This window comes from Lagenorhynchus albirostris, chromosome 7, assembly GCF_949774975.1.
Source record: "Lagenorhynchus albirostris chromosome 7, mLagAlb1.1, whole genome shotgun sequence".
Lineage (NCBI taxonomy): Eukaryota > Metazoa > Chordata > Mammalia > Artiodactyla > Delphinidae > Lagenorhynchus > Lagenorhynchus albirostris.
In genome coordinates, this window is record NC_083101.1 from 22,241,060 (window position 1) to 22,385,238 (window position 144,179).

General features: G+C 39.7%; 2 protein-coding genes and 2 pseudogenes across 5 annotated transcripts; 3 read left to right on the forward strand and 1 right to left on the reverse strand.

Moving 5' to 3' along the window:
* Positions 1–2,839: 2,839 nt before the first annotated feature.
* ECPAS (Ecm29 proteasome adaptor and scaffold) lies at positions 2,840–101,363 on the forward strand. Of its 4 annotated transcripts, none has more exons than XM_060154641.1 (49): positions 2,840–2,876; positions 29,566–29,696; positions 37,903–38,019; positions 38,864–38,982; positions 40,138–40,287; positions 43,231–43,399; positions 46,244–46,383; positions 49,339–49,420; positions 52,427–52,546; positions 54,454–54,539; positions 54,769–54,847; positions 56,920–56,969; positions 57,997–58,063; positions 58,157–58,279; positions 60,567–60,670; positions 61,070–61,193; positions 62,830–62,910; positions 63,926–64,151; positions 64,585–64,676; positions 66,382–66,516; positions 67,327–67,489; positions 67,938–68,110; positions 69,280–69,381; positions 72,721–72,844; positions 74,139–74,284; positions 74,720–74,774; positions 75,701–75,815; positions 76,471–76,539; positions 77,804–77,921; positions 78,190–78,357; positions 80,649–80,728; positions 81,337–81,442; positions 82,445–82,492; positions 83,527–83,648; positions 85,221–85,371; positions 87,264–87,329; positions 88,545–88,634; positions 89,726–89,792; positions 90,389–90,480; positions 90,556–90,622; positions 91,058–91,249; positions 91,899–92,107; positions 92,966–93,009; positions 93,106–93,298; positions 94,825–94,963; positions 96,892–96,997; positions 97,285–97,373; positions 99,563–99,634; positions 101,090–101,363. In XM_060154641.1, the coding sequence occupies exons 1-49, from the start codon at positions 2,855–2,857 to the stop codon at positions 101,227–101,229; spliced, it is 5,523 nt and encodes a 1,840-aa protein (XP_060010624.1). In that variant the 5' UTR covers positions 2,840–2,854; the 3' UTR covers positions 101,230–101,363. The 4 variants fall into 4 exon arrangements, with proteins under 4 accessions (XP_060010624.1, XP_060010625.1, XP_060010622.1 ...); XM_060154639.1 differs by lacking the exon at positions 2,840–2,876 and adding an exon at positions 3,475–3,529; XM_060154640.1 differs by lacking the exon at positions 2,840–2,876 and adding an exon at positions 12,508–12,544.
* A 1,666-nt stretch (positions 101,364–103,029) lies between these two features.
* Positions 103,030–105,110, forward strand: LOC132522592 (small ribosomal subunit protein eS25-like; annotated as a pseudogene).
* A 6,529-nt stretch (positions 105,111–111,639) lies between these two features.
* On the reverse strand, positions 111,640–112,640 carry LOC132522593 (tricarboxylate transport protein, mitochondrial-like; annotated as a pseudogene).
* Positions 112,641–122,826: 10,186 nt separating this feature from the next.
* Positions 122,827–123,890, forward strand: LOC132522594 (olfactory receptor 2K2). Its single transcript, XM_060153184.1, is given in 4 exon segments — positions 122,827–123,046; positions 123,049–123,158; positions 123,161–123,336; positions 123,338–123,890. Coding segments are annotated over 4 exon segments (1,053 nt in total). The 5' UTR covers positions 122,827–122,832.
* Positions 123,891–144,179: the final 20,289 nt, after the last annotated feature.

Sequence of the window (144,179 nt, forward strand, 5' to 3'; positions counted from 1 at the left end):
CATCTCTTTTTTTTGCCTAACAATTCCATGTCTACATATAGAAATATGTAACTTCATAAAGATATAAGAATGTTTTACAGTAGCATTGTTTGCAGTAGTAAAAAATTGTAAAAACTTAAATGCTCATCAATAGGAGAATGATTAAATTTTGTCATGTACTTATCATGAAAGGTTTTTTTTTTTTGCAAGTCTTTGGAAAAGACTATCATGCAGTCATTTAAAAGAATGAGGTGGGCTTCCCTGGTGGCGCAGTGGTTGAGAGTCCGCCTGCAGATGCAGGGGACACGGGTTCGTGCCCCAGTCCGGGAAGATCCCACATGCCGCGGAGCGGCTGGGCCTGTGAGCCATGGCCGGTGAGCCTGCGCATCCAGAGCCTGTGCTCCGCAACGGGAGAGGCCACAACACTGAGAGGCCACGTACCGCAAAAAAAAAAAAAAAAAAAAAGAATGAGGTAATTCTGCACATACAGATCAGAATGGTTAAGAATGTAGACTCTGGGGACTTCCCTGTGGCACAGTGGTTAAGAATCCACCTGCCAATGCAGGGGACACGGTTTCGAGCCCTGGTCCGCAAAGATCCCACATGCCACGGAGTCACTAAGCCAGTGCGCCACAACTACTGAGCCTGCACTCTAGAGACCACAAGCCACGACTACTGAAGCCCGCGCGCCTAGAGCCCATGCTCCACAACAAGAGAAGCCGCTGCAATCAGAAGCCCATGCACTGCAACGAAAAGTAGCCCCTGCTCGCCGCAAGTAGAGAAAGACCCCGCGCAGCAACGAAGACGCAACACAGCCAAAAATAAATTAATAAATAAAATAAATTCATTTAAAAAAAAAAAAGAATGTAGACTCTGGATCCACACTGTCTGGGTTCAAATTCCTGCTTCAGCACTTACTAGTTTGTGGCACTTTAGTTTTGTTCCTCAATCATTCTGTATCATAAAAATCCCTACTTCATAAGATTGTTGTAAGGATTAAATGAATTCATCCAAGTAAAATACTTTAAATAGTGCCTGGCACAATTAGTGTTAGCTATTATTACTGATATAGAAGGATACTTGTGATATATAGTTTGGTGAAAAGGTAAAGTTACACAGTAATATGTATAGTAGGATTCCATTTTTGTCAAACAAAATCTGCGTGTAAATACCTATATGTGATTTGCACACATGTGGGATTCTGGAATGTCTATATAGGAGGAATTTATGAGTTGCTAACTGGCCTTGTCTGGAAGTTAAAATTTCAAACGAACTTTTTTTTTTTTAACTTAGATTCTATACTTTTGGCAGGGGTTGGGGGGTGGGTGGTGGTGGTGGCTTGGCTTTAGAAGGATCTGTTGGAAATTACGGGAAGTCAGTTTCCCCATACTAGTCCTTGGTACAGTCACTCTATACATTCACAAAAATGGTCAGGAGAGGTTGTATGCACCAAACTGTTAACAGGGATTATTTCTAGGGAGTACGATGAGGGGATGGTGAGCAGGAAGGTGGCGGACAACCTTTACTTTATACACTTCAGTATTGTTTGCGGATACTTCATTGTGCATCGATTTTGTGTCACCATCAAACAAAAAGAGCCAAAATGTGCTCACAAGAAGGGACGGGTTAACGTAATACTATGAAGTCATTAATAAAAAGAGTGGTGGTGGTGTAGAGCTTTTTGAGTTAACGTGGAAGAATGTCTATGGAGGAAAAACACTGATACAGAACTTTATCATGAGTCTGAACCCCCTCCCCACTTCGTTATTTTGGGGGCCATATACACATGTGCACAGAAACAAGACCTTGGAGGGTGCATGCTCAACTGTACCTGTTAACCATAGTTTTCTTAGGGGAGTGGGATGCTGGGAGGGGAAGCAAGGCCTTTCACTTTCATTTTTAAATTCTGAACCATATGCAATTTTTACAAAGATCATGTATAATCGCTATAATAAAAGCAATAAAGGACATAAATGTCTTTAATGTTGTGTTAAGTACCTTGTACTTGCCCAAGTTACATCTGGAATGACATATATTCATTTTGCAAGACATTAACTAGGGCTTTACAGATTTCTTTTAGGGATAAAGGCAATTTCAATTCAGTTAGGATCTTGATTTCTTCCTCTTATACCAAAAAAAAAAAGTGTATCTGACCTTGTACCTAATTTATGACAGTACTGTCACTTAAAGTACAGCAATTATGCAACCCCTTAATTTGAATTCCAGATTGCAAGTGTTTTTCACTAAGTGAACTCACGGACAAACTGAAGGCATAAAGTTAAAATCGCTATATTCAAAATAAATCACTCGGGTTACCGAAAAGAACGTAGGGATTAGAACTAAAATCTAAGAAAACAACCCCTATAAGCATATATACTTGAAATTCAACTTTAAAAATCTTGGCTTATTGAACTTTAGTGCGGCTTAGTGATCTTCCCTCACTCGGTAGTCCTAGTTCTAGTTTCGAAGAGCATCAGAAACCTACACTTTATCACCATCTTTATAGTAAAAAAAAGGCGCCCTGGGCACCCGGGCTCGCCCGGGACTGAGTCAGCGGCCGGGCCGAGAAGTTCAGCGGGAGGCGCAGGGCGGGGCTTCCTCCCGCCGACTCCGAACCCGGCTCAACTTTTCCGAGTCCACGTCTCTTCCTTCGGACAGGCGTGTTTCTCCAGGTCGGGACCAGCCAACGTGACAACCACAGACCTTTACAGAAAGAGCTCCCGTCCCGCCTCGAGGACCTCCCCCGGCCGGGGCAGCCCGGGCCAGCTCGACCAAGCCCCTCACGGACTGCGGCGCGCGGCTCCCCGAGGCCGAGCCCGCCTCTCGCCTCGCTTCTGGGCGCCCGCGTCGCGGCGCTGAGCGCAGCATCCCCGGCATGGAGACCGGCTCGGACTCAGGTCAGAGGCCTGCGCGTCCGTTGTGCGCCGGGGCCGCCGGAGGCTGCGCGGGCAAGGAGGGGCGGCGAGGAGCGGCTAGGCCGGGCCGCCGGTGAAGGCCGCCGCGTGCCGGGTCCGCGCAGGGAGCGCTCGCGGGCCGGCTCCCGCGCGCGGGGCGGGCGGCGGCAGGTGGGCAGGACGAGCCGCGAGCGAGCGAGCGAGCGAGGGCGGGCGGGCGCGCGAGGGGCCCGGCGGGGGGGCCGCTGGGAGGATGGCTCAGCTCTTTCTAAATATAAAACCGGCGTGAGTTGGGCGAGCGCGGCGCTGAGCCGCAGAGCCGCCGCGCGGGCCGGGCGTACCGGGCCTCGGCCGACGGACAGCGGCGGCTCCGCAGAGGCGCCGGACTGCGGGAGCGCCCGAGTCGCGAGCTCGCGGGGGACGGCGAGAACTACGCGTGCAGCGAGGAGGACGCAGGCGGCGACGGCGACGGCGGGCGGGCCTCGTGGGCGCAGCTCAGCCCGCGCCGAACTACCAAAGGCGGCTGCGGGCCTCTGCTGCACCGAGAGCGGCGAGCCCCCAGTGCCGCCCGTCCGTGCCCTCCCCCTCCGGCCCCTCCCTCCCTCCCCGGCGCAACATGGCTGCGGCCGCCGCCTCCGCCTCCCAGGACGAGCTGAGTAAGTGCCACGGCGAGCCTGCGGCAGCGAGCCGGAGCCGGCGCAGCGCCGGGCCGGGGGCGGCGGCCGGGGCCGGGCAGGAGGGCCGGGGAGCAGGGCCTGGCTGGCGGGCGGGCGGCGGCCGCGGCGTGCGGGGGGCTAGGGCGCTCGGGCCTGGCGGGCGGGCGGGGCGCCGGCCGCCGCCGGCATTTGTAGGCCTCAGGTTTGCACCGTCACGTTGCGAAATTGAAACCGGAGCCCCGGGCGGAGCCACCTCTGTGTGCGATCCGCCCCGGCCCGGGGGTGGGGGGAGCCTAGCCCCCTGCCCGTAGGGGCTGGGCTGGCTGGGCGGCCGGAGCCCCATGGGGGCGGGCTGTGTCTGCCGTCCCGTCAGACCCCTCCGTGGACCCCGGGCCCAACTGTTGGGCGAGTTCTAGAAGTGGAGCTTTCGGGGAGGAGGAGAAGGTGCCGTGTTGTGACACCAGAAATCAGCGGAAAGGTCAGGAACAGGCGGTGACCCTCAGGTGGAGCAGGAAGGACGGGCGGGCAGGGAGCGTCGCGGCGCTAGCCGCAGGGGAAACCTCGGGGTGACGGCGCTTTCAGAAAGGAGAGCCAGTGCACACTTGACCTTAAACGTTGCAGTTTTCCGGGGGACGGCGATCCACGCTCGGGGAGAGCGTTGGTCACCCTGAATCGCAGGCCACCTCGCCCGCCGCCCGGGTTCGCCTCGGTGCTTTGTGGGAAGTGTAGTCCCCGGGCGCCGCAGGCCCACGCTGGGGTCATAAAAATTGAATTTTCCTAAGACATGCAAGACAATTTCTGATTGCCTTTGGGGTGGTTAGGTGAAAAGCTTTAGGCTGAGGTGTTTCCTCAACGCTGCCCTTCAGTTTATGGAGAACAAGGTGTTATTTAGGGGTGAGGTGGGTTTTAAATGGAATGAAGCCTGGGTGAGGTGTCTCAAGCCTTGTGAAGTTTCTGTTCTTACAGCCCCCTCTGAATTTTCATATGAAAGTAGCTATACGCACAATAATTTCTGTTTCTTTGGTGCTGGCAGTTTAAAGATACTTTTATATACATGATCTCACTTTTGTCCTCCTAACAGCCTAGTAATGCAGGTAGGTAGTAATTATCCGTGTTTTAAAGAGGAGGCAGGCTTAGAGAGATAAGTTCCTTGCTGCTTTGACACAAAACTGGTGTAGCAGCAGTGGTGTTTGCTCATTTTGAGGCTGAAATAAAGAATTGGTGTCACCCTGGGCAGGATGGAGAGTCTTGAGTAGACAAGGTCTCATGCGGTGGTTAGAGATAGACAGGGCCTGATAGCCACAGAGTTGATTGCTTGTGTGTCAGTTCCAAGCTGGAGCACCACCAGGCCTTTTGGGGAGATCAGCTCCCTGATCTTTTTTCTTCCATTTTTTGTTATGTGGTAAAATACACATAACATAAAATTTACCATCATAACCATTTCTAACTGTACAGGCCAGTGGTCTTAAGGACATTCATATTGTTGTGCAACCATCACGACCGTTTATCTTCAGAACTCTTTTCATTTTGCAAAACAGAAACTCTATGCCCACTAAACCCTTCCTTTCCCCCCTCCTCCCAGCCCCTGGCAGCTACTGTTCTACTTTCTGTCTCTATGATTTTTTTTAAAAATAAATTTATTTATTAATTTTTGGCTGCGTTGGGTCTTTGTTGCTGTGCGTGGGCTTTCTCTAGTTGCGGCGAGCGGGGCTACTGTTTGTTGCAGTGTGCGGGCTTCTCATTGCGGTGGCTTCTATTGTAGTGGAGCACTGGCTCTAGACGCACGGGCTTCAGTAGTTGTGGCACACGGGCTCTACAGCGCAGGCTCAGTGGTTGTGGCACACGGGCTCAGTAGTTGTGGCACAGAGGCTCAGTAGCTCCACAGCATGTGGGATTTTCCTGGACAGGGATCGAACCCATGTCCCCTGCATTGGCAGGCGGATTCTTAACCACTGTGCCACCAGGGAACTCTCTGTCTCTATGATTTTGATATCTCTAGGTATCTCATGTAAGTGGACTCATACAGGATTTGTCTTTTTGTGGCTGGCTTATTTCACTTGGCATAATGTCCTCAGGGTTCATCGGTGTTGTACCATGTGACAGGATTTTCTTTTTTAAGGCTGAGTAGTATTCTGTTGTATGCATATGTCATATTTTCTCATCCATCTGTCGAGGGACACTTGGGTTGCTTGTATGTTTTTAGCTATTGTGAATAATGCTGCTATGAATATGGATGTACACGTCTCTCTTTGAGACTGTGCTTCCAGTTCTTTTGGATATATACCCAGAAGTGGGATTGTTGGATTATATGGTAATTCTATTTTTAATTTTTTGAGGAACTGCCATACTGTTTTCCACCGTGACTATACCATTTTATGTTCCCACCAGTGGTAAACAAGGGCTCCAGTTTTTCTAGGACCTCGCCAACACTTGTTATTTTCTATTTTTTTTTTTTGCGGTACGTGGGCCTCTCACTGTTGTGGCCCCTCCTGTTGCGGAGCGCAGGCTCAGCGGCCATGGCTCACGGGACCAGCTGCTCCGCGGCATGTGGGATATTCCCGGACCGGGGCGCGAACCCGTGTCCCCTGCATCCTCAGGCGGACTCTCAACCACTGCGCCACCAGGGAAGCCCTATTTTCTATATTTTTGATAGTAGCTATCCCAGTGGGTGTGAGGTGGTCTGACGTTTTAAGTTGTTCCACAGCAAGATATCTGAGTTCATGTTGTAGCACTAAACACATTAAAATATAAATTACTAGTTGGAATGGGGAACAAAACTAGAGGAAGAATTGGATATCATTCTTAAGTGGCTGATGTATTTGTATATATGCATTGTGCTCCTGTACATCAGGTACCTGTTAAAACGTTTTTAGTTCTTCTGGTTGAGGAATTTACTGGCTTTAGCAGCTACTGGAAAAGTTAGGAAGAAATAATTCCAGTGCTTGCTTTTTCATTGTTTTGTTTGGTCAAGTCACCAGTCTTTGGCCACAGATGTCTGTTAACTTGGTTTCTGCATTTCTTCAGGGGAGATTAAATACTTGGCAGTTGGTACCTTGGAATAATTTAACTTGAAATCACACTCATATATACCGAACATGTATATAAGGAACTTCAAATAAGCCATCTTCAGTTTCAGAAAGGTTATAGTAAGAGGAGAGATGGCTGGTAACAAGGTGCTTTTTAGAATTCTGCTATAAGAGAAAGGAGCTAAGTATCTGAATATTAGCTGGCTATTATTTGTGACTAATAGATGATAAAAAAGCAAACTACTAGATGCCAGCATTGTTTCTTCCCCTAATATTTTATCATAAAACTCTTCAAAAATACGGAAAAATTGAAAGTGAGCATTCATATACCCACTACCTAGATTCTACATATGATATTTTACTACTAGCTTTATCACATATGTGTCCATTTTCAAGCCACATTTAAAAATGTTATTTTATTTTAGTTATTATTTAAAAACGATTGTGGTAAGATACACATATATAACATAAAATTTATCATTGTAACCATTTTTAAGTGTACAGTTCAGTGGCATTAAGTACTCAATCCATCTTATTTTGATGCATTTCAGAGTGAATTGGAGACATCAGTACCCTTCCCCCTAAATATTTCAGCACTAGCATTTTTTTTAGCACTAGCGTTGTTTTAAATGCTTTGTATATATTCTTTTATTTAAAGATTTTTTAATATTTATTTTATTATTTAGTTTTGGCTGTGTTGGGTCTTCGTTGCTGCATGCGGGCTTTCTGTAGTTGTGGTGAGCAGGGGCTACTCTTTGTTGCGGTACGTGGGCTTCTGACTGTGGTGGCTTCTCTTGTTGCAGAGCACGGGCTCTAGGTGTGTGGGCTTCAGTAGTTGTGGCACGCAGGCTCGGTAGTTGTGGCTCGCAGGCTCAGTAGTTGTGGCTTGCAGGCTGTAGAGTGCAGGCTCAGTAGTGTGGTGCACGGGCTTAGTTGCTCCGTGGCTTGTGGGATCTTCCCGGACCAGGGCTCGAACCCGTGTCCCCTGCATTGGCAGGCGGATTCTTAACCACTGCGCCACCAGGGAAGCCCCTGTATTCTTTTATTCATTAAAATAATCCTAAGAGGTAGGTAAAGTTCTTATTGCTGTTTTATGGAGTGGAAAACAGACATTTTAGGTTCCCAAGGTCCCTCAGCTAGTAAGTGGTGGAGTTGGAACTGGTTTCCAGGTGGCTCACAGGCACTCATGACCAGTCTTTAGGCTGGGTTACCTCCATGTACCATAGAGTGTTCATGCTGATGAAGAGATCAAATCAGATGCATTGCTAAATTCTCAGCTACTTGTTACTTTAATCCAATTATTTGACTGCTGTTTAACACTGCTGTGGTGTACAAAAGAAGCGTGAAAACTCTACTGATGGAATTATAATACTACTGAGAAGAAAGAGGAAGAATACTTGTAAACAGATATGTAAGGACCAAAGTGTATGATTTGTTATAGTTAGTAATGCTAGAGTAATATTATCATTTTTGGTTCCCAGGTCTGTTATTTTGAGATGTATAACTCGTAACACTGCCTTTCTCTAGATTTTAAATCAATGCATTTTACCTTTGCATTTGAAGTCATATACATGTCATAAAGTTAAATGAAATCTGTAGCTGCTTTCAGTTGTATCTGATACTACACTCTGTAGGAGCTCTTGAGAAGCAGAATTGACAGGTTTGTCTTTTACTTATCTCTTTTCTTTCTTTTTCTTCTTCTCTTTTTTTGTTTTCAAGTAGTATCATGGAGTAGTATCATGTATGAAAGTTGTCAAAAGGTAAGCAGGATAATCTTGGGTTGGGGTTTGTTATCCTTTCAAAGATATCCTGTAATTGTCACTTTGAGTCAGGTGATTGTAATAGAATAATGGTAAAGCTAATGTTTTTGAGAGCTTTTACCATTGTGTTCTACACTTTGTACGAATTAATTGATTGAATCCTTACAACAACCCTGTGACTTTGGTACTATTGTTGTCTGGTGTTGCTTCCCTCATGTTACAGAGTTAGGGCTTGAACTCAGATTTTTTGATTCCAAAGTTTATGTTAATTCTGTGCTGCTACTGTACTAGTGTCTCTGAAAGGGAAAATATAGTTTATAAGAAGATCAACATGGCTTTTTTCCCCATGTCTTGCTAGCCTGCAGAAGAAACGTGCTATAGTGTATAAAATGTGGCAATATTCTGGTTCATCCAATAGGACATATTAGATTTGGGGGTAAGATGCCAAAATAGAGAACAATTAGTTCTGACTGTTAAAGGCAGTTCTGAAATCTAGTTTGTAAATTACTTAAGGTCATAGTCTGTAGTTTTCTTTCTTTATATTTAGGGTAATATAACTGTTTGGAATGGAATGAAATTCAATGCAAGGCATGTGGGCTAGTTTTTCTTCTAATATTATCCTCTGCCAGTTCATGGAAAAGTTGACATTGTAGTTATATTTCAGCAATGGGTAGGGAGATTTCTGACAGAGGGAAGGAAGCATTTGAGACTTTTCACCTGGTCAGCTGTTCATTGGTTTCATGTTCTGGGCTTTATAATTCTAAGGCATCCTTAGAATCTGATCTTCATTGGGATAAAGACAGCTCATGAAGGAGCGACAGCCTATAATCTTAAAGCACATTGATGCTATTCAACTTGACCATTCAACATAGCCACTTCAGTTGCAAAGTTGGCCAGGTAATCAAAATGTCAGGTGTCTTCTGAGAGAGTCTCTGCCGGTGACAGGCATCCTAGTGGCTCTTTTAGAGATGAGATGGGGAAGCTGTGTGTGTAGCTGTGTAGGTGAACGTGATTCTGTGAGCATACTGAAACAGCCCCAGAGAGATGGCTGCTTTAGTGACAGCCAAATATGCAGCTGAGCTGAGCTATGTAGAAAGGCAACATCAAGGCTGTATTATTTTAATTTTGGGTACTTAGCCAGATCGGAAGGTTAAAATGGAAAAGAGTGATGATATTTCTGTTTTTTTATAATTTCTAGTTTTCCACTTCTACCCCATCTTGTTTTGAATTATGCCTTCAGTAAATTGTAATATTTAATAAAGGCCAGTGTTGGTGAGAATAGTTGGCACTGGGACGTTCGACCTTGTTCAGAAGATAGATGTTAAAATTGTAGGCACTGCCAGTGTGCTCAAAGGGTCTGATCTAAGTTGTTGGTCTCTGTTTTCAAGCCTGGCCGGTCTCTGCCTTGGGCTTGCCATCTTATATGACTTGTTTTCCCCACACATTTTCCAATTCAATAAGCAGTCTTTAAAAATGGAGTTACTGGGCTTCCCTGGTGGCGCAGTGGTTGAGAGTCCGCCTGCCGATGCAGGGGACGTGGGTTCGTGCCCCGGTCTGGGAAGATCCCACATGCAGCGGAGTGGCTAGGCCCGTGAGCCATGGCCGCTGAGCCTGCGCGTCCGGAGCCTGTACTCCGCAACGGGAGAGGCCACAACAGTGAGAGGCCCGCGTGCCGCAGAGAAAGGAAAAAAAAAAAAAATGGAGTTACTAACTTATGGTCCTGGCCTCACAGGGCTTATAATTCAGTATAGAGGCAGATTTATATATAACTATAAATAGCTAATAGGAAGTATGATATGAAAAATGCCTAACACATTTCTTTAGAAATGTCAAGGAGTGAGGATAGTATTCCAGGCTAAGGGAACAATAGCTTGAGCTCTGTCATAGAGTTTGAAAACTATTGTGCATTTTCAGGGAAGGTTGGAATGAGTCTGATATGCTAGAATGGGGGTACTATGGCTGCATGAAGTACTAGGAAAGGAGTTAAAATTTGGAGTCTGAGACTTGGCCTTTTCTGCCTTTTACAATTTGGGATCTTGAGCAGATTATTTTACCTCACTAAGTTTAAGTTTCTCATAAAATTGGGATAATTAGAAATACTCATAGTGTTGTTAGGCTTAATGTACATGTTAATGCACTGTGTAAACAATTAAATTCTGTATAGATTATTATTTTTAGTGGAGGGGGTGGTAGGAGAGAAAGCTAAGGATAAGGTTGGGACCAGCTTGTCTAGGAATGCCAACACAACTGTTTTTATTTATTTTTTTGGCTGCATTGGGTCTTTGTTGCTGTGTGCAGGCTTTCTCTAGTTGTGGCAAGCGGGGGTTACTCTTCGTTGCAGTGCGTGGGCTTCTCATTGCGGTGGCTTCTCTTGTTGCAGAGAATGGGCTCTAGGCATGTGGGCTTCAGTAGTTGTGGCACGCGGGCTCAGTAGTTGTGGCTCGTGGGCTCTAGAGTGCAGGCTCAGTAGTTGTGGTGCACCAGCTTAGTTGTTCCGCAGCATGTGGAATCTTCCTGGGCCAGGGCTCAAATTCGTGTCCCCTGCATTGGCAGGTGGATTCTTAACCACTGTGCCACCAGGGAAGCCCAACACAACTAGTTCGAACTTTGTTCTGTAGACAGTAGAGGACCATCAAAGGCTTTCAAGCGGGGGAGTAACCTGAGTAGACCCTTTTTATAAGGATAACAGGTGGCAGTGATATAACATTGATTGCAGGGGTCCAGAGACCAAGAGCAGCAAGACTACAAGGAAGATATTACAGTAGCCAAGTTAGAAGAAACCTAGGGTCTGAACTGGGATAGTGGAAGTGGATTTGACAGGTAATATAATCTAGAATCCCTAAAATATGCAGAAACTATTGGCTGAGTAGTGGAGAGTTATTCAACAGAAGGAGGAGTTAGAGAGGATTCCCAGAATCTACCTAGAGATTAAGGGGGTCGAGAGTACAGCCTCTAGACAGATTTGGGGAGGTAAGAGTAGAGAGAAGAGAAAGCAGGTTTTGTTCAAGAAATAAATCATTTGTTGAATGAATGGGTTGAATTATTGAGGCATCCATGTTGAGTTGTTTAGGGAAGCAGTTTTGAATAGTGACTAAAACCTCTGGTGTTGAAGTCAGAACTGATTTTGAATCTTGACTCTGCCACCTTTTAGTTTTAATGTTAAGGGATCTAACTTTCAAGCCTTGGATTTCTCATCTGTAAAATGGGATAACAAAACTATTTTACGAGGTTGCTATAAGAATAGGAAGAGGTAATGCATGTTAAGAACTTGGTATAGTGTTGGGCACATGGATTACAGGTGTGTGGGAGCTTTGGTTCTGAAACTTGGGCGAGTGTGGGGTGATGTGGACAGATTGTCCAGAGGACAGCTGTCTGGGGGCTATGAATGTATAGGGATGAGAAGAAGACAGGAAAGAACCAGGGAAGGGGATCAGAAGTGCCTAGAGAGGGCAAAGGTTTCCCAGGGTTATGACTATCAAATGTTTGCATTCTCAGTTGTTATAATGTGTTAATCAAGTGTGCCCATCCACTAATACTCTTCTTATAAAATTATTATGTATATCAGACACTTTGTTCTAATTTTAATGTAAGGTTTTGTATGTTTATGATATATATGTACACACACACAATGTATGTTGTATTGGAGTTTTTTAGCCTTCAGTGAATAACTATTAGTATATATGTATTTTAAGTATTAACATATTTGTTCTACACACTCAATTTCTTTAAATTGAATATTGTTAATTTACAATGTTGCATTAGTTTCTGGTGTACATCAAAGTGATTCAATTATACACACACACACACACACACACACACACACATATATTCTTTTTCATATTATTTTCCATTATGGTTTATTATAGGATACTGAGTATAGTCCCTGTGTTGTACAGTAGGACCTTGTTTCTACACACCAGATTTTATTTATGGACATATTCCTTACTATTTCTCCAATTTGGTAATCGCTGTGATTTGCCCCCCTCATTCTGAATTTGCAAAACAGGGCATCAAATTAGGAGCTCTTAGCATGGAAATGAAAAGTGTTTATTTTGTTTTTTAAATGGTAGCTATGAGTATAAATCTTTTAATTGTTTTTCTTTCCCCTGGTGTTCCAAATAATAGATTCTTTATACAATTGCATATGTACGAGTGGATGAACACACCATTGGTGATCCAGAGGATTTTTGTCAAGACTGGATAAACCATGTATCACATTGATTGTAGAGGTTAGTAGATTTAGTTCCTTAGGATGTGTGCATTTTTTGTAGTAACATTTAAAAATGCATAGGTTATCAAGTAGCAATTTCCCCCCAAGATCTTCATGGGTTTTTCTCCTTTTTTAGCTATCCTCAGAGAATCAGTGAAGTTCATTTTAGTTTATATATGCTTGAAGCTTCTATTCTCTGTCATCACATAAACATTAATTAAAAAAATTAGCAAGCAAAAGATAAAACTTGAAGATGTTCTTTAGCAGTGTGTGCAAGGAAAAGTCTGTGGGTGTTAGTTTACAAGTAGTATTGTCTGCCATGACCATGAAGTATGATGTTATGTGCTCCAGGAATGTCATCATGATTTAATTGTTTTATTTGTGAAAAGAGGTGAGGAGAAAGGCAGCATCATGGTATTTGGATATTCCTGATTCTGCCATTTTGACATGCGCTGTGATGGAAAAGCCACTTAATTCTACTTTGTTCTGAGGCTGAACAAGAATATGGTGTCAGGGGCTTCCCTGGTGGCGCAGTGGTTGAGAGTCCGCCTGCCGATGCAGGGGACACGGGTTCGTGCCCCGGTCCGGGAAGATCCCACATGCCGCGGATCGGCTGGGCCCGTGAGCCATGGCCGCTGAGCCTGCGCGTCCGGAGCCTGTGCTCCGCAACGGGAGAGGCCACAACAGTGAGAGGCCCGCGTACCGCAAAAAAAAAAAAAAAAAAAAAAAAGAATATGGTGTCAGTTTCACTCTTGGATGATATTGGATGGTCCTTTGGTTGAAATTCTGTAAATTCAGATTGTAATTCTCTGATATCATGAGCTCAATATCCAGGGAGTACCTGAGATTTTGTAGCTTCAATCGAAAGGTGCATTTTGTTGCCGTCTTTCAGTTTAACTACTGGATTCCCCTTCTCCCAGTGCATTCTATTGTTTTTTGGTGTGTATGTTGCTGCCAATAGTGTATGATGCCTTAATTCATTAGGTGGAATTTTGAGTGATGGAATGAATGGAATATTTTATAAACCAAAGTTCAACTTTAGAATAAACTTTGGCTTAGTTTTACTATTTCACATATCTTCATTCCATTATAGAGAAATGGAAAATTGGAAGGTTGGAGAAAGTGTTTAGAAGAGAAGTGACATTATTTACACCTAGATTCTTTTTTAGAGCTTTTGGACCTGTATAGATGTGTTAATTGCGATATACCGAAGGCAAACAGGTCAAACCACAAATGCTGGGATTTAAATAGTGACTTAAATAAAAAACATTCTAGAGTTTACACATCCAGATAAGCATTGTTCTAGGTAATTAGCCGCTTTGGGTGGATCTTAGCTGTCATACATTTGACTTGTATGCAGTCTGAACCCTTGCATAGAATGTATCATCTCCTTTAAGCTGACTTTCATAAGCTGAACTAATCTTTCTTCTCATCAGTTTACTAACACTGATTTCTAATTGGGCTTCTGCCAGCTGCTGTATCTGGGGGAAAGGGCCTCCTTGGGAGTTGGAAGTGTTTGTGGACCTCAGTGCATCTGGAGTCTGGCACTTGTTCATTAAATCTAGGGTACAGATGAGCGCTGCTGTTTCCTCACTTGACCCAGCCCTGCCAGGCTAACGCTGTGATGTCTTCCGTCCCTCCCCCTTTGTGTGTGGTGTTGTGGGGGGTTGAGGAGTGATGGGCAGGGGCTGTGTGTGAACAGGGAGGCATCGCCTTACTTTGGGCTATACTGGGTTGGTATGGGGCTTAAAGTAGCCTGACATCATATGCAAATGGCTAGGACTTCTGAAGTGGCAGAAGAACGGCTTCTTTCCCCTTCCCTGGAAACAGTCTAGTCACTAGTGCATCCTGATGCAGGGGTTTCCACATTGGGGTATCTGCTTGGGCCCTGGGGGTAAGACTGGTGGGCTAGGGAACAGGAAGATGGCTTGTCGGATTGCCTTAGTTCTGGGGGAAAGGAGTATCAGCAGGGACTTTGTCAGCAGGAACCTCCTGCTCAGGACCTCATTGCCTGCAGAGGTTCTTATCTACTGACCCCTTGGTTCTTGGACTGCCCTGGGTGGAGGGAGGCAACTCCCGCAGGAACCATGATGGATTATCTCTTTCTGGGAATGAATCCTCCCCCAACCCCTGACTTAACTATATTTGTGTTTACTGCTGGACTTTTCAACATTTTCCTTTTAATACATTGGTGTTTAATGAGTTCTTTTTAAAAAAAGTGGGGAATGGGGGCAAGCCTGTATTTAAAAACACAGAAGTAGACATCACAGTTCTAAGCATTAATTCCTAAAGAAGTATCCTACTGGCCTCATTTAGATTTTGCCAAGTATTAGAGTGGCATTTAGTGAATTGAAATGGTATATAGGAACCAATAGATGATGTGGACTTTAACTACCAGTTAGTATTTGGTTAGATTTTTAAAAAATTAATCAATTTATTTTTGGCTGAGTTGGGTCTTCGTTGCTGCACACGAGCTTTCTCTAGTTGGGGCGAGCGGGGGCTACGCTTCATTGCGGTACGTGGGCTTCTCATTGTGGTGGCTTCTCTTGTTGCGGACCATGGGCTCTAGGCGCGCCTGCTTCAGTAGTTGTGGTGTGCGGGCTCAGTGGTTGTGGCTCGTGGGCCCTAGAGCGCAGGCTCAGTAGTTGTGGCGCAAGGGCTTAGTTGCTCCGTGGCATGTGGGATCTTCCTGGACCAGGGAGTGAATGCATGTCCCCTGCATTGGCAGGCGGATTCTTAACCACTGCGCCAGCAGGGAAGTCCTAGATTTTTAATTCTGGTAGATTGATCTACCAGAAGGGATTGAGTATTACATAGAAAATCTAGATGCCAGCTAGGGCTTCCTTATTCATAGTTTTAGCCTCAGACTCCTAATTGAAGATTGTCAAAGTCCAGAGGTACTCACCCACCTACCCCTGCAATCTATCACATCCAATTTTTGTGAATTTCCTAGTTTAGTTTAACTTACGCTTTTCTTAGCTTCTGGGCTCCCATTTCTGAAAATGGTGTTTTGGTTCCACCCATGTCAGTTTGGACATGAAACCCGCTTGTTTCACTGGCGCGCACACACACACACACACACACACACACACACACACACACACACACACACACACACACACACACACACACACACACACACACACACACACACACACACACACACACACACACACACACACACACACACACACACACCCCCTCTTTTCCCAAGCATTTCAAGAATTCACTTAGCTCTTCAAGAGCTCTTAGCTCTTAGATGTGGTGAGTCATGGGGAAAGGGCTTGACTTTCTGCCCTTTCCTGGTCTGTCTTCCCCTTCCATCTTTTTTTTTCTCCTATCCTTCTCTTTGCAGTAACTACTGCACCCTTCCTGATTTGGAGCAGAATAGTTCTGTCACACAGTCAGACCTTCCAGAATTTATCTCCTCCTCTTCTTTTTTTTTTTAAAAAAACCTTAAGCACTTATCATGATTTTAAAAACATAGGGCTTCCCTGGTGGTGCAGTGGTTAAGAATCTGCCTGCCAATGAAGGGGACACGGGTTCAAGCCCTGGTCCGGGAAGATCCCACATGCTGCGGAGCAACTAAGCCCCTGTGCCACAACTACTGAGCCTGCGCTCTAGAGCCCGCGAGCCACAACTACGGAAGCCTGTGTGCCTAGAGCCCGTGCTGTGCAACAAGAGAAGCCACCACAATGAGAAGACTGCGCACCGCAAGGAAGAGTAGCCCCCGCTGACCGCAACTAGAGAAAGCCCACGCGCAGCAACAAAGACCCAATGCAGCCAAAAATAAAAATAAATTGAAAAATAAAAAATAAAAACATGTAGTCCAAGAGATTCTGATGTCAGGTGTTATGAATTGCAACTAATCCCCTCATTTCCTTTGCCACAGATGTTAGATGTATAAACTTCTAAATGGCTTTTCCAAATATGAGGAATTAACATTTCATACACTCAACAGAGATTTGAGCAACTTCTTTCTGTAAGGCACTGAATTAAATGCTGGGATACCAAGAGACTACGTCAGTTTCTCAACCTGAGGAGCCCTGGAGATGGATGGAGCAAATGAGTAGGCACTCAGGTGGAGTCACACCTCAAAGAGCTGTTACGGTCTAGGGAAGGGATGATCGGGCAGTTAAATAATGTACAGCAAAAGATAACAAGTGCCAGGAGAGATGTAGAAAAGGTCTGTGGGAGTTTGTAGGGCCAGGATGGGATGTGTAAGTGTGGAGCATGTAGTATTTGAGCTGGATTGTGAATGGAGAGGATTTGGATATGTGGAGATGGAGAAATGGTCAGGAGAGGTTGGTAGAGTATTCCTGGATGAGGGACTTGGTTGATCAAAAGAATTGTGCAAGAACATATGGTGCACTTAAGAAGCTCTTGCAGTTTGGACACCTGTTGGGGAGCAGTGAGATGCATGGTCAAGAAGGTGCTTTGTGGCTAGATTGGTCTACTCTTAGGAAGGACTTCCTCTCTCATCTGATACTCACCTCCGGCATATGCTACATGTGCTAGCTGCTTATTTTTTACTGTACTTTTATGGAAGTAGATTTTTTTCCCCCCTTGGCAAAAACCTTCCATTTGCATTTGGACACAGTGCTAAGGTGGTATAAGCAAAAATGGGGCACTTACTGTAAGGAATCATGGAGTCTTATGGAAATAAGAGGGACCCTCAGGAGGGGTTTGGAACTAAGGACTAGATGTCCTCCAGTTCTTCCACCTTCTCTCTGCACCCCCTGCCATTCTTTCTTCAGACCAGCTTCTTGTGATTTTGTGCTCCATGGCGTAGGCTGAAGATGCCCATGTCATATCTCCTGGCTTACTCTTAGAGGTCCAGGCACTCAAGGGAGGCTTGACTCTTTGGTCCCAATTCTGAGTTCCTGAGGAAAGGATAAATGAGTCAGGGACCATTCCTGTCACATTGGCTGTGGTCAGGGTACAAAGTCATGTTGTGCATAGTTATCTAGTAAGGCTTAGTGTCATCCCGCCTACTTTCTCTGCCTCAGCTGTGCTGTAATTCAGCATACTAGAAGGAGCATTGGGTTTGCAGTTGACCGCCTGGAGTTTGAATCCTAGCCCTGCCACTTACTTACTACCTTTGTAATCTTTGTCAACATTCTCAGTGAATTCTAGGCTCTGTTTCCTCATCTGTAAGTTGAAGCTAAATATTACCTACTTCAGTAAATAGTACTTTAGAGGGAGGTACTGTGTTCTGTTGTGCACTTGGAGGATAAAGACCTCTCTAGGTTCAACTTGTGATTCTTTGTGTCATTAGCTTGGTGACCTTTGGCAAGTCAGTCAGATCCTGAGCCCCAGTTTTTCATCTTCAAATGCAGATAATCTCTGCCCACCTCACAATGTTTTTCTGAGGCTCAGAAGGCCATGTGAAACTGCTTTGTGACTATAATGTATTTACATATGTGTGAAGCAGAAGAAGTTAAATACTATTAGGGAGACTGTTTTCCTTGTGAAATTATTCTGTTATAGTCGAGTATATTTTGGTAGTAATTTGACAGATCTTTCTCAAAATACCCTGTAATGGTGGATTATTAATTGATTTATGATGCAATGGGCAGTGGTCCAAGTATTTTCAGCTTTCCCTTTCAATCTCAGCTTCCACTTAAGGCTTCTAACCTGATTTATAATTTAAAATTTACTTTCACATTCAGAAAAAATGATGTTCTTTGTAGAAAATTTAAACAAATGTAAAGAAATCTTAAACCTGTCACACTGAAATAACCATTTTCTCTTTTTAATTCACACAAGTAATTCACGCTCATGAAATAAGTTAGTAATGGCATAGAATTAAACCAGTAAGCCAGAAAAGAATCCTCTGAAATTCCACCACATAAGGATAACCACTACCTTAAATATAGCCCTTTCCCTAGTCTTTTTGACAGTAATGTTTTTCTTGCACTTTCTAAGGAACGTTTTGATGTTCAAGTTGTCATGAAGAGGTGATTCATCTGAGGAAAGTGATTTATTTTTCTTTCCTTCTTTTTTTTTTTTTTTTTTTTTTTGCGGTACGCGGGCCTCTCACTGCTGTAGCCTCTCCCGCTGCGGAGCACAGGCTCCGGACGTGCAGGCTCAGTGGCCATGGCTCACGGGACCAGCCGCTCCGCGGCATGTGGGATCTTCCCGGACCGGGGCTCGAACCCGCGTCCCCTGCATCGGCAGGCGGACTCTCAACCACTTGCGCCACCAGGGAAGCCCCTCTTTCCTTCTTTCTTTTTTATTTTTTAAAATATTTTTTCCGTAAGTGATGATATGAGTGAAAAGCCAGTATTTGCCTTTTATAATCCTGTGAAAAAATAGCCTTTCTTCCTTGACTCAGAAGCCAATGTTGTATTTTTTTGGAGAGATATGAAGAATGAGTGATTTACGTGGACAGTTTTATTTCTCAGGAATAATTATATGTTTTCAGAATTATCAGTGGCCAATGGTAGATAACACTGAAATGAAGTCCTTAAACCTTTACTGGTTATTTCTTCCTTGTGGGGTAGAAGGAAGGAAGGTCCTATCTTTCCCTTTAGATAGAGAAATTAAAGACAAGTGAATAATATGAATTAGAGAATTATTTAATGGAAAGTAAATGAATATATTTATTCTTTTTTTAAAATCTTTTTTCTTTTAATATTTATTTACTTATTTATTTTTGGCTGCATTGGGTCTTCATTGCTGCGCATGGGCTTGCTCTAGTTGCAGCGAGCGGGGGCTACTCTGGGTTGGGGGGCGTGGGCTTCTCATTGAGTTGGCTTCACTTGTTGCAGAGCACGGGCCCTAAGCACACAGGCTTCAGTAGTTGTGGCATGCAGGCTCAGTAGTTGTGCCTTGTGGGCTCTAGAGTGCAGGCTCAGTAGTTGTGGCGCACGGGCTTAGTTGCTCCGCGGCATGTGGGATGCTCCCGGACCGGGGCACGAACCCGCGTCCCCCGCATCAGCAGGCGGACTCCCAACCACCGCGCCACCAGGGAAGCCCTAAAGACTATTTTTTAAGAGCAGTTTTAGGTTTACAACAAAATTGACAGGAAGGTACGGAGATTTCCCATACACCCCCTGCCCCCATATTTGTATAGCCACCCTCATTATCCACATCACTCACCAGAATGGTACATATTTTACGAAGGATGAACCTACACTGACATATCATAATTACTGCACATCCATAGTTTACATTATGGTTCACTCTTGGTGTTGTATATTCTGTGGGTTTGGACAGATGTATGATGATATATATCCATCATTGTAATATCACAGAGAGTATTTTCACTGCCCTACAAATCCTCTGTGCTCTTCATATTCATCCTTCCTTTCCTCTTCCTCCCTGGCAACTACTGATCTTTTTACTGTCTCCATAGTTACGCCTTTTCCAGAATGTCATATAGTTAGAATCATACAGTATGTAGCCTTTTCAGATTGGCTTCTTTCACTTAGTAATATGCCTTTAAGGTTCCTCCATGTCTTTTCATGGTTTGACAGCTCATTTCTTTTTAGCGCTGAGTAATAGTCCGTTGTCTATATGTACCAGTTTATTTATCCATTCACCCACTGAAGGACGTCTTGGTTACTTCCAAGTGTTGGCAATTATGACTAAAGCTTCTGTAAACATCCATGTGCAGGTCTTTGTGTGGACATAAGTTTTCAACTCCTTGGGTAAATATCAAGGAGTATGATTGCTGGATTGTATGGTAGGAGTATGTTTAGTTTTCCTAAGTTGTTGTCTTCCAAAATGGCTATACCGTTTTGCATTTCTACCAGTAAACTTTCTTATTTTTGTTCTACCATATTCTTTTTTTTAAAATTTATTTATATATTTATTTTATTTATTTGGCTGCATTGGGTCTTCATTGCTGCACGTGGGCTTTCTCTAGTTGCGGGGAGCAGGGACTACTCTTTGTTGTGGTGCATGGGCTTCTCATTGTGGTGGCTTCTCATTGTGGTGGCTTCTCTTGTTGCGGAACATGGGCTCTAGGTGCACGGGCTTCTCATTGTGGTGGCTTCTCTTGTTGCGGAACATGGGCTCTAGGTGCACGGGCTTCGGTAGTTGTGGCTCGTGGGCTCTAGAGCGCAGGTTCAGTAGTTGTGACGCACGGGCTTAGTTGCCACGCGGTATGTGGGATCTTCCCAGACCAGGGCTCGAACCCCAGTCCCCTGCGTTGATGGGCGGATTCTTAACCCCTGCGCCACCAGGGAAGTCCACTTCTATGTTCCTTAAGGTTCCTTTCAAGTTGTAAAGTTCTGTGATTTAAATTTCTTTATCCTTGAAACATGGATTCATTTAAAAAATTTGTATGTTATTTCTGCTAAAAAGAAATGTATTTTTACTGGAGTATTTGAAAAGTACGTGAAAATATAAAGAAGAAAAATTACTGATGTATTTTCTTGTTTTTATATAGTATCATAAAACAATTATTATGGTGTGTATATTCTTTTTAACTAATGAAATATTTCAAGTATGAAGAAAAGTATAGAGAATTATCTTAGGAACACTTAGGTATGTCCCACTCATATTTGTCAAATCTGTACATTTTTTGCTATTAGCTTCAGGTCTTTTATTTATTTAGCTATTATTATTATTTTTTAACTTAAAAAAATTTTATTTTAATTATTTATTTTTTGGCTGCGTTGGGTCTTTGTTGCTGCATGCAGGCTTTCTCTAGTTACAGCGAGCAGGGGCTACTCTTCGTTGCGGTGCACGGGCTTCTCACTGCAGTGGCTTCTTTTGGTGTGGAACATGGGCTCTAGGTGCACGGGCTTCAGTAATTGTGGCATGTGGGATCAGTAGTGGTGGCTCGTGGGCTCTAGAGCACGGGCTCAGTAGTTGTTGCGCACGGGCTTAGTTGCTCTGCAGCATGTGGGATCTTCCCGGACCAGGGATCGAACCCGTGTCCCTTGCATTGGCAGGCGGATTCTTAACCACTGCGCCACCAGGGAAGCTCCAGGTCTTTTATTTTTTAAAGACATAAACATTACTGATACAATTCAAACCCCCTGTGCTACCCCTTACAAATTTTCCTTTTCTTTCTTTTTTTTTCTCTCCTCTCCCCTTCATTTTTTCTTCTCTTTTATCTCCTTGACCAAGGGTTGTCATTCCTGTGCTGTACATATCATAAGCAATGCATGTATTGCATTTAAAACCTTGACATAAGTGGAACCATAATGTACATATCCTGCAACTTGCTTTCTCTGTTTGATCTTAGTTTTTAAGATATTGTCATGTTGGTCCATGTGACGTGACTCTTGCTTATTTTCATTGTTGTATGACCCTGCCACATTTTCTTTATCCGTTTTCCTGTTGACTGACATTTAGATTGTTTCCTTTTTTTTTTTTTGCATTTACTGACCCCGTGGCTATGAACGGTTTCTTACAGTGTCCTTGTGCTTGTCTTTCCCTGGGAGTTTTTCTCCAGGACAGTGATACACAAAGAAGTGTGGTCTGAGGACTGGGGAATTATGTCTTGCAAATAGGGAACTTGTGGCAGAATGTAAATCAACTCTCACTGTTAATTTATTTAATGTTTCTTATCCTGGTAAGACTTTCTCAGTGAAACAAGAAGTGTTCCTTTTCTCTTAGAGGGCTGGTGACAAACAGTTTGCAGCTGCGCTACTTTGCAGCTGGGCACTGCTCTAGAGTATGTTCCCCTGGAGCAGGAGTGCTGGGTTGAAGGGGATGTGCCTCTTGAACCTCACTAGAGGCTCCTGAACTAGAGCTTTGTTCCTCAGAGACTGTATCAGTGTACACCCCATCAGTGGTGAGCCTGAGTTCCTCTTGGTTGGTTTCCAGTCTTTGCCAACATTTGAAGAGTTTTTCTAATGTGTAGGGTGCAAAATTGTATCTCATTATTGTGTTAATTTTACGTGTTCCTGATCAGTGTGATTGAGCATCATTTTATGTGTTATTAAATATATGACTCTCATCTCTGAATTGCCTGCTTATATTCTTTGTCCATTTAAAATCTTTGGATTAATTTGCTTTTTCTTGATTTGTAGGAATTTTAAAAGTATATTCTGTACTCAATTTCTTTTCATTTAAAAACATTGTAGCTATTTATAGCTTATTCTTTTACTTTATAGTGTGTTTTATGATATTTTAAAATCTTAACCTGTTAGTCTTTAATGCCTTGTGCTTGCGTTTTAATTTTCCCTTCTCATTTTTCTTTTAAAAGCTTTAAAATCTTGCTTCTTACACTTGTGTCATTAATTTACCTGCAAGGATTTTTTTAGGTTTTTTTTTTTTTTAAATGGGCAAACGAACTTTTTCCAGTTCTTCCTGACTAGTTCACTTTTTTCTTTCCTGAATTGTTATGACCCCATACTCAGTTTTCTTCCTATTTTTGTCTGTTGCCTATCCTTCCCTTTTTCAGACTCTCCTTCCTCCATCCTTAAATGCTCTTGTCTTGAGTAGTCTATCTCAGGCCTTCTGTTGTTTTCTTTCTACTGCCGTTACCATACACGTGTGCTAAACCTGGACACCAGCCTTGCCTCGTCCTTCTCTACTCTATGCCCATGACCACCAAGCTCTGGCACACAGTAGGGCTTCAGTACACACTTGAATGAGTGTGTGAGTGAATGTGTGATCTAGATAGGGGAATTAGTGCTTCACAGGGTGAAGACAGCAGGGTGCTGGGCCTTGATGGAGGAGAGAATTTGGCAGAGCAGGGAGAAGGAGGAAGGGTAAATTTAGTTTGACATGTTTGGTCTTAGCTTCTTATTCATAGTAGTGAGCTTTCTCTGGTGTTGTTTCCTGACCTTTGAATTTGTACATTTTCCCGTTGTCATAAATACCACTTGAATGAGGCAAATTCTTATGACCTTTTGGTGATTCTCTCAAACAGGGCTCCCTGTAGAAGGTGCAGTATACAGGGATAGTATCATATAAAATACAGGGTCAACGTTGTAGACAGTTGCATGGGTAGGTAAGGGTTTTTAGACTGAAGGCCAGAAGACCCTATTCTCGTTCTTGCTTGGCTGTAATTACCTCCGTGACCTTAAAACTCACTGTGCTTTTTTATATTCAACAGTCTTTCAGTCCTCTCCAACTCCAAGTGGAGTAGAAACCTTTCTTTGTACAAGTTTCATAATAAATTTTTTTTTCTTGACTTGGGCAATAGTTACATAGGTGTTTATAATAACTCATTAAGCTACACTTATGTTTTGTACGCATTTTTCTAAATGTTTTATTTCACAATGAAAAAGATTTAAAAAACCCACAAAAGACTAGGTTTCTTACATCCCTCATGTGCCAAAAAAACTCCAGTGGGATTAAAGACTTGGATACAGAAAGGAAAATCATAAGAGCTAGAAGAAAACATAGATAAATATGTGTGTCAGGGTTTCCAGAACCACCCCCAGGTTCCATGACTTGCTAGGAGGATTCACAGGACTCTGCAGATATTTGTACTCATGGCTAACATTTATTACCATAAAAGGATAAAAAACAAAATGAGCAAAGGGAAAAGGCACATGTGGTGGAGTCTGGAGGAAACCAGGTGCAAGCTGCCGAGAGTCCTCTCCCGGTTGAGGCACACGGGACATGCGTAATTCCTTCAGCAGTGAGTTTTGACAACACATGTGAAATGTTGTCTACGGGGATATTCTTTAGAGACTCATTACCAAGGGTTTTTATTTGGTGCTGGTCACGTTGGCACCTTCTGCCTAACACGTACTAGAATTCTAGATTCTCAGGAGGAAAGCACGGTTGAGCATAAAGCATATTGTTTGCACAAACAGTTCAGGCACAGCGAGTAACTCTCATCAGTTCTGGGAACTGTGGGAACCCTCCTGAAATCCAAGTCTCCAGATGGCAGACAAGGACCAGCCTTGGCAAACAAAGCCTTGTAAGGATAGCAGTCTCAGGCCCGCTGTGTTAACTCTTCTCTGCAGAATATAATATTTTTTATAATCTTAGAGTTAAAAAGGCATTTCTAAGCATGACTAGAAACTCAGAAACCATAAAACAAAGGAATGGTAAATTTATGTTTAAAAAACTTAGATATGAAAAGAAAGAATGTGCTATAGAGTCACAAGGCATACTAGGAAAAAAGTATTTTAATATATGAAAGAACAGGGGGTAGTTTTTTCAATATTGTATAAAAGCTTTTAGAAGTCAGCAACTCAAAAGAATAAAGTAATTTGCTGAAGAATGTATTTCAAATGACCAATAAGGGACTTTCCTGGTGGTGCAGTGGTTAAGAATCCACCTGCCAGTGCAGGTGACACGAGTTCAAGCCCTGGTCCGGGAAGATCCCACATGCCACGGAGTAGCTAAGCCCATGCACTACAACTACTGAGCCTGCGCTCTAGAGCCCGCGAGCTACAACTGCTGAGCCCAAGTGCCACAACTACTGAAGCCCACGCGCCCTAGAGCCTGTGCTCTGCAACAAGAGAAGCCACTGCAGCGAGAAGCCCGTGCACTGCAACGAAGAGTAGCCCTCGCTCGCTGCAACTAGAGAAAGCCTGCGCACAGCAACGAAGACCCAACACAGCCATAAATAAATAAATAAACAAACTTTGCCATAGTAATAAAAGATATAAAACAACAGTGAGATTTTTTTAAATTTATCATAGTCAGCTAAGGTTGATTACTTACAATCTTTGTAAGATTGATTACTCATTGTAGGAGTGAGTATAGGGAAATTGGTACTTACATATACTGCTGGTGGTATAAATGAACACAGCCTTTTTGAAGGACATTTTTCCAAAATCTCTTAAACTTGACACTCCTACCCTTTGACTCAGCAGTTTCATTTCTAGGGTTTTAGCTTACAGAAACGCATACAAGTGCACAGATACACATTGATAAGGATGTTCTTTGTTTTTTATTTTACTTTTTTAACATCTTTTCTTTTTAACATCTTTATTGGAGTATAGTTGTTTTACAGTGGTGTGTTAATTTCTGCTGTATAATAAAGTGAATCAGCTATACATATACATATACATATATCCCCATATCTAAGGATGTTCTTTGGAGCATCGTTTGTGGTACTGTAAATCTGGTAATAGCACAAATAGTTAAATAAATCATACTACTTGTATAGGCGTAGTTTTATCAATTAGATCTTTATTTAGTGCTGTGCAAAGATATTTACGATTTTATACATATCCACACTTTTTTTTTTAGTGTAATTCTTTGGGTATTAAAACCTGACCTGAATGGATATGAGGTTCTTTAAAATCTTTGACTATCCCACTTAGTGTGAGCATCCGTATGTCTTATTGCAGTAATCTGAATGTATTTAATTATAGGAACTGCCCTAGAACACACAGGGTGGATAGGGTTATTTGAAATACACAGCATATACACTTTATTTTAATTCAAAAATCTGAAAAGTCCCGAGACATCTATTGCTCCAAGGGTTTTAGATAATGTGTTTGTGTTAACTAAAAGGAAAAAAAAGGCAAATTGTAAAATAGTATGTGTCATATTCCAGTTTTTAGGTTAAAATAATGTTAGTGTATGAATAGGAAAAAATAGTTCAGAATATATTCCCCACATTTAACAGTGACTGTCTGAGGTTATAGTGATGTCTTTAATTTTCTTGTAAGTGAAATTAACTCAATATGAGTTTGAATAAGAGGAATAATATCAAAATTGTGGAGAGGGTAGAACTTGCCCCTGACTCTAAAGTAATGTTTGTCATACCTCAGATACTTTGGTGATCACCTGGAGGATCTCAGTTCCTACAACTAAACACTGAGTCCTTGTGAAAGGTGAACTTGAGTTTTAGATTCCTTTTGAATTTTCAGAACTTTTGGTTGCATCCCTTCTTGTTTCTGAATAGACACGTTTGGGGGCAAAGGCCTAATTTGGATTGTCACTTTCACGGGGCTCAGTTTCCAGGGTTGAGGGTAGAGGCACAGGGTTCACCCTTCAGTGCCGTTAACAGCAGGATTCAGGCACCATACTGTTGCTGAATCTTTGCCCATATTTTGCTAACTTTGGTAGGCTGAAAAAGTTAGTGGTTGATTATATCTGCACTTGTATTTACATTTCTTTTCATAAAGTTTGAACATGTTTGATGATCGTTTGTTTAAAGTATAGATGTTTGTCAGAATGATGCAGCAGTGTTACATCGATCCTCTTCCTTTGCCTCTTCCTTGGGTATGCTTGACCTCTTTGGCAAGGACCAAGGGTCCTTGCCAAAGGATGTTTGGTGCCCTTTCTTTCCATTCCCACATTCCCATCATAAACAGTTTTACTGCGTTGAGGATGTTATCTTTTCCTTTCTAGTGAGGGAGAGTAGAAAGTGTTAGGTGCTGTGCTGGAGATACATAGGAAGCACCCAAATGGTTGTATGAACAATGAAAAGGACCAGATATCACTTGGTTTTTTTTTTTTAAGCCTTGGGCACAGATTTTGCAGGTCAGTTTGTTATGAAGAATTTAATTTTCGGCCTTCTTCCGCAGGACGGTTCTTCTAAGTTTCTGTAGCTGAAATCTGTAGGCAGTTTCCACTGCCTAAGATCTATAAGGCGCTGGCGCAGAGAGTCCTTACCTGTAACTTCCATGGATGTTGTGGATTGAATCCACTGTTCCTAGGAGCTCCTTTTATAGTAGCATTCAACTATTAGCAAATAGAAGCATTTGGTCTGATAATCTCAGAGTCAGCCTGCCTGCCTTTCCTCCCTTCCTTCCCTTAGTATTAATTTTAAAAGCTAAACTCAAGACTTTATTTGGATTTCATCAGTTTTTCCGTTAATGTCCTCTTTCTGTTCTGGGATCCAGTCCAGGGCACCACACTGCATTTAGATGTCCTGTCTCCCCGGACTCCTCTAGTCTGTGACAATTTCTTAGTCTGTCTTTTTTTTTTTTCTTTTTCTTCACAGTCTTGAAAGTCTTGAGCAATACTGGCCAGGTAGCCTGTAGAATGTATTTTAACTTGGTGTTTCTGTTGGTTTTTTGTTTTACTCATGAGTAGATGAGGGTTATGAGTTTTTGGAAGGAATACCACAGAGTTGAAATGCCTTTCTTGTCATGTTAGTGATCCTGATACCACATGGCATCGCTTGGTTAAAACAGTATTTATCAGGTTTCACCACTGTAAAGTTAACATTTTCCTCTTTCCCTCTTCTGTTCTTTGGAAGCAAGTCACTAAATCTAGTCTACCCTCAAGGGGTGGGTAGAGGCACGAATTAAGCTCTACCTCCTGTAGGGGGAGGCATCTACATAATTATTTGGAATTCTGTAAGAAAGACTTGTCTAGACCCCAGTGCATTTAATCATTCAGTCATTATTTATATCATGGAGTCATGTAAATTTATTTTATACTTTGGGTTAGAATCCAGTACTATGTTATTTATTTGGTTTCTCAAATTTATTCCAGCCTTGGCCATAATGGAGCTCTTTCAGGGTGGTTCCTGCATCCCTTTGACTTATCAGGCCCTGTTTCCCTTCTGGCCCTACAGGATGCTTCAGGTTCATCTTGTTTCTTCCCTGCCCCAGCCCTAGAATCAGCCATTTCCCCAAGAGTCTGGCTCCTTTTACTGGAGAAGGGTGTTTAAAAACCCAAGGTCCGGGTGCTGGGTGTGCTTGTTGCTACTAGGTTGTGCCAGGTTGTGACTGCTTCTAGGCTCCCTCTGGAGATACATATCTATATCTGTGTATCTATATCTATATGTGTATATATATCTCTTCCTGTAAAAAATTATTATGGAAATTTCCAGCATATACAGAAGTACAAATTCTAAGTATCTATCACATAGCTCTAACAGTTATCAGCTAGTGATCAATCTTGGTTTCACTTATATGGCCCCTCCCCATTTCTCACCCCAGCACCCCCTATTATTTATTTATTTTAAAATGAGGACCTGAATGAGGCCATGACTTTATTTTTAGTTTCTGAAATAATTTTATATATTTAAGGTGTACAGTGTGATAATTTGATACACATATACATAATGAAATGATTACTTCAGTCAAGCTGATTAAGATGTCTTTTTCTCACAGCTGCCTTTTTTTTGTGTGTGTGAGAACGTCTGAAATTTACTCTTAGCAGATTTCCAGTACACCCCTGATGATTTGATATAAATCTAAGTAACTGTTATTTCACCTGTAGATATTTTAGTCTTTATCTCTGAAAAAAAGGACTCCTTTAAATAAATTTTTTTGTTTTTTATTTTTAAATTTTAAAATTAAGGTATAATAGATACAGTAGAAAGTATGAAAGGATAGAGCTTGTCAATTTTTATAAATGTATATAGCTGTGTAATCATCATGCAGATTGAGATGTAGGACATTTCCAGTGCCTTCGAATGCTCCCTAATCACTTACGGATAATTTTTGTAAGAACCTCTAAAAAACAAACATAACCACAATACCATTGTAACACCTAAAAAATTAACAGTAATTAAAAAAAATCAAGTATCCAGTCATTTGCCCTTGGTAGGTTCCCCTTTCACCTCAGCACTCTCCCCTCCCCTGCAATGTATTGATTGAAGAGACAGAAGCTCTGAGTGTGTTAGTTGCTTGTTCTGTAGTTGCCTGGGTTTTGCTGAGAGCATCCCTTTGGTGTTAATATGTTTCTCAGTGGCTTTCTTCGTGGAAATTTGTCTCTCACATTCTGGTTGGCTAATTCCAGCAGTAATGGGCAGTGATTCTGTCTTTGAAGAAATTTCATCAGTAAGATGGTTTCACCAAAGATATAATATTATCCCTGGTATCTGATTAAAGTTCTCCTGCATGGCTCTGCTAGCTAGGTCTAGACGATTTCTTCAAAACTTTTGTATCTTTTCTGGTATCCACATCCTTTAGAAAAACAGAATAACCTTGTAAATAGGAGAGAAATTTGTTGTTCTTGTCTTTGTTTTCCTCTCTTCTAGAGGTTAAATGACCAGGACAGTTGTAAGACAGTATAATTAGCTAGTAAACCTTTTTAGTGTTGTTTCATTGCTGTGTCAAAATCATCTGCATACAGGGCTAGCTATGGTTAAAGTTCTGGCTGAAGGATCTGCAGTATAGAAAAAAGGATTAAGCTATAAAAGTGATTAGTCTTAGTTCTGTTTGATGTGCTAAGTTATCCTTTTCTCTTTTTATATTGTAGATCAGCTTGAACGAGTCTTTTTACGACTTGGCCATGCTGAAACAGATGAACAATTACAGAATATTATATCTAAATTCCTTCCTCCTGTTTTGCTCAAGCTGTCCAGCACCCAAGAAGGAGTACGTAAAAAGGTAAGCATGCTGGGACAGTTGGGGGAATTAAATAGTGAATAAATGGATGTATTTTATGAAGTGAGTTTTCTGTTCCCATTATTGAAATCTAGCTTCATGATCCCAATTAGGCTTTTCAAAATGGACAGTAAGTCTAGGACCAGCTTCCACGATTTAAAAGTACCTTTTGTATGCTTAGCACAGCTGCATTTAGCTCCAGCTGTACACTTGGCATCAGTACTGGATGACATAATTGAGATATTTATTCTGGAATGTATGGAGGTATGATTTAAAATCTATGCCCTTGAGTCCAATATGAAAGTCAGGTGGTAATGGGTCAAAAATATTCTTTAATCATTGGCTGACGGTGAATATGGCCTTAATTAAAAGTAAGCAAAAGAAATGTTTTTAAAAGCAAGATACTGTTGTACAGCTCCTGTTTTAGAATTTTTTGAAGAACTGTTAGTAAAAGCTGGGTAACTGTCACATCAAGAGTTTCTTTTTTAACCTAATGTTCTACATGGAACATTTGGATGCTTCACCTTTAAAATAATTCATTTGTCTTCTCGTGTATTTATACTAGACCTTTGGGTTTTTGAGCTATCATCAGGTTTCAATCCTTGAGCCACTGTAATTGATTGGCAGTGACCTTCCCGGACCTTCTGCCCTGAGAGGGATTCTGAGGCCTGATTTGAGTTCAGTGGAGAAAGAGTATCTTTAAGAATGTCTGTTATATTTACAGGAAGGAATAGGGCATTCTTGTCACGTATTTGACATGCCTTTTGTTAATACTGCTTTGCTAAGATAGATAACGTGTTTGATCACGTCATTCTCCTATTTAAAACTCTTCTATGGCCTTTTCTTACCCTAAGAATAACTAGGTATAAAAGGCCTTCATGTGTTGGTTTCTGTTTCCTTATTTAGCTTCATCAGTCTCATCATTTATTTGGCAAATATTTACTGGGTACCTTCTATATGCCAGGTGTTAGGAATACGTTGGTGAAGGAAAGAGACGTCTACTTGGGGAGATGAGTATTAAACAATAAGGCAAAGAGTATAGAGTTAAAATGGCAATAAATGCTAAGATGGCAAAGGATTGTATGAAAGAATATATTTGGGGACTTGATTTAAATTAAGTATAGGGTGTAAGGGAGGTGTGTAGGAAGTAGCCAGGCATAGAGATGGGGAGACCACTAAAGGCAGAGAAGGCCCTGTGTAGAGATTCTGAGCCCGAACTGAGTATAAAACCTTCAGGGAGCTGAACAAGGCCACAGAGATGCACCCTGTGCACCAGAGGAAGAGTGATAGGAGTTCAGGCATGGGGATTCCAGCGGCAGCCATTTGAAAGGGTATTGGTGGCAGTGACATAATCATTCTGGCTGTGGGGTGGAGAAAGACTTGCAGTGGCGAAAAGGAGAGTAAACAGAAGGAAGTTTTTGCATTAATCCAGGCCTCTCGGCTGAGTATTTTCAGTAGGGTTTTTTTTTTTTTAAACTTATTTACTTAGGAGTTTTATGTTTCCTTGTATTTTATCTTCTGTAGAAAATCATTCATCTCTAACCATCTACTTTATATGTTCAGTTGTATATTATTCACGTCTATCATACATTTATTCTTAATATTCTGTTACCATTCAAGTGGAGAAATTCCATTCTTGTTTCTAATTTTTTTGTTACTACCAAAGGTTTGCTTTTTTTAATGGGCCAATTTAAAAGGAAAAAGAGCTTTTATATTAATTTTTTCAAGTGTATTTTTCTTCTATTTTTATTCAAATTACTCCTTTTTTTGTTTTCCTTTGATATGTTTTTCTCACATAAGATTTCAGTTTGTAAAGTACGTAATGGTAAAGGTCATTATGTGCCAGGAAAAATGCTAATCACTTAAATACTCACAAGATTATGTGAGGTGTAGGTGTTATTTCCATTTTATAGATGGAGCTGAGGCTTGGAATGATTAAGTGACTTCATTAAGGTCAGATAACAGAAAAACAGAACTGAAAATGACCTCAGTTTCCGGATTTCTCTTTGATTACTATTTTGGTTATACCCCATAGTTACACTGGTGAGCTGTTTTAGGTTATTTTATTTTTGACCTAATAATTAGTTTATAAGAACATTGTTTTTGGTTTTAAAATAGTGTAAAATTTGTCTGGTTTTACTGCATTCTGATTTGAAACCACAGGGAGCAAATGTTCTAGTCTTTTAAAGCATATTATTTCTGATGTTCATAAAAACTATTCATAAGGTTAAAAAAATATTTCCTATTGGTGGAATATGGAGCTCAGTGTGTAGATAGGCCACTCAACACTGCTCTCATTTCTCAAGAAACCTATCTTCCAGTCCTGTTGTAAATTAATAGTGAATTACAATCTCCTGCTGCTGCTGTAGTTTTTCTGATTTTCCTTTTAGTTTTAATAGTTTCACCTTGATGCGTCTTTTTTTTTTAAGTGTCCTTATTTATTTATTTTTAACATCTTTCTTGGAGTATAATTGCTTTACAATGGTGTGTTAGTTGCTGCTGTATAACAAAGTGAATCAGCTATATGCATACATATATCTGCATATCCCCTCCCTCTTGCGCCTCCTTGATGTGTTTTGATGCACAAGTTTAAGATCTTGTGTTTCTTAGTAATTTGTATTATATTACTTACTTTTCTTATCTTTCAAATCTCATTTAAGATTTCTTTCCCCAATACCTCTATCATTTAAGAATACTATTGTAGCCAGTGTTTTCCTTTGGTGTAAGTTAGATTGAGGAATCTTTGCCCCAGCCAGCAATCTTAACCTTATTTACTTTAGCTGCATATCTTCATCAATGTAATTGAGATGTCACATTTTTTTTGAGGTTTGGATTGAGGGCGTGTACATCAGTTCCAGTTATTAACCCTTCTCATCACTTGATCTGTTCTCATTCTTTCCATCTCTCCCTCTTCTCCCTTCTCTCCTCTTCCTGCCACACATTTTCTGTTTAAGAGTTTGATAACCTATATTCTGTTTTAATATAATGATTAATCAAGCAATTCTATCCATATTCTTAACATTTTAGTCATTAATTTGTATCTAAGTAAACAAGATGTTTTACTCAGTTACCATCAAGTAAATTATTTTATCATGTTCAGATTTCTTCCTTCTCCCCCTTCCCTTATATTTCTTACTAGAAATAGTAATTACCTTCTTATTTCTTCGTTTTTTCATTTATATTTACTTTTATTTTTCATGTTGTCCTTTATTTATTTTTTAAACATCTTTATTGTAGTATAATTGCTTTACAATGGTGTGTTAGTTTCTGCTTTATAACAAAGTGAATCAGCTCTACATTTACGTATATCCCCATATTTCTTATTATTTCTTACTAGGTTTTTCCCTAGAAATTTTCCTTTGATTTTCTTCTCATATTCCAAATAATGCTGACTTTGATCTATTGGTGAATTTTTCTAAACTTTTTACAAAAAGCTTGAAGGAAATATACGAAAATGTGTTTACTGTGATGAGTCGTACGGATGATTTTTTAAAAACAACTTTGAATCCCATGGAATATTATGCAACTACTACAAAGAATGAGTTAGGTCTAAATTAAGAAGCTTATATATTTTTAACTGGAAACAAAGCGGACTCTGTGCTAACGTGAATGACATATAGCTCATTTTTGTAAAAAGTAAACAAGTAAAATCTAAAGATATAGCTAGTGGGAATCAGCAGCATAGCACAGAGAGATCAGCTTGTGGTTTGCAATGACCTAGAGGGGTGGGATAGGGAGGATGGGAGGGAGGCTTAAGATGGAGGGGATATGGGGACATGTGTATGCATGTGGCTGATTCACTTTGTTGTACAGCAGAAACTAACACAGTATTGTGAAGCAATTATACTCCAATAAAGATCTATTAAAAAAAAAAAGATGTAAATATGTTTGTAGAAATTTTTGTGGATACAGAGAAAGATGTGAAGATGAGCACCGAAGTATTAATACTGGTGCCTTCGAGTGGCTATGAATGGACTAGGGAAAAGGGATAATTATGATTTTTCACTTAATTTATTGTAATAAATGTGTTTTTCTATTATAATTTGAAAAAGCAAGAAAATAGAATAAAGAGAGATATAATCATTGTGAACTTGTATATTTAATTTATATTGTAAAATACTAATTTTGTTTGCTTTTTTTACATATCAGATTTCTCTTGGTAAAGGGGTTTTGTTGTTAAGTAAGTTTGAAAACTTCTGGAGTAAGGGAAAAGAGATCTAACAGCTGAGACACCTGTTTACATTCTAAGCAGTATGCTAGACTCTGACATATCCTTCCATTTAATCCTCATAATAGCCTGTGAAATGTTATCATTTGATTTCTGCAAATGGGGGAAAGTGATTCAGAAAATGATAATAGTGCAAAGCATTAAATGCCTATGTGGACATTGTCTCAGTTCATTGTAACTCATCTAACAGCTCTGTGGGGTATAGGTGCTCATGTTATTCCCATCTTATCTAGGAAGAAACTGAGGCTCAGAGAAGTTAAATAACTTGCTTTGTGTCACATGACTAACAAGCGACTTTACACATGAGAGATAATTCCAAGACTAAATGATTTCTGCCAGGCTTTGCCTTCACATGATGGCAAACACGTTCATTCTTTAGCTTATGTGTGAAAGTGAATTCAGTACATGAGGGGTCAGTGAATGAAAGTTGAGGATAAAAGAATGTCTGAAAGCAACAACATAATTTTGCCTGCCTGTTATTTTGACTCCTGGTAGTAGAGGCTCGATGTGTGTTTCCCTTTTATTTGTTTTGAAGTATAGATACTGGGTCAGACTTTTTATTTACTTTGAAATATAGCTGCCTGGTCAGACTTTCATGATTAGTACAGTCCTGTACTCATACTAATACCTCCTGCAAATAGAACCAATATGATAATTGGGAGTTTTGGTTATTATATAATTGTTAATAAAACAAAGGATGTAGATATTGATCACAAATCTAGAATGCAGTTACAATTATGAGACCTTTTTTTACCATATAAAATAAGACTGTCATGTGAAAGCAGAGTATTTTTTAATAAAAGCTTACATATAAATAATTTCAGTATGTAAAATTTTGTAGTCAGTGACACTAGGGATTAATCTAGTATTGACTTTCAGTTCTGTAATTTTAGGGCTCCTGACTGTCAGTTTCATAATGTTTGTTAGGCCTAAGCAGGATACCTGTAGAGTAGCAGCTGATAATTTGTGGATAAATTGGGTGAAAGAGAAATGTTTTATTTTTGATTTCTTTATTTTTTGGCTGCCCTGCGTGGCTTGTGGGATCTTAATTCTCTGACCAGGGATCGGCCACTGGCCCATGACAGTGAAAGCGCCGAGTCTTAACCACTGGACTGCCAGGGAATTCCCAAGAGAAATAAGTTTTAGACGTCTACTGACATATCACTATTTTAAGGAAAATGAGATATGTTATGTAGAATTCTCTTTTACAGCGAACCTTGTATATTCGGACTTCTTAGAATAGGTAAAAATTAAAAACTGACCACTGCTGGTGGGAGTGTAAATTAGTATAACCACTTTGGAAAACTGTTTGGAAATATTCTAAGGCTTATCATATGTATACTTCATGACCAGGCATTTCCAGTCCTGGGTTTGTATACAACAGAAGTGTGTATATCTGTGCACCAGAAGACATAGCTAAGAATGTTCATAGCATTATTCATAATGGTCTAAACTGGAAATAATCTTATATCTATCATGATATAGGAGAATGGATAAATTCTGTTTTTTTCCTACTAGAGCAGTGAAAGTGAACAACAGCATGGATGAATCTCAGATATAATACAGAATGAAAAACACATGAGTTCATCCTATTTGTTCCATTTATATAAATTTAAATATGGTGTTAGAAGTCAGGAAGAGGGGTTAGTCAGTGGGGTGCAGGGCCTTTGTACTTCTGGTGGTTACAAAGGTGTGTTTACTTTGTGAAAATTTATCAAGCCATACATTCTCAATTTTGCACTTCAGCTATATGTTATACTTCAATTAAAAAGTTTACTAATGAGTAAATGAATATAAATGAATGAGTAATAAGGGGAACTGATAGGGACAAAATACTATATGCCCGAGGCTGGTAATTCTGTAGGCTTACTGACAGAGGTTAACTGTTGTCAGTTTAGCTGGGGGCGGGACTGGTTCAGCGGATTTCTTAATTTTTATGGGTTTATAGAGGATTGCAGGCAGTGGATAACCAAATATAGGAAATGAGTCAATATTTAAGGTGATAATATTGCTAGAAGAAAATTAAGTAGTTAATCTACTTAAAATTTCAAAAATTGTCATAAAAAAGTATGTAATTGTGGGCATGATTGTCTGCCACCATCAATAATGATTTTCCATAGGATCCTTCTAGGAAGCAGCCTAGCTTAGATCATCAGAAGAGGGCTGTTTCCTTTAGCCTAGCTCCTCCTGATTTTTCCCCCTGTCATCCAGCTGAATCACAGGTCTGGACAGGCAGGAGGTTGGGTGAGGTATGTGTGGTCATGCAAGTTTCTAGGTCTTTGTAATGTTTGAGGGCTCCCGAGGGTGTCTCACAGTGACAGACACTTTAGCTGAATTAAGCTCAACTGTCAGTGTCTGATAAGGTTAAAAATATGGATTCTGGAGTCAGATCTTGACTGTGCCACTTGCTGGCTCAGTAACTTGCTGGGCAAGTTAACTTCACTTCCTGACCCTCTGCTTCTTCACAGGGTAAAATGGGAATGACAGTAGCACCTCTCCAGTTGTTGTGAGAATCAGATGAGATAAGGAATGCAAAGGGCTGTCCTGCGTGGAAACTGCTCAATAAATGTCAGCTATTTTACGATTATTCTTATCACTCATTTAACAAACATTGATTTTTAGATTTGTTGTTATTTTAAAAATTCACTTATTTCATGATTGCTGTAGATAACTTTGAACTTTTGCTGTTGCTGTGAACATCCCTACAGCTCTCCTTAATACTTGCTTTGAAGCTAGATCTCAAATTTCAGAAGTGATGGAGAATAGTGTAAGCCTGGCCCTCTGGAATAGTCACTTTAAATTCTTGAGTCTTTAGGTGAGGCTTTCTAAAAATCCTATATCTCAGTGCTCCTTTCTTAGCAAGATAATCCCACTTTCATTGTAAGCTTGGGGTCATTTGATGTAAACCTCCGTAGCTTCCTTTCCACCCGTGACTTATTCACCTCTATTTCTGTCTTTTCCCACTTAAAGGAGAGGAAGTTTGGTATTACTTACTTAAAACTTTTTAGTAGAACCAGATGATCTTCAAAATAAAGTAAAAATTTCTCAGCATTTTACCCAAATCCTTCTGTAATCTAGGTCCTGCTTTTATCTCTTACCACTCTGTGTTTCAGTCAGACGCAGCGCACCATGTTCTTTTAGACCTCTTATACCTTCTTATAACTGATCTTCTGCTTGGAATTTCATCTGCTCTTTGGGACTTAGTTTCCTGTCAGTTCCTCCCGGAAGTCCTTCTTGATCTTAGTAGATAACTTTTTCTTCCTGAAACTCTCAGTACCTTGTATATTTCTCTTGCTGTAATGTTCACGTTGTATTTTCGTTAGTTTGGGCTGCTATAACAGTATACCACAGACTGGATGACATAAACAGCATTTGTTTCTCACAGTGTTGGAGGCTGGAAGTCCGAGATCAGAGTGCCAGCATGGTCAGGCTTTTTGTCGGGAACTTTTCATGGTGTATGGAGGGCTGTCTTCTTGCTTTATCCTCAGACGACAGAGAGAGGAAGAACTCTGATACCTTCATCCCCTTAGAAGGGCACCCATCCCATCGTGGGCCCCCCCCCCCCGCGATCTCCTCCAAACCTGTTGACCTCCCAAAGCCGTCACAGTGGGGTTTAGGGCTTTAAAGCGTGAATTTTGGGAGACACAGACATTCAGTCTGTAGCATAGTGTGTTGCTATCATTTGTTCACAAGTCTTCTGGGAGACTGTGCCTCAGTGTAGGCCCATCTGGAATCTCAAGTTTAATTAACTAAAGGACATTGTAAAAATAAATTCACTACTAAAAATCTGGTGCATGGATTCTTGGGGATAACATTTTGGAACAAGATTTTAATATTGTATACTCCCTTTCTGGGATGTCAAATTTACCTCCTTTAAGAGAACAAAGTAACTACTATTCATTAAAATGAGTAATATCTGAGAAATGAATTCGTTTTTAAAATATGATCAATAATTTCAGTTTATATCTTCCTGTATTTTAGGTAATGGAACTGTTGGTCCATCTGAATAAGCGTATAAAAAGCCGCCCCAAGATACAGCTCCCAGTAGAGACACTCTTGGTTCAGTACCAGGACCCTGCTGCAGTTTCCTTTGTCACAGTGAGTGTTATCTTGGAATATTTTCTGACTTACAGTAAGTTTTCTTTCATAACATTTATTAGATGTCATCAGTATATTGGCAAGCCTAGAATTTCACCTTAGACTAAATGAAACGTGAGGTGTTTTTCTTCAAAAGGACACACTGTTTTTCCACTGAGTATTGATCTGGAGGAAATGGTAGGAACAGGATAATGTATGGCCGTTTACACAGGGCAAAGGAATGTTGGTGTAATGACTTGTCAGGTATGTTGATTTACAAAAAGAATGATTGATTCTTAGTAAAAGATTATGAGAGGTCAGTCTGAATTAGAAAGAGAAGGTTATTTTAGTAATTGACCAGTTGGGAAATGGCAGCCTAGGATTTAACATGGGGTCTCCACTTAGCTTGAAAGGATTAATGTAACAAACTGGGAGAGCTGATACTGATGTGTAGTATGTAGGTTTAGGTAGGTCAAATGATTACTTTTTTCTTTTCAGTGAAAAGTAATTGCACATATGAGTACTTTATTTTCTCCCCAGCTTTATTGAGGCATAACTGACAAATAGAATTGTCTATATTTAAAGTGTACAGTGTGATGATTTGATATACGTATAAGTGCTTTAGACTAGATCATGCTGTCTCATATGAAGCCCATCTTAAAAGTAAGCATTTTGAGTAATTGGGGCTGGAGTTCTTCCTGAGATATACTAGTTGGTCAAGCTGCAACAAACAGGTGATAAACATGAGGAAGGAGGATTCAATTTCTTTGTTATAACAAAGCTGCCTAGGTTATTAGTCATGTGTTTTTGTTGAAATCCTAGAGTATTTCTTTCATACTTACTTGACTTTCTCTTGTTGCATTAGAATTTTACTATAATTTATGTTAAGATGGGCTATCCTCGCCTACCAGTGGAAAAACAATGTGAGCTGGCTCCTACACTTCTTACTGCCATGGAAGGGAAGCCTCAGCCCCAGCAGGACAGGTATGCTTTCCTCAGTTACCTTATTGCCCACCTGTGAGAGTCAACAGCTGCCATTCAAAAATAGATCCACACATTTGGTTTCACTTGGGCAAATACAAAGGCTTGAGTTGAGCTCTTTGAGTTGACGGTTCTGTGTTAACTCAACATTACTGTTTTGTTAATTTTATAAATTATAAAATTTCTTGTGAGCATATCAAAAAATGTGTAGAACTAACATTTTTCTCAATCTAAATGCATTTTTATTTCGGTTAGTTATTTTGAAGCAACTGATTTTCTGTGATTGCAAAAATTTGAGATCTAATATGCTTTTCATCAGACATTTCTTTCTTGGAGGATATAAAGTTTCAGAGCAGTTTTCTTAAGGAACTAATTATTCGTTTGTATTAATATGGGAATTGGAGAGGTGAAAAGGAATATCATCCTTAGTTTCTAGGCTTAGCTCAAAACTTCTGTATCCTAAGCCCTGTTGTGGTGACAACCATGAAAAGAAGTTGTGGAGGAAAGATGGATTTAAATCATGTTTTCACTTCACTTTTTAGAGCATAAACATTTTTAAAAGATTGTAATACAGATATTTACAAGTAAAATTAATAGACATTGTAAACACTGTTTGAAATTTTCATGTTTTAATAGCAACAGGTTTAGTGAAAGAAGAAAAGAATCTGTTACTTAAATTCACACAGTGGAAATTTAATATTGTATTCCAAATATTGACATGATTGATGTTTAATTTCTTTAGATTTAGAATGACTTTATTTTTAATTAAATGTGGAAAGGAAAAAAATGATTGACAGGACATGTTATAAGTTGAACTTTACCTAAGGTTTAATATTAAATCTCTTGTGGTAATAGATATTAACACTGAGCCCATATTATGTACATTTTTCTCAGGTGTTTTTGGTGATGAGCCAGATTGGCTAAATGTCACTTATTACTCAATATCCTGAGCTTTTAATAAGAAAGAAATAAGAATGAAGTCTAGGCCACTCCCTAGATTAGGACTTTGTAAATTAGTGGTATTGAAAATGAATGGCCCTTGCTACGATTGCTACTTTTTGTTATGTGATTTTATTTTTTTTTGGTTTTGTCTGTTATTTGCATGTATAAAAAACCTTATTTTTTAAATAGTTGCAATAAATGTAATTGTTTTTTCAGCTTAATGCATCTTTTAATACCAACCCTTTTTCACATGAAATACCCTGTTGAATCATCAAAATCAGCTTCTCCGTTTAACCTTGCTGAGAAACCAAAGACTGTGCAGCTGCTTTTGGACTTCATGCTAGATGTCCTTTTGATGCCTTATGGGTAAGTAAAAAAAAAAATAAAAACAAAACAAAGCAACCTTGTTCTTGATTGCTTTTACTGTGTGCAGTCAAGTACTCTTTTCAGTGATTCAACTTTCACTTGAAAATGAATGTCTCAGATTTGTTTTGCTGCAGCCCTGACCTCTTCTAAACTGCAGCGCCGCTGCTTACTGACCTTATGGGTGTGGAGCTGCTGCTGTGCTTTCAGACTTGCCCCGTCCAAGCTGAAATCAGTCTTCCCAGTAAACATAGTTTCTCTTCTTTAACTACCATCAGTGCTGTGATGATTCTCTTAGCCTTGTAGGCGCTCAGTTATAAATTGCCTCTAGCTTTCTCTTCCTCGTTGCTGCAGTATCAGTTCCGTAAGACCTCCTTCCTCCTCCTCCATGTGTCCTGGAACCATTCCCACTGCTGCCATTCTAGTTTCGGCTCTTTTCAACTCTTTTCATCTCTTTTCATGACTTTCTCACCAGCTGCTCTTCTTCAAAACTTTCTACACTGCCACAGAGTTTCCTGATTTTTAAAACACAGATTTTATCAGTGACCCCTTAAAATCCCTGGGCTGTTATTTTCCAGTCATTACATGCACTCATGCATTTCATGTACTCTATATCTCCTTGCCTGTCTACATTTTAAGAGAAGACAGTTTTCTCTGCTTAGAATGCTTCCCCATCAAGAAAGAAAGAAGGAAAGAAAGAAAACAACAGAAAACGACAGCCAGGAAAACCACTTTGAAAAAGCCTCACAAACTAGCTTAGAGGCCAGTTCTGTTGTCTCTGACTAAATCCCTGCCCTACGCACAGGACTCTTCCTTGTCCTCAAAAGGCTAAGCACCCATCTGAAGTGCCACTTTGTGCTTTTATTGCATTGTTGGCTTATCCCATCCTAATAGATTGGGAGCTCTTTGAAGTCAAGAGCTGTTTACTCTAGCTCTGGTTCCTGGCGTAGCGCCCACGTTGTCATCTGCTTCCAGCCTGCTCCTTTTCTAGGTTGTCCTGCTGCCAGAGAGATTCTTCTAACGTATTGCTTTCATTACATTTCTTCCCTGACCAAAAATGCAGTATACACTATGAGCGTGGCATGGGGGGCTCCACATCACCTGTCCCTCCATCCAGCCACGAGAGTTCACACTGTACGATTTCTTTCCTCTCCTTTTTGCTCTCCTCCCACTCCTCTAATTTGGCGGCTTTATTTTCTGGACCTTCCACTACCTCTGTCATATCATTTCTTACTTCCCTGCAGTTTCTTTGTCATCTGATAACATATCATATGCTGTTGCACTTGTTGTGTTGTTATTGTCTCAACTTGCTCCAGATGGCAGACACTCAGTCTTACACCTCCTGCTGTTCCTCTGTCTTGTGCTTAGGATGGTGTTTTGCACGATGTTAGCTGTTCAGTAGTTATTAATTGATTTACTTACTGCTGCCAGTCTTGCTATAACTGAGAAATAAATGAAAACCTCCTTTTATAGTTGTTGAATCAGGAGGCAGCCAGAACTGGCAGGTGATGATGGCTTTGGTAATTTAACTTTGAAATCCAAATTTAACTTAGGCACACAATGTACCCAAGCCAGTAGTTCCTCACATTTTTCTTACCAGTGAGAATTTGCCTTGTTTATATAAAAGTATTAAAACGATTCTTTAACAGGTTTTTAAAAAAAAATTAGATGAATTTAGGAATGGAACAAATATGGTATATAGTAATGTGGAATAATTTACTGTGCCATTAGGCTTCAGGTGTTTTCTTTAATTTTTATTATAACAGGTATTTTATTTTAATATCCAGTCCGGTAATTTGTCAGCATAGAATTTTAGAGTTCAGAAGGACTTGAATTAATATTCATATCAAAATTTTCATTTTGTAGATGAGGAATGCTAGTTTAGTGGTTCAGAATGAATTTATCAGAAATCTTATTTTTAATCTATAGAAGCTAAAAAAGAAATGGGATGATAAATTAATAACTAGCTGCAAAGCTGTATGCTTTGAACATATAATGGAAAAAGCTGGTCCTTATTATGATTTTTTTCCTCTTTGGATCCTTTTGAATTTTTTCATTTTTGGGGTGTATGTGCTTGTATGGTAAGTGGTTTGGAGGTTTCAGTGAGTTTTTCTATTTTTTAAAAATAAATTAATTTTATTTATTTATTTTTGGCTGCGTTGGGTCTTCGTTGCTGCGTACGGGCTTTCTCTAGTTGCAGTGAGCGGGGATTACTCTTTGTTGCAGTGTGCGGGCTTCTCATTGCTGTGGCTTCTCTTGTTGTGAAGAACAGGCTCTAGGTGTGTGGACTTCAGTAGTTGTGGCACGCGGGGTCAGTAGTTGTGGCTCGTGGGCTCTAGAGCGCAGGCTCAGTAGTTGTGATGCATGGGCTTAGTTGCTCCGTGGCATGTGGGATCCTCCTGGACCAGAGCTCGGACCCGTGTCCCCTGCATTGGCAGGTGTGTTCTTAACTACTGCGCCACTGGGGAAGCCCTCAGTGGGTTTTCTAATGCAGAAATATAAGGAGTTCAAGGAGAATTGAACAGAAATGGGAATGACTATATTCTCTGCTTTGGGTATAAAACAGTAGTTCCCCCTCCACCCCATTACAGTCAGTAAACCTTTGTATTTGTCAACTAAAAACTTAAAATGTAGTGGGTCCATAGTGGCTTTTAGAACAATTATTTATAGATTGAGAGTGAACAGAATGTTTATATTCATTGTTGGTAACTGTTACAGTTCATTTGTAACCAGGTTGAGCAGATGTACTCTAATGGTTAATTTGCTGAAGATGTAGATACCTTTTTTAGATAGTTCTAAAGTTTTTCTTTATGATAAAATTTTAATTTCAAGTGTTTATTCTTCTAACAGCATTCTGTGGGAGGAAAGTATATAACTGAATGTGCTATATATATGCATGTGTTTGTATGTGTTTATAGAGAGGTTAAATTTCTATTTCCTTTCCAGATACGTGTTAAATGAATCCCAGAGTCGCCAAAATTCATCTTCAGCACAGGGTTCTTCTTCAAATAGTGGGGGAGGTTCTGGAATACCACAGCCTCCCCCAGGAATGAGCTTTTATGCAGCTAAACGAGTTATTGGAGATAACCCATGGACACCTGAACAATTGGAACAGGTATCACACACTGCTTGTTCATACGGAGCTTAACCCTGCACACTTGCCCCTTTGAAGTCCGTGGAAGTATGTGTTACATAATTCCAGCGTATTCAGGCTCTGTAATGAGATACGATTGATGTAACGTGTTCTGGTCATCATGTCATTTATTGGTTAAAGCCCCAGGGAAAGGGAGGAGTGGGAAATGCTGTTTAGTTTTTCTAATACTGCTTACATATTTCAAGTATAAAATACAGCCCATTTATAAATTGAGTAACTTTCATTTTAGTTTTTAATTACAGGTTTAATAATTATCTAGCTGCTTTGGTGCAGTTGAAATACAATTTATCTTATATTATTCAGCTTTTTAGGGCTGTACATTTTGTGTAAAGTGAGGAACAAGTGACCATATGGGGGAAAAGCATGACCCCCTTTTATATTTCTTCCTGGGAATTGAAAAATTGGCATTAAGAATTTTATTCTGGATTTAAACAGGACACAGATGTTCTCTGAGCAGCTTTTAAAAAAGACTGGTGCTCTACAGAGAAGGTGCCTCACTGTGTCTGTGTCATCAGGCACCTCAGGGAAGAACAGATGAGATCAGTATGTAATTATTTTGGAATTCAAGCAACATGGGTTAGTCTTCCAATCCTTCCTTTATCTCTCCATGGCAGTCTAAATGATTTGATCCTTTTCTTTTTGGCAGTGTAAGTGATCACTGATCAAAACAGTGTTCCCAGGAAAGGGAAAAAGGCAAGTGGGCATTCTTGCCACTCAACAAATTTATAGAATGATTTGTTCAGCAAGGGCTCTATTTGATTAGATTAACATCTTCGTGTTTTATAGATCTTTTTTCTTCTTAAACCATGATGTAAGTAAGAAAGAAGGGTAAATAGTAACAGAAGCTACTCTTTACTGAGTGTGATCTATGTGACAGACTGAGTACTGAGTACTTTGAATACATTATCTCATTTAATCCTCACAGCAGCCTGAGAAGGTATAGAAATTTAGTTCCATTTTGTAAAAGGAATTGAGGTTTTGAGATTCACCACAGTCTGACTCCTAGTAGTAGGCTTATGAATCTAGGTCTGTCTGAGGGCTAAAGCTATAAGTGCTGGAGAATCATTGTTAACATTATAAATTGTAATCTTACGTTGGTCGTTATTTGCTGATTCCTAAGGGCTTCTGTATGCCTTTTGTCAATTTCATGATCTAGTGTTCAACAGTTTAGTTTCAAGGATGACAGCTGTTTTCCTCTAATTTTTAAATATCTCTTTTGTTTTTTACATTTTTTTCTTTCAGATAAGACAGCTTTTATTTTTTTCAAATTATAAAGTTAGTGATAATGTAAATGTTCAAGTAATATAGAACATTATAACGAGAAATTAAAAATTACCTGGAATCCGGCCACCCTAGTTTGTCATTCACCTACAGCCTGCTCTGTGTACATGTGTGTGTACACAAATATAATTTTACACAATACATTTTTACGTATCACATAACACATTATTTGAACTTCATTTTTTTCATTTAATAGTATATCAGGTTTTTAAATAATGTCCTTTTTAATGTCTGTATTAAATGTAATTATGTGTAAACCACATATTTTTTAAACTAGTCTCCTATTGCTGGACATGCGTATTGTTCTCAGTTTCCTTTGCACACTTTTTTTTTTTTTTTTTTTTTTTTTTTTGTGGTACGCGGGCCTCTCACTGTTGTGGCCTCTTCCGCTGCGGAGCACAGGCTCCGGACGCGCAGGCTCAGTGGCCATGGCTCACGGGCCCAGCCGCTCCGCGGCATGTGGGATCTTCCCAGACCGGGGCACGAACCCGTGTCCCCTGCATCGGCAGGCGGACTCTCAACCACTGCGCCACCAAGGAAGCCCCTCCTTTGCACACTTTTTTGTGTATATCTTTGTGTAGTTGACTTCCATAACTGTGGGTGCAGTAAATGCTTGCATCTTCTCTGTTGTAACTCTTGTTGCAGGTCAGTTGTGTTGAACATGGGGAGGGAAGGCAGGCATTTTTATGATCCTTTTTAATTGCATCCTTTGTCATTTAGTTATTGTAAACTTTATCAGTCCTAATTCATATACATGAGAACTATCATGTAACTGATTCTTAAAGGTAAAGTTTCATTTTTCAGGTATATTTATCCTAAATAGTTATTTGTATTGAAATTCATAGCTCCTTCACATTGCATGAAGTTCTAAGCAGAATCTCTCTTCAGTCTGTGTTTCATTTTAGCCAGTTAGATTGAATACTGTTTGATTAGAATTTCACTTGCATTTGCAATTCTTGCATATGTTTGAAATCATGTTTTTTTCAGTATGTAAGAATATTGAGGGCAGAGTTAGTATGTTAACAATAGATTAGAACTTCATGGAGTGTGAGTTTAGTTCTTTTTGAACTGTCAGAAGAATCCATGGAGTACTTCTGATGTACCCCCACTTCTACCTGGAGGCTCCAGATTTGGACTTCAGTTCAAGGCTTCATCATTTTAGAGAGGCTGTTAACCTAAGTAGGAAGGCTTCGTATCATAATGGCCTTGGAGTCCAAGACTTGGGTTTGGATTGGGCCTTCATCGTTTACTAACTGTGTCTTAATCTCTTCAGCCTTGCCTCAGTTTTCCTTATCAGAAAAATAGGTATAATGGTACTCATCTCACAGATTGTGAGGGTTCAATGAAATCATGAATATATATGGTTTAGTATAGCCCCAGGCACATTTAAGCCTAAACAGGAGTGGCTGCTATTGTTTTATTAATCTTTGCTTTAGGAGCATACTGATACGTGAAACAGATGTTATAGGTTGGTGGTCTTTGTTTCTCTGATAAGTGGTTTTCCTTCCCTTCATTTATCTGCAGTGCAAATTGGGTATAGTGAAATTCATAGAAGCTGAGCAGGTGCCTGAGCTCGAAGCTGTTCTCCACCTGGTGATTGCTTCTAGTGACACACGCCACAGTGTAGCCACAGCGGCGGACCTGGAGTTGAAAAGCAAGCAAAGGTAAACTGCTTCCCTTTTAAACTTTCGAAATTAAAAAGAGGCCAGATTTCTAAAAGCTTGCCTAGCACATATTGGTTCATGTTGGGTTTTGTGTAGTGAGACATTCAGTTGATGAGATTGTGAAATATACCTAATTTGTATGAAAGACAGTTTGCTAAAGAGCAGAATTCTGTATAAGACAAAGAAGAAAAGCTGTTTGGAGAAGTAGTTTAAAATTGGAATGGGTCAGGATTATAACCGTAAGAATTGAAACCTTTGTCTAGGTAAGTGAACTTAAAGAACTGATGTTAAGAAAATGTCAAAACCCGGAAGTTATTCATTTTTGATTCTTCCTCTATCTCAAATTATTTGAGATGGCTTTTAATAAAGGGTATGTAGGTATTATGGTTAATATTGATGAAAATCAGGTCCCGTGTAAAGAGGTGTTGAATAGATCTTAATTTACGCAGGAGGAAATACATATAGTAAATAGGCTCATAGAAAATATTGTGTTTAAAAAATCAAATCATGCACAAAAAGGCAGTGGTATGCCAGTTTGTACCCATTGGTAAATAAAATTGTGCAACATTTGATTACTCCATTTAAGTTTCTGTTCAAACTGCTATTCTTATACCCTGTTGATTGACACTATAAGTTGAAATAATTTTTGGAAAGCAGTTTGTAGTAGGTAATGAATCATAAAAATATTTACAATCTTTTATCTGAATCTTCTGGGAAGTTATCCTAAGAGAATCATTCAAAGAAGAAAAATATTTAGAAAAATGTTACAGTTTCATTCATTATACCATTTCCTGTAGTTGTTCAAAAAAAAGGAAACAAATTCAGATTTCCACAATAGGTAAATAAATAAATTATGTGACCTCTATGGAATATTATATATCTGCCCAAATAATTATAAAAATAATAAAGCAACATGTAAATTGCCTCCAAGTAATGGCAAATGAATAAAGCATAATACAAAATGATATACGTACTGATTTTAATAAATGACGTGCAAAAACTGGAGAATACATGAAAAATTGAAGATACTTTGTTAAAAAAATCAGATTATGGAATAGTTCTTTTTTGAATTTAATGCTAAATGTAGTTAACAAAATGGGATATCTCTAGGTCCATCCATGTTGTTGCAAATGGCATTATTTCATTCTTTTTTTATGGCTGAGTAATATTCCATTGTATATATGTACCACATCTTCTTTATCCATTCATCTGTTGATGGACATTTATTTAGGTTGTTTCCATATCTTGGCTATTGTGAATACTGCTGTTGTGAACATAGGAGTGCATATATCTTTTTGTATTATTGTTTTGTTGGGATATATGCCCAGCAGTGGGATTGCTGGATCTCACTGGCAACTCTCTTTTTATTTTTTTGAGGAACCTCCATTCTGTTTTCCAAAAAATCTTCCTTTAAAACTTCTCATTGTGTTTGAACTGACTCCATTCTTTACACCATACAGTAGATTGCATTGTTGGAACTATAAATGTGGTGCTGAAGTATTCTAATTAGTTTTGGTTTTGTTTATTAAAACAATTGTATTTTCCCAAAAATAGCATAACATTGTTAAGAGGTAAAAAGTGAGCTGAGAACAATATGTAGATATCCCATTTTGTTAAATAAAAGTATCTCTACAAGTGATACGTCTGTTTCTTTATCTACCTGCCATGCCCATCCAACTATTTTACATACATAGGAAAGAAGTGAAAAATACACACCAAAGTTAGTTGTTACTGAAAAGGAATAAAGAGGGTTATGGTGCAGATTATAAGGAATTTTATTTTCTGTGTTATTCATTTCTGAATTTTCACAAGCATGTAATCAGGAAACTAAAACTAGAAAGGTAGCAAGAAGAAAAGTAGAAGAAACAGTGAAAATTATCCTTATTAGTTAATCACTATTAAGTTTTTAGTTTGTTTTACTAAAGTGTGTGTGTGTTTTGTCAAAAATCTCTAAACCTGAAGTATTTATAGGAAGGAAACAAAGATGGAGCTTGAGGATTAGTTTGTAGCAATCAGCTGAGGAAAGATATAGGTAAATAATAAGTAGAATTGTAGTAGAATATCTTTGAGGCTAGTGGAATTGTGGATATCCAGACAAGAGGTGGATTGATGAGCTATGAAAGAAGAGATGGATTAGAAAAACAGTCAAAGCAGCATGATAAATTATGTTTGCACAAATATAACATAGTTCGAAAGCAGAATCAATGTCAAAAGAGAATAGAGTATGGTTAAATCTCACTAATCAAGTGAAATGCAGGATTGCATTATTGCTGGGTTTATAAGATGACTGGCAGGGGCTGCTGCAGAGGGTGGGTGCCCATCAATAGTAAGTCATCTTATTGTGGTCCCCAATTAGGAATAAGTCTTAGTGACTAATGGCAGCAGGACTGCTCTGTAGAATTAGGTGCTAAAATTGCAAGTGGGTGCTGGGAGATAAGAGGGGGGATACTGGGGATCACAGTGACATGGTATTTAAGAAATGCCATGGGTTGAAAGCTTCCTAGGGTTGTGGCTTTAATGGGTAAAATGTTTTTTGTCACTTTCTGTATCACTTTTGAATTTCCAAGTGGCTGAACAGAAGAATCATGCCTCAGGGCTCTTTGAACAAGTGTAGTATGGCTCTGCTGTGTTGTAACTGCTCTGTGGCATTGGCCCTGAGAGTGGAAGACAGTCCAGATTTCTTGAGTAGTACCAAATTGGGCCACTGGATACACTGATCTATCTTACTTTGAATCATGGTGGGATAAGTGACTTTTTTTTCTGTTTGAAAACTAACTTTGATAGAAGTTAATCCCTTTCCTTCTCTTCTTTAATGGGCAGTGTCAATTGCCCATTTCATTTGTGTATTATAATATTTTTCTTTGGTAACACATATTGAGGCTATGATTTTTTGAAATTATTGGAGTGGGAGAAAAAAATAATAATTTTAACAAGCTTTGTTGAAACCCTCTGTAGCTTGATAGACTGGAATAATCCTGCCATCATTAATAAGATGTACAAGGTATACCTTGGAGATATACCACTGAAGACAAAAGAGGTAGGTTTTTTTTTGTTTACTCTCACATCATCATAAAAAGCATTTTATTGACATGGCTCTATGTATTTGAACATTTTCTCCAGGTTATTTTGATTTAAGCTGAACCTATGCTGTGGGAAATATTGATACTAGTTTTAAGCCGTACTAGTCTAGGTGGATTAAAATCTCCTGGTACCTTTGTTTGCCTGATCTGGTGTTTTCAATTCAGGTGCTTAAATAACGATTGTCCAGATTATGCCTCAATGAACGTTTTCTGTAAATATTTCAGGCTTTATTGGATATACCGTTCTGAGGCTGCAGCTGCTCGGCTCTGCTGCAGCATGAAAGCAGCCGTAGGCAGGACAGAACTGAATGAGCATGGCCGTGTGCCAGTCAGGCTTTATCATTACAGAAATTGGAATTTCATATTATTTTCATGAAATACACTTTTACAAAATATTGTTTTTATTTATTATTATTGTTTTGATTTTTTAAAAATCATTTGAAAATGTAAAAACTACTCTTAACTCACAGACCTTACTAAGATAGATGGTAGGCCAGATTTGGCCCACGGGCTGTAGTTTGTTGACCCGTGGTCTAGAATCTAGAACAATAGGTGGGTTCTTCTGAATTCTGGAAATAAGATGTTTGCTTAATAACATAGGTTCTGTTTAGTTAACTGTGTTTAAAAGTGTTCCAAGTAGAAACCTAGACTCTAATACAAGATTATTTGTTTGCTTTCTAAACCATTAATAGTTGTTTAAAAAACCATATTAGCTCCAGGGAAAACTGGACAGCTACACGTAAAAGAATGAAATTAGAACACTTCCTGACACCATACACAAAAATGAACCCAAAATGGATCAAAGACCTAAATGTAAGGCAAGGCACTATAAAGCTCTCAGAGGAAAACATAGGCAGAACACTCTATGACATAAATCACAGCAAGATCCTTTCTGACCCACCTCCTAGAGAAATGGAAATAAAATAAAAAATAAACGAATAGGACCTAATGAAACTTAAAAGCTTTTGCACAGCAAAGGAAACCATAAACAAGACAAAAAGACAACCCTCAGAATGAGAGAAAAAATTTGCAAATGAAGCAACTGACAAAGGATTAATCTCCAAAATGTACAAGCAGCTCATGCAGCTCAATATCAAAGAAACAAACAACCCAATCCACAAATGGGCAGAAGACCTAAATAGACATTTCTCCAAAGTAGACATACAGATTGCCAACAAACACATGAAAGGATGCTCAACATCACTAATCATGAGAGAAATGCACATCAAAACCACAATGAGGTATCACCTCACACCGGTCAGAATGGCCATCATCAAAAAATCTACAAACAGTAAATGCTGGAGAGGGTGTGGAGAAAAGGGAACCCTCCTGCACTGTTGGTGGGAATGTAAACTGATACAGCCACTATGGAAAACAATATGGAGGTTCCTTAAAAAACTAAGAACTGGGCTTCCCTGGTGGTGCAGGGGTTAAGAATCTGCCTGCCAATGCAGGGGACACGGGTTCGAGCCCTGGTCCAGGAAGATCCTACATGCTGCGGAGCAGCTAAGCCCGTGCGCCACAACTACTGAGCCTGTGCTCTAGAGCCCGTGAGCCATAACTACTGAAGCCTGCATGCCTAGAGCCCGTGCTCCACAACAAGAGAAGCCAGCACAATGAGAAGCCCTCGCACCGCAACGAAGAGTAGCCCCTGCTCGCCGCAACTAGAGAAAGCCCACGCGCAGCACCAAAGACCCAACACAGCCAAAAATAAATGAATAAAAATAAATAAATTTATTTAAAAAAAGGAGTAGAGAGGCAAACTCTAGTTATTGAGATGGGTATTTGGCATGTATTTTCTCTTTTAAAATGAAAAAATGAGGCTTCAAGAAAGCAGTTAACATGCTTTATTGGCAAAGATGAAAGTTGAACTCTTAAGCAAAAGCTAGAATTTTGGGAAATTTGTATTCATCACGATGAGCTTGACAGCTTGTCAGTGCTTACAGACTTTTCTGATGAGATTGGTCATGATATTAATGTGATTTTTTTGTGTACGCCGTTTATGTTTTGTAATGAAATATTTGCTTAACTCGGTGAGCCAGTATTTTCCAAATGACCAGTGATGTTACAGAAGCATACAGGGTAAGGGAGCCATTCAGTATGCAGATAGACTGGTGGAATTTAGTAGAACAGTATGCAGATGTTCCATTGATACAGTTTCAAATCCACATGGCAGTTAACCTTTAAGAACCTATTGCATATCAAGTTTGGGGGTGGCATCAAGTATCTGAAATTACCTGAAAAGGCTGAAACCATCCCCACTTTTCCGGTCACATATCTTTGTGAAGCTGTTTTTTTTTAACATACTTAAAACAAAACAACATATTACAACAAATTAAATGCTGACAAAGATATAAGAATCCAGCTTTCTTTTATTAAGGTGGACAGTGAAGAGATTTACAGAAAATATAAAACAATGCCACCGTGCAGTTTTTTGTTTTGGAAAATATAGTTTTTTATTTTTCTTAAAAATACGTTATTTATGAAAGTATATAATGGGTTTAATATTATTATTATTATTTTTTTTTTTTTGCGGTACACGGGCCTCTCACTGTTGTGGCCTCTCCTGTTGCGGAGCACAGGCTCTGGACGCGCAGGCTCAGCGGCCATGGCTCACAGGCCCAGCCGCTCCGCGGCATGTGGAATCTTCCCGGACCGGGACACGAACCCTTGTCCCCTGCATTGGCAGGCGGACTCTCAACCGCTGCGCCACCAGGGAAGCCCAATTTTTAAGTGAATAAGTACTTAAAATATTTTCAGTTTTAATTTCTAGTATATTAAATATTGATAGGTATTCAGTATAAACAAAAGCTCTTTGGAAGTTTCAGTAATTTTTAAGAGTATAAAGGGATCCTGAAACAAAAGTTTGAGCGACCATTGATTTAGATGATCTCTCATGATTTTTTTTTTCAATTCACAATAATTTTGAAGTGCTGAGCTATAATCACACATATTTTCAACAGGGAGCAGTTCTGAAGCCAGAGCTGAAAAGGGACCCAGTCAGTACAAGGGTTAAGTTAAAGATTGTCCCCCACCTCCTTCGTTCTAGACAAGCTGCTGAAACGTTCCCGGCTAACATTCAGGTAACTCATTCTTTCCAGAGAAAAATGGCCTGTTTACAACTTTCATGTTTGTTTAACTAGACAAAGAATTGCGTTAATGGATATTCAGGAGGTAGGTTGATATGTATAACAAGATTAATGAGATTCTTTCTCAAGTTGAGCTGCAGAAAATACTTTTTAATTATAGCTATAATAAAATATATATTTTATCAATATATATTATATATAATATATATTATAAATTTTTATTATAGAATATATGCTGTATATGGTTACCATTCTCCCTAAATGTATGGTGATAATTCCTTTCAAACTAGTGCTTTTCTGAGTGGCTTTTTTCCAAAAATGGTAGCACCAGAAACTTGGTCACTTAGGTGGAAAAATGAGTCATCCTTGACTGGAATCCCTCGTGAAGGCAGCGGCCACAGCCTCTGGATGCTGCTGCCTCAGTGTCTTCACCCTCGTCTGCCGAATGCTGATGTTAATGGAGATTGTCACTTCTTGTTCTGCTTGCCACAGTCGTCTTCCTTGTTGCCCTGCCTCTAGTCTTCCCCACAGCCAGTCTGTTTTCTGTGTTGCCACCAGAGTTATTTTTGCAGTTGGAAATCCTTGTACTTTGTTGGTGTGGGATATGAGCCCCTCCGGAAAAGCTCTTGCCTTTTGGTCCAAGTAATGAAATGACCAGCTCAGTTCTGGAGACAGATTCATTTGAGCATAATTTTGTCATTAGTTACTTACTTTTGATCTTAAATAAGCCTCAGGGTTTTTCCTGTTTTTCTTTAAACATAAAAAAAGTCTGTAAAATGGATGTAGTGATAGCAGCTACCTCATAGCAATGTTGTAAAGACTGAGTGGGTTAGCAGGTAGAAGCTTTAGAGCAGGGTGGCTAGTACTCATTCAGTTAGCAAGTTCTCAGTAAATGGTGGAAAGGCAGCAGTTATGTCCCTTCTGGTCTCGTATCTCACCATACCCTTGCCCTGTACCTTATGCTCCAACAGAGATTGTTGCTGTTTAAGTATGCTGTTTTCATGGCTCTGTGTCTCCACTCCTGGCATAGTGGCCCTCCCCCCTGTAGCCTGGTAAACATCTACTCCAGTTTCAGGATTTGCTCCGGTGTGCCCCTTGCTATCTGAAATGTTCCCATTTCCTGCCTCTCATCTCTTTCAGTCCCAAAGTAAGAACATTGTCCTCTTGCTCCCTGTATGTGTGTGGTGGACATTGGCTTCTGCCTTCGCATCTCTCCCTCTTAAGGCTTATTTGTTTAAGTGGCTGTTTCCTCCTTTTAGATGATACAACTTTTATTCCCAGTATCTGGCTCTCTAATATTTGACTGATTTCAAGTACTCTGTTCTGTGTTTCCATGAACATAAAATAATCACAGAGCTTCTTCTATTTCACTTTCCAGGCACTGTTTCCCTGACAGTGTTTTGATAATTTTGGTTCAGAAAATTTGGTTGTAGTAACACTACATTATATAATAAGCAGCTAGAAGTTTGTGGCAGAATATTCATAGACATCCTGTAGGTGTACACTTTATTTATAGTTATTTATGTTTTCAAAATGAGTCCACGTGTAATTAAGAAACCTAATACCCCCAAAATAATCTTCTCTGCTCACGTCCCCTGCATGAGAGTGGCAGCCCACTGCAGCGTGAACTCTGTGTTGCTTCCTAGTGGTAGCCCCACGAATGTTGCAGACTTGTAACATCTACCATTGTGTTTGTTGTTACTCCACAGACTGTTAATTGAAGCTACTGACTGGCTTCCTAAGGCCGTCAGCTAAAATATTTGTATGAAAGAGAACTGCATTAATTTCGAAGAACAAGGCGTAGTGCAAAAGACCTACTGTTGAATACTTAATAATATTTGAAGATAGTAAATTGCTATTCTTGTTAATTGGTATTCTTGACGTTTGTTCCTTTTTCATAGGTGGTGTATGATGGGCTCTTTGGTACAAATACAAATTCAAAATTAAGAACATTATCCCTGCAATTTGTGCATCACATTTGTGTAACGTAAGTTTTTTGAACTATTTATAAAGTCTTCAAGCTGTTGGAGTGATGAAGTGATGCAAGTATATCTTACCTAGAAAGAAATCGTGTTTGTTTATCTTAAAATATTTCATATTTTAATAGATTATTTAAATTTACTTCAGTTATGTCTCTATTTTAAGTAATAATCTGAAAAGATATGTAATTATGAAATTCTTATATCTTGCTTTGTATGTGTTATTTTTTCAAAAAGCTGTCCAGAAATCAAGATTAAGCCATTAGGTCCAATGCTTTTGAATGGCCTCACCAAGCTAATCAATGAATATAAAGAAGTAAGTGACTTGTTTTTTTAAATTTTTGTTAACATTTTATATTTTAAAGTATTTTCTGTTATAAACTTTGCTGGTCTATATGTTGATATAGTTAAAGTTTGCTGTTGCTCCATCATTTCTTAACATTTTTAATTGAAGTGGCGCAAATTTCAGAAATTACCATCATCTTTTGCCCTGTTTTTTTTGAAATAAGTATTAAAAACTGATACGGATCTTGAGGTTGTCTTATCATTTCTTTAAATAACATTTTAAAAAGCTAGTACATTTTATTTTACTTTTAGGCACTGTGCAAAAATGGAATGAAAAGAATTAAATTTTACTTTATGATTTATTTCCATATAGGTCTATTTGGATTTGCTTGTTTTGAGAAACAGTGTTAATTCTTAGGGACTGAGATTTTATTGATTCAAAACTCTGTCAGACTACCAAATACACTACCAAATGTAAAATAGATAGCTAGTGGGAAGCAGCCACATAGCACAAGGAGATGAGCTCGGTGCTTTTTATCCCCTAGAGGCGTGGGAAATGGAGGGTGGGAGGGAGACGCAAGAGGGAGGAGATATGGAGTTATATGTAGACATATAGCTGATTCACTTTGTTATACAGTAGAAACTAACACACCATTGTAAAGCAATTATACTCCAATAAAGATGATAAAACAAACAAACAAACTCTGTCAGAACATGCATTCAGTAAATTTTTGATTCCTTAAGCTAAGTGGAATGAGGATTCCTTGAATTGTAGATTTTCAAATCCTGATTTTCCTTGCTGTATTACTCGTACCATTTCTAGTATTTCAGGGGAATTTGCTAAAAAAGGTAAGGTTTCAGGAACTCTAGTTAGTATTTCTTCCTAAGTCGTAGCTAAACATGAATGCATGTTTGCAGTAGTATGGTGACCAGTATTTTGCCATTTGGATTTAGAATTGAGTTTGAATTCTAGTTTTGTTCCTTGGTGAGTTACTTAAATTCTTTGGACCTCTGTTCTTTATCAGAAAAATGAGGATAATAGTATCACTTCATTGGATTATTGTGAAGATTAAATGAGATAATTCATGTAAATTATTCAGCACAGTAAAGGCATATTAGTAGATATTATTAATGAAAAGCTATTCATTTGTTGTGCAGCTGTGCTTTGGGGCAGTGTTAGGCCTGACTCTCCTGTCTTCTGTTGATTGAATAGAGCTTGCATGGTTCATAAGGCCTTGGGAAACTTTCAGATTATTTTTATGGCGTAGTCAGATTCTTTGGATGGTTGGTAGAAATAAAAATGCTTTGGGGCTTCTAGGGGAGGAACTGTATATTTGAAGATAGGTTAGAGAGGCCAGATAAACTACAGGGCTGTAATCCTTTTACCTCCAGATGACACTGCATGTCTTCCCAACAGATGAGTCTGTAAGAGTGGCCATGTAGGTGTGTGAATCCTATGTTAAATGTATAAACTTCGGCTCATAGAAGTGTTACTATGTTCTAAGTAATGTCAGGCTATTGGTTTTCATAAAACCATGTAAAATTCTATCTGTATCTTGAGTGGGAACCTCATTAACTCACCCGAATACTATGATCCCTTTAATTTTTTATGGTGGAAGATATGAGAAGAAGCTGTTTCTAATGGTGCAGATTTTTAGACAGTTGCTCCCCAGCTTACTACAATTTTGGGTGAGAGAGAGTGGATCCTAGCCTGTTGGGCAGGTGAATTTTCTAATAAGTTAAGCTGTTTTCCTAGTACGTTGGTGGTGAATTTTGGTCTTTGCGGGTTATATAGTATTGAAACTATCCTGAACTTAGCACCAGCTAAGAGAACCTTTTCATATATGACCACTGCATTTTCCTTTTGGAGTAAGTTGGGGAGGTAAAGTTTTGTTTTGTTTTTCCTTTTAGTAGTGTGATGCATTCTGGGTTTGGACATTTTTGTTTTGTTCAGATGCTGATATCATATAGTTAGGCAGGGTGAGACCTAGGTTTAACAAGGAGTAAAATAATGCATTTAATTGCAGCAAAAAGGTTTTGCTGTTTACTGTTTTTTGTTCTGTCTGCTTTTTGTTCTTTTTTTTTTTTCCCCTTAATTTCAAGGACCCTAAGCTACTGTCAATGGCATATTCAGCTGTTGGAAAACTCTCCAGGTGAGTAAACTCTTTTTCAGTGAGAGATATCCTGTTGGTAAACTAAGAAAAACTGTGGCATTTAATAATGGATGGAGAATAAACTTCTTATGATTCTGAAAGGGTCATAGGTTGTTTAGCAATGTCTTCCTTGTAGAAGGATAATGAATGTGAGACATTTTAACTTACATCTGAAGATGTGTTACCATATTAAATGGCAGTCTTGAAATGAGATTTTGAACTGGATTGTCATAATGTGTTACAGTTTTCTTGTACCCTAGAGACATTTGATTGACCTTAAGTGTTCTTGTTGCTACTTACTACCAGTGTTTATAATCTCTATAATCAAGAGTTTTTCTAGCGATTGTCTTTTCTGATAGCATTATATTATGATTCTGAGCGGCCCTGTTTCCAAAGTTGGATTTTTTTTCTTCTGCTTAGTATGATTTCCTGTACCCAGTTCCTCCTGGTTTCCTCTTCCTTCACTGTATTTCAGAGCAGGGAGATAGAGGAGCAGCATCCTCAGTGGTACTAGGTGCTGCTTACACCCTGGTACACACAGGCTCTGTGTTGGCCTGTGTAGACTAGGTCTTGCTCTTCTGCACTGTGTAGGGAAGGAGTTTGGGGGCTCAGAAGACAGCCACTTCAGATCAGCGGATACAGCATAGGGTTGTCAACAAACCTTGTCCCTTGTGTGTTGGCATGAAGTGACAAAGCTCCTTGTCACCAGAGTCATTAGTTTAAATAGCATTTAGCCTCGTCTGTTTTCTTTATTTTAAAATCAGAAATGTTAACTGAATGCATGGAATATTCTAGTGAGAATATCTGGATAATAGGTATATTAATCTAGAATTACATTATTAGACAGTTGAAGAATTAAATATTTACTTTAAAAAGTATTTGGTTCTTTGGGGGAGGTAATCCAGTGATGCTCACGTGGTTCAGAAGTGAAACTGCAAGTTTAGGAAAGCTTGTGTTTAGTTTCTTTTTTTTTTTTCCATCTTATGGAAATTTTTGATAGTAATGATGACCTCATATTCTCTTACAGTCGAATGCCCCATTTATTTACTAAGGATATAGCTCTTGTGCAGCAGCTCTTTGAAGCCCTATGTAAGGTAGGGAAACACCTGGCAAGTGTATGCTTTCTGTTTGGATGCTCACTTGGAAACCCAACAGGGAGGGGAACACTGTTTTTATCATCTTCATAGGAAGAGCCCGAGACGCGACTCGCTATTCAAGAAGCACTATCCATGATGGTTGGAGCTTATAGTACTTTGGAAGGAGCACAGCGGACTCTCATGGAGGCACTTGTGGCTTCGTACTTAATAAAGGTAGGTCCAACTATGGGAACTACAATGGCTGGTGGTGTATGCATTTTACATTTTCTTTTTAAACATATTTTTTAAGCTCTCAGTTTTTTTTTTTTTAATTTATTTATTCATGGCTGCGTTGGGTTTTCGTTGCTGCGCGCGAGCTTTCTCTAGGTATAGCGAGTGGGGGCTACTCTTCATTGTGGTGTGTGGGCTTCTCATTGCGGTGACTACTCGTTCCGGAGCACGGGCTCTAGGTGCATGGGCTTCAGTTGTTGTGGCTCATGGGCTCAGTAGTTGTGGCTCACGGGCTCTAAAGTGCAGGCTCAGTAGTTGTGGCACGCGGGCTTAGTTGCTCTGTGGCATGTGGGATCTTCCCCGACCAGGGCTCAAACCCGTGCCCCTGCGTTGGCAGGCGGATTCTTAACCACTGCGCCACCAGGGAAGCCCGCCCCCTACATTTTTAAGATCAAAATTTGAATTGCTTTTTGCCTTAGCTCTCTATAATGAAGAGGAATATTTGCTTTCACTTGGACTGATTTATGATCTGCTTTTAATTCTTTGTTATTGGAATCTGATTTTAGGGAAGAAAGAGTACTGATATTCACAGAGGCCTTATGGTTAAAGCCTTCCTTGTTGGAAAACTGTTTTTAATGTTATGCTCTCCCAGTTGCAAGTGTTTTGTTTTAAGTGGTAGCTGAGCACTACAGTCCACTGAGGTGGAGTTCTGTAGGTAACATTGGGGGAGAAAAGCAGAAGGAAAGAAAGACACAATTTATGGATCAAAATGAGTCTGTAGGAAGTAAGCCAGTACCATCAAACATACTCTTCTTCCTTCTAGTCCTCTTCATTTGCCTGCCATGGGAGTTTGCAGGAGAATTTTTAATATCTGTGGTTATATACACATATGTATACATGATATATAATATTGCAATATAAAATAATACATTATGTATTTGCTTTAGTCAGTTCTTTGTCCTCCATTTCTAGGAGTAGAGAGGGAGATTAAAGAGGGAATGATGTCAAATATTGGTGAGATTAATATGAATTGCATCTTAACTGAAATTTGGCTGCATTGGGTCTTCGTTAGGTCTTCAGCCATGTTTATTAACACATTTATATCGAGGAATTATTAAAGGTTCAGAAAGGTATCTGGTTTCTGTTGAAATATGACAGGATAGTTATGTACACTCAGAAGGCTTATTATATATAGTGTCCCACTGTCAAATGCTCTTGGTGTCCAGTGTACCTGGTTCATGATCATAGAACATGGACAAAGAAGTATAGGCTTATTTGGAAGCTCATTAGAGTCAAATACTTAAAACTTTTTGTAGGTAACCTTACAAGGAAATGGAATGCTTGTATAATGCACATGGGTGCTGGTTATACTTATGCAGAGCAAATCATGTAACAGTATTACGAAGCCAAAGGTAATTTATTTTCTTTTCTCAGACTACATGTAAGGCAGCCAGACCCTGGGCTAAATCATATAGACTGGTCCTTAATATCATTGCCCTTTACAGTAGCTCCAAAAATGCTAAAGAGCAAGAACACCTGAATAAACGAGGTAGTACATGTTTCTAAGCATCTCTCATCTCACTTATGTTGTGACTGGAGGAATGACCCAGGGGGAAGATACATGAGAATAAAGCTTAAGCATCAGTAGACTCTCTACAACTGCTTTTCTGGTTGAACTTCCTATTCGTAGATTACAGTCTTAATCTATTTAAGTTAATTGGATATATTTATGTAGTTGAAGCTTTGCTTTGGAGTCAGTTTTAATTTAAGAGCTAATCTGAAAGCGTTGGCGGTATTTTGCTTTAAATTTGTAGGGATTCCAAGTAAGCTCTGTTTGTGTTCCCTGCAGAATATCTGAATTTCACTCATGTGACTGAGAGTTTGAGAGTTGGAGAAGCAGAGGTGGTGGCTAGAAACTGCCACAGTGACCTTGGTCTGATGGTTGGGCTGAGGATGTACATCTACAGAGAGATTCTCTGGTTATGGTCTTGGTGGGGTTTCCTGCTCTACTTGGAGTGTCCTCTTAGATCATAATAGTATCCTTTAAATAATGTCATCGTCCAGAGACTTTTAAAACAACATGATTAAAGATCTTGACTAAATGATGTTTTATTTATTTAGATATATTTATTGAAATAGCAACTTAAATTTTGATTGTTTACAATTAAAATGACTCGACTGGAATGAGTTGTTGGTAATTGAATTCTTTTTTTTTTTTAATCTGTGTGTGTGTGTGTGTGTGTGTGTGTGTGTGTGTGTGTGTGTGTTCGTGCGTTTATGTGTCAAATAGCCTGAAGTTCAAGTTCGACAAGTGGCTGTGAAATTTGCCAGCACGGTGTTTCCCTCAGACCATATACCGTCCAGATATTTGCTCTTATTAGCTGCAGGAGATCCGTAAGTTTCAAAGGTGTTAATTTGAATTTGGGTTCATTTAAAATTTAGTTGAAAATTGAATAAAATTTGTGTTGTTTGCAGTGTTCGTCTGTGGAACTTAGGAGCAATTTGTTAGAGTTAAAAATATGGCTCCCTTGATACAATATATAGACCTGTAGTCATATCCTGTCTTGTTTTTTCCTGTGGGTAAAATTCAAAGATGAAAGCCACATGACTCTCCACATCTAATGAAATTTCCAAAAAGAAGCGATTGCTTATCATGTATTTTATGCCTCTTTGCATAGATAGCCAAAAATATATTTAAGACAGATGACAAATAAAATTGCTGTTCTTAGTCTTCATATGATCATTCTCCAGTTGGTGAAATTTATTTATGTTTCTTATTTATCTTTCTGAAAGACGGGAGGAAGTTCATGGAGAGGCACAACGAGTTTTAAGGTGTCTTCCTGGTAGAAACAGAAAAGAAAGTGCTTCTAAGCAGATGCCATCTTTCCCAGAAATGGTGTATTATATCCAGGAAAAGGTACGGTATTTAACTTCAGATAATAGTTTAAGTCATATAATGAATGATGAAAATAAACTTACATTTTTTTAGGTGACACATTTAAAAATGCTAATCACTAAATGTTGAATGGTTAGTAAAGTTTCTAACAATGTTAATACAATAAGAGGAAGGTACGAAGTGAGGAGAAAAATATAAATCTCAAATGTAATTAATCTGTTTTGCCCAAATCTAAATTACTTACAATTCCTTTTATGTTTTTCAACATTTTGGCTGTGTTTATTTTATTTTTTATTATTTAAACAATTTTTATTGGAGTATAGTTGATTTACACTGTTGTGTTAGTTTCTGCTGTACAGCAGAGTGAATCAGTTATACATAAACATACATCCACTCTTTTTTAGATTTTTTTCCCATATAGATCATTACAGAGTATTGAGTAGAGTTTCCTGTGCTATACAGTAGGTCCTTATTATTTATCTATATTATACATAGTAGTGTGTATATGTCAATCCCAATCTCCCAGTTTATCCCTTCCCCCCTTTTCCCTCCTGGTAACCATAAGTTTGATTTTTACAACTGTGACTCTATTTCTGTTTTGTAAATAAGTTCATTTGTACCATTATTTTTATTGGCTGTGTTTAAAATTTTTCCCCTTGGCATGACATGCTTAAAATATACCTTTTTAATTTTTAAGGGCGTTATTTAGGGCAGCATAAGTTTAAGAATGCTTCAGGGAGCAGTTCAGACTTTTTCCACCATGATCATAAGAGAGCATTGCATCTGCTTTTGCAAGTCTCCTGTTTTTGCTGGTAGATCAGAGTATTGACAGTCATGACCCCCCACCCTGACACTATCCTACTTTTTACATTGATGTTTCTCTTAGTGTGCTGGGGGGATACCTTACAGCCTTTCACTTCTACTGGTGGTCTTAGCTTTTGGCTTAGGTAGACATCTTAAGGGTGCTGGAGGTCAGTATGTAGCAGCCATGATTCTCTTCTCCATAACACTGTCATATTTGTGGGCAGAAGATGCTTTTGTGCTAATATTTTCCTTCTACCTCTATTATTAATGAAAATAACTGGAATGCAGTGCCCTGGGGTGACTGTCAGTAGATGCCTGGAGTAGGTTTATTCTTTTTATTTTATTTTTTTTACTTGCTACTGTGTCATCTTTGCAGCTTTTTTCTTTCTTCCTTTCTTTTTAAAGTATAGTTGATTTATAGGTTTATTCTTTTTTTTTTTGCGGTACCCGGGCCTCTCACTATTGTGTCCTCTCCCGTTGCGGAGCACAGGCTCCGGACGTGCAGGCTCAGCGGCCATGGCTCGCAGGCCCAGCCGCTCCACGGCATGTGGGATCTTCCCGGACCGGGGCATGAACCCATGTCCCCTGCATCGGCAGGCGGACTCTCAACCACTGCGCCACCAGGGAAGCCCAGGTTTATTCTTTTTAAACAAGCCAGTCAAAAGGCAACACATCTGTAACTTCGGGTTTGAGGTCCATGCACAATCAAGCATGATTAATGGAAAAATGTTTTGACTAGAAAAAAAACAGTAACAGACAATAATGTAGCTAGAAATACAGTTATTTTTGAGTTGAGAAAGGGTACATGTGCTTTGTTTTCCAGTAATTGATTTTTGGGGTTTATTTTTATTAGGCTTCCCATCGAATGAAAACGCCAGCCAAGTACATGACTGGGACCACTGTCCTTCCATTTAACCCAGCAGCCTTTGGAGAGGTAGGACTGACATATATTTCTATTTTGCTTTCGCTAAAGGTTCTTAACGATAATGTCACAGTCAAAGAGATGACCGTGAATTTTTTGTGTTCTAGGTAAACCCATATAGTGACATCATTGTTTTATACCAGGTTGTTTATTAGGAAAACAGTACTTAGTAATTGGTATTATTTTAAATCATAGTGGAGTCTAGAAATACATTTGTCTCAGTGAGATTCTCTTCGCGAAAGAAGTAGATGCTCTGCCTTGATTGCTATTGGGAATTTACAGCAAATTAGGTTTCAATTTTAAAGCCAACAATATATTGAGGTTATTTGGATTATCCAGTTTTGAAGGTTGGAGAATTAGATTAATTTATCTCATTTGCTAAGGGAAATTCTATTGTTTTAGTCACTGATTTGCACTAATTAAATGGCAAGAGATAATCTTGTTCAGAGTAAGAAGACTCACGATGAAATTACTGCCTGTCCTGTCCTAGCTGCCAAGGAAAGAGCTTCCAGAGGACTCCTTAGTAGCTAATTTATGTCAGAGGTTTTTAATGACGTTGTAGCTATTCTTCTGTAGATGATTTGAACCCATTTTTTCAAATTCTCTTGTCAGTGGAGATTAAATGCAGCTCAAGTTCCACAGGAACAGATCATTGGTCCCGGGTTTCTGTCCAGTGTCTGTCTGTCTGTCTGTCTGTCTCTCTCACATACATACACACACATCTTTAAAAAAAAATAATGATTTTCCTTGTTATATTTTAGACTTTAAAAGTGGAGTTTGTGTTTTAACTCCATTAAACTCTGTTAAAAAGCACTCTTTGGATTATAAAACTGGTTATATAAATTCTGCTCCCTTGTGATAATTTCAGTTCACACGTTGAGTCATGTTTTCCATCTTCTGTGAGGGTTGTTGAATAGCTTTTGAAGGAAGGTGGAGAATCAAAGCTGGGAACTGTCACTTTGAAGAACATCTCCTGCCTTGATTTTTTGAGACGCTTATCTGGTGTCCTTCTTCCTTCTGTCTGTAGATAGTCCTGTACTTGCGCATGTGCCTGGCTCACAGTGCGGGAGTGGTGCCCACCTCTCAGAGTTTGGCTGATATGCAAGATCACGCCCCAGCCATTGGACGCTATATACGGACTTTAATGTCGGGCAGCCAGGCAACACCCTCCTCGTCTTCTTCCAAGAGTGGGGAAACCAACCCTGTTCAGATCTACATCGGCCTGCTTCAGCAGCTGTTAGCAGGTGTTGGAGGTAGGAGGTCATGCCGCTGAGGATTATACTAAAGCACTTAAGCAAAAATCTAATTTTAAACTCAGCTGAGAATTTATAGCAAAATGATTTTCTGTCTTCTCTCCTGCAACTGAACATGAATCTCTGTTTCTTTTCTAAACTTGCCTGAGTTCATCTTTGATACACTATTTCTTTTTTCAGAAAGAAATGCTTAACAATAGGTAATATATTTTTACTTTGGAAGTGGGTGTGAAGAGCAGGGCATCTTTTTATAGACAATAAGCCTGTAAATTTGTGTATAGAATCACATACTGTATTTAGGTTAACTTTTGTTTTGTAGAACTGGGGAATGCCTCCTAAAGCTGTAGCCTTATGCTTTAAAGGAAGTTAGTGATCCCTGTACGTTTATTGCTTTTCTTGAAATCAGAATGGTTCTGAATTCCTTCTTATTTAGGTTTGCCAGTCATGTACTGTCTATTGGAAGCTGTCTCAGTGTATCCGGAAAAGCTGGCTACCAAATTTGTAGACAAAACCGAATGGATAAAGGTATATCCTGTGCATGTGTATTTCTTTTTGATTCTGTATATTTTAAACTTCGGTCTCATGATGTCGCCTTCCTACCAGTGTTTCTGTGGCCTTTTCTGCCTTTAGGTCATTTTGAAACTCTCATCATTAAACACTTACTGGGCAGCGAGTAGGTCCATACATTGCAGTGATCCATTTAGGTGAGAGGGGGAGATGAATTGGGAGTCTTATAAGTAAGAAAGAATTATTTTTCTGTTTTAAAAGTTTAAAAAAGTAATAAATATATATAACTTAAGTAAACAATTATGTAAGACGTCTCCTTTGCATAGTCTTAGCTACCCAGATCCCTTCACCTTCCTGCCTCTTCCTCTCTCACCTGACAGACATGCATAGGTTATCACTTATTTGTATATGGTGTCCCTTCTAGAGTTTACTTATGCATATACACACAAGTGAAATTAGCATTTTTGAGTTTTCTTCCTTTTTTCACACAAAAGGGTATTATACTTTTCACACTGTTGTGTACCTTCTTTTGCTTAGCGTTAGAACAAGGAGTTATTCCTGTATAACTACAGAGAGAACATCCTCTTTGTTTTAACACCTTCATTGTTTCCCACTGCATGAATGTGCCATAATTTATTGTAGGTCCTTATTGATGGTCATTTAGGTTACTTCCAGCCTGCTGCCATGGACAGTCCATCATTTTGAATATGAGTGGGTATATTTTTAGGTAGATTCCCCGGAAGTGGAATTGAGGACACATGGATGCAATTTTAATAGATAATGCACATCCTCCATATGAGTAGTTCCAATTCACACTCCCACCGGCCATGTTGGAGAGTATTTTTGTCCCGTGGTCACACCAAAAGGGTTACCAGGTTTAGCAAATAAAAATGCAAGTTGCTCAGGTAAACTTGAATTTTAGATAAACAGGGAATAATCTTTTTTATTACAGGTCTGGCTCATATAGTTTTGTATACCTTTTGTGCTACATAATGTAGTTCTTTTTGGAAAATGCAGTTTGAATTATGGTAAAATGTACCAATTATTTAAGTGTGAAAGCATGAAGGTAATTTACCAAGAGGAGTGAGTTTTGTACTTTTCTGGAAAATCTAGTCTCAGGAAATTGCTTCTAGTTTAAAAAGGTTTTTTAATTCTTTGTGAATATTTGCTGATTTTAAAATGATCTTAGAGTTTTTGACCTTTGATCTTGTAGATCAGGGGTCATTAACTTGTGGTCCATGTACCAAATCTGGCCCGCCTCCTGTTTGTATGGGCTGCAAGCCAAGAATACTGTTTACATTTTTAAAGGGTTGGAAAAAAAATTAAAAGATGAATAAAATTTCCTGACATGTGAAAATTAGAGTGTCTGTGAAATTGTGCTGGAATCCAGCCACACCCATTTGTGGTCTATGACTGCTTTTGCACTACAATAGCAGAGTGGAATTGTTGCGATAGATTTGGCTCTTTACAGAAAACACATGCTGACCTCTGTTTCAGATCAGCTGTGTATTAATTCCACCTGTTTTATACTTTGTATCTTTGATGAAAATGCACGTAAGATTTTGGTCTATACCTCCGCTTTTATTTCGTTTTGAAATAATAGCTTGTTGCGTTCTTTTCTCATAGTTACCAGTAGATTGAACATTATAACGTTTTAAATGTTAGACGTCAGCAGGGAGATGATCATATATTATGTGTGTATTTCTTTTTCTACACCGCTCAGAGTCTGATGAATAGCAGTAAAGAAGAGATGCGTGAACTGGCAGCATTGTTTTATTCTGTGGTGGTATCTACAGTGTCAGGAAACGAGTTGAAGTCAATGATAGAACAGCTTGTAAAGACTACAAAAGACAATCATGTATGTTATCAGTTTTGTCTCTGTCCTTTTTTGTGGGAAATAGTTTTACAAAAGCATCTAATATATTTTTAGTTTTTGTGTTCTCACTTGTAAAACGAACTCATAAATTTCTTGCCTTTATGATTGTAAAGATTAAATGAGATAGATAATACATGGATTCAGTCAGTTCAGTCAACAAATTTGAGTGCCTTGTGTCTCATAGGCATTGTTTTAAGCTCTACGAATACAGCGGGGAGTGGATACATGAGAAGCTCTAGTAGTGCTTGGTGCTCAGAAATGTTAGTTCCTTTTTTCCTCCCCATCTACTGCCACCTCTCATTGTACCTGTCCCGTTAGGAAACACTGTTGAAACCATGTGCTTTCAAATATTTTATTTGCATTTGGAGGTTTTAGCAATTAGAAATAGGATCCGTTCATTGTATTTTGTTGGCAGTAGAGGAAAATTATGCTTGAAAGTTATGACGGTGTATTTACCTAAGTGTTATTTATAAGCTAGAAGAAAGTGTGGGTGCTTATAAGAGCATGCAATGGAGTCACCTCACCCATAGTTGGAGTTGGGTATGGGATTAAGGAATCTAAATCCAAGTGAGTCAGGACTCAGCTTAACTTCTCAGAATTCTGTGTTTGAAACTCAAGTTTTCTCTTGTTCCCTAACCTATTTATTAACATCCAGTGGAACCTCACATGATCACTTTATTCTTTGGCCTTATATTTTATTGGGGAGATGACTGTAGTAAACACACAGTTATTTCATTGCATTCACGCACGTGTGAGAGAGACAGACATACGGTATTGTGTTGTTAAATCCAGAGCCCGGAGATACAGCACGGATCCTTGCTTGCATTGGGATTCACAGTAGGAAGATATTTGGCTAAGAAGAAAATGAAAATGGCAGAGCAGCAAGACGTGGAGACAAATGCTGATTTTCTGCCCGAACAAGAGGAACTCATTCAGAGTGCCACAGAAACTATCGGTAATTAATGTGTTTATGCTGATTTGGATGTCAGCATAAGTAGGTTACAGTTTTTTTGAATTAGCTTAAAATTTATTGTAACATTTTAATTTCTTTTTATAGCATTGCACTCTAAATACACGAGGTTTTTCCACAGAGTCTTGATGCTGAATAAATTCTTTGTTTTTAATAACAATGCTAGTACTCTAGTTTTTGTATATACATATTTTTCTATATGTTTCTATTTAACAGAGATGATTCCGTTATGGGAAAAATTGTAAACATTAAGAAAGGACATGACTCTGGTGTTTTATTACTAAAGAAATGCTAACAAATTATCAACTGGAAAATATGTTGTAGACTTTGATTTTGGTTTGCTGTCTTTAAAAAAATCTTGAGTACATTGCTGGTTGCTTTGGATTCCAGGGGTAATGATATAAAATTCTTTTGTGTCTAAATGTGTTTACAGGCTCATTTTTGGACAGTACATCACCCCTCCTGGCAATTGCTGCCTGTACAGCCCTGGGTGAAATTGGCAGAAATGGTCCACTCCCAATCCCCAGTGAGGGATCTGGCTTTACTAAGTTGCATCTTGTGGAAAGCCTGCTAAATAGAATACCCTCCAGTAAAGAAACAAATAAGGCAAGTCTCGTCCTTTTATCCTTCTTCTCTGAAATTCTTTCTGTTCATAGATAAATAAATGAATAAAAACAGAATCATAGTCAGGATAGATGGCATTACAGCTGGAGGAAGGACTGAATGTGGAAAAGAGTGGTAAAGAAGAAAGTCTAGGTGACTGTTTAATTTTGAGTTGGGGATGATTTGTGCACTGCTTTCGTGTGTGTACTGTTTGACCCAGTTACTCCAATTTAGGCCCATAACTGTTAAGATTTGGGTAAATATTAAATGCATCAGGTAATTCTTTTGTCATGCAAAAGGGGGGTAATAAAGTGTTAAATAGTTTAACGATTTTTGTAATTTCAGACCAAATCTAAATCTTAACTTCCTATACTTAGTTTGATTTTAAGAAATCTGGGCATTCGTAAGCAGTGTGAGTAATCTCTGAGGAAAAGGACACTTATGTTTTTTTTAGTTTTAGATAAAAACTTTCATAGACTTTAAAAATTTTCTTTGGGATAAGAACACCTCAGTGTTGAAGTATAAGATGATTTAATGAACAGAAAAATCGGTTTACTACAAGTTTAATAAATATGTAATTTTATTCTTGATCTAGGGACTATTTAAAACTTTCTGAGATCACAGTAGTTTTTATTAGATGTTAGCAAATACTCATTACCATCCATTGTTGAGCACTTGCAATCTGCCAAGCATATGCTGAGTGCTTCACATGCATTAATTAATTGAATCCCCAAAAGATCTAGTGAAGTAGGTACAGTTGTCATCTCTATTTTCAGAGATGAGGAAATAGCGTCACAGAGAGGCTAAGTAACTTGCCTGAGGTCACACAGTTGTAAAGGCTATTAAAATGGTCGAGCTGTGACTTGATCTTAGGTCCTCTGGGCCCAGAATCTACATTTATAACTGTTATAGCTTGTAGGATAATGAACTAGTTAAAGACTTTGTTCTTCCTTCTTTTGCAGCTGTGGACCCTTAATGAACTCAGTTTTATGTCTTTGTACCTCCAATGTCTTATAGACATAATTCTGTAAAATTGGATACTTAAAAAATTGTGCTGATGCATTAGTTAGACAGACTCCCCCTCCCTGCTTTCTCATTTTGGAAACATTTTTTCTGGGACCAAGCTGTTATATACTTCATTTAAAAAAAAAAAAAATTCTGTGTTCTTCCAGATGAAAGAAAGAGCTATCCAAACACTGGGGTATTTTCCAGTTGGGGATGGAGATTTTCCTCACCAGAAACTCCTCTTGCAAGGTCTGATGGATTCTGTGGAGGTATTTATATTGCTATCTGGTTGTTAGTCATTCAAACAAAAGGCATTTTTCTTAACTTGGAATTTTGCATGCTGTGAGGTTTTAAATTAAAACTTTATTCATTTATTCACCAAGTACTTACTGAGTACCATCTGTGGGTCCATCACTGGTAATCGTAGCATTGACTAAATCACCTCTGTGGGGAAGTCCTTTTCTCATGATTTTTCAAAATAAATTTATTTATTTTTATTTATTATTTTTGGCTGTGTTGGGTCATTGTTGCTGTGCGCGGGCTTTCTCTAGTTGCGGCGAGCGGGAGCTGCTCTTCGTTGCAGTGCGCGGGCTTCTCATTGCGGTGGCTTCTCTTGTGGAGCACGGGCTCTAGAGTGCAGGCTCAGTAGTTGTGGCATGTGGGCTCAGTAGTTGTGGGTCACGGGCTCTAGAGCACACAGTCAGTAGTTGTGGTGCACGGGCTTAGTTGCTCTGCGGCACGTGGGATCTTCCCGTACCAGGGCTCGAACCCGTGTCCCCTGCATTGGCAGGCGGATTCTTAACCACTGCGCCACCAGGGAAGCCCTTCTCATCATTTTTGAGTAAAGCGTGGTGCAGTGTAGGTAGAAGGGGAAACGTACCTATTCAGCTAGATGTGGGGAGTGGATGCCAGTGTTCTGGTTGCCCTTGAGTCTGATGACTTTGCTTCTGTCTTCTAGATAAATGTCCAGTGTGGTGGAGAAGACCTATAAGTAGACAACTGCTAGCCAATATGATGAGTGACCTAACACAGTCTGATGTGGCCCCTGATTGGGCCTTGGTTCTTGTCACTTACTCACCAGCCGCTTTTGTTCACCAGCCTCTTAGTCCTTCTTTGCTCTGAGCTTTTGACAGACCCATGCTTCCTTCTTTCTCAGGTTGTTGCTATAGGTCTTTGAAAAGTTTCCTGACCCTTCAGACTAGAGTAGATTTCTTTATTTATTTGTGCTTTCATGCTGCTCCGTACTTTGCTTCACAACATTCATCACAGTTGCTAATTGCCCACTAGGCTGAAGGCAAAGGCTGTTTTGCACCCCCATTCTCACCCCCTTATAAAACAGGGGCCTGGCAGCGTAACTGGTAGTTGCAGGACCTCAAACATTTTTGGAAACGTAACTGAATGAAGAGATGTTTGCGTGTAAGGCAGTGGACTCACGAAGGCGGGCATGAGCACTTCTGTCTGGGGGAGCTGGTGCACGTGTTTTGGTGGCAAAGTCGCTGCTGGGCCTTGAAGGAAGAAAGGGAGGAGAGAGGAGAGCTGTGGTTGAGGAATAAGGCAGCTGAGTGATAGAGCCGACATTAGGATGCAGGTCTCTGGATTCTTGATGGAGTATTTTTAAGGTGACATTTTTTGACAAGAAATTATAACCATATCTCATTCTCCCTGGATGTCACTGACATTGTAACGTCTTGGGGAAAAGCTTGTGATGTCTCCTTTCTCATCTTTTTTCTTTTTATATATCTATGATAGAGATGGGTTTCTTCCAGTTTTGTTTAAATGAATGAAGGTTTGTCTCGGTTCTCAACTTGCTACTGAAGACATTATTTTAAGAGTTTAGAAGTACAGAACTATATGAAAAGCTTGAAACATGCTAGAGAGACTGAAGGAGGAGAATTTTAAAAAAGCAGGAATCAAGAAGCAAAATATCTTCACAGTCATCTAGGACAAAGTCCTAAAGGTTTTTTTTGTTGTTGTTTCTTTTAACTTTTTATTATGGAAAATTTCAAACATGCACAGAAGTAGAGAGAATAATAATATAATGATCCCTATTTATCCACTCTTTATTTCTAGAATATTTAAAGCAAAATCTGGATATTATCTTCACAAATAGAGTTAGGGAGTTTTGTTTTTGTTTGTAATGCCAACTATGTTGTTATTAACATGTAAACAGGTAAAAACAGGCACATAAAATGACTCCCTAATACGGGATCCTCTGTGTCGAGATAACCTTTTCTCAGCTTAGAGTTGCCAAGAGAAACTTTGACCAGGAATGCTGTAGGACTGAAGCCTTCAAATACTTTTTCTCAGAGTAGGAAGTGTGTGGTACCAGCACTTAACACCTCAGCAAGCCTAGAGCATTTAGCCGATTAAGCTTGGAAATGGCTAGACTGTTGTCTGTATGCTTTACAGTGTTCTCCCAAAAGTCCCATATTCCCATACCCCTCATATTCTCTGTTCTTCATTCTCTTCTTACTCTCCTATTCTTAGGTCTTTTCTGATTCCCAGCAAACATTAGAGAAAAATGCCAAAGGGAGCTGAGGCTGGCCCAATTCCATATTAGTCAGTGGTTCATAACTGTGAGATGTGTCAATTTCTAAATCTGATTTTTAAAATTTGAGTATGTAGGGCTTCCCTGGTGGTGCAGTGGTTGAGAGTCCGCCTGCCGATGCAGGGGACACGGGTTCGTGCCCAGGTCTGGGAAGATCCCACATGCCGCGGAGCGGCTGGGCCCGTGAGCCATGGCCGCTGAGCCTGCGCGTCCGGAGCCTGTGCTCCGCAATGGGAGAGGCCACAACAGTGAGAGGCCTTGCGTACTGCCAAAAAAAAAAAAAAAAAAAAAAAAAATTGAGTATGTATAGTTTAGAATTTTTTAAACTTCTGATTTTTGAAACAATTCCAAATTTACAGTGTGGTTGTCAGAATAGTGTAAAGAACTCCTTTATACCCTTTATCCAGATTTACCATATTATAGTATTTTACCACGTTTGCTTTGTCATTCTCTGGTTTTTTTTCTGAACCATTTGAGAGGAACTTGCAGATACCATGTAATTTAAGCCGTGCAGAGAGGAGGAGGTGTTAGTAAATGACAAAGGCCGCTGTTAAGGGTGCAGTTACTACCAGTCAGATGTCTACTAGGTGCTTTATGTACGTTAACCTCGTTCAGTCCCTACGGCCTGACGAGGTGGATGATGGTATTATTTATGCTCATGTTACAAATGACAAAGTTGAGTCTCAGAGTTTAAATAAGTGTATGTAGCTGGTGAGAAACAGAATTTCTCCCAAGATCCATATGGCTTCACAGTCCATGCCCTTCTCCCCCAAGTAAATGGTTCCATTCTTCCAAAGATTAAAAATCCCTGCTTAGTGGTTCTCTGCTGAGGGTGAAGAGTGCAACACAGACTTGGGAAAAGATCCTCAAGTCATTCTTGGGTTCTCTGTTCCCTCACCCTGCCTCACTTTCCAACCATCCTGTTAGCTGAGAGCATTGCAGGCAAAAGAGTGAAAACAAAGCATGCCGAGAAACAGGACAGTAAGCAGGCTTTTTGTGGAAACGGATGTTTTGGGGCAATGTTCTCTCTGACTCCTCACTTTTGTCCCCTTCATTGCAGGCCAAGCAGATAGAGCTTCAGTTCACTATCGGCGAAGCCATCACCAGCGCTGCGATAGGAACTAGTTCTGTGGCCGCCCGGGATGCCTGGCTGGTGGCTGAAGAAGAATATACGCCCCCTGCCGGTACCATATAGTCAGCTAATCAGTTTATTACCACCAAGTAACCCCCTTCTGTTCTTGTTATCACCTTTGAGCAAAAGAAAAAAACGTATACATTCCATTTTAACTCTCTTTCCAATATTTATGTATGTATTTATCAGTTGGCTCAGTCGAGAAAGATAGTTGGTTAAAGGAGACTGAGCACAAAATGAATGAGAACTGTCTCTTTAGTCCTTTGGCAAAGCAGGCAGGGGAGTTAGCTATCGATTACCTTCAGACTTGTGCTCTATTCGTGAGGACTGGTGTGGTTAGCCAGTGTTAGAGGTTGAGGCCTAGCAGTTTCCAAGTTTTGTGTCCCCTAATCCTTTATCACACAGTGCAGGTCGTGCAGCAGGTGTCTCTTCACTAAGGCGCTCTGGCTTTTAGTGACCACATAGGTGAAGGGGCATGCGTTTTCTGATGACATGTTACAGGTACTGTGATTTCACATGTCTCGTATGCTGTGAACATCCTACAGGGCACAGGATGGCTCTCCACAGCAGAGTGTCCTGCCAACCTCAGTAATGCCAAGGTTGAGGAACTCTGAAGTGACAAAGGAAAGGAGAACAATGGCGTAGTAGCTGGAGGAGGAAAGTGAGGTTAATAGAGGTTGGTTTGCCTGTTAGTTTTTAGATGGAGATGGGAAAGATACGGTAGAGAAAGAAAAATTGCTGACATTAGAAAGAATGGGGATAATTTTTAAAAATTAAGACAAAACTAATACAACATTGTAAATTAACTATGCTCCAATAAAAATTTTAAAATTTAAAAATAAACAAATAAAAGAAAAAATATTTTAAAAACTCCATGTGCAATTAAGGTCTAAAAGGAAATATAAAGGAAGAGAAATACTTTTTTTTCCTGCTGTCACTGTTTAAATGAGTAAAATTACATTAATCATATGACTACTAAAAAAACTTAAGACAGATTTTTAAAAAGAGAAGTTTTAGGTTCAGAGCAACATTAAGAGGAAGGTGCAGAGGTTTCCCACACCCTCTACCCCTACACATGTCTAACCTCCCCCATGATAGTGATAATTTTTCATTCTAGGGAACTTAAAGTTATCTGAGTACCTTTGAAAGGTTATTTAGTTTATGCTAGGTTCTGAAATGAATGATTCTCAGTTCCTTCAGCAATTTATTTAAACACCTTAGTCATTTAGATCTTAATATGTTGTAGGATTGTTGTATTGAGTAAATGTTGATTAAAATTTTATCTTTTTCAGGGAGCTCTATTCAGTTATGTTAATTGCTTCTTATCATTCTTTCTCTTTCCCTAGGAGCTAAAGTTAATGATGTGGTCCCCTGGGTGCTGGATGTGATTTTAAATAAACATATCATCAGCTCCAACCCACATGTGAGGCAAGCAGCCTGCATCTGGCTCCTTTCCCTTGTGAGGAAGCTAAGTACCCATCAAGAAGTGAAGGTAAGCCATTCTGTAAATGTGGTCCAGCTCTGTTGGAAACTGTTTATGAAGTATTTATAATAGAAAGGTGGTAGGAGGGGAAGTGTATGAGGGTGAGGGCCACTAACCAGTAACACATATTTTGAAATAAGCTATACATGAAGGAATGAAGGATGGTACCTGATATATATGGGCTGGAAGATGATTCTTAAGTTGAAGGTACAATGTCAGAGGAAGTGGTGAGGATGGGGGAGGCTCAGACTGTGTGCGTTAGACCACCTGTAAGTGCCACAACCTTCAGGTAATTTGGCCACCTTCCAAGATGAGAGCACAGCAGGGTTTGTGACTGCCTCTGGTCGTGAGACTTCACAGGGGTTGTGTACCCTGAGAGCAAGATTTTTATTCTCCCAAGGAGGCAGAGTTTCAGTGTTCTGAATGCCTTTTTTCTTCTTTCAGTCTCATCTTAAAGAAATTCAGAGTGCATTTGTTTCTGTTTTGTCAGAAAATGATGGTAAGTAATTGGTAAATATTTGATTTCCAGACTTCTTTAAACTTGTATTTTTGTTTGTTTGTTTTTGCGGTACGCGGGCCTCTCACTGTTGTGGCCTCTCCCGTTGCGGAGCACAGGGTCTAGACGTGCAGGCTCAGCGGCCATGGCTCACGGGCCCAGCCGCTCCGCGGCATGTGGGATCTTCCCGGACCAGGGCACGAACCCGTGTCCCCTGCATCGGCAGGCAGACTCTCAACCACTGCGCCACCAGGGAAGCCCTAAACTTGTATTTTAAATTTTGAAAAACCTGGATTAATGAACGTAAAAGAAGGCTACAGGAAACTTGATTCTTAATGTATTTATTTATTCATTAGATCATTTATTCATTAGATCAGTTTTGCATTTAAAAGTGGAGCCGAGGCCTTCTTTAACTCATACTTGTACCAAATAATAGCTTTCTTCTCCTAATACTTAGAATTCCTTTTCTCTCTGTGATTTAAGCCAGGAGAGAGTGCAAATATTTGTGTTAGACATTTAAATAGTAGCTTTGTTTTATTAATTGTTTTAAACATGTGGTCTGATGTTGACTTTTCATTTAAAAAATTGCACGTGGGCATCCTTAAATCCTGTGATTACCTCTCATGTGTGCGACGTGCCTCCACTGACCCTTTGTCACCATGCACTACACACTAAGGCCCAGCAGGGTTGACTTGGCTTGTGAGTTAGATGTTCTGTGAATGTAGTTCTCATTTACAGAGACTTGCTGGTGTCATGTCCACTCAGATGATTTAGTATGTTTTTAACAAAATAGGCAGGTTGATTATGTTTTCATATCTTTACTTTGATATCATTTTGGGTTAATGTTACAAGTTTAACTTCTTTTTAACTTGATGCCCAGAGGACAAATTTTTCTTAAAAGAATATTGTTTTGTCTGACTTCTGTGTAGAACTTAGCCAAGATGTTGCCTCAAAAGGCCTTGGGTTGGTGTATGAACTGGGCAATGAACAAGATCAACAGGAGTTGGTTTCTACTCTTGTAGAAACACTGATGACTGGCAAAAGGTACAGTGAACTTGAAAATTTCAGATTTGAACACGCAGGGCAAGTTTTGCACATACTGAGAATATGAAGTGGAGGAAGGAAAGTTCAGCTTGTGATTTTCCTGTTTATTAAGCCTTTTCTAAATTGCAAATCATCGATTGTTATGCTGTGGATAGCAGTTTAATTATCCAGTGTATACTGTTTAGAAACAGGCCAGTAATTCAGGCTTCGAAAATTGAATGATCTTGGGACAGGTAAAGCATTGGATTACAGAAGTACCGTAATTACCGTTGGCTAAAGGGAATGAAGATGTGGAGAGGAAGTGTGTCACGCAGGTCCGATCTGTGAAGAGGAAGAGGCGGGCAGTCATTCTCGTAATTGGTTTCTGCTTTATGTTACTTTCCTTGTAGGAAGAATAGTTCTCAGTGTGTGACCACATTTAACTCAGTGTAACTTTATGTGGGATGTCTTTTATATCTATTTGTTCTTCCTAGACTTCATTTTACAAAATTCTCTGGCTGATGGGAAGGGTTAGTTGACTTTTACATCTTGCACACTGTAGATACTTGATAGGGAATTTGATTTTATCAGTTTACAGATGAAATGTATGCATTAGTTGAATGGTGGTATGAAAAATTCGAGGCTAATTTAAATTCTTGGTGTTGTTTTCGTTTAGAGCTAAGCATGAAGTTTCTGGAGAGACAGTGGTGTTTCAAGGAGGAGGCCTTGGCAAAACCCCTGATGGGTAAGTGTGCCGGATCTATTGATCAGTCATCAATGAAGATGTAGAGATCTTCTCTCCGTTGGGAAGGGTGCTCACCAGGTTGATTTCCACCCTCGTGGGAGGTGTTGTGTGTTAGTGGAAGAAGAAAATGTCAGTGAAAAAGCCTAGTGTTTTAGATTGGGTTTCCTGGGGGAGCAGACTGAGATGGAGGTGTGTGTGCTGGAAGTTTATTGAAGGGTGCCTGGAGTCGTCACCCTGGGGGACTGAGGAGGCAGGACAGGTCCAGTGGCCGAGGAGGAGGTGACCTGCTGCCCCCGCTTACGAGACCGTGACCCATCACGGAGCTCTGGGACTGGGCTGGGAGGGCCTGCAGGGAGGTCCTGCTCTGTGTCCCCTCCTCAGGTCTTTTCACCCCCTCAGTGACTAGCCGTTGGTGGTGGGCTGCTCTCGGGGAGGACCTGACCTTGGACTGAGGGCAGTTCTGTCAGCTCCCAGCCAGCGGGTCCTCAGGGAGGAATCAGCACGCACTGCACCTAGTGTTTTGGAGGGGCATCTCTACTTGGTGCTGTGGAGTCCACCAGCTGGGCATTTCAAATTAATTCGTAGAGCCTTACCTCTTTCGTCTTATCACTATTCCATCATGGTTGTACTGTTGCTTTTCCTCTGAAAACCCTCAGGTCCAGCTGCAGCTTGCTGGGCATTGCTGGGGAGTCCCCAGAGCCCTGCCTCAGGCTGTCTCTCCCGTAGCTCCATGTTTTCACACTGAAGTTGTTTCATTCCACTTACCCTCCCTCTAGACTCCCTCTGAGTTTTAAAAGAAGTGCTCACTTTTCACAAAATAATGAAAAAGATCAGGTAGTTGAGCAAATACAGAGGGAAGTTAACAGGACTTGAAGAAGTTGTTATCAGGATTGGGACGCTGTAGCTTAGAAAAGGTGTAGGGAAGACAGAAGCTGTCTTCAGACGGCTCTCGGGATCCTGAGAGAGACTTGTGCACAGTGCACCGAGGAATTATTGCCGTCTCCTGAGGTGATGAGGGCGCCACCCTCATGGGCATCACAGGTGCCTTAGGCCATGTACCAGCCATTGCTGAGAACTGAAGTAGGCGACTTTTTACATTCTCGTCACCCTGGTTCTCTGTCTCTGTGGTAATGAGATAACGCAATATTGGAAATTTAGCGAAAACGTAATTTTAAAATGTCCTAGTAATATTGGTAATGTAATTTTTGATAGTCTGGAGGTGGAGAGGTACATTACAGCGTACTTTTTCATCTTTGTTTTCAAGCCAGGGCCTCTCTACTTACAAGGAGCTTTGTTCTCTGGCAAGTGATCTTAGTCAGCCGGACCTGGTGTATAAATTTATGAACCTAGCCAACCATCATGCAATGTGGAACTCTAGGAAGGTAAGTGGCTATTGCTGGACATTTTATTTTTTTCTTCCCTCCAAATCAAACCTCCTGCATTGGCAGACGGGGATAACTGTTATGCAGTGTGTTTTGTAAAAGTCTGTGATTAGAGAGATCTAGATCACCACATAGCTGCTATTACTGATTGGTAAAGCCGGACACCCAGTAAACCAGGCTCTATTCAGGGACAAGGATAGGAGGAAGAATTTTGTGATTTTTCATATGTGGATATTATATCTGAGCCACTTTGTTATTATTTTTTTAGGGTGCTGCTTTTGGTTTTAATGTAATTGCTACCAGAGCTGGAGAGCAGCTAGCTCCTTTCCTGCCTCAACTAGTTCCTCGTCTTTATCGTTATCAGTTTGATCCCAACCTTGGCATTCGACAGGCCATGACAAGTATTTGGAATGCGCTGGTCACTGACAAGTCAATGGCAAGTATCTGTGAACCCTTGTCCCAGGCTACACATGGCATGTAAACTCATGCTCATCTTCCTTTCTACTTTGTGTACTTTTTTGTTTAAACAAACAGACTTTCTTTCATCCCTTGCTTTCTTCCTTCTTTCAAGGTATCAGAGATGCTCATGGCAACATTTATTGAAATCTCAAAAGTGGAAACAATCTAAATGTCCATTGGGTGGATGGTTAAGGAAGTGGCAGTGTATCCACACAAATGGAAAACTGTATGTCGATAGTTAACCACTGATGTAGTGGAGAACAGGTCGTGGTTCTTGCTTTCAAGGAGTTCACGTAGTTGGGGAGGTAGATAAGGAATCAGGCAATTACCATATTTGGTTTTTTCTCATCTGGCTGCTTCTCATATTCTCCTTCACTGTTAGATACTAGAATTTCTCAGGGCTTGCATCTGAGTACCGTTGACTCTCTCCACTTTCCCTTTTAGATCAGCTCCTCAGTTCCAGGGCTTATGTGTCATCTTGATTGTGATGGTTCCCAGTCTTTACTTATGGCCCAGGCACGACTTGTGCTCCTGACTTGTCTATCTCACTGCCTGCTTGACATTGTCACTTGGATGTTGTTTCAAGATACCTCAGACTTAATATGTCTAGATCGGGACTTAAAAAAACAAACTTCCCCCTCTCTTCTCCTCAGCGTTCATTCATTTACCCCAGCTGGGAAACTGGGCATCATCCTTGATTATTGTCTGTCTCACCCTCACCCTCAATTGAATCCAGTAGCAAATTCTGTTGATTCTGCTTCCAAAGTATTTCTCCCTCCCTCCCTTCCCTTCTTCCCTTCTTTCTCTTTCTTTTTCTCTGTTTCTCTCTTTCTTTCTCTCTCTCTCTTTCTCTCTTTTTCTCTTTCTTTCTTTCTTCCTCCCTTCCTTCCACTGTGTGGCTTGCGGGATCTCAGTTCCCTGACCAGGGATCAAACCCGGGCCCACAGCAGTGAAAGCGCTGCATCTTAACCACTGGATCTCCAGGGAATTCCCTCCAAAGTATTTCTTGAATCTATTCTCTTTTTTCCTTATTCCTCCCTGATGAACAGGTTGTCATCTTTCTCTTCTCTTTGCCTTCTTTCATTTAATTACCAATAGTAAAAGTGATTTTTAAAAATGCAAATTGGATTGCATTTTGGGTTAAAATCCTTTGTTGGCTTCCTAGTTCACTTTAAATAAACCCCATGACCCTTACCCTGTCTTTCCATGCCTGAGCATGATGCAGCCCTTTCCTGTCTCCAGTCTGATGCTGGTGGGCACTGGAGGGTTCCACCTTGAGGGTTCTGTGAGTTCTGTTTGCTCTAGGAGAGTACTTGGTACCAATGGGTCAACTTGAGATCTAATAGGTCGAGTTCAGGGCCCAGGCTTAGGCTCGCAGGATGTGAGTGTCACCTGTGTGTGAGTGGAAGGTGAAGCCACAGATGTGGATGAGATCACTGTGGAGACTGTCTAGAGACATGGACATAGAAAGACATCAGTTTCTTAAATCTTAGGTGAGTTATTTCCTCCCTGTCTCGGTTTTCTTAAATGTAAGTGAGGATAACAAAACCTTTCCTACCTACAAGAGTAATAGTGGAAAAGCCATAAGTTTTGAAATTCTTTGGATTAGCATAAAAAGTGAATCTACTATCGGTGTGTGTAGTTATTACCAAATGGATAAGTGTATATCAAAACTAAAGAGGCTTAAAAGATTAAATTCGTCTTCATTCTGAACAATCAAGTGCTTCTTTATGTGCCAGACGTGGTGCAGGCTACCAGGGAGGGAAGGACAAGTGAGACACTGTCCCTGCCCTCGAGGTCTCAGTGTGAAGGGGCAGGACAGTTGCTGTGCTGTCTGATACAATGTGCTTAAGAAGGTGCCGTGGGAACATAGGGCAGAGTAGGCCAGGCCTGTCTGCGAAGGTGATGCCTGATTTGAATCTTGAACAAGTAGGAGCTGGAAGAGGTAGAGGTGGTGTGTGCTAGGGAGTGGAGGTGAGGCAGGACATGCAAGAACTTGGGAGCTAGATGGTCCCAGGAGGGCTTCGTATGCACGCATGGGTGATTGGACTTTATTCTCATGCACTGAGGAAAATAAGAGGATCACGTTTGCATTTCAGGATGATCAGCGGGGCAGCTTTCAGCAACTAAAGTGGGGAGAGAGTTGTGGACAGAGAGGCCTAGGGAGACACTTAGGCTGTTACGTACAGAAACACAGTGTGGTAGAGATGAATCATTTGATTATTGATGGATTTTGCGTTCTCAGTTTTATCCTTTTGTTTTCATTAGGTGGATAAGTATTTGAAGGAAATTCTTCAAGATTTGGTTAAGAATCTAACCAGCAATATGTGGCGAGTTCGAGAATCCAGGTACCATTTTTGGAAATATAAGACTAGTCAAATAAAATTGAATTTTTTTTCCCTTCAAATTTCCAAGTTTTATACTTTGTGCAAAAGGAATAAGTTAAAACCACTAAAAAGCATATTTCTGGTTGGGTTAGACAGTTAATGATATTTAAGCTCTAGTCAGTGGTTTTCCTAAGTTGTCTTAGTTTTTGTAAGTATGAAATAACAGAAGTAGATCACTTGTTAAATTAGACATCAAGATACATTTATATACTCTCATGACTTTGTAGGGTAGCATTTATTTATACATATATAATTTATGTTTATTCAGTGCCTGCTATATGCTTGGCAGTGTGCTAGGCCCTGGAGGTATATTGGTAAGTAAAAAATCATGTATCATCTTGAAGAGATTATATTATAGTTGTGGGAAATAGACATTTGATGAGTGTACATGCCATATGCCTGTGGTATATTTGAGGCACCAAGAAGAGAGTAGTCATTGCCGTTTTGGGGTGAGGGGGTTAAGACTAGAAATATAGGCAGAATCCATATTCTTGTTTGATATGACTGTTTCATAGTAAAATATTGAGCTTTCTTGATCATATATTTGAAACCAAATTGTTTATTTTCAGCTGTTTAGCTCTGAACGATTTATTGAGAGGAAGACCCCTAGATGACATCATTGATAAACTTCCAGAAATTTGGGAAACTCTCTTTAGAGTACAAGATGATATAAAGGTACTATATACATAAATCTGCATTTATTTATAGAATAGCATAAATTGGAATTGTTAAAATATGTATGTTACATATTTCAAAATTCAATATCCAGACAATTTTTTTTAAAAGACCAGAATTTTCCTCCAAAGTTTCAGTTTTGTGTTTTTGGGTTTTTTTTGCGGTACGCAGACCTCTCACTGCTATGGCCTCTTCCGTTGCGGAGCACAGGCTCCGGACGCGCAGGCTCAGCAGCCATGGCTCACGGGCCCAGCCGCTCTGCGGCATGTGGGATCTTCCCGGACCGGGGCACGAACTCAACGTCCCCTGCATCGGCAGGTGGACTCTCAACCACTGCGCCACCAGGGAAGCCCCAAAGTTTCAGTTTTGATGTGTGTGTGAAGTGGCAAGTTTAGGTATCTTTAGATCTAAATTTAATTAAAGTTAAAAAAAAAAAAAAAGAAAAAAGGGTAACTACTGCCTGATTTTCTTTTAGTAGAGATCTTGTGATGCTGTTGTGAGGAACAAATAACAGTTTAGAAATAATCCAAAATAACTCTACTTAGATCAGCTTCGTAAGTTGGATCAGTCATTCCCAAATAACGTGACCAGTTTCTCTTTTGCCTCGGCAGTCTAAATTTAAAATTTTTCCATCTTAACATTAAAATTAGGCACTTCCGTTTTTTGCTTTATTCGTCAGAGTTTTTTTAAGTCTTTCAGAATCTTCACATAGATCTCTATATATTTGCTTTTATAATATATTTAGTTTCTAAACTGTTATACTTAATATCCATATTTTTGTAAGGTCAAAACAGGTTGTATCTAATTTAAAAACAGTAGTATGGAATGGTAGTATGTTCCTTGATGGGCAAAGAGCCTAGTGAAACACCATTTTTTACCTAGTAATGAAAGTAGGATTTTTCACCAATTTGTGTAGATTTGGAGGCAGTTTAAATACACATTTTGGGGTAGATGAGAAGGAAACTCTGACGTTGTATAATGTCATATTCTTCTCATTTTTAGGAATCTGTACGAAAAGCAGCAGAACTAGCTCTGAAAACGCTGAGCAAGGTGAAAACTCTAGTCTTATACTGGGGGGTGAAGTGGGTCAGGATTCTATGTGACAGTGAAAATTATGACTTATTTTTTTGTCATATAAAGTGACATTTAGTTGCAGTGTAACTGGCTTCATGTTACAGCCCACTTCTTAACAATGAATGGGAAACTGGTTGCTATTATGTTAGAATGCTAGTATTTTTAACAAAGTGTGTCTCTGGGCTCTTTAAATGGAGAGCTTTCCTAGGCCTTTATATAAGATAGGACTTTCTCTTGACCCTGAAGTACACATTACATTTAGATCAAGCAACATCTATTCTCTTTATTATTGCTATGTTTATATGTTAATCTGCCTTTCATACTTCTGAGGTTGGCAACCTTTTTTTTTCTTTTGCGGTACGCGGGCCTCTCACTGCTGTGGCCTCTCCCATTGTGGAGCACAGGCTCCGGACGTGCAGGCTCAGCGGCCATGGCTCACGGGCCTAGCCGCTCCGCGGCATGTGGGATCTTCCCGGACTGGGGCACGAACCCGTGTCCCCTGCATCGGCAGGCGGACTCTCAACCACTGCGCCACCAGGGAAGCCCTGGCAGCCTTTTTGAAACTGGTTCCCCACTTGAACTTGATTTCGTGGTATATCAGGGCCTTCTAATGTGTTAGAAGGTTTTAAATCCAAGTGTTTCTTATTCCACATTTGTGTTCTTGACCTCTGTGTTATGCTGCCACCCAAAGTTATCGATAATAATACCTTAAGCCTTCTTCAGTGCTTTCTAAACATATTCTCGTTTCATCTTCAACTGTTTCCTGTTTCACAAATTAGAAGACCAAAGCTTAGAAAGTAAAATGCATTACCAAATTTTCTGTATAGTTATTGGCAGACATAGGACTCAATCCCAGATCATGAGATCTTCTTTTTCTTCCTGTGATATTGTAGAAAGTAGAGTCACTTACCCTTTTCTATGGATATAGGAAGTAGGAAGTATTTTGTCAGATGAACGCGTTATTGGGTGAGAGGTCAGTTTCACTAATTTCCATGCTCTTTGTATGTGAGGTTTGTGTGAAAATGTGTGACCCTGCCAAAGGAGCCGCTGGCCAGAGAACCATTGCTGTCCTCCTGCCCTGCCTTCTGGACAAAGGAGTGATGAGTCCTGTGACAGAAGTTCGAGCCCTCAGGTTTGAATCAGCTGATGAAATTGAATGCATTGGATTTACTTAGTTCTTAGCCACCCAGTAGAAATTGGGTTTCTTTGAATGTTAGATTCTTGAAAGAGTGGAGAAATGAGTTGAGAATCCAGTGGGGTGACCCAATAGCAAATGCGAGAAGTGGTGAGTCAGAACATTTTTGCAGAGACATTCTCATGGGAGCCTTGCTTTTGTCCAGCCTTCTGCCACTCTGCCTCAACCTTGAGTAAAGTGTGTTTGTTATTTTCTTGTCATTGGCCTCTGCCCCCAGCAGGCACATCGTCCTATTCTGCTACGCCTCAGGTCCTTGAGAGCTTGCTTGTTGGTTATACCACTTAGTAATGTTTCACAGATTATTATGTTTAAAATAAACTGTTTACCGCCTGTGAAATATTCAGGTAGTACACATTTAGATATATATGGCTCTTTTAAGTTAAAATCAGCAGTGAAGGATTCTTTTTTTTTTTTTTTTTTTTAACCAGAGTGCTATCTGGGAACTTCATCTGTTCCATTTTTTATTTCCCTCTTGAAATTAGCTCAAATTAACAGTACCAACACTATTTCATGGTAACTAAATAGTTGCTATGGGAAAGCTCTTCTCAGAAGGATTCACCTAACAAATGCAAAGGAATGATAAAATTAGGGTATCACCATTTTGCTCTCCTCACTAGGATACTCCAGGTAGTGATCATAAGTGGCTCCTGAGTCCACTGGTAGAGGCTGACGGGAGGAGCATTATAATGGATGGTTGGTTCGTGCTGACCAAACTTGAACCTGCTGTTCATTCAACAGCACAAAAAAACATAAGCATCTTGATGTGATGAGACAGGACATGTGAAGACCACCCGTGAAAGATTCTTGTTTTAAAAAAAATTGAATTGAACTTGATTTTAGCCTGCAGATCTGTATAGCTACAGAGGAACCTCTTAAGTGACACCATCAGAATACAAATCGATAGCTTAAAAAAAAGAGGACGGAGAGAGCACTGTTGAAAAAGATTCAAGAAATGCAGTAAATTGCAATGTGTAGATGGACTCTGGATTCGATTTCAGCAAACCAACTCTTACGGACACTTGTGAAGCAGTCAGGAAATTTGGATATTAGATGATATGAAAGAAATTCTTAATATTTTTTAGGTGTGAAATGGTATTTTGATTATGATAAAAAATCTGGGTCTCTTCATGATGCATGTAGAAGTTTAGTTAGGGAATACGCTTCAAAATACTACAGTGGCAGGGGGAAAAGTATATGAATGGTCTGTATGTATGGTGGATGCCTAAGTGAGACAAAATTGGCCAAAGGTTGCTGCTTGTTGAACTGGGTGGAGAGCATACGGAATTGCATTTATGATTCTCTTTACTTTCATATATGTGTGAACATTTCTGTAATAAAAAGTAAAAACAAAAACCAAAAAAAAAAACCAACACAGAGCTAAGACCAGGCTCTGTACCCAAGGGAGTATGTTCCTTAATGCAATAAAGTGCAGAAACTCCTCATGATTAGACCTGTAGGGCTTCTTGCTTTGTTAAAGGGACTCAGGAGTTGTGTTTTGTGTGTCTGTAGCATTAACACCCTCGTGAAGATCAGCAAAAGTGCGGGAGCCATGTTGAAACCACATGCACCAAAACTCATCCCAGCTCTGCTAGAATCCTTAAGTGTCTTGGAGCCTCAAGTTCTCAATTATTTGAGTCTCCGGGCTACAGACCAAGAAAAGGTGAGTTGACAACACAGCCATATTGGTAATTATCATGAAGGGAGAGTCCTGTTAAGATACTCAACAGGCCTTCCAGGGTCCTTAGACAAACTCCATGACTCAGATGATACTTTCACCACTCTTGAAACAGCTCAACTTCTATAACCACATGCAGTGTTTCTTTAGCGGGGCTGGAGAGGGCTTATACACTGTTATGTGAAGTGAATGAAAAATGACACTTCTGTCCAAAAAAATACATCAATACATTTATTTAACACGGTTTTTTGTACATGTTCGTTTATTTTCTAGGGGTTGGGTCTACACCCTCAGAGTCCTCCTATGGACCATTCCTGCTTTGCAAATCAAGAGGATTTGTAGCTAGACTTTTGCATAGTCCAAAATTATTCTGCTTTTTAGGTATACTCTAGTTCCCTAGTCTCTGATTAGAGTTTTGTTCTGTTTTTTTAATTACAGATGAAACATTTATTGTGAAAAGTTAAAACAACACAGAAGAGTAGAAAGTAATCCCCTAGGAGTCCCCTCTGCTGTGGCAGCACAGTATCATTTCCTGAGGAGTACTCACTTTCAGCAGTTCCTGGGTCTTTTTTCAAATTCTTTTGTAGTCATAGGCTTCAAAATCAAACAAACATACTAATTTTAAAATAGAATCAGACTGCGAATATTGTTCTGCAACTTGATTTTTGTTTTTAACAAAATACCATGTGTATATATGGATCTATTTCATTCTTTTTAGTGCATGCAGAGTATTCTACAGTGAGATTATTTTGAACTTTCGTGTGAGAGATTTTGCGGCATCAAAAGTTACGAATGTTCTGTTTTCTCCACATCTTTGCCAACATTGAATAATACCAGTCTGATAAGCAAGAATCTCATTATTCTAATTTAGTTTCCTATTATTAGTGTTGTCCATTGTCTTTTCGTATTATGTTATCCATTTATAAATATTTCTTCTGTGAGTTGTATGTTTCTACTCTATGTCTGTTTTTCACTTGTTTATGTTTTTACATTTGTCTTTATTAGAACTGTCAAACTCCTGTTATATGATTGTAAAAGTTTTCTCTCAGTTCACTATTTGGTTTTTAACTTACCTAAACTATTATATTCTAATCACTTACTCTGTTTTCCCTTTGCCTCTGATATTGCTGTTTCTTCTCCAGTCATCATTCTTTCCTCTTTCAGCAGTAATCTTGCCTTTCCTAGGTTCTCACCTACTAGGTGTTGAGAATTAGGAAACATAAATTCTAGTCCAAACTTTGCAGCCCTAGGCAAGGCACTTCTGTATGCCTAATTTTTCTCACTTACTATGTCTGGATAGTGTCAACCTCTCCTGTACCATAGTTATTTGATTAAAATGCTATTGTATCAATAGATAGGAGGGTCCTTTATAAAGTTAAAACAATACATGTATAAAATTAAAAATCGTGTATTAGATAGAAAATTATTTAGTCTGTTTCTTTATTTAATGGAGGGAGAACCTGAGGCTCAAGAAGGCTGGATAACTTGCTCAGAGCCATACTATGTTATTTTCTAACTGCAGTTAATTTCTAACTGTTGTCTGCATTTCTCACTTACGGTGAGATGCTGCCTCTACATATATATGGTTGAGCGTAGAACAAAAGAAACTATTTAGACTTGTGTTTGAATTTGTTGTATCTGTATATTATTTTTTAAAATATTCCTTAATTTGTCAGTAAAGCCCAATTTGAGTGTGTGGAGGTTCTTCTTTTATTTTGGCTGTGCCGTGTGCAGCTTGTGGGATCCTAGTTCCCTGACCAGGGATCAAACCCATGCCCTCAGCAGTGAAAACCGCAGAGTCCTAACCACTGCACTGCCAGGGAAGTCCCTGGAGGTTCTTCTTAATTGATTGAATGTGCTTGCATTTGTGTTCTCAGGCTGCGATGGATAGTGCCCGACTCAGTGCTGCCAAATCCTCTCCCATGATGGAAACAATCAACATGGTAAGTGCCTCACGTAATGAGAACATTTACGTTTGCTTACCTTAGAGTGTAATTGTTCAAAGTCTTCAGGTTACATTAAATGAAGTAGAGGTTTAAGGGATGAGTCAAGGCAGCTGTTGTGACTCTAGTTTTTTCTTAGTAGAGTTCTTTTTTCTTTTCCTGTATTACTAAATGGAATACTTTCCCCAATACTAGATTGCAGTAGTCCAGATTTGTGTTACACAGGAGAACAATATACTAAAAGGTCTGCCTATAAATCTATACCTGTATATCTTTTGGCCTGCCTATTTAGAAAGTTCGGATACTTGTGTCTGCCTGAGCATTGTTTCTGGGAGGACCTAGGAAGGTGTAAGCTGGAGGTGTTAGTGAAGTAGGAAGCATAAAAGGTAGGGAGAGAGAACTGAGCAATGTTGGTAGGTTGTTCAGTTAAAGGAAGGGGATTTGCAGAAAAGAGCTGCTTGGCACCAAGTTTCGAAATTCCAATGTTTCTGGAATCATGGGTTAAAGAGTCTCTAAGGTCACAAAAGCCGACTCTGCTGTGCCTGCCCTGGAGTGGTTAAATGAGAGCTTGTGAGCTACTGGAAATTGTTTTGATGGGCAGATCACAGGTCTAGACAAGAGAAGAAGGAATTTTTTTAGTGCTTACTGGGGAACTATTAACAAAATTTGGTCTTAGGATGTCTTCGTTGGATTATGAGGGCAAAAGAAAGCTTAAAGAAATAGGAATAGTTAGCAAGCACCTTATAGATATGCTCATCAGTAATAGAATATATGTCATTGTATTTTCAAAAATATATAGTATAGCAAATTCAGCTAAGAAGTCAACTTTAATAAGGTGGCTTGATAGGGCAGGACCACGGAAGAAGGTCAGTTTTAATCTAGGTCTTTTACACTAAACATGGATTGTTAAAGAAGAAGCAGGCCCAGAGAGATCCTCTCTTCTTGGGTACTCATTATTTATTTTCTCCTTTATAAATCAATGTTTTTTATTATTTTTGTTTTGTTTTTAATGTTGATCCACTGATGAATGGTTTTCTTGTTTGTAGTATAATGATTTTAACATTGAAATTGGAGCAAAATCAAACCAGTGGTTTTTGCACTTCATGTCAAAACCAGTTGGGTACATAGTTGACGTGGGCAGTTATTAATTGAAGATGCGGTACTGACTTAATTATTTGCTAAGGTTAACTTTTTATATTTATTCTCTTCCAAAAGTGCCTGCAGTATCTTGATGTGTCGGTGCTGGGTGAGCTAGTTCCTAGGTTATGTGAACTGATCAGAAGTGGTGTAGGTCTTGGAACTAAGGTAAGCAAGTGTATTTTTCATAAGCGGAATTTGCATCTTCATTCGTTTGGGCCACAAAAATAGAACAGCCGTCATGTGTGAAATTCATTTTTTTCTTAAAACCTGACTTTATTTTATGTTAACTATTTTGTTTCTATGACTGCACTAATAACTTAAAACATGTAATTCATTCAGAATATAAAACATGTGACTTATATTCAGTAAACATTGTCTTACTTTTTTACTGGAATCATTTCTGTCCCCTGGTTGCCAGGTACATGCCCTCTGGGTCCTCGTTCATAATCAGTTATTAGTGGAAATGCTCATCCAGTTACCAAGTCATGGTTGCTTAAGGTGGTGATTAGTATTTTTCACAGAGGAATCAGTAGGTATTTAGATGGAAAAATGTCTTCCTTTCCAAGATTTTTCAAGGATCAGATCCCACACCCTACACTTTGAAAACAAACAACTCAACGTTTATTTCTCCTGACAAAATTAACATTTACTTGTATTTTAAAATTTTAGCATTTATAGATCAGGAGAAAGTTAGAAGTTGTCTGTAAGTTTACCACCCATGGGTTAATTGCTGTTGATATTTCAAAATGTTTCCTTCTGGTCTCTTTCTGTGCATGTGTCTTCTACGATGTCCTCTCTAATGGCCATATACTCTCTCATGTGGCTGAAACATCATTTATTTTAACCCATCAAGGAATACCTGATTTGTTTTCAGCTTTTTTGATACTAAACAAAGCGCTGTGATGAATGGTTTTGGACACATCTGAAGCTGCTTCCTTTGGTTAAATTCCTAGAACGGGAAATGTTAGAACAAGGATGGACAGGATGACATGTTGCCCTCCCAAAAGATTGTACGAGTCTCCTTCTCACTTGCAATGTATGAGAGCAGTGTATACTTGCAGCAAGACCTCTGCAGGAAGTCTTGAAGGAAATCTTTGTGTTAATAATTTAAAATAAGAGTTTTACTCTTTCTAGATAGAATCTTGGAGGGGCTGTAAGGCTTTGTGTATTTCTTTAAATCTTTGACTCCTAAAACCAAGGGTTTGATAGAACATTGTGACCATCAAATTTAGACCTTTGCCTTTGTAACCCTGTAGGGAGGCTGTGCCAGTGTCATTGTGTCATTAACCACTCAGTGTCCCCAGGACCTAACACCTTACTCAGGTGAGTTTGTCAAAACCACTGGGGTGATGTTTTTGTATGGCCATGTCTTGTGTGACAAGGTTTTAAAAGGAAAAACAGTGATCATTCAGACATGCTTGTGATATCGTGTACTTTTTCTTCCCTCAAACTCTCCCACTTCTACCTTTATCTCTGTTTGCAAGAGGTACAGGATGATCAAGCTTAGCAAGTTTTTACTGTTTTATAAGTGTTTATTTCTTGGTGGTATAAGGAGGTGAGAGTATCTGCTATTCTGTACTGTATAAATGGTTTATTACCATTTATATTTAATTTTACATCAGCATTTTTCTTTGCTTGAATTGGCTTCGAGATGGGGCTGATGAACTTTATGTACCTAACTCTTGTTTTTGCAACTGTCCCCGTAATAGTCTAGATTAATTAATTAATAACAGGTTAATTTTTAATTTTATACCAGGCAAAGAGAAGCAAATGGATATACAAATGTAACATGCAAGGGTTCTAGACTACTATGGAATAAATCAGATACTAATTATAGGGTTAAGTTTGTTTTGGTCCTACGAACAGAGCAGAGCATTTGGTCAGCCAAGTATCAGATTTTTCTTCTTTGTTTCCACTAGGTAAACTCATGAGTGCTTTGCTTAGTGGCCTGACAGATCGGAACGGTGTAATTCAGAAATCCTGTGCATTTGCCATGGGCCATTTAGTTCGGGTGAGTTGAATTTCTTACTTAAGTAAGTATACTTTGATAATTATGAAGAACTGACCAGGATTGTTTCTCTTCCAGACGTCACGGGATAGCAGCACAGAGAAACTCCTGCAGAAACTCAATGGCTGGTATATGGAGAAAGAAGGTACCTTTTCTCTTCCTACTTAAATTATTGTTAAGTTAGATGTAAACAACCTCATGAAACAATACAAATCAGGTCTTACCCTTTCTGATTTTATGTGGTTTGCTAGGAACATTTCTGATTGATTTTACTGGTTTGTTTTGCTGTAGTACAAGTCAAGCAGTGGTCTGTTTTTTGTTTTTTTGCGGTACACGGGCCTCTCCCTTTGCGGAGCACAGGCTCCGGACGCGCAGGCTCAGCAGCCATGGCTCACGGGACCAGCCGCTCCGCGGCACGTGGGATCTTCCCGGACCGGGGCACGAACCCGTGTCCCCTGCATCGGCAGGCGGACTCTCAACCACTGCGCCACCAGGGAAGCCCAGAGCAGTGGTCTGTTTTGATCAGTTACCCTAAACACAGTAAGTGTCATAAAGATTGTTTTTTTCTGCTTCTCTGTAGAACCCATCTACAAGACCTCTTGTGCTCTGACTGTTCATGCTATTGGACGGTACAGCCCTGATGTACTGAAGAACCATGCCAAAGAAGTTCTGCCTTTGGCATTCCTAGGCATGCATGAAATTGCTGATGAGGAGAAAGCAGAAAAAGAAGAATGTAATTTATGGACTGAAGTATGGCAGGAAAATGTACCTGGTTAGTAAACAGTGCCTGTGAATTAAACCTGTTTCTTAAGAACCACAGTTGAAAATTTTAACTCATGTTTTTTTATTCATAAACTTCTGTAGTTACTTTCCCGGGACCTTAACAATGTGTGTCCCATTGGGTTCTCAGCCCATCCACATTTCCAAGTTCTCAGGTTGGCGCTCAGATCTCTTTTCTTTCCTCCCTCATTGCTGCCCATGTGAGAGAATAGAAACTGCCCAAGCGACACAGAGCTTTGCTTATTTCAGTTGAGAATGAACAGTGATTTTCGTGTTGCCTTGAGTATTATTTTAGAGTAGTGCTTCTCCACTCTGCTCTTCATCTTGACACACGTTAATGGACGAGAGCCCTCCCGTGGACATATCCAAGTTCATAACGTCCTGCTGTTGTCAAGATTGCTCTCCCTTTCAGAGAGTGATGTGATGTAACCGTTGAGAATCACTGCTTTAGATTGATGGTCACTGACTTTTATTCCAGACTTAGAAAAGAAAAATCAGTTAGTTTACATATATATATATACACATATACACACATACATATATATACACAGACACACACACATACACACACACACACGCACATATATATATATATATATTTTTTTTTGGTCACTTAAGAGTTGCTTTTAATTTTGCTTTAGGTTCCTTTGGTGGCATTCGGTTATACCTGCAGGAGTTGATTACTATCACCCAGAAGGCTTTACAGTCTCAGTCCTGGAAAATGAAAGCCCAGGGTGCAATTGCCATGGCATCAATTGCAAAACAAACCAGCTCCCTGGTACCTCCGTATCTGGGAATGATACTGACCGCATTACTGCAAGGCCTAGCTGGACGAACATGGGCAGGAAAGGTAAAGGAACCATTCATGCCCAGTTAAATTTAAGGTATCCTTAAAGGATTATGACTTCATCTTTCATTTTCTATAAAAATTAGAATGTTGTTTTGTGGGACATCAGATGGGTTGTTGTTGTAAACCAGATTTCCTAGGCAGTTGGGAAGCTTTGGGTAAACTTTGCCTGATTAAATGTGATATTTCATCAAAGTATAACCCACGTGTCCTTGAATACTGCACAGTAATGCTGGAGGTTGGTTTTTATTTATCATGTTCAGCTTTCCAAGAGAAGTCTTAAGCCAAGTGGTCACCCTTTTGTCCCTGTTGACCTCATGAACAGATCAGAATTTGGGCATATGTGAAATTGAGTAGCAAGGCAAGCTGTATCTAAACCCCGGGCTGAGGATGCCCATCTCTGGGGCCTCTGAATTAGTAAAAGTCATTTTATACACAAGGGTGATGGTAGGTTATACACAGTGACTACTCAGTGGGGAGCGCGAGACTGTGGCATCATACACAGTCTGGTTGACGTGGTAGAAGCCAGTAGTGGCCAGTACAGAGCTGTAGATGAAGTACGGGTCTAGGAGTCGACACAGTTCTGATTCCATTGTTGATGCTTCTGCCTCTGTGACCTTGGACAAGTTGGTTCTCTAGGCTTTATGAAATGGTGAGGAAGACAGTTATCCTGCTTCCGTGGTTTGGAGTAAAACTCTGTGGATGTGCTTGTTAAACAGTTAAGTGTGTCAAAGATATGGTGACTCTGGTTAATTTTTGTTGTCATAATTTTTAAAAATTTATGAGGTAGTTATAGTCATGTACAGCGTATGTAAATGACACGTTTGCTTAATAGTATTTCCTCATCTTTCAACCCTTTAGGAAGAACTGTTGAAAGCCATTGCCTGTGTGGTGACAGCTTGCAGGTAAATGTTCCTTCAGTGAAGATGCCATTTCTTACACTGCACCTGAAAGCTGCAGCCTTTATTAACTGTTGTGATGCTTTTGTATGGATCCTGCAGTGCAGAGCTGGAGAAGCCTGTGCCCAGTCAGCCTGGCACCAGTGAAATCCTCCAGGCTGTTCTGAAGGAGTGTTGCAAAGAGAATCCCAAATACAAGATTGCAGCAATCAGCTGTGCAGGGGATGTCTTAAAGGCCACCAAAGAAGACAGATTCCAGGAGTTTGCTGACATTGTCATACCTCTCATCAAGAAGGTAATGATCGCCATATCCTTTCAGGTCTGCTTTATACTTTAAAAAAATAAAAAAATTTAAAAAAAAGAAAGAAGGAAGAGATTTTCCTGTGTCCTGTTTGCATATTTTAGGAGGACTCATGTAGCTGCAAATAGCAGAAAAATCCCCAAATACCATGGCTTCACACAAGGTAGACATTAGTCTCTCACAGGAGAGTTTAGGGAGTCTGGCTCTTTGCAGCTCCCGGCTCTGCCTTCCCTGGGGTGTGGCCATTGTCTTCACGGTCCACCGTGTATCTGCATTCCAGGTGGGTGATGGCAGAGGAGATGAAGAAAGGATGAAGGATCAAAGTAGGTATGTCAGTTCTCTCTTAAGGAGAGTTCCTGGAAGCTGCTACAGGGCCCTTTCGCTTCTATCCCACTGGCCAGTGCTTAGCCGGGTGGCCACACCTGGCTGCAGGTGAGGCTGGGAATAGTAGTCTTCATTCTAGGTATCCTTTTCCCCTCCATGGGAGAAGGGTGGCTGTGTTTTATTTTTTTTAAAAAAACAAAGCAGAATGATGAGTTTATCGCAAGGGTTTCATCCAGCGAGCCGGGGACCTCAAGGCCGTGGGGGCGGCGAGTTCCCGAGAGTGGTGTTGGAGTGGGCGAACAGCCCCTGTCTTGCCGCTGACACGCTCTGCCTTGAAAGCGTGTGCTGCAGCCACCCCGGGCACCCCAGTGGACACAGACTCTGCCACGTGCTGGGGACTCTGATCAAAAGCAGACTTTGGTTTCATTCGGAAAATGAAGTGCTCGTTTTTAAAGGTTGGGCACTGGTTCAAAGAAAGAAGAGTATGGTTTACCTACTTGCTTTTTTGTGAAACATGAAAATTTTTAAATAGCATTTTCATTCTGTTTCTTGTGTTGCTGCTAATTTGCTGTTGTAAAAAAGCTGTTTAAATAATTTCTGTTAAGAGGGAGGGGATCTGGGGATATGTGTATGCATATGGCTGATTCACTTTGTTGTACAACAGAAACTAACACAGTACTGTGAAGCAATTATACTCCAATAAAGGTTTGTGAGAAAAATAAATTCAAAGTAAAATAATTAACTATCAAAAAAAAAATTCTGTTGCATACATAATGATAGTGTATGACTTTGGCAGTCTGTATCATCAGCTTGCTGGACAAGTCACTTCTCTGCCTGTTTCCATATCTTATTAAGAAGGAGTTTCGATTTAGATTATTACCGGGTTCTTCCTCCTTTAATTCTGTGATTCTAATGCAAGTCTTTTTTATGTTGTGCTCAAAATACTACATATATGGTATATTTTTTTCACCTTTGCTTACAGATTCCTTTAGAGGATTTCCGAAATTTATTGGAGAGGTGTAGTACTCCTGTTACAAAATCTTTTTACAAATAGGAAAACTCATGGTAGAGACTGTAGCATTTAATTCTTGGTTAACATCTCCTACTCTGGTACCCTGATTGTTTTAATAGTATGCCTGTAACTTTGAAGGAAAAAAAAATTAAAATTTGCTTTCCTTTTTTTTGACATGTCCTAGAACTCACCTGAAAGCATTGGAGTCCAGACAACCAAAAATGAAGATGAGAATGAGAAGGAAAAGGAGCTCCAGCTGGAATCTCTGCTGGGAGCCTTTGAGGGCCTGGGCAAAGCCTGGCCCCGAAATGTGGAGACCCAACGTAAGCAGCAGAACCTGCCTTTGAAGAAGTGCTGTGGCCAGGGGTTACTTCATGACAGCGAAGGAGTTCCGTGTGACGAGTTATAGCTGCCGTTTCTTGTAGAGCCAGACTGATTAACGGCGAGAATCATCCAGTATAAATTTTACTCCTACGTTGGCAGATAATCTCATTGACTGTTTGTTTGCTAGGGCTGCTGTAACATATAGTACAACAGACTGGGTGACTTCAACCAGGGAACTGTATTTTCTCACAATTCTGGAGACTAGAAGTCTGAGATCAAGGTGTCAACAGTGTTGGTTTCTTTTGAGCCCTGTCTCCTTGGCTTGTAAATGGCCGTCCGTGTCTCTGTGTCCAGTACGTTCTTATAAGGACACCTGTCGTCTTGGGTTAGGGCCCACACTAATGGTCTCTTTAAAACCCTGTCTCCCAACTCAGTCACATTCTGAGGTACTTGGGGGTTAGGATGTCAACATGTGAGTCTGTGGGACACGGCTCAGCCCATAACAACCATGATACATTTTATGTAGATAGTTTGACTACAAAAAGAATTCTTTCACTCTTCTTTATGGTGCTGTATTCAGAGGAATCCACAGAACTTATTAGTGGGGTCTCTTCATCTCAGAATTAATGGCCTTGTTGCCAAACCTTCAATAAGCAAATGAAATCTGTATTTCCCTGAGAAACTTGAAACCTTCTGAGAGTTTTTCAGAATTGAACATATCTTTCTGAAGGATTAAGTAAATAAACAGTAAGCCTTTACTGTTGGATTGGGTTGTAGTTAGTAGGAGTTTGCCTTGTGTTGGTTCCTGCAGGGCATCCTGCATCTTAATATTCATGAATGTTATGAAAAGTATTGTTGACTGTGATTGGAGGTTTCTAAAATCAGACTTAAAGGTTGTCTCTGAGCCTTGCCATCCTTTGTGTGAACTTCAGAAAGTATATTTGCTACGTATAGGGAGGGTTTTCCAAAAGATACAGATTTGTAAGAGGCCTTATTTCTTGGTATTATGTTATGGACTGCAGTGGAAGTCCACTTATTTGACATCATTAGGACTACTAACTTTTGCTTGATAGATAGAAGAAGTTAAAGTAGGGAATTATATAAAAAGATGATACATACACAAAGCAGTTTTAGTATAAGGAAGAGAAATGTACATTTGCTGGATTGGTTGTCATCTGGGGGAATGGCCAGGGCCTTTGGGGATTTGTTCCACACTGGCTTCTCGTATACATCTTACTCATAATGTATCGTCTTCAGTTTCTGGTTTTGTTTCTTTATAGTGGAGAAAGAAATTACAGTCTCTTAGGAAGCAATTCAAGTGCAGAATTCTAGATTTTTTTACCCTCATCCATCTTGACATTTGTGAACCGCACTAAATTCTGCAGCATTTAAAAAGTAACTACTTTGTTGAGTTTTATACTCCTGTTTCATCACTTAGCATAATATTAATTATATAATTATAATAACAAGTGCAGTTGGCATAACAGGTTTGGATAAAGCACCGTTGACTCTTGCTAAGCCTACAGCATGCAGAAGCTTGTGAGCCTCCAGAGTTCTGCTCTCTTTGGCTGTCATTCAGGGTGTTTTATGGGGAAAAGGCAGTGTGGTTTAGACTCTGTGTCGGTTCCCTAGAAAAGGCTGTTGCCTTGACAAAGAACACTTATGAACAGATATATAGGATTTTGGGGGGGGCGGTGTTTCTGATCAGGGAAGTTTGTGGGAATTGGGCATAAAGTCATGCTGAAGTGTTTCCGAAATGTCATGGCTTTAATTAAAGGCATTTGTTGTTTTAATTTTTCCTCTCCCCTTCCCTCTCTCTCTCCGTCTATCCCTCTCTGTCCCTGTGTCTCTCTGTCTTCCCCTCACTTGCTCTGTCTCTTGCTTCTTCACATGCTCTGACCTGCTCTGCCCCATTCCTTTTTTCCAGGTTGTTATCGTCAAGAGCTTTGCAAACTGATGTGTGACCAGCTAAAACTCAACACATGGAAAGTGCAGCTGGGAGTCCTACAGTCAATGAATGCCTTTTTTCAGGGGTAATTTGCTTCATAGTTCAGTCATTTATTTCACCTTCCCCTACCCCTTAGCATTTTATGTATAATCAGTGGAATTTTTCTCTTTTTTTTTAACATCTTTATTGGAGTATAATTGCTTTACAATGCTGTGTTAGTTTCTGCTGCAGTGGAATTCTTTTAAATTTTAAAACTAAAAGCTGAAGTGACATCATAAAGCAATATATACAGATAGAAATTGTTTGTGCCAGAAAGGTTTTGGAATGTTTCTTAATAACTAGTATTTGTATCTTGCTTTCTGATTTGTACAGATTAATGCTTTTAGAAGAAGAACATGCAGATCCTGAGGCTCTGGCTGAAATTCTCCTTGAAACTTGTAAATCAATCACATACTCTTTAGGTGAGTGGTAAATTGACATAGATAAGGAGTGTTCGTTCTAAAGCTCAAGGAGTTAAGCTTCAAACATTCCCTGCCTTGTGCTAGGAACTAAATTTATGGAACAACTACTGAACTCTCCTATTTAATATACTCAATATGTGCCCCCAAACGGGAATGTATTAATCTGGAACTGTAATTTAGGATTTCAACACCTAGATTAGAAAAACCTTTGTGACCAGTATTTTTTAAAAACCTGTACTTGGAAATAATTTCAAACTTACAGAAAATTTCAAACTTACATAATGCATGTAATACTCGTATGTCCTTTAGCCAAAGTCACCTGTTAACATTTTGCACCACTTACTTTATTACTTGCACTTCTGTATACATACTTTTTCCTCAACCATTTGAAAGTATATTGCTTACATCTTGCCCCTTTCCTCCTAAATTCTTCAGTGTGCCGCCTTTTACATACCAACTTTAGGTAGTATAACATTGATGCAATATTTTTTAACCATTCATATTGTAGGTTTTCAGTTGACTCAGTAATATTCTTTTTTTTTTTTTCGCGGTACGCGGGCCTCTCACTGCTGTGGCCTCTCCCGTTGCGGAGCACAGGCTCCGGACGCGCAGGCTCAGCGGCCATGGCTCACGGGCCCAGCCACTCTGCGGCATGTGGGATCTTCCCGGACCGGGGCACGAACCCGTGTCCCCTGCATCGGCAGGCGGACTCTCAACCACTGTGCCACCAGGGAAGCCCCAGTAATATTCTTTATATAATTTTTTCCTCTCCTCCGTTAAGGAATCCAGTCCGGAATCATTTAGTGAATTTAGTTGTCGTATCGTTGTAGTCTCCTTTAATCTGGAACACTTCCTCAGCCTTTCTTTGTCTTATGTGACATTGACAATTTTGAAGAAAAGCCTCCCCCTCCCCGCATTTAAAACTAGAATGTTTCTCATTTGGTGTTTGTCTGATGTTTCCTTGTGATGAGATCCAGGTTATGAATTCCCAGTAGGGCTGCTCTATAAGTGATGTTATGTCCTGTCACATCAAGAGGCACACAGTGTCCACCTGCCCTCGTTGGCAGTGTTAATTTTGATTACCTGGTCAAGGTACTACTCAATTTCCTCTGCTGTATGGTTACTATTTTTCCCCCTTCTGTCTGTTAAGCAGCCTGTGGAAACACACTTTAAGACCATTCAGATAACCTGCTCCTCATCAGAACTGGGTCTACTAAGCAGTCTGGGAGAAGACACTTTAAGCCCATGCACATATACTGCTCCTCTTCAAAGTGTCTCTTCTAGACTTAGCATGCATTGATGGGTTTTTCCTGAACCAGCTTTTACTAAGATGATTTTCCAACTCTAGCACTTCTTCCACATTTACCATTTGTGACAGTTGGCATCCTCTCATAAGCAAGGTCCCTCCCTCTCTTGAACTCTTTATTTATCTATTATCCATATTGATTCATGGATTCCTTTATTTTCCCCTTTGTTTATAATTATTTTCCTTAATTAATTTGTTGCTCAAATTATCCCAGATTTGGCCAGTGGAAGCCTCTTCGAGCTGTCTCCTGTGTCCTGTTGCTGTCTCGCCACCATTCTTTCAAGCATTTGCGTACTTCGTAGCATGACAGCCTGTTATAAGCTCATCTTTTGCTTCCTTTGTCTTGGGTCTGGTTGAGTGTTAGTTTTTTCAGTTTCACTGTGAACAAGATGCAGTGTCTAGAGTAGACACCAAGGAAGCGTATTTCAGTTGTGATTCTTGGAGGTAGCCACATGCCTTTGGATAAATAACTGGCAGCTGAGAAACTAGTCTTTACAGGGTCGGGTCGCAGCCGGGTGTCCCTGAGTTGGCCTTACCCCTGGGTGATGTAATGTTCTTGGGTAAAATGAAGAGGTCTTGCAAACCTAAAGACCGTTCTTAGGCAACTTCTAAAATGGGTCCTTTAAATATTGCCGTTTGTTACGGAGATTGGTATATTTGGCCGACAGCTTTTTTTTTTTAAAGTAAGGAATGTGGACATATAGCACATTTCAAGTATTTGATGATAAATTGGCTAAGGGAAGCTTACTTAGGAGCACATGTATCTTTCCCTGAATTTATAATTTCCAAACATCTTTCTTTCGGTAACACTAACTTAATCTTAGATGTTCTGTTTGTAAGGCTTATAAAACAAATATTGTGAACTATATGATTTTCTTCTTAGAAAATAAGACCTACTCATCTGTGAGAACAGAAGCTTTATCCGTGATAGAATTGCTGCTTAAAAAACTTGAAGGTGAGTTCTTGATACTTCTCATTGGAGGACAGGAAAGCCAGGAGACTTTATGGCATAGGTTTTAGGAACTTTTTTTATTTTCTGTTTTTGTTTTTAATAAGCATATACTCCAAAATGTAAATTAATATATTTGTACATGGAAGTGGAATATACATAGCTAAAACCTTCCAATTTTATGAAGTGTTAAATTTGGTACTCTTTTATTTTATATACTTTTAATGCATTATGAAGCTGTGGTTATCTCAGTGAAGTTTTGGTTTCCATCGTGAATCTTGAGTTAATCTTGGTTAATTACAGCAAGAGGCTGACAGTGGCAGAACAGAGCTCACTATACACATGTAAATAAACAGAATGACACACTGAAAAGCGGAGTTAGGAGAACATTTAACAATTATCTACCTGAGTTATCAAATTTGATAGCAGTTTTCTTAATCCTATTTTTTTTTTCTGTTTTCCTTTTTCTAAACCGTCTTACAAAGAAGCAGATTTCGTCTGATGGTCTGTTCTATCACTGGTAAAAGAAGACTGTTAGCATTTTCTCCAGTGGTGTATCTGTTACTGATTTCAAAAGGAGGCCTCTTTTCTTTTTTCATTTCCCTCTTTTTATTATTTTAACCACGTGGATGAAGAATGGGGAATATGGAACACTTTTCTCTAGAGCATTGTGTATCTGCTGTTTCTCCTTCTGTCTCTATCTTTGCTTAGCAATTAAAGCACCTCTCTCAGGGCTCCATAAAACAGGCCGTTTAGACTCAGCGACACTACATGTGTCATAATCCCTTTTTTCCTTGTTGAAGTAGAAGAGCTAGACACTTAGATATATCTCTGAATTCTCACAGTTTGCCAAATATGTATGAATATATTCTAGATGAGGAAAATGAAGCTAAACAGTGAGATGACTTGCTTGAAACCACATCACCAGGAAGTATCAGAACCTCATAAACAAGATTTAGGATCTGATGTACTTTATGAATTTCTAATATTTTGAGTATGCCTGTAGTTCTCTGATGCTTTTCCTTAAAGGAGTAATAAAGTGTCATCTGTTCAAACTGGCTTTGCAATTATGAAATTGATAGAGGACTTTTTTTTTTACTGAGCATATCTTACAAAGATATATTCAGCTCAACTGCTGAAATAGCTTTTTTGTTACTGTGTGCCCTGCCTCCATACTTCCTGCTTCCCAGTTGGCTTCAGGCTCCCTTCATTCTCTTTGTCCCACCAGCTCTGGGGACAGAGGATGAAACTCCCTGATTGGCCCTCAGGTTATTGTCAATAATTAGGCTTGGAGACAACTCTTAAACCTGTGATCATTATATACAGAACTGTTACCACAGGGTTGCTTTGCATTTATTTTGGGGATAGGATATGTGGAAGAAAAGCAGAAAGAATAGTTTTGGATTCTCTGCTTGCTTCTTCTGTAAGGATTCTTTTGTTGCTCTTTCTCTTTCCATTCAGAATCTAAACAGTGGGAAAGTTTGACATCTGAATGCAGATTGCTCCTGATTGAGTCTTTAGCAACTATGGAGACAGACAGCAGACCTGAGCTGCAGGAGAAAGCATCGTTACTGAAGAAAACACTTGAAAATCTGGAATAAATTAGAAGGGGAAGAAACAAACAAGTGCCATGTTCATTGGGGGTTGAAATGGTGGTATTCTCTGTGGGGGAAAGTAAAGATTAATCTGTAGCATGCATCATTCCTTGGCTGAAATAAAAAAAAAATGCCTTAAATTTTGTTCCTTATTAGCTTTATTTTACTTAATGTTTTAAAAGTATCTGGGCTGAATTAAACTAAATGGAACCTTGGATATTTGAGAGGTGGTTGTAGGTGAAACTGACAGAAATAGCTGTTGAAAGAGCTAAAGGTGTTAATAAAGGAAGAGACAAAGTTGCAGAGGAAGCTGCATAAAAATCTTAGAACTGCATCCAAATTTTAAAAAGTTATTTCAGGAAGGGGCTGTATCGACTACTTAGTTTAACCCCCTTCTTTACATCTGAAGAAACAGGTTATGAGATGACGTAGCTTCCTTTCGGAGGCCTGTGCCGAGGCTGGAACCTGTGTGATGGATGACCTGCCCAGGACACTTTCTTTTACAACCTGCTGCTAATCAGTGCTAACCCTGGCCTACCTGAGAAACTCCCAAGATGAGATGGCACAGCAGTCCTGGCACCAGAACTGAACTGACCCGTTATGTAAGCACCACTGGATTCTTGAAATTCAGAAGTTGAACATTGTCTTGTCATTTGTTTAGATGACTGGTTTTTAGAAAATGATTATCTACCAACCTTACAGGTTGAGAGGGAGGGAAAATTTGGTCTCCATGTAATCGTCCTCCTTTTATAAGCAGATGAAGGTAGATTAGGACAAGATTGTTCATTTTGTCTCTTACGTATTTTGCAAAACACAAACCAACAACGAAATCGTGACTGCTTGGTTTAGACCATTTATAACCTCAAAACTGTAAAGACAAATTAAAATTTTCTACCCACTTTTATGCTTACAGTCACGACTATGGGATAGAAAGGAAAGCATTTTAATTAGCCGTCTGGGAATAACCTGATACCATTCAAAGTAAATAACTGCAGCTATAGGGTTTCTTCCTTTCCTTATGCTGCTCAGGCCCCTCCCTGCCTGAGGATGTGGGGTAAGGGGAAAAAACAAATTTAACACAAGTGTTTATTCAAGTAAAAGGAGAACTCTCTAGCTCACCTTGGATTACAAGCACAAAATTGGCGTACACTCAATACTGACCCCTTACTGACATTAACACCAGGGTGGAAACTCCGTGTTATTATTTTTTGTGGTCTCTATTAACCAAAGTATTTAAAATTTTCTTGACTGTGACCCATAGTAAAACTAACTTTTTTTCATCATGACCCAGAGCAATGTGTGTGGGGTGGAGGGGAGGGAGGGAGGGAGAGAGAAAGAAAGAATGAATATAAAATCTTTAACTGAAATAAAATGTTTTGTGAAATGGTACATTACTATGTGTGACCTGCTTTGATCCCTCCCCGCCAACTCCCCACCACCGTTTTGAATGCTCTTTCAGACCCACTAAATTCATTTCCTGACTCATAAATGGGTTGTTATTCAGTTTGAAAAACACTGCCATAGATAGTACCTAAACCTAGCTGCATATGCTATGTTCTGGGGTTGCTTCTGTTTGGAAAAGGGGTTTACAAATGAAAATTTAAGTGTTTATTACCAAAACATCCTCTTAGCTGGTACTAAATATAATTGTGAGTTTTAGTAGCATCATGAATTTTAAGTAAACTATCGTGGACTTCCACTTGAGAGTGGTGTTTGCTTGGGGAAAAAAAATCAACTCTGGGTGTTTTTCAGAAAGCTTGCGTCCTCATAGGACTTGGTGTTTTCCAGATCTGTATTTCCCCATCCATGAAGTGCTGTCTGACTTTCATTTACAGTACCTGGGATACTCTTCCTAGGCAAGAGTGCCACGTAGGTCAGGTATTGTTGGAAGGTAAGAGTGTAAGGGCAAGAATTGTGCTCTTGGCCTGTATCAAGTTTAAAACCTCATCAGATTTTATGCTTTTTAAACTTTTTGTTACTCAATATTGGGAATTTCCCATGGTGCTGAGAGAGGTGCTAAGATACTTGAACCTTAGTGCTTAGTGCTGTTGAATTTATTTGTTTTAGTTTTCTAAGCACATTTCTAAGTTTTACACTTAACTGCCTTCATCTTGACCAGCCAAGTCATTTGTACAACTAGTAACGTTAACTATGGTCTCCCAATGCAGCTTGTGTTGGTGTGCATGGGCACACGTATTTATTTAAAAGAGTTACTAACTGAGAGTTTGTCATTGTGGAATGTTGATATTAGTGAACAGATGGCAAAAGGACCCGTGAACATTTATATCTTTGGCCTTCATTTTCCAAAGCTATGTGGAACAGATTTTTATTATTTTTTTCCCTAGGAATATTCAGTGCTACTTGTCATATAGGCAACTGATTTAGAGAGTCTACTGAATTCCTTATTCCTGGAATATATATCGTCACAAATTTATTGATATGTGAAAAGGAGGTACCTGAAATTTGGCAATTGGAAATCAAATCAAACTGTCTTTTTGGTGATAAAGAGCAGCCATTTCTTTAATGAATGTTTGTGTCTAATTTACAATTGCCGGTGTGTCTGCCTGTAATACAGTGTACCTGCGCAATAAAACTGATTGCCACCAAATCCCCACTGCTTTACCCTTCCATCTTTTACTTGTGTATTCACTAATGAGAAGAGAAAAGAAAAAAAGATGTGACCTTGCTGGTCTGTGCTCTAGTAGCATTTGCACTGTATGAACACTGTCTGCCCGTTGGGGGAGGTGTCTATCTGCTGCCACAATATATTCATGCTGCTTGTGAAGTACAGGGAGTTATTTTGACATTGGCACTCATTGTAATGTACAAACTGTTGTTAAATGGATGTATATGTAACAGATTTTTGTATTTTATATGCAAAGTCTTCATAGAATCCTCTGCAATATGTACTAAGCTAGCTAAGCATGTGGTAGTCTTGAAAGGAAAACTCCTTCCCATGCCCAAGAAGATATTAAGTGGTAAATAAAAGCTGCATGATCAGTTCTTTGAAGTGGTGCATTAATTTTTACTGGTTCTCTGGGAAAATAGTTAACCTCCAAGGCATTGCCTGGTTATACTTTAAAGACCAAAAAAAGCCCTACTGCATGCAGTATTCTGAGCTACTTCTACCAAACAGAAATTGTTGTCTTAAGTGTCTGGGAGTTCCAAGGCAAAACACAAACAGAGGCAAGGCACCTGAATAATTACTGTTAAATGCTTAGAGAGAAGCAATCATTGAAAGATTGGATTTTTTGATATAGGTAATCCCTGATGAACACATAGAAACAACAAGCAGTTCTGCTTTTGGTTAAGATTAACATACATGGCTATGCACATAAAACATCAGAGCTCTAGGTACATCCTATGTTGTAAATAGCCAAACAGATTTTAGGCTGTGGCTTTTTGTCCGACATCTCAGCGAGGCGCAGTGGTAGCAGCTGCTCTCCCGGCTTCGCTGTGTCGCCCAAGGACGACAAGAAGAAGAAGGATGCCGGAAAGTCAGCCAAGAAAGACAAAGACCCAGTGAACAAATCTGGGGGCAAGGCCAAAAAGAAGTGGTCCAAAGGCAAAGTTCGGGACAAGCTCAATAACCTAGTCTTGTTTGACAAAGCAACATAAGACAAACTCTAAAGAAGTACCCAAACTATAAGGTTATAACTCCAGCTGTTGTCCCTGAGATACTGAAGATTTGTGGTTCCCTGGCCAGGGCAGCCCTTCAGGAGCTCCTTAGTAAAGGACTTACTAAACTGGTTTCAAAGCACAGAGCTCAAGTAATTTACACCAGAAATACCAAGGGTGGAGATGCTCCAGCAGCTGATGAAGACGCGTGAACAGGTCCCACCAACTGTATATTTTGAAAAATAAAACTTTATTAAATCAAAAAAAAATTATTTTTAGTCTGTGGAAGATATGCTTGAAGGTGAGAGATACCTTGCTTTTTCTCTCATAGCAGCTAAAGCCTAAGCTGCTCCCTTCTATGCTTTTCCTCCTTTTTCCCTTCAAGCTAGTACCAGATTATTTGATTAGAATAACAACTGGTTTTTAAAAAGTGGAAAACCCACAACTAGAAGTATGAAAATCACTAAAGGAAAAATCTTATTGGTAAAGGCAAATATACAGTGAAGATAGTAAATCAACCACATATAAAGCTAGTATGAGCATTAAAAGATAAAAGCCATAAAATCATCTATATCCACAATAAGTTGAGGGATACACAAAACAGTGTAAAATATGTCAAAAATAGTGAACGTGATTAGCTCTGATAGTTTTCTCGTAGCATCTTTATTATAAAGCAGAATCTAACACACCACTGTAAAGCAATTATACTCCAATAAAGATGTTAAAAAAAATGTAAACGTGGAGGCGGGTAAAAATGCAAGGATGTTAAAATGCATTCAAACTTAAGGGACGTGCAGCTTAATCACATATATATATATATATATATATATATATATATATATATATACAGATTGCTATATATAAACCTCATAATAACCACAAACCAAAAATCTGTAATAGATACACAGAAAAGAGAAAGAAATCCAGGCATAATATTAAAGATAGTCATCAAATCACAAGGGAAGAGAGCAAAAGAAAAAGAAAGGAACAAGAAAGCTACAAAGACAACCCCCAAACAAAATGTCAAAAGTACATACCCATCAATAATTACTTTAAATGGACTAAATGCTCCAATTGGAAGACACAGAGTGGCAGAATGGATACAAAAACAAGACCCACATATATGTTGCCTACAAGAGACGCCAGATCTAAAGATGCACACAGATTGAAAATGAAGGAATGGAATGAGGTATTCCATGCATGTGGAAACGAAAAGAAAACTGGAGTAGCAATAGTTACATCAGAAAAATTGACTTTAAAACAAAGACTGTGACAAGAAACAAAGAAGGACATTACATAAGGATCAAGGGATCAATCCAAGAGGAGATATAACAATTGTAAATATATATGCACCCAACATAGGAGCACCTCAATACATCAAGGAACACCTAATACATAACATACACCTAAAACACCTAACATAGGAACACCTAAATACATAAAGTAAATCTTAATAGATATAAAGGGAGAAATCAAGAGTAACACAATAATAGCAGGGGATTTTAACACCCCGCTTAATAATTTTCATATATAACGTACAGCAGTGTTAATTATATGTTGTACTTTATATTCCCAGTACTTATTTAACTCATAACTGTCAGTTTTTACCTTCATTCAATTTTCCTACCTCCCAGCCCCCACCTCTGGTAACTACATATCTAATCTCTTTTTCTGTGAGTTTGTTTGTCTTTGAAGTAAAATTGACCTACAACACTATGTTAGTTCCTGGTGCACGGCATAATGATTTGGTATTTCTGTACATTACAAAATGATCACCAGGATAAGTCTAGTTACTATCTGTCACTGTACAAAGATGTTATATTGTTATTGACTTATTCCCCACACTGTACATTTTATCCCCATGACTCATTTATTTTGTAGCTGGAAGTCTGTACCTCTTAATCTCCCTTACCTGTTTCTCTCATGCATCCAACTCCCCTCCCCTCTGGTAACCACCTCTTTGTTCTCTATATCTGTGACTCTGTTTTTGCTCTGTTTGTTCAGTTGCTTTGTTTTTTAAATTCCACATGTAAGTGAAATCATACAGTGTTTGTCTTTTTCTGTCTGAATTATTTCACTTAGCATCATGCCTTCAAGGTCCATCCATGGTGTTGCAGATGGCAAGATTTCATTATTTTTTAAGACTGAGTTATATTCCATTGTATTTATATGTATATATGTGTGTATATATATGTATATATATACATATACACACATATACGTATATATACATATCACAACTTCTTTATCCATCTGTTGATGGGGACTTAGGTTGCTTCCATATCTTGGCTCTTGTAAATAATGTTGCAATGAACATGGAAGTGCATATATCTCTTTGAGATAGTCATTTAGTTTTCTTTGGATATGTTCCCAGGAGAGGGATTGCTGGATCATATGGTAGTTCTATTTTTAATTTCTTGAGGAAACTTCATACTGTTTTCCATAGTGACTGTACCAGTTTATATTCCCACCAACAGTGCACAGGGTTCTCCTTTCTCAGTATTGAATTTTTTTTAATAGATGGTGAAATGTTCTAGGATTGATTGTGCTGATATTTGCATGACTCTGTGAATACACTAAAAAAAAATCATTGAATTGTACAATTTAAATGGGGGCAATTGTATGGTATATGAATTATATCTTAGTAAAGTTGTTTTAAAAAAAAGACAATCCATTGTAACTGGGTCATTTTAGAGTATTTGTAAGTTATAGATAACGAAACATGTACTGATTATTTTTCCATACACACTATTTGTTAAAATATGTTAAGAAATTGTGTTCCCTAACAAAATGAAGCACAAGATACCTCTGGATACCCATTGAAATGGCTAAAATCAAAAAGAGCTACAATACCAAGCATTGGCACAGATATAGAGTAACAGAATTGTCATATATTACTAATGCAGTTTCAAAATGGTACAGCATCTTTTTAAAAAAATAAATTTATTTTTGGCTGCAGTGGGTCCTCGTTGCTGCGTGTGGGCTTTCTCTAGTTGAGGCGAGCGGGGGCTACTCTTCATTGCAGTGTACGGGCTTCTCACTGCGGTGGCCTCCCCTGTTGTGGAGCACGGGCTCTAGGCGTGTGGGCTTCAGTGGTTGTGGCATGCGGGCTCAGGAGTTGTGGCTCACAGGCTCTGGAGCGCAGGCTCAGTAGTTGTGGCTCACGGGCTCAGTTACTCCGTGGCATGTGGGATCTTCCTGGACCAGGGCTCGAACCCGTGTCCCCTGCATTGACAGGCGGATTCTTAACCACTGTGCCACCAGGGAAGCCCCCTCGTACAGCATCTTTAAGAAACAGTTTGGTATATCATATGAAGTTAAGCATATACTTGCATTATGACCCAGAAATTTTACTCCAGAGTATTTACCCAGGAGTAATAAAATAAAAACCTATGTTTGCACAAAAACTTGTAAGTGAAGAGCAGAATTATTCATAATAGCTCAGAATTGAAAACAATTCAAATGTCTATCAACTAGTGAATAAACCATTGTGACAGATTTATACAGTGGAATACTACTCAGTAATGAAAAGAAATGACTAATACAAATATAAAACATTTTGCTAAGTGACAAGGCTGTATATTATATAATTCTATTTATAGGAAATTCTAGAAAAGGAAAACTATAGTGACAGAAATCAGATCAGTAGTTTCAGGCATGAGCTCAGGGGAGACTGACTGCAAATGGGCACAAGAGAACTTCTTAGTTGTTGGTAATATTCTATACCTTGATTATGGCCATAAAACAAATTATGGCTCTCACTTATTTAAAACAGCTCCCCTCCCCATTGTCCACAAAATTAAATTTAACCTACTTAGTCTGGCATAAAAAACATTTATGGGGCTTCCCTGGTGGCACAGTGGTTGAGAGTCCACCTGCCGATGCAGGGGACACAGGTTCGTGCCCTGGTCGGGGAAAATCCCACATGCCGCGGAGCGGTTGGGCCCGTGAGCCATGGCCGCTGAGCCTGCACGTCTGGAGCCTGTGCTCTGCAACGGGAGAGGCCACAACAGTGAGAGGCCCGCATAACGCAAAAAAAACCCACAAAAAAACCAAAAAAAAACCCATTTATGATGTTATTACTGCCTAGTCTTAACAACTTGTAAGTTTATGCTTCTGCCTGACTTTTGTCAATCAAAACAACTTTCAGATGCAAGAGTGTGCTAATCTAGAAGTTCTGTGTTTAGAAAATAAGGCTTCTTGAGACCTCCTTGTTCACCAACAATTCCAGTGTGTGCTTGGAATCTTTTTTGAGTCATCTGGGGAGAAGCCTCCATGGGCCCTCTGTACATTTCTGCTCACATAATTCCGTCATGAAATGTATACAATCTGACTGCTTTTAGGTGTTCTTTTTTATATGTAGCTCCCAATATTACACTTTACATTTCTTGACAAAATAACTTTCTCTTTGAATCCCTAAAGAATATTTACTCACAGAATGTATCCTATCTTTTAATTGATTTTACCGAGGCTTTTTAGTCTGAGATCAGCTCACCAGTTCTGACCACAGCTTGAATAAACTGCCTAAAGGAAAAAGAGTCTCAAATCCAAAATCCTTACCAAGTTCACACTACACAGTCTCTCACAAATATTACCCTTAAATAGTCTGAATTCATGACCCAGACTCCATGGGATATGAGAAAATGGCTATTGTTTTACGGCAATAAGTTTTGGTTACTTTGTTATGTAACAACAGGAAACTGATACTTCTGATAGTAAATTTTCATACCATGTTGGGAAATCACTTAAAATCTACTACAGGTGGGCTTCCCTGGTGGTGCAGTGGTTAAGAATCAGCCTGCCAATGCAGGGGACATGGGTTTGAGCCCTGGTGCAGGAAGATCCCACATGCTACGGAGCAACTAAGCCCGTGCGCCACAACTACTGAGCCTGTGCTCTGGAGCCCGTGAGCCACAGCTGCTGAGCCTGCATGCCACAACTACTGAAGCCCGTGCACCTAGAGCCTGTGCTCTGCAACAAGAGAAGCCACCTTAATGAGAGGCCTGCGCACTGCAACGAAGAGTAGCCCCCACTCGCTGCAATTAAAGCCTGTGCACAGCAACGAAGAGCCAATGCAGCCATAAATAAATAATTAATTAGATAAATATATAAAAGCTAGAGTAAATATTAAAAAAAAATCTACTAAAGGTGACTTAAGCGTGTTCTATCACTTATTGCTTTCACTCCTAAGTATAAACTCATGCACAGACATGAACCAAAAGGTACACGTGCAGGTTTGTAACAACATTAGTTGAAGTAGCCAAAAGGTGGAGCGAGCCAATTAAAATGTCTAACAACAGAACAGTGGATAAAGTATGTTATGATCATAAAATGGACTATCATATAGTAATAAAAACTGGACAAACTGCAGCCACATCAACGTGGATCTTGCAAGCATACTGTGGAGGGAAGGAAGCCAAACATACCACAATGCATAATCTGAGGGCATAAAATCAGCAGGTAATGTTCTATGTGTCCTCGAGAAAAATGTGTATGTGTATTTGTATATTTTGTTGGGTGGGTGTTCTATAGATCGTGTGAAATCTGGTTGGTTTATAGTGTTGTTGTGCCAGCCTCCTATATCCTTGTTGGTATGCTATTTAGTTTTTTTTTTTAACCAATTATTGAGAGTTCAGTATTAAAGTCTTCAACTATTACTGTTGAATTGTCTAGTTCTCCCTCTTATTCTGTCAGTTTCTGTTTTGAGTGTTTTGGGGCTCTTCGTTTCAGGTGCATATATATATTTTATTTAGGCTTTAAAAAGTTATTTATTATTTTTTAAAATTTATTTACTTATTTGTTTTGGGTCTTCGTTGCTGTGTGCAGGCTTTCTCTACTTGCGGCCAGTGGGGGCTACTCTTCGTTGCGGTGCATGGGCTTCTCATTGCCGTGGCTTCTCTTGTGGAGCACGGGCTCTAGGCGTGCGGGCTTCAGTAGTTGTGGCTCGTGGGCTCTAGAGTGCAGGCTCAGTAGTTGTGGTGCACGGGCTTAGTTGCTCCGCGGCAAGTGGGATCTTCCTGGACCAGGGCTCGAACCCGTGTCCCCTGCAGTGGCAGGTGGATTCTTAACCACTGCCACCAGGGAAGTCCCCATATATATATTTATAATTGTGTGTCTTCTTGATGGGTTGACCTTTCTATCATTACTAAATATGGGCCATATTTTCCTGTTTCTTTGCATTCATCATATTTTGTTGTTGAAAACGGGACATTAAAAATAATATTTGTGGCAAATCTGGAAATCAGATTCCCTTCCCATTCCAGAACTTGTTGCTGTTGGTGTGTTCTATTTTTAGTGATTTCCTTAACTAATTCTGTAAAGTCTCAATTCTTTATTGGACCTGACCAATGAAGTCTCTACTCAGTTAGCTGAATGGTCAGCTAATGACTGGACAGAGATTTCCTTGAATACACTGCACCAAGAAGCTCCCCATTCTGGCAGCTACTCCTGTTCCATTAGCCAAAGCTCAATTATCCAAGAATAACAATAGAGAATAGCTAAGACCAGCCAACACCCTATAATTCAATTTGAGCTATCACTATTTTTTTTTTTTTTTGCGGTACGCGGGCCTCTCACTGTTGTGGTCTCTCCCGTTGCGGAGCACAGGCTCCGGACGCACAGGCTCAGCGGCCATGGCTCACGGGCCTAGCCGCTCCGCGGCATGTGGGATCTTCCCGGACCGGGGCAGGAACCCATGTCCCCTGCATCGGCAGGCGGACTCTCAACCACTGCGCCACCAGGGAAGTCCCTATCACTATTTTTATAGATCCTTAGTCTTCCCACCCAGACCCTCAGGGCTCAGTCCGTCTTCCACCCTTTGTTGAGCAGCTTCACTACCTCATCGTAGATGATGAACACGAGGGCCACGTCCAGGCAGGTTCGGCCCCATAGGGGGACGATGCCACTGCAGAACGCTTTGAGCTCCTCATACGTCAGGACCTGCGAGCGGCCGTCCGTGTTCGGCGTTGCTCCGCCTCCCGGCCCTGTATCCGGTCTTGACCTAGTCCAGAGGCGTGTTCCCAAAGACGCTGGCTGCGCTCGCGATAGCTTGAAAACCCCGTGATCAGCAGTTTCCCGGGCTCGCCAGAGTTGGGCACTGGGTAAAGTTGTGCAGGGAGCTTCTGACCAAGAAGCGGACGGCCCGGTGGGATCTGCCGGCTGGCGGCCCTGGTAAGTCCTCTTCAGCCCTTGTTCCCAAACAATCTCCCTGACCCCGTGGAGGAATCCTCTGTACTGTGGGTTTAGGGGAGATCTGGTCGTGTATGAACTTCACCTGGATGGTCTCCCTGGGCGCACAACCACCACGGCCTCGGCCTCGCGGGCGCCCAGGCCACACAGCGGCACACGTGCTGTCCAGCGGCCCCTGGGCATCCTGCGCGTGGGTGCTGAGGGATGCGACCATCTGCACGTGATGGCTGCTTTGGGGCTGGAGCCGTAGAGTGGGGAGGAGGCCTCGGTGCGGCCCGGTGCACCAGGACGGCCGACCTCCTGCCATACTCAGTCCCAGTGCCCAGGGACCCGGCTGTGCGAACGCGCGTAGGGCTGCAGCTGTGTCATCATGTACCCGGTGGGGAAGGTGATGCAAACTGCGATCCGGCCGCTAGGGCGCCTGGGGGGACCAGGAACCCGCTCCTGAGAACCCCACCGCCCCGCCTCTGCGGACTTTGCTGCGTCTGAGCCGCTGGGAGGCCTAGCCGGTCCCCACGCTCCACCTCCGTTTTCCTGGCGAGGCACAGGGGGGTGACACACAGGTCAAGCCCCTCCGGAGTGAACTTGTAAAAACATTTATGATTAGGCATTTAGGCGCCCCAAATATAAAAATATTGTGGAGATTCTTGCAGCCATTGATAATTCAGTGACTAAAAAAGTTTAATATTTCTGTAAGAAAAATAAAATACCTTAGTAAAAAAAATATTAAAAATTTTTTTATTTTATTGAAGTATAGTTGACTTACAATGTTGTGTTAATTTCTGCTGTACGGAAAAGTGATTCAGATATATATATATATATATATATATATTCTTTTTCGTATTTATTTCCATTTTGGTTTATTGCAGGATATTGAATATAGTTCCCTGTGCTCTACAGTAAGACCTTGTTGTTTATCCAGTTTATATAATAATAGTTTGCATCTGCTGATCTGAAACTCCCAATCCATCCCTCCCCCACCCTCCTTCCCCTTGGCAACCACAAGTTCGTTCTCTGTGTCTGTGTTTCTGTTTCATAGATAAGTTCATTTGTGTCATATTTTAGATTCCACATGTAAGTGATATATGGTATTTGTCTTTCTCTTTGTGACTTACTTCACTTAGTATGATAATTTCTAGGCCCATCCATGTTGCTGAAAATGGTATTATTTACTTCTTTTTTATGGCTGAGTAGTATTCCATGGTATATATGTACCACATCTTCTTTATCCATTCATCTGTCAGTGGACATTTAGGTTGTTTACATGAATTGGCTATTGTGAATTGCGCTGCTATGAATATAGGGGTACATGTATCTTTCTGAATTACAGTTTTGTTGGGCTATATGCCCAGGAATGGGATTGCTGAATCATATGGCAACTCTATTTTTAGTTAGAAAACATATTTTTTAATGAACTATTTAAGGATAAGTTGGAGGGTAAGCCGCCCCTTTAATAACAAATACTTCAGTATTTACAACAAGAACATTCGCTTACATAACCTCAGTGCAGTTATGAAGATCAAGAAATTTAACTTAGGGACTTCCCTGGTGGTCCAGTGGTAAACAATCCGCCTTACAATGCAGAGGATGCGGGTTCAATCCCTGGTCAGGGAACTAAGATCGCACATGCCGCGGGGCAGCTAAGCACACGTGCCACAACTACTGAGCCTGTGTGCCTCAAGGAGAGAGCCCACGTTCCACAAACTACAGAGCCCATGCGCTCTGGAGCCCACACGCCACAGCTGGAGAGAGAAAACCCGCATGCCACAACTAGAGAGAAGGCCGCACGCCACAACAAAAGATCCTGCATGCCTCAGTGAAGATCCTGCATGCCACAACTAAGACCCAACATAGCCAAAAATAAATTAAATAAATAAATAAATCTTAAAAAAATTTTAACTCAAAAAAAATAAAAAGAAATTTAACTCTGATACCATACTGTTATCTAATTCACAGCCCATATACCAATTTTGTCCATTGTCCTAATAATGTCCTTTAGAGCTGAGTTTTTCCTGTTCTAATATTCAATGCTGGATCATGCATTGCCTTTAGCTGTCATGTCTCTTCAGTCTCCTGGAATATTTCCTTAGCCCTTTTGTTTTTCTGTTTCTCGACCTTGACATTTTTGAAAAGTATAGGCTGGTTATTTTGCAGAGTATCCCTCAATTTAATTTTGTCTGGTTTTCCCTCATGATTAGATTCAGGTTATGTGTTTTTGAGAGGAATCCCACAGAAGTGATACTGTGTCCTCAGTGGAGGCATGTGGAGTCAATATGTCCCATTATTGGTGATGTTAAGGTGGCGCTCTGCTTTAAAGCTATTATCATCTTGTTTTTGAAATTAATAAGTAGTTTGTGGTGAGATACTTTGACATTATGTAAATATCCTGTCTCTCATCCAGCTTTTACCTATGCAACTATGATATTTACATCTACCTACTGTAATATTTTACTTATGATAATCTATTACTATAACAACTTAAACCTTGATTGATGATTTTCTAACTATATCATTCTTCTATGTTTATATTTTGGCATCCTACTGTAAGGCAGACCCCTCCTTTCCCCTCCCCTCCCCTCCCTGTCTTCCTCCCTCCCTTCCTTCCTTCTAAAAGAATTCATGCATTCTTATTTCATTCTATGGACTCTAATCCATTTTTACCATTAATTATTTTGATGCTCGAAATAATCTGTCCCAGACCTGGCCAATGGGAGCCTCATCAAGTGGGCTCCTATCGCCTTTTGAAATATCCCAGTTGTTCTTTGCATACTTCCTTATGTTCTAGTGCAATAAGGTACTCCCAGCTAATCTTGTCCTGTTCCTGCTCTAGCCCTGGCATCAGCCATTTCTCTAAGGAGCTACGATATGTTTCCTATTAGTTGAGAATTGCATTCGTTTAGAAACCAAGGTGTGGGTGGAGGTGTTCCGTTGCTTAAAGGCCCTCTCAATATGTGTAATTGAATAAAAGTTCTGATCACTTGTTGGGACAAGTGACTTAACGAGTAAACTTTCTTCCTTTAATCTCTGAAAACTAGAGAGCGGTTTCACAAATGAAAAAAAAATACATGTAGTTTCACAAATGAAAAAAATACATGTCTTAGAATTCTAAGGATACCTTTTCTCTCTATACTGTTAAGTATTCTACACTGTAATCTTTCAAGAAAAAAAAATCTTGATATAGCTAGCTTGGACAGGGAGGAGTAGAAGACTCTGTTTTTATGAGTTCTTTGAAATTATTTTGGGGGAACTGTGGTTCACTCTGTCTCAATTTTTAAAAGTTTGATATAATTGGATCTTTGGGACATTATCTCTGAAGGAGCTGAAGTTTCAAACCTGTGCGTATTATAGCTGCTGAACTGTTAATTGTTCAGGGAGAACAAGTGTTTCCCCCAAACAACAGATGATTTAAATTTACATAGTATTTCAGTTGTTATACTTTGGTATTTTTAGTTACTGAGGTAACAGTCAATACTTTTTTTTTTTTTTTGTGGTACGCAGGCCTCTCACTGCTGTGGCCTCTCCCGTTGCGGAGCACAGGCTCTGGACGCGCAGGCTCAGCGGCCGTGTCTCACGGACCCAGCCACTCCGCGGCATGTGGGATCCTCCCGGACCGGGACACAAACCCGTGTCCCCTGCATCGGCAGGTGGACTCCCAACCACTGCGCCACCAGGGAAGCCCAACAGTCAATATTTTTCAAAAAAATGAATTGCATTGTTGACTTTCACGTAATATGTTTAACATTTTTAACATGGATGCATTCATTCTTTCTTGCACATAGCTAACCTTATGAAATATATCATAAACAATATTTTAATTGGAATTTGTGACAGGGAATTGAATTTTTCTTGGCTACTATTTCTAAACAGTGGAAAATATCAAGGTGCAGGCAACGGGGCTGATTTTTCATTCTAAAAAAATTGTGGGAGTGTCCTGTGAAGAGCTTCAGCGCACGTCCCAAGCTAAGGTGTTGGCTCAGCCGTTTCACGAGGAACTCTGGTCTGAAGGGCAGGGGGCAAGGCTTCTGCACGGGGCCCGCTATGAGCAAGTGAAACAGACTAAGCACAAAGGGAAAAAAGGTGATGGGCTAGGCTTTAAGTCAGACTGCCAGATTTATGTCCTTTCCAGAAGAAGTGTGGATCCTCTAGCAACAAGAGGTGTGAAGAGAGAGGACCTTCAGGATGGAGGAGGAGTGAGACGTGGAGATCACCTTCCTCCCCACAAATACATCAAAAATGCATTTACATGTAGAACAACTCCTACAGAGCACCTAGTGAACACTGTCAGAAGACCTCAGACTTCCCAAAATCTGTGTGGCTGACAGGATCTTGGTGCTCCGGCCGGCTGTCAGGCTTGAGCCTCTGAGGTGGGAGAGCTGAGTTCAGGACATTGGACCACCAGAGACCTCCCGGCCCCACGTAATATCAATCAGTGAGAGCTCTCCCAGATATCTCCATCTCATCGCTAAGACCCAGCTCCACTCAATGACCAGCAAGCTCCAGTGCTGGACACCCTATGCCAAACAACTAGCAAGACAGTAACACAATAATAGTAGGTGACTTTTTTTTTTTTTTTTTTTTTTTTTTTTTTTTTGCGGTACACGGGCCTCTCACTGTTGTGGCCTCTCCCGTTGTGGAGCACAGGCTCCAGATGTGCAGGCTCAGCGGCCATGGCTCACGGGCCCAGTCGCTCTGTGGCATGTGGGATCTTCCCGGACCGGGGCAGGAACCCGCGTCCCCTGCATTGGCAGGCGAACTCTCAACCACTGCGCCACCAGAGAAGCCCCAGTAGGTGACTTTTACACCCCACTTTCACCAATGAACAGATCAACCAAAATGAAAATAAATAAGGAAACACAAGCTTTAAATGACATTAAACAAGATGGATTTATTTGATATTTACAGGACATACCATCCAAAAACAACAGAATACACTTTCTTCTCAAGTGCTCATGGAACATTCTCCAGGATAGATCATATCTTGTGTCACAAATCAAGCCTTGTTAAATTTAAGAAAATTGAAATTGTATCAAGTATCTTTTCCGACCACAACGCTATGAGACTAGGTATCAATTACAGGAAAACATCTGTAAAAAATACAAACACATGGAGGCTAAACAATATGCTACTAAATAACCAAAAGATCACTGAAGAAATCAAAGAGGAAATAAAAAAATACCTAGAAACAAATGACAATGAAAACACGATGACCCAAAACCTATGGGATGCAGCAAAAGCAGTTCTAAGAGGGAAATTTATAGCAATACAATCCTACCTTAAGAAACAAGAAAAATCTCAAATAAGCAAGCTAACCTTACACCTAAAGCAATTAGAGAAAGAAGAACAAAAACCCCCCAAAGTTAGCAGATGGAAAGAAATCATAAAGATCAGATCAGAACTAATGAAAAAGAAGTGAAGGAAATGATAGCAAAGATCAATAAAACTAAAAGCTGGTTCTTTGAGAAGATAAACAAAATTGATAACTCATTAGCCAGACTCATCAAGAAAAAAAGGAAGAAGACTCAAATCAATAGAATTAGAAATGAAAAAGGAGAAGTAACAACTGACACTGCATAAATACAGAGGATCATGAGAGATTACTACAAGCAGCTATATGCCAATAAAATGGACAACCTGGAAGAAATGGACAAATTCTTAGAAAAACACAACCTTCCAAGACTGAACCAGGAAGAAACAGAAAATATAAAGAGACCAATCACAAGCACTGAAATTGAGACTGTGATTAAAAATCTTCCAACAAAGAAAAGCCCAGGACCAGATGGCTTCACAGGCAAATTCTATCAAACATTTAGAGAAGAGCTAACACCTATCCTTCTCAAACTCTTCCAAAATATAGCAGAGAGAGGAACACTCCCAAACTCATTCTATGAGGCCACCATCACCCTGGTACCAAAACCAAAGATGTCACATAAAAGGAAAACTACAGGTCAATATCACTGATGAACATAGATGCAAAAATCCTCAACAAAATACTAGCAAACAGAATCCAACAGCATATTAAAAGGATCATACCCCATGATCAAGTGGGGTTTTTCCCAGGAATGCAAGAATTCTTCAGTATATGCCAATCAGTCAATGTGATACACCATATTAACAAACTGAAGGAGAAAAACCATATGATCATCTCAATAGATGCAGAAAAAGCTTTCAACAAAATTCAACACCCATTTATGATAAGAACTCTCAGGAAATAGGCATAGAGGGAACTTACCTCAACATAATAAAGGCCATATATGACAAACCCACAGCCAACATCATTCTCAATGGTGAAAAACTGAAACCACTTCCGCTAAGATCAGGAACAAGACAAGGCTGCCCACTCTCACCACTCTTATTCAACTTAGTTTTGGAAGTTTAGCCACAGCAATCAGAGAAGAAAAAGAAACAGAAGGATCCCAAATCGAAAAAGAAGAAGTAAAACTGTCACTGTTTGCAGATGACATGATACCATACATAGAGAATCCTAAAGATGCTACCAGAAAACTACTAGAGCTAATCAATGAATTTGGTAAAGTAGCAGGATACAAAATTAATGCACAGAAATCTCTTGCATTCCTATACACTAATGATGAAAAATCTGAAAGAGAAATTAAGGAAACACTCCCATTTACCATTGCAAAAGGAATAAAATACCTAGGAATAAACCTACCTAAGGAGACAGAAGACCTATGCAGTATGCAGAAAACTATAAGACACTGCTGAAAGTAATTAAAGATGATACAAACAGATGGAGAGATATACCATGTTCTTGGATTGGAAGAATCAACATTGTGAAAATGACTGTACTACCCAAAACAATCTACAGATTCAATGCAATCCCTATCAAACTACCAATGGCATTTTTCACAGAACTAGAACAAAAAATTTCACAATCTGTATGGAAACACAGAAGACCCCGAATAGCTAAAGCAATCTTGAGAAAAAAAAAACGGAGCTGGAGGAATCAGGCTTCCTGAATTCAGACTATACTACAAAGCTGCAGTAATCAAGACAGTATGGTACTGGCACAAAAACAGAAATATATATCAATGGACCAGGATAGAAAGCACAGAGATAAACCCACACACATATAGTCACCTTATCTTTGATAAAGGAAGCAAGAATATACAGTGGAGAAAAGACAGCGTCTTCAGTAAGTGGTGCTGGGAAAACTGGACAGCTACATGTAAAATAATGAAATTAGAGCACTCCCTAACATCATACACAAAAATAAACTCAAAATGGATTAAAGACCTAAATGTAAGGCCAGACACTATCAAACTCTTAGAGGAAAACATAGGCAGAACACTCTATGACATAAATCACAGCAAGATCCTTTTTGAACCACCTCCTAGAGAAATGGTAATAAAAACAAAATAAACAAATGGGACCTAATGAAACTTCAAAGCGTTTGCACAGCAAAGGAAACCATAAACAAGATGAAAAGACAACCCTCAGAATGGGAGAAAATATTTGCAAATGTAGCAACTGACAAAGGATTAATCTCCAAAATTTACAAGCAGCTCATGCAGCTCAATATCAAAAAAACAAACAAACCAATCCAAAAACAAGCAGAAGACCTAAATAGACATTTCTCTAAATAAGATATACAGATTTCCAGCAAACACATGAAAGGATGCTCAACATCACTAATCATTAGAGAAATGCACATCGAAAATATAATGAGGTATCACATCACACCGGTCAGAATGGCCATCATCAAAATATCTACAAACAATAAATGCTGGAGAGAGTGTGGAGAAAAGGGAACCCTCCTACACTGTTGGTGGGAATATAAATTGATACAGCCACTATGGGGAACAGTGTGGAGGTTCCTTAAAAAACTAAAAATAGAACTACCATATTACCCAGCAATCCCACTACTGGGCATATACCCTGAGAAAACCATTATTCAAAAAGACACATGCACCCCAATGTTCATTGTAGCACTATTTACAATAGCCAGGACGTGGAAGCAACCTAAGTGTCCATCAACGGATGAATGGATAAAGAAGATGTGGCACATATATACAATGGAATATTACTCAGTCATAAAAAGAAACGAAATTGAGTTATTTGTGGTGAGGTGGATGGACCTAGCGTCTGTCATACAGAGTGAAGTAAGTCAGAAAGAGAAAAACAAATACCATATGCTAATACATATATATGGAATCTAAAAAAAAAAATGGTTCTGAAGAACGTAGGGGCAGGACAGGAATAAAGACGCAGACATAGAGAATGGACTTGAGGATACGGGGAGTGGGAAGGGTAAGCTGGGACAAAGTGAGAGAGTGTCATGGACATATATACACTACCAAATGTAAAATAGATAGCTAGTGGGAAGCAGCCACATAGCACAGGGAGATCAGCTCTGTGCTTTGTGTCCACCTAGGGGGGTGGGTTAGGGAGGGTGGGAGGGAGACGCAATAGGGAGGGGTATGGGGATATAGGTATACATACAGCTGATTCACTTTGTTATACAGCAGAAACTAACACAACAATGTAAAGCAATTATACTCCAATAAAGATGTTTTTAAAAAGTTGTGTTTTCTTTACTAGTCTTAAGAATAGCACAGAAAAATTGTTTCTTTGAAATCATCTCTTACAATAATATAGTAAAGTTTTTGTAGGAAATTTGTTCAATATAAAATCTAGCAGAGAGGTCTCTAAGAAATCATCTCTTAGCTAACAAATGAGTAAGAACTAACTACTGGGATGTAGTAAAAATGGAGCTTTTAGGAAGAAAAGCAAAAACTGCATGCTCAGGTGCCGCAGAGGGCAGTAGTACTGACAAGTGTTCTCTAGAATACTCAAAGAATATTCAGGGTTACTGATAATGTTTGTACCTCACTGTAAGCTGCTGGAGGTCTGATGACTAAAACAGAAAAAAAAAAAAAAAAAAAGACAGGATTTGCTAATAGCCTGGATATGCAATACAGTGGGGAAGAGGTCGAAATAATAATGTAATATAATGAAAAGTATTTGACAAATATCATGCCACTGTCATAGGGCCATGTATAAGGTATTGCTCACACCATTATTATTTTCACCATAACCATTTAGACCAGGTTTTTAAATATGAAGAACTGGGAGACAAATGATAATAATGACTGAATTAGTGATGAGAAAGTGAAGACTGGACTCTTGTAAGGTAAACCATATAACTAAGGAATTTACCTGTGAAAGAAAGAGCAAAAGTAGGATGGCCATTTACATATGTAGGGAGTTTACAATGAAGGGAATTTTTAAGAACGGTATATTTGAAAATAGAAAATAATTAGTGGGGAAAGGAAGATTTATGGTGATAAAGAGCAATATCAGTGTGTAAGCAAGGTAAGTTTTTGTAATTTTTTTTTTGGTTAATAATGTGAAATGTAAAAAAAAGAAATAAAGCCTTAAGCGTCTTGTATATAATTAGATGATCTATAATTTTTTATTATATTCACTAGTTTTATTTTTTAGATTCCACAATTAGTGATATCATACAGTATTTGTCTTTGACTGATTTCACTAAGCATAATACCCTCCAAGTTCATCCATGTTGTTGCCAAGAGATTTTAAGATAATTTTTTTTTTTTTTTTTTTTTTTTTGCTGTACACGGGCCTCTCCCTGTCGTAGCCTCTCCCGTTGCGGAGCACAGGTTCCGGTCGCGCAGGCTCAGCAGCCATGGCCCACGGGCCCAGCCGCTCCGCGGCATGTGGGATCTTCCCGGACCGAGGCACGAATCCGTGTCCCCTGCATCGGCAGGCGGACTCTAAACCACTGCGCCACCAGGGAAGCCCTAAGATAATTTTTAAAGAGAGTTTAATATCTGCATTTTCTGGATCTTCATGAGTTTTAATGTATAATAAGAGTATTGCCTGGGTATAATTTTTAGAACTATTTACATACTCACAAAGGTATGGGTCCCAATAATGAATGAAACTGTACAGGGGATGTAATAGTGTTTAAATGAGATGGGTTATTTGACATGACTTGTAAACTGGCTCTTACATAGAATCAGAATGGGTATCTACAATGCTTCAAACAATGTCATCATTTTTGAAACAAGTGTGTGGACCTCTAAGCTGTTAGCTGGAAAGGACAGAGTTCATTTAGACTCAGAACTTCATAGGTGTTAGTATAAAACTCATTTATTTGTTCCTTTCAACATTCCTCCTCTTCTTCCCCTGAAGGTCATTACTGGTTTTTATTTTTACAAATGTGCTTTCTTTTCCTCATTTATCTGACTTTTTCTAATTAGTGCTCAATAGCTTATTCAATGTTATTTCATATTTTTCATTACTTAGTACTTTCAAATCTTTACTGAAAACCTGCTGTGTGCCAAGCAAAGGATTACAAGCTGAGATTCAAATATTAAATTTGTTTATTCTTGTTTTCAAATTCACTCTTTTCTAAATTTTGTTTTGAAAGAAGGGCAAAGAAAACTGAAGAGACTTCTAATCTAGTGATTCTGCTTTTCAGACCCAACACCAAACTGGCTGAGCTCTAGTTGGTTCGTCTGTAAGTCGCTGACCCACCGCTGAGGGACACAGGCCAAACCTGTTTCCCCTCCTCTTAGATTGATAGATACATTGTCCTGTGATTTCTTATGGTAAAATTGTGCTTATAATAGCGAAAATAAGTTCGAAAGTGTTTTCTTAACTCAGTGAACATTATACTTTATCCCTCTCTTTGTGTCCTCAGATGAAATGAATAGAATAATATTAGAATAACTACATAAAAAAAAAAAAATAAAAATAAATAAATAAATAAATAAAAAAAAAAAAAAAAAAAAAAGAATAACTACAGGTAAAAGGAAGCAAATGCAAGGCGAAAATCTCACCAGTTGGAGTTTTTTTTTCCTGGAAGGTTTTTCTAGATACCCAAAGTTAGAGATTGTTCTCTTCGTCTTCAGCCTTGTAATGTGTCTGATAACCCTCTTGGGCAACAGCACTCTTATTTTAATCACTGTCCTAGATTCATGCCTTCAAACTCCCATGTACTTGTTCCTTGGAAATCTCTCTTTCATGGATATTTGTTAACATCTGCTTCTGCTCCCACTTTGCTGGTGAACTTGCTGTCATCCCAGAAAACCATCATCTTTTCTGGGTGTGCTGTACAGATGTATCTGTCCCTTGCTCTGGGCTCCAGGAGCAATGCCTGTTCCTGGCTGTGATGGCGTATGACCATTACGTGGCCATTTGCAAGCCGCTGAGATACCCCATCATCATGAACAGGCAGGTCTGTGTGCAGATGGCCACTGTCTCCTGGGTGATGGGCTCTCTGATAGCCCTGCTGGAAACCAGCTTCGCCCTGCAGATACCCCTCTGGGAATTTCATCCATCACTTCAAGTGTGAAATTCTGGCAGTGCTGAAGCTAGCTTGCACAAGGTCATTGGTCATGGACACGATCATGCTGGTGGTCAGCGTGCTCCTTCTGCCCGTTCCAATGCTCTTAATTTGCATCTCTTATGTCGTCATCCTTTCCACTATTCTGAGAATCAGCTCAGCAGAGGGAAGAAACAAAGCTCTTTCTACCTGGGGTGCTCACTCAACTGTGGTGTTCTTGTATTATGGGGCTTCACTCTCCATGTACCTAAAGCCTTCTTCATCAGGCTCACAAGAAATAGATAAAATCATCTCGTTGCTTTATGGAGTTCTTACCCCTACGCTGAACCCCATAACTTACAGTTTATGTGCTGTGAAAAAGTGCTGGGCCAAATATACTTGCAGCAAATACAGGAAAATCTCTGACTGGGGGCCTGCGGTTTCACCAGGGGTATGCTCCTGGCAGAACTCACCAGAGAGATTCAAGACAATACACTCACCCTTAGAACACCGACTTGAACTTGAGTTCTTTCATCTTACAGCTGTGAGATAGGTGTATACAGAGTGATTGTGTGGGCGATAATAGGCTCCAATTTGCATTTAGTAGTAATTTCTGTCTTTTCTGTCTTATGCTTGTGAGAAGTTTGGGGCTATAGGGTCATCACACATTTGCTCCAGAAGGAAACTTGTATGAATTTAGAGTCAGTGAATGTTGGTGCATAAGAAACTTGTCTATCATTTCTGCCTTAAATCCTTTCCAGAATGAGGTGAGAGCATAAAGAAACAAAGAAACAATAGACATTGGCCTTGGTTACTTAAGCGAGAAAACAGAATCAGTGAAACAGAATCAATGAAAAATTAAAAGGCTTGCTCAACATCACAGCTGTAGGACCAGAACTGCAACCCTTATCCTTTGGACTTCTTTGCCAGAGCTTGTTCTACACACTGAGTGGCTCCCTAATTACCCTTCCTCATTCAAAACTCCTCATTAAAACTCTTGACTCCCTGAATAAGGCAGCAATGCCTACTTGATTTGCTCAGCTGTCAACCTTGCTTTTCTAAGCACCTAGATACTTGCACAAATTGTATGCATTTCTATGCCAGTATACCACCCATACACTAATTAGGTCTTTTTTTTTATGTGTGTTTGTCTTTTTTTCTTCATTGGATGATTGACTTCACAAAGTCATGGGTTCCTGTTATTTTGTACCTTTTGTTTACAGCAGCCATCCGGTAAACTAATAAATTTATAGCTTTCAACCAATTTCTTTATTTGAAAAGTAAGTACCATTTGTGAAAATTATGAAGAAGAAACAGCGTGGGCAAGGAGGTCAATTGCTTTGTTAATATCCAACAATTACAGAGACTATATTTACATTTGTTGTTTTAAATCTTTTATTTGTATGAAAATATTGCTTCTTAAAAATGCAGATTCTGGGTCCCTACTCTCAGATGTTCTGATTCAGTAATAATCTAATAGTTTCAGATTATTCTGATAATCTGCACTTATAATAGATCCCCAAGAAACTCTGAAATAGGTTATAAGATGACCATACATTGGGAGACATTATTTCCAGTGAAAACCTATCATTCCAACAGAAAAGTGGGAATAGCTCTAATTTATCCGTTTTTCCTTTTCCTTTTGTTTTTTCCCCCATTCTTTCTGCCTCCATGTGTCCCTTCTTACTTGCTTACCTCCACTTCTACAGTAGGGAAAGGGAGAGGGTTTTGAGTGGAGGAAGGTTAACCTACTTGAAAAATTTCAAAATACGAAAGACCTAAAAACTTTTAGTATTGGACGTTGAGTTCTGGATCGTTTAACTCTTAGACCATTCCCTTGGATCTGCGGCTTCCATTACACGTTCCTGGATGTGTAGCCCACACAGAGAGACCCTTGAAATAATCCCATGGCAAAATTCTGGTGGTGGAGCAAGGGGGCAAATTTAGTGCCAGATGTTGTTGCCAAGAGATGTTTGGTGGTGGGGGATGGAAACAAGCCCTGAGTAGATGGTTTTAGGATGGTAGGGGAGAGCTGACCAGGAAGCTTTCATCCTAGAAGTAATTCTTTTTCTCTTAAATACCTCAGCTTTTTCCCAGCTACCACACTCATTTCCTGGCAATTTCGAAATCATTTTGAAGTGACATTTGATAGTAGGCTTTTATTAGAGTAGCAGAGCTGGATTTTATAGTAGAGTCGAATGAATTGTCTGCCTCCTAGACTTAGTTATAATATGTGTGGTACCAAATATAAACAGGAAGAACCAGAGTTACAGAAGTAGCTGAAATCTTTACTGCAAAGAATGAGCTATGAGAATTTGAAGACACAGAGACTGAACACCCTTAGTAATTAGTATATCAGCTTTGACACAGGGAACTGAGCATATTGATGGGTCACTGAAGTAGGTTATAAATGATCCTGAAGTCAGAAGAGGACCCAGGATGGAACCCTGGCAGATACCTCCCTAGTAGCTCTTGGCTAAGAGATTAGGAGTTACAGTAGTTACAGTGATATGTTACATAAAGTTACTGTGAAAAACAACAAGTGAACATAAATATAAATGTGTTTCATATATTACAGGCAATACTAAAGTTCATTATTGGCAAATGGTACATTCTGTCATTTGGGTTAGATTCCATCTCAACCAGTACTAATTACAGTCATTAGTTTTATAGATTGTCAGGTAAGGGATCCTTGTCAGGTATCATTAAAAAGAGGAATATATTTGACAGAGAAGGTAAAACCACCTCTGACAGAGTCAGTTCTTGAATGAATGATATGACCAGATTTATGCTTCAGAAAAATCAGATCCTGTCACTTCCCCGTTTAAATCCCTTAGTGGCTTCTTATTACCATAAGCTTGAAGTCCTTAAGATGACATGCATAGACTTTCATAATCTGATTACCCACCATTTACATCCTCTGCTCCGGGAACCCCAAATTCCTTTTAGTTCTATTAAAGTGTTGTGCTCTGTCTTGCTTCTTTTATTAAAAGCACTTAGCACAATTTGAAATTTGATAATAATTTGTGGGTGTACTTGTTTAATATCTCTCTCACTAGTCTGTGGGTTCATTGAGGCAAGGACTGTATCAATTTCATTTTCCACTGTAGACCCAGAGCTTAGCGCAAGGTCTGGCGCAGGGAAGACGTTCGGTGCATACTTTTTGTGAAGGACCAAGTGCTCAGTGAATATCTGTTGAATACAGATATGCATGTAATAAACTTTTGATGGCTCTTCAAGTAGGTACTCAACCATTCCTGCGGTGAGAGAGATGAGGATGTCAAAGGTGACTTCCAGGTGTCAAAGAAGGCTGATAGGGCTTCCCTGGTGGCGCAGTGGTTGAGAGTCCGCCTGCCGATGCAGGGGACACGGGTTCGTGCCCCGGTCCGGGAGGGTCCCACATGCCGTGGATAGGCTGCGCCCGTGGGCCATGGGCGCTGAGCCTGCGCGTCCGGAGCCTGTTGCTCCGCAACGGGAGGGGCCACTGCAGTGAGAGTGGCCCGCATACCGCAAAAAAAAAAAAAAAAAAAAAAAAAAAAGAAGGCTGATATGTCATTAACTGCCACAGGGGATACTTGAAGAGGACCAAGTTTGGGGGTTGAAGGGTAAACCATGAGTTTTAATTTAGACATGTGGAATTTGTCATGATTTTGAGATATGTAAGAGATATCAAGGAGTCAGTTGGATATGCTAGTGTGGAATTAACAAGAGAGATCAGCCTGGAGATATAAACTTGTGACATATTTGCATATATGTAATAATTTAAGTATTGAACATGGTTAACTTAACTAGGGAGAGAGTATACAGTGAGAAAATTGCCTAAGTGAAACTAGAGGAACACTAATATTTAAAGCCCATCAAATAAGAAAAACCAACAAAGCGGCATTGAAAAAGAGCAACTTCTAAAGCAGGGAGAGGGCAGAAGCCAGAAGACAGATTCCAGTTTTGATCAAGATGAAATAAGCGCACTCTACCCTGCTTTTCCCACGGACTGCAATTAAAAACTGTAGACAGAATGCATGGACCAGTCATTTGAGGGCTCTGAAAAATAAATGGTAGCACACAGACCTGGGAAGGAAACTAGAACACAAGGTACCAACAAACTGATGGTGAATTTTTTTTTTTTTTCTTTCTCTCCTCCACCCATCCAGTACCTCTTGGCCTAGACTCAAGGGCAGCCTGAAACCCAAACCTACACACTGGGTTCAGAGAGAAAGATAGAAGGAGCTCCAAGAGAAGCTCCCTTTTTGTGGTCTGAAAAGGAGAAATGGGGAGCAAAGGAAATTTCCTGATATAAAAAAAATTATCTCTGGGCCAAACTCCCAGGCAATCCTGTGGTGACAGTGGCAGCTCCAGCAGTGGTGTCTGGGCAGGCACCTAAAATCCTTAGGAAAGAGAACCTTCTTCCTGCCTGGAGGAACTGTGGTCCCACGAGCTTGGGAAGAGTTCCCACTGCTTTTTTTCTCTCTATCCTCTCACTCTTTCGTACCTGAGGCAGGGACTTCCAGCCTCCAGAACTATGAGAAAATACATTTCTGTTATCTAAGCCACCCATTCTGTGGTACTCTATTATGGCAGCCTGAGCAGACTAATGCATGCCCCTTGCCTCCATCTCCAAGGCCAGCAAAGATGAGTCCAGTCTTCCTCATACTGCATCACTCTGACCCTGCTTGTGTCATCGCATCTCTTTCTCTATCTCTTCCATCTCCTTCTTCCAGTTTTAAGGGCCTTTGTGATGACGTGGGACCAAGGCAGATAATCTCTTCATTTTAAGGTTAGCTGATTACAACCTAATGCCATCTGCAACCTTTATCTTCTTTGCCATCTAATCTAACATATTCACTGATTCTGCATCCTGATTGGATGTGGACATCTTTGGGACCTTTATTTTTCCTGCTACATCTTGATTTCAAAAGGACTGTGCTGTGAAATGGGAGCACTTTTGGATTCTTGGACATTCATGCAGATCTTACTCCAATTCCTAAAGACCCAGAATGACACTGCAGTATATATGTCAGTGAGTCTGCCTATGAATTGCAGGTGATTGAGATTCACTTCAGAGTTCACACATGGAAACTCTGAAGACAGCCCCATGGTTATTTCCTCAGTTTGCATGTAATATTTGGAATAGATATTATCAACAAGTGGCACATCCCCATGTTGGTCCTATGAATTATGGAATAAGGAACATTGTAGTCGGAAAATCCAAGCTGAGGCCCCTGGAACTTCTCTTTGCTACAAAATTATAACATTAAAGACCATATTGCAGAACTTCCCTAGTGGCACAGTTGTTGGGAGTCCACCTGCCAATGCAGGGGACATGGGTTCAAGCCTTGGTCCAGGAAGATCCCACATGCCGTGGAGCAACAAAGCCCGTGTGCCACAACTACTGAGCCTGTGCTCTAGAGCCCACGAGCCACAACTACTGAGCCCACATGCTGCAACTACTGAAGCCTGTGCACCTAGAGCCCGTGCTCCACAACAAGAGAAGCCACTGCAATTAGAAGCCCACATGCCACAACAAAGAGTAGCCCCTGCTCGCCGCAACTGGAGAAAGCCAGCACACAGCAACAAAGACCGAATGCAGCCAAAAAAAAAAGAAGACCATATTGCATTCTTGGTGGAATCATAGAAATCAAAGGCTTGGCATAAAAAAGAACAAAATAATGCCATTTGCAGCAACATGGATGCATCTGGAGATTATCATGCTAAGTGAAGTAAGTCAGAAAGAGAAAAACAACTACCATGTGATCTCACTTATATGTGGAATTGAAAATACGACACAAATGAACCTATTTATGAAACAGAAACAGAATCCCAGACATAGAGAATAAACTGGTGGTTGCCAAGGGGGAGAGAGGGGAGAGGGATGGATTGGGAGTTTGGGATTAGCAGATACAAACTGGTATATATAGAATGGCTAAACAACAAGGTTCTACTGTATAGCACAGGGAACTATATTCAATATCCTGTGATAAACCATAATGGAAAAGAATATGAAAAACAATGTATATATATATATATATATATATATATATAAAACTGAGCCACTTTGCTGAACAGCAGAAATTAATACAACTATATTTCAATTAAAGAAAAAAGGAAATCAAAGTCTTAGAAGATTCAAGGAGTGGTGATTTCTATCACATCCTCAACTTTCCAAATTGGTAGGTGCAAGAAGACTGACAGGTTTGGGGGAATGAAAATGAATTAAAATATACTTATTTTTATGGTGGTTCTAATTGCAGCTACTTTTCTAGACCTTATTAGAGTGGTGGCTTCCTTCCTTCCTCCCTCCCTCCCTCTCTCAAAAATATGAAAACAAGAAACCATCTGTTTTCACTTGGCAGAGTTAGCAGTATGCCTTTACCTCCACCAGATTACTTCAGGCCTTTTCCTCAATTCTCTAATTCTAGTTGACAAATAGATATTGGGATATTGGTCTGTAGTTTTCTTTTCAAGTGATTTAAAAAATACTAATACATTTTAATTTATTTATTCATTAATTTAATGATTCAGTAGATATTTACTCAATACTGAATGAGTGTGAGGTGTTTTTTTGGGTGTCATGGAGGACGCAGACATAAGCAAAACATGTTTTTTTGTCCTTAGGAGTCCAAAATCTAACAGGAAAGACATGTGTGAAAAAATCTAAAAACCAAGGCAGAACAATCACTTCACATTATAAATAATGTTTTTATATTACCATACATCATGATGATAACAAACCTTTAGGTGATTTCTTTGTCTTGCTTTGGTTTAAGGGTAATGCTGGTCTCATAGAATGACTTAGGAAGTGTTTCTTCCTCTTCTATTTTTTGGAAAAGTCTGAGAGCATTGGTGTTAATTCTTCTTTAAATGTTTAGAAGAATTCACCAGTAAAGTTTCTGGTCCTGAGATTATCTTTGTTGTGAGAATTTTGATTATTGATTCAATATTTTTTACGAGTTATAGGTGGGTCCATATTTTCTATTTCTTCATTAGTCAGATTTGGTAGTTTGTGTGTTTCCAAATTGGAAACGAAGAAATAAATAATCCTTGTTTGTAGATGACATGATCTTATGTATAGAAAATTCTATACAACTGAAAACAAACTCAGTGGTTGAAGATACAAGATCAACACACAAAAATCAGTGATATTTCTATACAATATCAGTTGACAATGCAAATAAGTTAAGAAAACAATTCCATTTGTAGTATCAAGAAGAGTAAAACACTTAGGAAAAGTTGATTTAAGAATTACAAGACTTGTACACTAAAAACTACAAAATTGTTGAAAGAAAATAAAGACCTAAATAAATGGAAAAATATTTCATGTTCATGGATTGGAAGACTTAATACTGTTATTAATTTTTAATTAAATTAAAAATTTAATTGTGGTTAAAAAACTCATACATAAAATTTACCATCTTAACCATTTTCAAGCATACAGTACCATAGTGTTAAGTATATTCACATTGTTGTGCAGCACATCTCCAGGACTTTTTCATCTTGCAAAACTGAAACTCTATACACACTGAAAAACAACTCGCCATTTCTCCTCCTCGTAGCTCATGGCAACCATGATTCTACTTTCTGTTTCTATGAATTTGACTAGATGCCTCATATAAGTGGAATCAGACAGGATTTGTATTTTTGTGACTGGCTTATTTCACATAGTATAATGTCCTCAAGTTTCATCAATGTTGTAGCATGTGACAGAATTTCTTTTTTTAATGAGGTTGAAAAATATTTCATTGTATGTATATACCACATTTTCTTTATCCATTCATCTGTTGATTGACAGTTGGGTGGCTTCCACCTCTTGGCTATTGTGAATAATGCTGCAGTGAACATGGGTGTGCAGAAATCTCTCTGAGATCCTGCTTTCAGTTCTTTTGGATATATATGCACAAGTGAGATTGTTGGGTCATATATTAGTTCTACTTTTAGTTTTTTTGAGAAACCTCCATAGTAGTTGTTAAGTTTTCCATACATCTACAACATATAACATTCCCACCAACAGTGCACAAGGGTTCAATTTCCCCACATCCTTGCCAACACTTGTATTTTTTGTTTTTTGTTTTTCTTATATTAACCATCCTAATGGGAGTGAGGTGATATCTCATTGTGGCTTTGACTTTCATTTGTCTGATGATTAGTGATGTTGAGCATCTTTTCATATACTTTTTGGACATTTGTATATCTTCTTTACAGAAATGTCTATTCAAGTCTTTTGCCCATTTTAATTATTTTATTTTATTGTCTCTATTATGTCCTTAATTCTTCAATATGGGTAACTTGGCTCTTTTTTTTTTCATTAAGACTTTAGAGTAGTTTTAGGTTCACAGCAAAATTTAGGGGAAGGTACAGAGATTTCCCATATAATCCCTGCTCTTGCCCCCTTAGCCTCCACCATTATCGACATTCCCACCAGAATGATAACGTTTGTTGATGAACCTACACTGACACATCATAGTCACCCAAAATCCATAGTTTACATTAGGGTTCACACTTGATGTTGCACATTCTATGGGTTTGTACAAATGTATGGTGACCTGTATCCATAATTATGTCATCAGAGTATGAAACTTTACAGTATTTGTAATTTATAAAATGGAGTAAATTTCTTAAACTTGAGAGTAATAATTTCCTTGGACATTTTATGAGTACTCTGAACACCTCCACCTCTCAATACTGCGCTGTTACTCATAAACAGAATCATTTCACTTTGAAGGCACTTCAAATTCCCTTAGGAAACTTTCTGAGAAGAAGAGTTCCCCTACTAATAAGTCTCAATTGGATTTTCCCAAGTTCACTGCAAACCTATTGCCTACCCGTGGGGCTAAATCCCACGGTGTCTTATTTAACCTGTGAGCACCTCCAGGGCAGCAGGGCCACATGGGTTCTAAACTGTAATGGAGCCCAGGGAAACACAGCTCCCTCCAGGGCAGTCAGGACTGGCCTGTGACCTGTACTTGTGTAGTGGGAATGGTGTCATAATGAAGAACTGAGGTGCTATAGAGAAAGAAAAGCATTATGATTATCTTGGTTAGGTAAATTTTGTCAACAAAGGTATGTTCTAGTGCTATTTGGAGAGCTAAGTCAAGTAGCTGCTCAGGGGCCATGGGAAGATCTTCTCAGAGGAGTTGTGGAGCATCTGGAATGAGAGAAGGACTAGGTAGAGCGGTGTGCGTGCATTTTACTGCTCCCTGAGCAAAGAAGTACCTTCCCAGTATGATTCTTTCTTCATCTTCTATTTCCTTTCCTCAAATGGGCCTTCAGATTAACCTATACAACATTTCCCTCTACAGGCAAACCTTGCTTTATTGTGCTTCACTTTATTGCACGTTGCAGGTAGTGGTTTTTTTTTGTTTTTTTACAAATTGAAGGTTTGTGGAAACCCTGTGTCGGGCAAGTGTATTAATGTCATTTTTTCCAACAGCATTTGCTCACTTCATGTCTCTGTGTCACAGTTTGATAATTCTTGAAGTGAACTTTTTCATTACTATTATATTTGTTATGGTGATCTCTGATCTTTGATGTTACTGTTGTAATTGTTTTGGGGCACCATGAACTGTGCCCATATAAGATGGTGAACTTAATCCATAAATGTTGTATGTTGTCTGACTGGCTCACCAACCGTTGTTCCCCCATCTTTTTCCCTCTTCTTGGGTTTCCCTAATCCCTGAGACACAATATTGAAATTAGACCAATTAAAACCCTACAGTGGCCTCTAAGTGTTCAAGTGAAAGGAAGATTCAAACATCTCTCACTTTAAATCAAAAGCTAGAAATGATCAAACTTACTGAAGAAGGCATGTCAAAAGCTGAGATAGGCTGAAAGCTAGGCCTCTTGTGCCCAACAGTTAGCCAAGTTGTGAATGCAAAGGATAAGTCCTTGGAGGAAGATTCACTACTGTAGTGAACGCATGAATCATAAGAAGGTGAAAACAGTCTTGTTGCTGAAATGGAGGAAGTTTTAGTGGTCTAGATAGAAGATCGAACCAGCCACAACATTCCCTTAAGCCAAACCTAAGCCAGAGAAAAAACCTAACTCTCTGCAATTCTATGAAGGCTAAGGGAAGTGAGGAAGCTACAGAAGAAAAGTTGGAAGCTAGCAGAGGTTGGTTCCTGAGGTTTAAGGAAAGAAGCTGTCTTTGTAGCATAAAAGTACAAGGTGAAGCAGCAAGTGCTGATGTAGAAGCTGCAACAAGTTATCCAGAAGATCTAGCTAAGATAATTAATGAAGATGACTAAACAACAGATTTTCAGTGTAGACAAAATAGCCTTCTATTGGAAGAAGATACTATCTAGGATTTTCATAGCTAGAGAGGAGAAGTCAATGCCTGGTTTCAAAGCTTCAGCACACAGGCTGGCTCTCTTGTTAGGGGCTAATGCAGCTGGTGACTTAAGGTTAAAGCCAATGCTCATTTACCATTTTGAAAATCCTAGGACCCTGAAGAATTGTGCTAATCTACTCTGCCTGTGCTCTAGAAATGGAACAACAAAGCCTGGATGATAGCACATCTGTTTACAGCATGGGTTACTGAATATTTGAAGCCCACTGTTGAGACCTACTGCTTAGGAAAAAAGATGCCTTTCACAATAAATATTATACTAATGCTCATTTGACAATGCACCCAGTCACCCAAGAGCTCTGATGGAGATGTACAATAAGATTCATGTTGTTTTCATGCCTGCTAACACAACATCCATTCTGCAGCCCATGGATCAAGGAGTAATTTCAACTTTCAAGTCTTATTATGTGAGAAATACACCTCATAAAGCCATAACTGATGGGTCTGGGCAAAGTCAGTTGAAAACCTTCTGGAAAGGATTCACTATTTTATTTTATTTATTTATTTATTTTTGCTTTATGCGGGCCTCTCACCGTTGTGGCCTCTCCTGCTGCGGAGCACAGGCTCCGGATGCGCAGGCTCAGCGGCCATGGCTCACGGACCTAGCCGCTCCGCGGCATGTGGGATCCTCCCGGACTGGGGCACGCACCCGTGTCCCCTGCATCGGCAGGCAGACTCTCAACCACTGCGCCACCAGGGAAGCCCAGGATTCACTATTTTAGATGCCATTAAGAACATTCGTGAACATTAAGAACATTCATGATTCATGGGAAGAGGTCAAAATATCAACATGAACAGGAGTTTGGAAAAAGTTGATTCCAGCCCTCATGGATGACTTTGAGGGGTTCAAGACTTCAGTGGAGGAAGAAACTGCAGAGGTGGTGGAAATCACAAGAGAGCTAGAATTAGAGGTGGATCCTGAAGACGTAACTGAATTGCTGCAGTTCCACTGTGAGTAAAATGCTATCTAACAGTATTGCATGCTACAGATAAATCGTTTGTGAAAGAAAAAGTCAATTGATGTGGAAAATTTCATTGTTTTATTTTAAGAAATTGCCAAAGCCACCTCCACATTCAGGAACCACCACCCTGATCAGTCAGCAGCCATCAGCACTGAGGCAAGATCCTCCACCAGCAAAAAGATTATGACTCACAGAAGGCTCAGATGATGGTTAGCATTTTTTTTAGCGCTTAAGTATTTTTAAATTAAGGTATGTCGACTGAAGAAAAATGAACAACCTAAAAGCTGTGAGTTAAAATTTATTAGAACTTACTGAGGACTAATAGCCCCAGGGACAGCCTCTCAGAGGGCTCTGAGGAACTGTTCTGAAGAGGTAAGGAAGGAGCCAGGATACATAGGAGTTTTTGCTGAAAAAAAAAGGAACCGACAAACCCATGTAATTGAACATCAGAAGATTACTGCTAATAACAAAAACAGACATCTCAAGTTAATGATTTAATTGCTTTCTATGTATGGCAAGATGGAAGAGTCTGGGCTCATTGAAATGATTCCTTAGATATGCATCTTATCTGTCTAGGGCCAGTGTCCTGAGCACAGAATATTTCCTGTTTTTCTCCATCCTGAATTCCCCTCAGGGTGCACCGTGGTGTGGGGGAGGTTAGGGGGAGGGTCTGCAGTGGCTGATGGCTTGATGGTGCACAACATTCTGTATTTACTGGAATGGCAGGGACCATTCTGTTTCCACAGGTATGTACTTTCTTTTATTTATTTATTTATTTATTTATTTATTTTTGCGGTACCCGGGCCTCTCACTGTTGTGGCCTCTCCCGTTGCGGAGCACAGGCTCCGGACGCGCAGGCTCAGCGGCCATGGCTCACAGGCCCAGCCGCTCCGCGGCATGTGGGATCCTCCCGGACCGGGGCACAAACCCGCGTCCCCCGCATCGGCAGGCGGACCCTCAACCACCGCGCCACCAGGGAAGCCCTGTACTTTCTTTTAGACATAGTGCTATTGTACACTTAATAGACTACAGTATAGTGTAAATATAACTTTTATATTCACTGTGAAACAAAAAAATCGTGACTAGCTTTATTGCAATATTGACTTTTTTGTGTTGGCCTGGAACCTAACCTACAATATCTCCAAGGTATGCCTGTATCCTTATCCTCTTGACCCATTGTAAGGGAAGAAAGTTCCTTTGACATTGTATTAATAGTAGCACACTGCCCAGAACAAATCAAGGGCTAGTCCCCTCCTACTGCATATGGGTCAGAACTATGTCCGCAATGCCTGTTAATTTTAGATGGAATGTACCACCTACTTTAGCAATTATTCTGAGCAGTCCTGGTCCAGGGGCGGCTACTTCCAGTATCAGGTTGCCTACCAGCTGTGCTTCAAGAAGAACTTTAGTAGCTCATCAAAATTCTTTAAAATTTTCCTTCTAGCATTTGTTGTTTTTCAGCCAAAAGGCAAAGGTTAGCACGGGATGGATGGAATTTACATCTGGAAAATGGCATTCCAACTTAAGAGAGACATTGATAAACAGGGGCTGAGACATATTTTATGCAAATAATTTGTAAGCACGTTATCCTTGAAAAAAATTATTTTACCTTCTGTTGTATTTTTAAATTGCACAGTCAATGAATAAATATATTCTTGTAAAAACTATTAAAGTGAAATGCTTTAGCAGAATTCTCCTTTGAATACATTCACACTGGTCCCAGACCCCCACCCCAGAGTTAATTCCTCTAATCAGAACTTTACGCAATACTATAGTAGTTCTTGAACTTGACTGTGCTTGAGAATCACCTGGAGAGCAAGTGGCTTGATTCCACAGCCCCCAACTCAGAAATTCTGGTTCAGTAGTTTTGGGGTGGGAAGTAAGAATGTGCTTTTCTAATTAGATCTCAGATAATGCTGATACTGTTAGTACACAAATCACATTTTGAATAACGCTACTATTGGCATATAGTATAGAGATATTTAATACAACTTTGTGTATATGGTTTTATGCAAATGTTATACTGTTTGCATTGTTGTATAATTTGCTTTTAAAAATTAACAATGTGTCTCAGCAATAGCATCATGGCAATACATAAAGATTTGCTGTATTTTTCTAAGCTCCTGCTTAGAATATCATATATTTTCTTCTAATTTATTGCGTGCTTTTATTAGAATTACTTTTCCTTTCTCGCACAATTTGTGTTCCCTAGAGTTAATACTTGCCTTTTTTATGCTTTTTTAAATGTTATTTTTAATTAACTCAAACCCAGACACCAGCTAGAGTGTATATTTTCTTTCAATATATTCACATACATTAATTATTGTATAAATTTCACCTTTTGAAGAAATCTTTCCTCGGATACTTCTAACTTGCTAAGTCTTTACAGGCCACTCTTTAGACTTGGTATAGAACTATGAATTTTGGGTCTCTCTTTATATTAGCCCGAGGGTTGCTTTTGCCTCTGACTATGGCTGTGTTCCCTGATTCCTGATTTGATGTCTTCCTCCTTCTTGGTTTACTGCCTTGTTTTTTTTTAACATCTTTATTGGAGTATAATTGCTTTACAATGGTGTGTTAGTTTCTGCTTTATAACAAAGTGAATCAGCTGTAAATATATATATATCCCCATATCTCCTTCCTACTGCCTTGTTGTTGTGTTTTTTTTTTAACAGAGGAGTATTTATTTATTTATTTATTTTTAAATTTATTTATTTGTTTTGGGCTGTGTTGCGTCTTCGTTTCTGTACGAGGGCTTTCTCTAGTTGTGGCAAGCGGGGGCCACTCTTCATCGCGGTGCGTGGGCCTCACTGTCGCGGCCTCTCTTGTCGCGGAGCACAGGCTCCAGACGCGTAGGCTCAGTAGTTGTGGCTCACGGGCCTAGTTGCTCGGCGGCATGTGGGATCTTCCCAGACCAGGGCTCGAACCGGTGTCCCCTGCATTAGCAGGCAGATTCTCAACCATTGTGCCACCAGGGAAACCCCCCTACTGCCTTGTTCTGATGACCATCCTTCAGTAGCTTCCCAGGAAAAGGTGCATAAGTGCTCATTTCTTTGAGACTTTGAATGTCTGAAAGTATCTGTTCTGTTGATGGTTTGTCTGGCTATAGAATTCTAAATGTTTTGAAATTTCTTGATGATATGCCTTTGTATGGAGATTTTTCACCATTGTGAGTACTACCTGGAAACTTTCGATATTAAAACCCACATCCTGGGACATTAAACAAAATACTTTGATGATTTTCTTCCCTTTATTTTCTCTGTCTGTTTTTCTGGAACTTTTATTATTATGTTGGAACTTCTGGATTGGTACTCTAATTTTCTAATCTTTTATCTCTCTTTGTGTTTTTGGTTTATCCTCTGGGAGATTTTCTTAATTCTGTCTTCCAAATTTTCTGTGTAATTTTTCCTGGTTTTGATCATATTTTTAGTTTCCAAGAGGTATTTTTATTCTTTGAATGTTCCTTATATACCACAACTTCTTTATCCATTCATCTGTCAATGGACACTTAGGTTGCTCCCATCTCTTGGTCATTATAAATAATACTCCTATGAACATGGGGGTGCAGATATCTCTTCGACATAGTGTTTTTGTTTCCTGTGGATATATTCCCAGAATTGGAATTGCTGGACCATATGGTAGTTATATTTTTATTTTTCTGAGGAACCCCTATACTGGTTTCCATAGTGGCTGCACCGATTTACTCTCCTATCAACACTGTGCAATGGTTCCGTTTTCTGTACATCCTCACCAGCACTTATCTCTTGTCTTTTTGATGATAGCCATTCTAACAGATGTGAGGTGATATCTCTGTGTGGTTTTGATTTGCATTTCCCTGATGATTAGTGATGTTGAGCACATTTTCACGTACCTGTTGGCCACCTGTATACCTTCTTTGAAAAAATGTCTATTCAGATCCTCTGCCCATTTTTTAATTGAATTTTTTTTTTTTGCTATTGAGTTGTATGAATTTTTTATATATTTTGGAACTTAACCTCTTACCAGATGTATGATTTGCAAACATTTTCTCCCATTCCATAGGTTACCTTTTCGTTTTGTTAATGATTTCCTTTGCTGTGCAGAAGCTTTTTATATTAGATTTTGATTTATATATTTCAAAGCTATTCAGTTAAATCCATAAAAAATCATGATTATTGTATCTTCCTGATGTATTGAAATGTGCTTGCATAGTTATTAATATATAATAATCCTCTTGGGTCCCTCTAGTAAATTTCATCTTGTATTCAATTTGACATTAATATTGTTACAGTTTATTTTCCATTAAGCATTTTAAATATCTTTTTAAAAATTGTAGTATAGTTGATCTACAACAGTGTGTTAGTTTCAGGTATGCAGCAAAGTGAGATATTCTTTTCTCATCCCTTTGTTTCAACATTGTGTTGTAATTTTGAGCCTGTTTTTTAAAAATAGCAAGAGTTTATTTTTACGCTCCTCAGTCTGTGAGTCTGTCTTCTAATATAAATTTTACTTATTCATATTTATTGTTATTTATGATATACTTAGGCTTGTTTCTACTCTTATTTATTTACTCATTCTTGCTTCTCCCTTTTTTCATTTGTCTCCCCATTCCCCTCTATTCATTCTTGAATTGATTGTTTCTCTATTTTTTCCTGCTATTAGAAGAAATAATGCCATACACATAATTAAGCTTACATCCAGGCTCTCTGTCATGTAGTTTTGCAGTGCCCTCTTAATATCCTGGAGCTAACAATGTCTATCAATTAATATCTACATCTGTATCATTTGGCTATTGCTATGATGATGTTTCATAACAAACTAAATAACCTAAATAAACCCAAACAATAGCCATCTTTTTCACCATTCATGCAGCTATGCAACGGAATTGAGGTTCAGCTGATGTAGACTAGGCTTGGTGGCACAGCTCTGCTACTCACTGTAGCTCTGTGGGATGGTTGGAATAGCTTTGCTTCAGGCTGTGGCGGTTGGGTGGTTCTGCTCCATGTGTCTCTCATTCTTTTCTGGGAACAGCAGGGGAGCTGGGGCAGGTTCTTCTAATAGCAGTGATGGAGACACAAAAGAGTAAGCTTAATCCTGAAAGCCCCTTTCAAGTCTCTCGTTGATTCATAGTGGCTACTAAGCACGGAGTCAAGGGGTGAAGAAATAGACTCCAGGATATTAAGAGGGCATTGCAAAATTGCACGACAGAGAGCATGGGTGTATAATCCTATTACTAAGGAAAGGGAGAAATGTTAGAATAACGACCCAGTCTACCAGGACATTCTTCCCTTTAACAAGATGCATTTAAAAAAAAGTATACAGTTCCTCCGTTATTCCTACCTGTCATCTTCTGTGTTGATATTTGAGATTTTTGTTGTTCGATATTAAAAATGGCTATTATTTTTAATCTAAACACATATACTTATTGAGATAAGGACATATAGGGCACTGCATGGATCTGAGTTCTTGCAGTGGAAGCTATGATGTGCTGATCTGAAACTCCATCAGGAATGAAAGACTCTCAGTTGTAGAGAATGCTGCCAGCAGCCAGTTTTCAGCTCTCAGCCACCATAAAGGATTACCTTGACTGAAGACAGCTGCCTTGACAAGGTCATGCCCTCTTCCCAGGTGGTCACATTCAATGACTGTTCAATACAAGGGTATAAAAGTCCAGCCCTCGTGCCCCAGTTTGGGATGGGTCTGAAGGGTAATGCAACTGTTGGCACTCCTCAGAGAATCAGGTAAGGCTTCTTTCTGTTGATATTGTATGACTGCCCAGCTTCCGCCTCATCTTGCTCCCTTCTCTTCCCCAGGTGTTTATCCTCGGAGCACTCCCTAACAAACGTTTTTACACACTGACCTCTGTCTCGGGAATAACTTGTGTTGGTCTGAAAACTGCTAAAGGTCTTTCAGTATTATGCCTTGTGGTTTTATGATCCAGAGCGTATACACACAAGTAAGAATTAATTCTGTTAAGATAGATGGGTCTGCTTACCTGTCCTCCCCCCCATTTTGGAAAATGGAATGTTGCATGTAATCGTCAAACGTGATTGACTTCATCAAAATGTATTTCCAAAGCAGTATGTGGAAGGAGTACTTCTGAAAAATCAAACCTTTTGAAAACACCAAAATGGGAAAAGAAGTACTTATCTGCTAAATAGTCATGGGGAATTATGTACAGTGAACCTACACATATACAGTGGGTCTTTTTTTTTTTTTTTTTTTTTTTGCGGTACGCAGGCCTCTCACTGCTGTGGCCTCTCTCGTTGCGGAGCACAGGCTCCGGACGCGCAGGCTCAGCGGCCATGGCTCACGGGCCCAGCCGCTCCGCGGCATGTGGGATCTTCCTGGACCGGGGCAGGAACCCGCATCCCCTGCATCGGCAGGCGGACTCTCAACCATTGCGCCACCAGGGAAGCCCCAACAGTGGGGTTTTGATATTAATTTACAACTGGTGTGTAACTTTGAGAGTTTTCCTTACTCTATCAGGCCTAGATTTCTCTTCTCTAATTTAGGTTTTATTGGTGTTTTTCCATGTAGTGGACATGATGAAGCTTTATTTGCATAACATTTTTGAGGACACGGAGGTAGAGTATAGGCCAAGATTTCTTCCTTGAAAGAAAGTGAAGGGAGTGTTGAGGACAGTAAGATTCAAACAAAGAGGGGATAAGAACTCTACATAAATTCTTGGTGAAACAAAGAGAGAATGAAGTTCTGAGAGTGGAAATGCATAATGGATCTTTATCTTGGGATGTCATTTGGGTCCAGCAGGGGGAATTCTTTTGGGCGTGACATTCTAGGGTTCTTAGCCAGGTGCCTTTGGCTCAGCTGAATAGCTTTTTCTCAGTTATCATAGCATTACTTTTTTTCATGATCCAAAAATGTTGTAAACCCTCAGATATCAGAAACTTCTGGAAAGAGCTATGATCATTTAAGCAGAGAAAAGTAAGTTCCAACTTTGGGGCATTGGTGGAAAGCACCAATAATTGCATAGACGTGTGAAGAGCACTGGTGGTCAGAGGTTACTGATGCTAGCAGGTGGGCAAGAAGAACATTGATAATATGAACTCTTGTGAGAAACTAACAAAGCTGAGTATCGGCTCAGAGCAAACACCATATTATCATCACCCAGGTTCTTCATATTCCGTCTAGCTGGTATACTGGCAATTGCCAGCTGGTATAGCTGGCAATCAGGGTCTGTTTCTCCTCCTCTTTCTCCTCCTCTCTCTCTCTCTCTCCTTCTTTCAGAATGCATATTTGTATTTTGGATTATCTCTTTCCACGTGTTTTGATGCCATTTCCTTCTACCCGAATCTGATCTTTCTTAACGACCTATTGTTAGTTGAAAGTAATGTATGGATCTTGTGTAAGTAAATAGAAAAAAAAAAGAAAGAAAAAAAGAGGAAAAAATAAATAGATTTACCCCCAAAGACAAATCCCTTGATTGTTTAAAAGGATAAATTTATTAATGTCTTTTAATTGACTTTTTTCCAAACAGGATTATTTTGAATCTTGGGCTCATGCAAATTTTTATAGGCACACTAGGGGGCACTGTTGAGTTATAAATGTCCCAGTGCTGTTCGCCTGGTTTATATTAATGCTGAACTTGCAACTCCTTTCCTTGATGTCAGTATTTCACCTTCTGTGCTAGCAGTAGGATATGAAATAGACGTGGAGATTTGCTTCCAGTGCAGAAAAAAAATAATGATGACTTAAAACAGCACTTGTTGATGAAAGTTAGGGAAGAAAAATGCGTATTTGTGAAGGAGTACTGATTTTTTTTCTTTTGGCTTTTGGATTATAAATTCACATTAGTGATACAGCCAATATACAAACCACAGTTGTAGCAACCAGAGAAAGAAACAGGATATGACCCCCTTTGTGAGACGTTCATAGTATTCTCTAGGAGGCAGGGGAAAACTTCATTCATCTGCAGTTTATTCAGAATGTTCTTTTCTTTTACTTGTCATTTTGGAATGGATTTCACTGTTGCTAAAAAGGTACAGGAACAACAGCCTCAGAGCTAGAAATCATCTGTTTCTTCACAAAACAAGTTCACCGCAGATCAGCCATGTGACCTGCCCCAGCAGTGCCCAGCCCTCTGACCCGAGTCCTGCTGGAATAGCATCTCTTTTGGGACTGAAAAAGAATTCATGTTCTAAGTCCTTCATACTATTTCTCTCAAGTTTGGTGTCTGCTATAATGTTGAGTCCTTTTTCCTTTTAAACCAGGTAGTGAAAAGTAAAACTAAAAGCCCAAATCCATTCAACAGAGAATTTGATGTGCAGATTTGAGATAAAATAAGCCATGAATATTTGAGCAGTATCATGATATACATTGCACAATTTTAAAAAAGTTGGTTAGGGTGATTTGAGTTTTCTCATTGGTAGAGCTAGGTTAGTTATGGGACCGTTTAAATTGTTTTAAACATTATTCAAGCCAACCTCAGAAGATTCTTAATTTTTAAAAATGTTTTGTGTTAATAGAATCATGTCTAAGTCTGTTTTTTTTTCCATCTACACTTAATACAGTTATATCAGTTCAGAAATATTTTAGGAGTGATGTGCTCTCATTAATTTCCATTAAAAAGCATTTATTAAAAACATGCATTTGTTTATGTAGTTACTATGCGTAACTAGTTATGTGCGACTCCTAGTCACCTGATGTCCGCCCTGACTGAGGCACCAGATAGATATACCTGGATTTGCATCCCAGCCCAGCGGGTTTTTCATCCTGGGACTCTCTTGGGCAACTTAGTTGATTCTCTGAGTCTCAGATTGATGAAGATATTAATACTTTTATCATAATGGCTTTATAAGGATGAAATGATGCACTGATGTAAAGTGGTCAAGTTGGCAAAGTATTCAATGGAATCCAGTGTGCTCCTTTCCATATCTACTTAAGATCAGCAATGATGCAATAGATAGAAACAGAGTCCAAACTGCCACATCACAGTGTGTCCTCACATCACTCTGAAAAAAATCTCACAAAGGAAAAGAAAATACTACAAATGGGGATGCACATTTCATGCACTGTGGTGTCAAAGGAAAAGCATATTTCCTGTCCAAAACCTAGAATAAATTTGAGCTATTTATAGTATATGCTGCACTCCAGAGTATTTTAATCAAAGTCTTGTGAATGACTTTGTTTTTTAATTAATTAATCAATTAATTAATTATTTTCTGCGTTGGGTCTTCATTGCTGTGTGCGGGCGAAGCGTTCTCTAGTTACAGCGAGTGGGGGCTACTCTTCATTGCAGTGCGTGGGCTTCTCCTTCTGTGGCTTCTCTTGTTGCAGAGCACAGGCTCTAGGCACACGGGCTTCAGTAGTTGTGGCTCATGGGCTCTAGAGCTCAGGCTCAGTAGTTGTGGTGCATGGGCTTAGTTGCTCTGCGGCATGTGGGATCTTCCCGGACCAGGGATCAAACCCGTGTCCCCTGCATTGGCAGGCGGATTCTTAACCACTGCGCCACCAGGGATGTCCCTTGTGAATGACTTTGGATCAAAGAAATGAATCAGTCAACAGAAGTAGAGCCTCTGTTTCCTTAGTGCCCCATATTCAT

Bases quoted from the DNA above. Each gene is read 5' to 3' on its own strand.
- ECPAS (XM_060154639.1), top strand. From the start codon at position 3,490: ATGGCTGCGGCCGCCGCCTCCGCCTCCCAGGACGAGCTGA. The intron at 29,697-37,902 runs GTAAGCATGCTG...CCTGTATTTTAG, and splicing joins AAGAAGGAGTACGTAAAAAG to GTAATGGAACTGTTGGTCCA. The intron at 82,493-83,526 runs GTGAAAACTCTA...TTTGTATGTGAG, and splicing joins CTCTGAAAACGCTGAGCAAG to GTTTGTGTGAAAATGTGTGA.